The sequence below is a fragment of the Gymnodraco acuticeps genome, unplaced genomic scaffold, assembly GCF_902827175.1.
Source record: "Gymnodraco acuticeps unplaced genomic scaffold, fGymAcu1.1, whole genome shotgun sequence".
Taxonomy (NCBI): Eukaryota; Metazoa; Chordata; class Actinopteri; order Perciformes; family Bathydraconidae; genus Gymnodraco; species Gymnodraco acuticeps.
The window spans coordinates 1-102,732 of NW_022989916.1; the positions used below are offsets into that span (position 1 = coordinate 1).

At 41.2% G+C, this 102,732-nt stretch overlaps 4 protein-coding genes and 1 long non-coding RNA gene across 5 annotated transcripts; 2 read left to right on the top strand and 3 right to left on the bottom strand.

Moving 5' to 3' along the window:
- Positions 1 to 217: 217 nt before the first annotated feature.
- Positions 218 to 14,800, bottom strand: LOC117542238 (mannose-1-phosphate guanyltransferase beta-like). Its single transcript, XM_034209803.1, has 3 exons — positions 14,770 to 14,800; positions 1,439 to 1,566; positions 218 to 1,149 (listed from the first exon to the last, which is right to left on the bottom strand). Exons 2-3 carry the CDS (start codon positions 1,556 to 1,558, stop codon positions 943 to 945), a joined length of 327 nt encoding a protein of 108 aa, XP_034065694.1. The 5' UTR covers positions 1,559 to 1,566; positions 14,770 to 14,800; the 3' UTR covers positions 218 to 942.
- A 6,676-nt stretch (positions 14,801 to 21,476) lies between these two features.
- LOC117542239 (mannose-1-phosphate guanyltransferase beta-like) lies at positions 21,477 to 37,403 on the bottom strand. Its single transcript, XM_034209804.1, is given in 4 exon segments — positions 21,477 to 24,158; positions 24,160 to 24,264; positions 36,127 to 36,309; positions 36,599 to 37,403. Coding segments are annotated over 4 exon segments (435 nt in total). The 5' UTR covers positions 36,719 to 37,403; the 3' UTR covers positions 21,477 to 24,131.
- A 21,609-nt stretch (positions 37,404 to 59,012) lies between these two features.
- Positions 59,013 to 60,789, top strand: LOC117542240. The gene is made up of 3 exons (XR_004568398.1): positions 59,013 to 59,084; positions 60,262 to 60,518; positions 60,666 to 60,789. It is a non-coding gene; the product is annotated as an uncharacterized LOC117542240 (long non-coding RNA).
- A 7,176-nt stretch (positions 60,790 to 67,965) lies between these two features.
- On the bottom strand, positions 67,966 to 75,817 carry LOC117542234. Its single transcript, XM_034209799.1, has 4 exons — positions 75,379 to 75,817; positions 72,963 to 73,168; positions 72,491 to 72,673; positions 67,966 to 69,029 (listed from the first exon to the last, which is right to left on the bottom strand). Exons 1-4 carry the CDS (start codon positions 75,815 to 75,817, stop codon positions 68,898 to 68,900), a joined length of 960 nt encoding a protein of 319 aa, XP_034065690.1. The 3' UTR covers positions 67,966 to 68,897.
- Positions 75,818 to 77,715: 1,898 nt separating this feature from the next.
- LOC117542237 lies at positions 77,716 to 82,124 on the top strand. Its single transcript, XM_034209802.1, has 2 exons — positions 77,716 to 80,121; positions 80,164 to 82,124. Exons 1-2 carry the CDS (start codon positions 79,399 to 79,401, stop codon positions 81,946 to 81,948), a joined length of 2,508 nt encoding a protein of 835 aa, XP_034065693.1. The 5' UTR covers positions 77,716 to 79,398; the 3' UTR covers positions 81,949 to 82,124.
- Positions 82,125 to 102,732: the final 20,608 nt, after the last annotated feature.

The following is a 102,732-nucleotide window of genomic DNA, read 5'->3' on the forward strand; positions in this document are numbered from 1 at the left end:
GAGTCCGTAGTTTGAGGATGCCTGACCTAGGCCATGTCAAAAATATATCTTATTATTAACCATAAAAATAACTATAAAATGTATTGCCTTTTTTACATTTTAGGGAAAAAATGTGTTCATATGTCTTCATTTTATACTACACACTGATTTTAAGCAATTTGAGATATATAATAAAAGTCATGCTTCAGTGACTGCAGTAAGAAATCAATAGACTTTTACATTACTAAATGGAAAACAATGATTAAAGAGGACATATTTTGCTCATTTTCAGGTTCATATTTCTTGCTTCTACTGTAACATGTTTGATGTCTCCATGCTTTAATGTTCAGAAAGCCCTTTCCTGTGAAGGAAACAGGAAAGGGAAAACCCCCAAAGGCAAAAATAGGGCCTCTTTAAATGTGACTTCTGAAATCTACTGTTAACTAAACTTCAAAAACAGCTACATTTGTATTGCCATTTTTTTGTACTTTCTAAGAATACTTTTTGACTCATCGGTTCCTGATGGTTTCTTCCCCTCCGCTACCGGACTCATCAATAAGGCCCGCCCGCCCCCCCCACTGACACATAACATCAGCCACATCATAGACTCTTGTGTGCATTACATTAATGCACACAAGAGTACAACAATATCTGTTTTCTTTTCTTATTACTTTTTTGTTTTATTCCATATTTTATTCCTTTACATTGCAATGTAAATACTGTTATATTTATATTTTATTATTTTTCTAGTTCTCTATCTATGTTTTAATTGTTGTTTTACTTTTATGTATGCACCTAGTCAAATTCCTCGTACGTGTCAACCCACCTGGTAATAAACCTGTGTCTGATTCTGAAGTGTTGTTCTTTATGATTTCTTAATGTCTGCACAATGAACACAGTTAAAGATGAAATTACCTTAAACATTTTTTTTAAACTTTCTATAACTTGTAATAATATAATTCCCTATGGTCTCTGTCCTGTACTCACCCACTGGCCCACAGAGGAGCTCCACCCAACGATGCAGCTCTCCAGCCAGGAGTGAGATCGGACCCGCGCCCCCTTCATCACCGTGCAGCGCTTTATCCTCACGCCGTCCTCCACCACCACCCCCGCACCGATGGTGACGTTCGGCCCGATGGTGCAGTTCTCCCCGATCTGCGCTGTGGGGTCCTGGAGTCAAAGATTCACTGTCTTAAAAGTCATGAGCACAACAGCTACAGCCTAGTGATGCAATGTACATCTGAAGACCAAGACTCCTCCAACAGTGAAACATACAACATGCTTATAACATACCTATGTTGTAGAACAAAGGGTTGTCATCTCTTCAGCTTGAGTTAACCACAGACCATATTTCATGCATTTTAGCAAAACTTATTTCCGATCTCTAGGACTCATTCCTGCACCACTAATTATAACCGTGTTTATTTGACATCATGTGGCGGCCATCAGCAGAACTCACCACAAGAACATTGCCAAGGAAACCGGGACCCGTGCGTAGCCTCTCAGGAGCTTGTTGCCGTAGCGACTGAAGGTACATACACATCCCTGTGAGGAAGTCTTTAGGCTGACCGATGTCCATCCAGAAACCTACAGACAGAGCAGTTAGTAACCATTGCAACAAGGTGATGTTTCTATGGTTACATGAACAACAGCAAACAGCGACAGCTTTTGGTTAGGGCTGGGAAATATGAAGAAAATCATATTTTTGGACAAAATATCTCAATATTGATATTCCGCCATATAGTAGGGTTGACTTTTGGTTCTTTCAAAAACAAATATGTACACAATTAAATGGTTGATAGATAATAATAACAAAACATTAAAAAAGAAAATGTAATTCTACTTTAATCTAATGCAGCTTTTAAAACCAGGGAATTAAATGCGATGTAAAGATATTACAATATCACGATATCGATATTATATCAATATATTGCCCTAATTTTGGTAAATGGACTTGCATCTATAGCGCCTGTTTGCACTACATGCCTACATTTACACATACCAAGCTGCTCTTCATCTGATCTCATTCACAATTTCCAGTTTAGTGTCTTTCCCAAGGACACTTTGGGAGAATTGAACTTGAATTGAATTTTCCACAGATTCATGAAGCTTCCTGAGAGAAACAAAGCCACTACAACCTGCCAGCGACACAGACTACAGCATGGAAGGAGGCTGGTCGATAAAGAGAAGGATAAAGTATGGAGAAGCATCGATTCCAGATTCCTTCCACAGATTCTGATCAATTATATATGCATCTAAACACGACTACAGGATCCAAGATTGAATAATAACCAGAGAGCAGTGTTGATCCCCACATTGTGTTCCTGATGTTTGGTGAGAATCGGTGCTTCTCCACAAGCGTTTCCTCTCCACAGACTACGTGAGTTTGGGTGTGAGGAAAAGCCCAAACACTTACGTCTGGTAGAGCAGTGAGCTGTGAGGCCGGAGGGAGCACACAGGTCAACCTCCCACAGTAACATGTTAAAGTACCCTCAAGGCCGGCCTTACGGACGGTAACTGGGTCGACAAGCTGCCCTGGGTGATGCTGGGCCTGAGGACCGCACCAAAGGAAGATCTGCAGTGTTCTACAGCGGAGATGGTCTACGCCAGGGGTACTCAAATACAAATCTTAAAGGTCCAAAATAAATGTTTCAATAAGACAAAGGTCCGTTTATTACGGTCATTCAAACTTTTAAACAATTGCAACAAGATTCTTAACACGAGGTTGCAAAAAAAAATAATCTGTATGCAGCAGTTTTCATTGTTATTGTGTCTGTGCTTGACCCCTCAGAGTCGCAGTGTCAGAGCTGCACAGTTATGAATAAAGACAGCTGCACCCTCTTTCATTCAGCATTCCCATTATTGCTTTATAAATGTATTCCCCCTTGTGTGTCCACTGAGGTTCGTCAGGCCCAACACATCTTCAAAAAACTCCCCCTTTGCCTCATCATAAAAACTCACAAACACCAGCAACTGAGCATTGTCAGTGGTGTCAGTGGACTCACCCACAGCTAAGGAAATGCACTGTGCATTTTTTATTCCATCACAAAGCTGATGAATCAAATCACCAGCCAGTATTTATGTTCTTCTGGTTGCTGTGGAATCTGAGAGAGGGATTTGCTTGATTTGACCTGTTATTTCCTCTTTTTGTTTGCCTTCAACATGGTCTCCATCACTTCAGTCATGCATTCTTTTATACTGCAGTTATTATCCAGTGGAAAGTCCTTACCTACTGGCCTAGTTCAATCAAAGTGGTTACTTTTTTTTTGGCTGGGCAGTGTAGTTTTAAACACCGTCTTATTTGACTTTCTCAGGACTTAAAACAGTTTTTTGGGGGCAGACCCCCTCAAAGAAAACAATATATTTACACACGTAAGGTCATCATCTTAATAGTTGTGTATGCTCATCCGCAGAGGTGTGGACTCGAGTCACATGACTTGGACTCGAGTCAGACTCGAGTCACACATTTTATGACTTGAGACTCGACTTGACAACATCACAAAAGACTTGCGACTCGACTTGGACTTGAACACCAATGACTCGGGACTTGACTTGGACTTGAGCCTTCTGACTTGAGGTGACTTGCTACTTTAATTCAGAGGTCTCCAACACGCCGATCGCGAGCTGCCGTTAGAAGAGCAGACTCCCGTCGGGGAAAGCAGAATCTTCAGCCGCTCCTACTCTTGCTGAGAATCCTTGCAGGCAGGGGCGGGTCTTTATTTAGCTGGGCCACCATGCGGCCAATCATATGCGAGGACACACTAGGATCATACCATTATGTGAAAGAAGGGTGGGGGCACAGCATGTGCAGAGCGACGGGGAGACGGGGAGCCGGATTTAAATGCAAGCGCGTCGGAAAAAGTCAAGAAATGAGCGAAAACCGAAAAAAGAAGCAGCATCTGGCTGCTTTTCAATGATATTGGAGAAAGCAAAGCTGAGTGCAGGATTTGTAAAATGAAAATAACCTTCAGAGCAGGGTAAACACTCAGGATTTATTGTCAGAGGTGGGAGAAGTTCAGACAATTAAACAAAGTTACAATCAGGGTTCCCGCGGGGTCTTAACAAGTCTTTAAAAGTCTTAAATTTGATAATCAGAATTTAAGGCCTTAAAAAGGTCTTAAATATGATTCAGAAGGTCTTAAAAATTATCGGATTTGAAAGGTACTTCTGTGTTGCGACAGCGTCTAAATGTGTTTTGGGGGAAATGTCCGGGCTGCAAAGTAACCAGTACGGTAATAGCCTTTCAGTTCCCCCCAACAATTTGTATTGAATTAAATCAACATGGAACCAGTAATCACTAACTTTGTTTCCCCCGGCCCCTTATTGGAGAACACCCAGCTAGTAACCTAGCAACCAAGCTTCAGCTCATGTAGCCTATCTTCGAATCTACTTACAAATAAATATGGGGAAGTGTAAGTTCAACCGTATTTGGTTGGAAAACATCTAATTTAGTGCTTGGTTGAAACCAGTGGAGGGAACGTGTTTGAAGCCCGCTGCACCTTTTGCAAAATAAATTAGTGTTTGTTTTGCTAATGTAGCGTTAGCTAGTGCAGCGTTAGCTAGTGGAGCGTTAGCTAGTGCAGCAGCAGCTAATGTAGCGTTAGCTAGTGCAGCGTTAGCTAGTGCAGCAGCAGCTAGTGCAGCGTTAGCTAGTGGAGTGTTAGCTAGTGCAGCAGCTCCCGCAACAACACCGGGGGACCTCCGGGCGAAGTTTGGGTCTACGTCAACCCTAAAAGCGGAGGTGCTGTAGACGCTAAATACCGTAGCTAAACACCAATCATACAACAGCAACGATGAAATAGTGTAGCCAAGGCAGCAGAGCTCAGTCTGAATATAGCTCTTGTCACTCTCTCTCAGACACACACACACACACACACACACACACACACACACACACACACACACACACACACACCACACACACACACACACACACACACACACACGCTGCTCGATTATGGCAATAATCAAGATTATGTTGGTCAATAATTAATATCACGATTATTAAATATGATTATTCATTGACTTTGAAAACATCCATTTATTGAACTTTAAAACAGATAATAATTTGAACAGTATCTTTTTAACTGTTGATTACCCTGAACGTATAATTCAACTGAAAAACCAATACAACAATTAATTAAATAAATGATACATTACTAAAAAATTCATTAGATCAAATATGTTGTGGTGCACTGTCACAACCTAGCAAAGCAAAATAATCGTTTTTTCCGATTATGTTGTTTTCGTAATTGTGGCAGGCCAAAATCGTAATTGCGATTAAAATATGATTAATTGCACAGCCCTAAACACACACCACACACACACACCCACACACACACACACACACACTCAATCAAGCGCACACACATACACACTTTTTGTCTAACACGCTAACACAGTTCTGTACTGTTACGCTGTTGTGTTCAGTCATTGTTCTTATGTTGAACATGAATACATTTACTTTGTAAGTGATTATGGGACGTATTTCTTCTTTATATACATTTTCCTTCATACTTTTTGCCGTGAAATAGGTCTTAAATTCTATTCAAAGTGGTCTTAAAAAGGTGTTAAAAAGTCTTAAATTTGAGTTGGCGAAACCTGCAGGAACCCTGTACAATAAAAAGTCCTGCATTCAAAATGTTACAAGTAAAAGTACAAAAGTATTAGCATCAAAATATACTTAAAGTACCACCTGCAGAGGGATCTAGATTCAGGTGTTCTCTTCCCCATAGAGACCGCCTCGCTGCACATTATCCCTTGCATAAAGATAGATTGTGGGTCCCTTATAACATGTTGTACACAGTGGAAATAAACATTCTGGTCACCTCAACATCAGGGATCTTATACATTAAACTCCTTCTGAATCAAACCGTCACGGTAGCCTTACCTTACTGATCCCTCTTAAATTAGAAAAACACACGTTACTTTACCAGCAGAGAGAAAATGGATTATTAAATTATTAATGTGACTAATAAAGAGCAATTTGATTATTAAGTATTATTCTGTTGATCGATGTCATTACATTTGGTGAAAAACACATAATGACTTGTTTATGACTCGTTTTGTCAAAGTTTAGGACTTGGACTTGACTTGAACTTGCCCATCCTGACTTGAGACTTGACTTGGACTTGCAAAACAATGACTTGAGACTTGACTCGGACTTGAGCGCAAAGACTTGAGACTTGACTCGGACTTGCAAAACAATGACTTGGTCCCACCTCTGCTCATCCGTGAGCAGAGCATCAAGTTGACATGTCTATTACAGCTGAATGCGGCGATTACCATTTTGTTCAGCAAAACGCCTCACAAACGTATTAAGATCAACAGCTTTAGTGCGTTTTGATTCAATGCTGAGTACAGCCTCTCTCTCTGTCAGTATAGACCGCAAATACCTCATTCCTTCAGTGCTTGGGTTCGAATGCTTCTCGTTTTGCGCCGTCCAGTTAAAAATGAAATCGCCGCCAATCATATGTCCCACAGTCACGCTCGCGCCCCAGCACCGGGGGAGGGGTTACATGACGTGCATCTTGTGCTGCATTCACTTGCACTCGGACATTAGAGACTTTCTCTCATAATATGTCCGATGAGCCACAACTTTCTTTCAAAACAAAGCTGCCAACTGGGGTGGCAGCTGGGGTGGCAAGGCCTATTTTTAGGGTGTCAGTTGCCACCCCGGTAGGTGAAACTAGGCTACTAGCTACAGTACAGATGGAACTAGATGAAAACTGTTAACTCTCTCGCTCTGATTTTTATTTTATTTTATTTTTTATTCTCGCTCTGACTTACTTAGACAGGTTGAAAGAAAACACACATTTTCCCACCCGCATTCCGCGAAGACCCGCCCTACTGTGCCTCTGATTCGCAGATTGTTTGGGGGGAAAAAAAACGCTGACTGGATGCTGAATGTGATTGGACCAAAGCGTTGACACACACAGGTGGAACACAGTGGAACAGTCAGACATGCAGAGCGCTGTTTGCAGTGGACATAGCGGAGAATTTTTACTCGTTGCGAATGCGTTGTGGCGATGTCTCACATAAAAAGAGAGATAATACATGTGAAAAGTATAATTTGCTCAGAGTCCGGAGACAGTGGTGGTTCGGTCCGGATCCGGACCTGAGTCCGTAGTTTGAGGATGCCTGGTCTACGGTCAGCCGCTGAGAGTTCCGGGGGATTTCCTCCCAAATTACAGTGCTGGAATTGGGCCGGTACTCACCGGTACGCAGTACCGGCACTTCTGGTTCTGCCCCATGGAGTACCGGCACTTCTTGCTCAGTACCGGCATGCTGGCGGTACTCCGGTACTCATGCACCGTGCCAGTACTCAACACTCTCCCGCCGTTCTTATTATACATCCATATATATATATTACACAGCCGCCCGGTACTCAGTAGATGCGTCATGAGGTGCCGAACGGACATTCTCATCGCTCTAAACCGCTGGAGTTTCACAGCGGCTGTCAGCTGTTTACCTTCCTGTCATTCAAACAGAACGTGCTGGAGAGGGGCGGGGGCTTATCTTCTCCATGTAAATACTGTGGTGGAAACGACTATGTCAAATTACCTATTTGACCGTGATTTAATAGTAATACACGTTTCAAAATAAATAATAATAATAATGCCGAAGTAACAACATACTGAAACTGTTAGTAAAACCATGTGTTAATGCTTTAACAATTTACAATACCTAGATGCACGGGTGTTGTGTTTATGCAGTGCAGCTCCCACCCAGTGGGTGGCTATGTAGAGTGATAGAACAGAGCAGGCACGCCCCCGAGAGAAGGAAAGCAAGTCACGTCACAAATTAGCATTTCTAAAATGTTAGCGTGGATTAATAAAAGTGCAAAAAGACAGCGGTTGTCCGCCGGAAGAAACTTCAAATACAGAGAATGCTGTGCCTGTGTTGGAAATTGTGTCTGATGGGGAGCTTTCTTTGGTTGATCCTCCTGCTCCAAGTTCTAGTGCATTAGCATTAGCACTAGCTCCCGCCGCCTCCTCCAGAGCCTCTAAAGTTAGCTGCTGCTGGCGCAACTGCCACCCCACCAACACCGGGCAAAGCGATGCACCTGACTGCTGGCCAACGGACCAGGTGCAATATTTTTGCAAGACCAATGCATGGCTCCTTCTTAAAGATAAGAAGCTAGGATGTCGGATATGCAGAGATGTCAAATCTTTGGGAATACACACTGGACAAGGACTGAAACTGTCAACTGAATGGGTGAGTGTGCAGTGTCTCATTTCGGTGTTGACAAGGGCAAACAACAAGCTAGCCTGAGAAAAAAAATCAAAAGAACATAAAGAATCACAAGCCCATGTAAAAAGCTGCTGACATCCTTACATCTGCTTCACGTGAAACTATTCAACATCAAGTGCATAAATCTGAATTAGACACCACTATCAGAGTTTTAGAACGGCATATAAAATTGGCAAACATAGCCAGCCATTCACAGACTGCCAATTGATTTGAATGTACAGAAACTGAATGGGCTGAACGTGGGCAGGGTTTTGCACTCCAATAAAACCTGTGGCGAAATCATCGACCACATAGCTCATGAGCTGAAGAAAAAAAATGGCAAAAGACATTACAGAAAACCAAAGAAAACTCTGTGTTTTGGTCGATGAATCTACCACTATTAGTGGTAAAACGGTGCTTGTTGTGTGTCTACGCTCAGCATTAGCTGATGCTGAGCCCGAAACGTTTTTTGGGAGCTGATCGAGTTGGATGGAACACGGCTGATGACATCACAAAGGCGTTAATGGAGTGTCTTGGAAGAGATTTTAATGAGGACTTTTTAGGTCAGTGTTTCGTTTCTTTTGCATGTGATGGGGGCTTCAGTCATGCTAGGGAAGAGAACAGGCGTTGCTACCCAGTTGTGTAGTAAATTCCCAGCCTGTTTGTGTGGCACTGCTCCAATCATCGTCTAGAGCTGGCAGTTGGGGATGTGGTCAAGGAGGTCTCAGGGCTCAATCATTTCCAGATCTTTTTTGACAAACTCTATTCCTTGTTCCATGCCTCCCCCAAAAATCAGAGGCAGTTAGCGCAGTGTGCGCAAGCAGTCGGACAGCGTCTCCTGGTGATAGGGCGTGTTTTGTCCATCCGCTGGGTGGCTTCAAGTGAAAGGAGCGTCAGAGCAGTCTGGGGAAAACTACCGAGTGCTTCATGATCACTTCACAAATGCTGCAAACGACACGAGCAGGGATTCCCAGAGACAGAGCAAAGTACAAGGGCTGGATGATGTGCTCACATCTGCAACGTTTGTCAGCAATCTGGGACTGATGTACGATGCGCTCACAGAGCTCAGCGACCTCTCTCGGCAACTCCAAAAAAGAGAGATGACACTGCCTACAGCAGATAGGCTCTTAACTCGAGAAATACGAGTTTTTGAATCCATGGTCACCATGCCTGGCCCACACATGACTACAGTTCATACAGCTCTAGCTGAGAAGTCCTTCAAGGGTGTTGCCCTGCGTGAGAATGGCAGGCTTGTACAGATTCATGCAGGTCAGTTTTTTTCGCAGTATGGTAGAGAATCTGAGACACAGAATGACTTCCACAACCTCCTCTCATGTCAGCACAAGAGAAATTCCCATTACATGGCCGGGAGGCCCGGGACAATCAGCTAATCCAGGACATGAAAGTTATCCATCCTGGAAGTTGGCCTGAAGAGGAGTTAGACGTACAGTATGGGGACGTAGAGGTGCTACGTTTGTGCGAAGTGCTGAAAGTGGACAGAAGAGAGACTGTTCAGGGCTTTCGCGAATACAAGGAAAACAGGGCATCCCGTACACCTGCTTGCCATGGAGCCTCTACTGAAAGCAGTCCGAACCATCGCTGTCTCCACTAGTGGAGTGTGAGCGGGGCATTCAGCTGCATGAACGATATCCTTACTGCAAAAAGGAATGCTCTCTCTGTCAGCCGACTGTCCAGCCTGGTTTTCATTAAATGTAATGGACCATCACTAGGACAGTTCAATCCGGAACAGTATGTGAGGTCCTGGCTGGCAAAGGGAAGGAGAAGTGCTGATGAAAGAGCCTGTCCAGCTCCAGCCCCTGATACTGATGTCCCCAAGGCCTTCTGGAGCCTTTTCTAACAATTGTGAAGTATATTGCAAAGCAGCTCACCCAGTGAGAAGACTTTTGGCATAATGTGCCGATTTGTACAGATCCTGGAGATAGAAGGACTTCAGACCAACCAGGGAGTTATCTGATCAGCTTGGTGTTCAATGTAACTCTTTACCATGGCTCAGACTTTGTTACTTGCAGTTACAGTTTCTCATTTAGATTGTGCAAATTTTGCATTTGTTTTTACATGTTCTTTGTTCATGCTCTTTAATCATTTTTCTGAGTTGGAAAGTTAGATTGCATTATAGTTTACTTTATACATATTTGTATTCTTCAGTGGTGAAGTATATTGCAAAGCAGCTCAGCCATGTGAGAAGACTTTTGGCACTTTTCGTTTTTCTGAGTTAGAAAGTTAGATTGCATTCAAAATGTACAGAAATACTTAATTTTGTTAAAGCTTTTTATAAAAAAATGCTTCTGACCAGAGCTTTGTTTCCTTGTCATTAATGTTGAAACACCACCAGAGGGGCTCTCACCTGAAAGGTCTCTGCTTCATGTGTCTTCAGCAGAAGATCTAGACTTTGATGCTATATTTTCAGTTAATATTGACCTTACTGAGCTTTAGCCATATCCGCTGCCTATCATAAAAATGTTAAAGTACAGTGAAACCTTTCTAAAATATACAGTAGTAAAGAGACAAACCCACAGCATTATAGTAGCCAAATTCTTGTTTGTGGGCTGTATATATAAAATTGACTTGAAAAAGTTGCTGATTTTAGAGTACTGGCACCTTTTTCATTCCAATTCAAGCACGTGCAAAATGCATCGGCTCCCTGGTCGGCGTCGGTCCCAGCGGGCTTTCCTGCGTGACGCCGCTGAGGCCTGTTGCTCCGATCCCTACTACTCAGCACGGTACTCAGGTGTCCCAGGTTCCCGCAGAGCTCCGCTCGGCGGAGCACGTGTTCATCCGGCACGATGCGCACAGAGGCCCCCTGCAGCCCCCTTATGATGGGCCTTTCCGGGTCTTGGAGCACGGGGACAAGCACCTGTGTGGTCGACCTGGTGGCAAGGCCGAGCACGTCTCGGTGGAACCAGGGTGAAGACTGCTCACCCTGGACTTGGACCAGCCTGTGGTGCTGGCTCGACCTCCGCGACGGGGCCGCCCCCGCGCCTCGTCCCCTGTCACGGATTTAAGACCTGTTGTTCCGGTCCCTCCCCTTCCAGGGGCCCGCACAGGCGGGAGTCACTTTTCCGACTCCCGTCTCAGGAGTCGTGGGGGTCGGCGTGTCGTTCCTCCCCGCCATGCTGATTTTGTTTATGTGTGAATTCTGGGGGGGGGCTTGTGTGGTGACACGTTATTGGACATAATTCACCTTGCTTATTGTGTTGCCACACGGACCCTTTAGTGGGGGAACACCTGTAGCTTTAGCTGCCATTCCTGCTAGCTTCATCAGCAGAGCAGTGCATGTTGTTAACCTCTCTGAAAGTAATGGATAATAAGATTGGAACTCCATTCTTAATACACCGCCTCCGACTCTCTTTTCACGGCACTACACTATAAACTTTTAAACACAAGTCATGTGCACGGAAATGCTGTTCAACCATTGGTCAGACATGAAGCGGGTAAAAACTACATGTAAACACGGAAAAATCGCGGCAATTTCCACCGGAGCCCAACATGGAGCATCCGCAGATTGTTTTCATGCTGCTGTTCATATGGAGAGCATATCAACAGAATGTAGCGGGCGACGCATATCAATACATACTGAGACAACGTGCGGTAAAAAACGTTATAACCGTTAGTTAATGAATTCGTTAGTTGAGGAGTTGGGCATATGGCTGATGTAGGCCTAGGTAATGTTCATAGGATTTCATAATTACACTTCACACACTTTTCTAGTAATTATTTCATAAGCAGCTTTATAGGTTGCTTGCTTATTAATGTGTGTTTTTTATAGTGGTTTATAGTGGTTGCAGTGGTTTTATAGCTCATCCCCCAAGTCAAAAGGACGATAACAAGCATGTACACCGGCAGCATAAATAAGTTTACAGTGAACGTACCATTGTTATCAGAGTCCTCGCATCCGCGGAGTAACTGCGGCTAGTATCCGCCTTAGCAGCCCCGGCATCGGCAGTGGAGCTCAGGCTCCCCTCATCAGGCGACTTATCCACCTCTTCCTCGCATAGGACTCGACCACATCTACGGGGCTCACTATGGGTCTTGTGTTCAAGATACTGTCGAGATCCTCATACCAAATAAATGTCTCTTTGATACTTGGGGAGCTGCCGCTCTTCTGCAGCGCGTCGGCACTTTTATGTATTGGTTGGCGTAGTTTCTTCACCTTTATACGACACTGTTCAACACTCCGGTTAAATCCTAGTTGCTTCAGTCGGTCGCTAAAGATTTTTGAACACCTCCGCGTTTTTATGAACCTTCTCCAGCAGTTGAGAAATGTTCTCCTCTGCCCAGATATCCAGAAGGCATCTGTGTTCCTCATAGCTCCACGTTTGTCCCCTGCCGCTCATTTCCCACCATTTGCAATCCTCTCCTCCACAACAAGAAAGGACGCGCAAATACTACGCTATGTTTTGGTGCGGATTGCGTTCACACCAGCAATGAACCGCTCCAGAGTTCGCAGAAAGCTTTCCGAGACCACCTATTTTAGCGGACCAGAGTCCGGTTGTTTAGTTCACTTAAGAGGTCTCGGACTGCGTTCACACCGACCCAAATGAACCGCACCAAGCGCCAAACGCACCAGGGTTCGATTCAACCGGACTATACAAGGCAGGTGTGAACGCACCCTTAAAGACCTTGGTCGGACCAAACCCGATTTGTATATATCACAGCAAGCTCGTGAAAAAGACAAACGTATCAACGAGGCAGGCTTCTCACGTAGCTGGTACACCAAAGGCATGGCTAGCTGGATGCAAAACAGGTAAATGCTATCTTTTGTTTCCCATGCTTGCTCTTCAAACAGCCGGGGACAATACGATCTGTTCAGAAACTAGACAAAAGTAAAAAAAAGTACAAACCCACAGACGGTCTGTGTCATGGAGAATACAGTCGCTGGTTATTTATGTCTGTATAGGCCGTTGTTGTGAGTGTGGACGGTCGAGCATATATACGTTAGCTTAGCCAAGCTCCATTCAGAAACAAGCATTCTAAAAAGGTTTTCGCCTGCCGTCTGTCTGCAGACTTGTCAAAGCATTAATTCATGGTTTTTTACTAACCGGTATCAGTATGTTGTTACGTCGGCGCTGCACTGGAAACGCGCCATTACATCACCAGAAGTCCCTAATTAAGGGGTCATTCTCCCCAAAAAAAATTGTTTTACTCACTATATCAACAGCCCCACCAAAAATATTTTCCACCAGCCGCCACTGTGTGTACACATATATCACTTAATTATTCAATACATCCTTTGTACTGAAGTATTCAAAAGTAAAAATTACATGTTTAATATAAATGATTTGCTGTGGCCAATTGTTTTCATTGCATTTACAGACTCGTGTAACTCTCTTGATACACCCAATGAATGCATTGACATACACAAACAGATAGCAACACCTATAACAACTATTTAAAAAAAAGGGGCTGTATCGACCTATATAAAGTATATAAATATAGTTTTTTTTTCAAAATACCAAAAAGATCCTGCATTTTAGCCATGCCTCATTTCGCTCTATTTGCTCTTTCCAGCGCTGTTTTTTCAGTGGGCTGATTCTGTGAGCTGCAGCTGACCACGCCCCCCTGCAGGAGAAGGGAGCGTGCTTTGAGATCAGCTGCTAGGCTGCAGCAGGGAGAAGAGGGGGAGAAAAAGAGATCTCCGTCCTCCGTGTTTTATTCTTATAGAAGTAAGAAGAGAAGTAACGGGGCAGAAACCCTCGTTTTTACGCAGCGGTCCCAGACATAGACATCAGACGGCGACACATATTCAGTTGCCAGTTACTTTGGCATTAGGGCAGGGATATCTAGGTACTTTCCAAGGTTTGACACAATGAATTGTGCTACTTTTAAAGCAAGCAACGATGTTTTCAAATATGTAATCAAAAAGCTCCTCAAAAACACGATCGAAGCAGTTCCTGCCGTTGCTACGGTTAGTACAAACAGTAACAACGGACTACTTTTCTTAGCGGATGCATGTCAATTTAAATCAATACATAAAACTATTTTTAAATCAATAAAATCATTATCTAAATCCATAAAAGCATTTAAAATTAATATTGGGAGTCATGTTGTTACTTTGTTGAGAATGTGGCCATGTGTAATAAGCGGGATAATGTGCACATTGCATAATGTGCCTTCATGCCGATCTAAATCCCTCCGCAAAAACAAAACAAAAAACGGCTCGTTCGCGGGCGAGAGCCGGCTCCAGTCGTTCACTTAAAAGAGCCGGCTCTTTGAGCCGGCTCGTTCGCGACCGACACATCACTAACAACTACCTCTCTGTCTGACTTCGCCAAGCAGGGTAAGGTGCTGCACCCGCATGCCTCTAATATTTTAATGTTTATTGCAAGTAAATCAGTTGTAGTCACATATTTTTTTAAAGCACGAGCTAGCTAAACACATATTAGCTTACTTGACCGGGGATATAGTGCAGTGATGAGTCCTACAACTCGGAAGTGAGTTAGCAATTTTACAACTATTGGTTCCCTCGTATCAGAGTCAATGGGATTTCTCCATAGGATTTTGGAAAATAGCTCGTAATAAGATCTGTGGAAAACGAACCTGTTAGATAAAGGCACGTTTTGTTCAGCCGGATAATCTCCACATATCTACCCTACTTTTATAATTTTCGAATCATAAATCTAATGGCCAGAAGCAAAATGCTAACGTTATGCTATTGTCACTACCCGATCTGCTGCTCTGCCCGATCTAGAGTGCGCATGTGCGAGATGGACAACTCCGGACGGCAAACCAAGTAGGACACTTGACACAGTGGCTTTTGGCAAAGCTCAAAAAGAAAACTCGAGAGAGATGAGTTATTGTTATTACAACGTGACTTTACTATTTAACAACTCTTTTTATTGGGTTATTTTATTTGGGGTTAAGTACATTGTCAGAATAAGTGAGAAATGGATTTAACTTCTGTTAGAAGTTAGAAGCCATACATTTTTGCATACATTTACAGTAAATATGTATTCAGTATGATAGCTGTCTAACAGAAGTTAAATTCAAGTTAGCTGTTAAATTGAAATATATAAATATATCTGAAATAAATGGCAATAAATTGACAGCGAGCAAATAACTAATTACCTTTAGAAGTACACCAAAACATAACTGCTAACAATGTAAATGTTGTGTTGGAAAAAAAGTTCATGTAAGAAAATGTTGAGTTAAATACTTTGGCACTGTATATACAAAGCTTGGAAAAAGGCCTATTGTGGCTGTCATACTTGCATACAGTGGCAACTAATAGTATTGTGAAGAAATGTCATGACAACCATCTACAGACTGTTACTGCACGCTGATTATTGTGGTCCTATTTAGGACAAAACGTTCAGAGCTGTCCTTGTTCCAGTCCGCCCCTGATTGATTAGTGCTTTAACTCGTAATTTACCCCAATGTTAAAGCTTGTTGATGATATGTGAGATTGTAAATTGTCATGCATTCAAAAGTGTTAACTGTATTTTTTCCTTCAACAGATTCCAAACCAAAGCAAGATCAAACAGCACTTTTTCTAGTTCTTCTCTTCTCCCTACTCAGAGCTATATTCCCTACATTTCTTCCTGTCTTCTCCCCATTCTTACCATCTTCATCTCTGTCTCTTTACCACTTTCTCTTTTGTATTTATAAGCACACACACACACTAATTGATGTTCCTGAAATGGCTGCTTAACAAGGCGAGGGACAGCTAGAAGACGCCATTTTCCTTGCCGATTTACTTTGTAAACAACTAAAGGTAAATTGTTTAATTTCAATGGTATTGGTTTTGTGCCCGATGTACTGATTAGGTTGATTGATTATGTGCTTGTAATTCAAAGTGAATAGGAATAAACTGGGAATGAAAAGCAGCTTGTTGTGATAATGCATGACTACTTTATTGAAGGAGGAAGAAGACAGGGCCAGAGCAGCATCTAGCAGGAGCAGAATCCGCTGAGTAGGCAAAGATGCTCAGGGGTGTCCTCTAACAAGGAGGAGCAGAAGTGGGGCAACCTGCCGACGTACTAAAGGTTTGTGCATGTATACAGGTATTCATGATTAACATATGTCGTTTTTGTTTTGATTGTTCGCAACATGATTGGTACAGCATGTTTCAGCTTAGAGAGGTATTGAACAAATATCTGTTATTCAGTCGTACGTATAAAAATAGGCCATTGTAATAAATAGTTAGAGTTGGTTAGAACTGTTAGAACTCTTTTAATGCATAACATTTGCCTGCGATTGCCTCCTGTTCTCTGTAATTATGATCTGTTATCAATATATCTATTATAATTATTATTTTTCAGTCAGAACTGTTGCCATTGACAGTCCAGTGACTGTGGAACCAGCGGGAGCAACCTCTGCAGTACCCCCCTCAGCTTGTTGGTAGGATGACATTTACTATCATTGAAAGTTAGGAAATGTGTCAACATAATCAAACGAATACCTGATGCAATATGATTACGCTGTTGTGATGCTGAACATTTTCTTTTTTGTTTGTTTCCAGAAGATGAGATTCAGCAATTGCAGCAGCTTTTGGTTGAAAAATAAATAAATGAATGAATCTACTGGTTTCATAATTTGAACCAAAAGTGGTGTATTTAGCACAATTTTTTATTTATCTTTTTCTAATTTTCTTATTATGTCCTATTTATATTATGTTGCACTGTTGGAGGAGCTCGGGATCTAAGATTTTAAATGCCAAAATTACACTGTAGCTAGCATCTGATAACAAAAACCCTTGAACCTTAGTGGTGTTTATTTCCACGGAGGTCAGTTGCTAAGCGATCACACAACGTCACGTCCGGTATTTCCACAACAATGCAAATGGATTAACATCGATTTAATACATTAATGTAGCCTTTGTTTCTGCTAAAAGAGGTGTCGACCAGCTGGGGCCACAAGAAAATCGGCGAGATCGAGTGTGACGATTACATTTTTTTATTAAAAATATCAAATTTGGACAATAAAAACCGACCAATAGTCGCGGTAGAGCATTTGCTTGGCACTTCCGGGTATTTCTCCACTGGTTGGGCCATGTTAACAATACCGTGTAACTGTCACGTTTGAAGGGACGAAACCGTGACATCTTCACGTCTCCCAGCATGGTAAATCGTCACATGTTCACGTCTTGCCGTGATACCGGGTTGGTTTTTTGGGTGGAGATGAAACAAAAATATGTGTGGTGGTGTTATGAAGAAATGTATTACACACTGTTAAGAGAAATTAGAGAGTTTGTTTATTTTATTATAACTTATCAGCCTTGTTCTGATGATTTCAGATGTATTGGCATGAAGTCCAAAAATTACACTCAAAGCATCAACAAACCAGCTATCACAGACAATTCATGGTAAAATCCCATGCTGGAATTACGGGAGGCAGTTGGGTTCAATGTTGTGAATTTGTGTTTATTTTATTTTTTAAACGTTAAAGTTTCCAGATTCGTGAGAAGTGAGAGAAAAGTGTAAGCGCATTTACACCATAATTATAAAACTAAAGATTGTTCAAAGCCTATACTTATTGTAAGGGTTCTTATGGGGAGTTATTTCTTGTCAGCTGCAACAGTCTAAGGACAAACTGTATGAAAGCCCCCCCGAGGCAATTTATGATTTGTGTCATTGGGACGTATGATTTGATTGATTGATATATTGAATTAAAAAAAACAATTTATTTCCTAAACATTTTAATTGTTTGTCAATAACTGCTATGGATGGCAATACAACAGTAAAGAGATAATCATTTAGTGGCAGTTTACATTGACTTCTGGACAGTTTAAATGATTTGTCAGGACAGGTTTGTACTGGACGGGGGCCAATTTGGAAATGTTTCTTCTCCTTTCCATAATGCATGAGTAAATGTACTAAGTTACTTTTGTACCACCGAAATGTAACTCTTGCAAATCTTTAAGTTCCAAACAAAAGTACCTTACACCCTGATCAGAAATGATAAATAAGATCTTTAAAGAGTGATACTTAGAACAGCAGTTTTGAAGTGAGATATTGTCTAAAATGCCCTCTATAGGTTTATACAGAAATGAAACAACAGGTCTGACTTCTGTTTTGTGTTTACATTGTATTGACATGTTATATTACAAATGCATTATTTAATATTTATAAAATATATATGTCTTAAAAAAATGATTTACAAATATAATAATGATTGAAATTGTATATGTAAGGGATAATGTGCAGCGAGGTGGTCATTGTGGGTAAAAGAACACCCGACAGGCAGATCACCTGATGCACTTTGCTTTTCAGCCAAACTGTATACAGTTCAATCGACCGGACTTCTTTGTGCAGATGTGAGCGTCCTTAACAACGCTCTGTCTGTTCTGGATTAACAACGTGTCACGTGTTCTGAATTGACCAATCAGAATCGAGTATTCAACTAAGCCATGTAATAAATGTACATAAATATATGTATTACATTATTTAAACAGTTGATATTATTATCACTATCATTACTATTGGTATTTTTATACAAATTATTATCATCATTACTATTGTTATTATTATTTGTATTGTTACTATTGTTATTATTATCATTACTATTGTTGTTATTAATATCATCATTACTATTGTTATTATTATTACCTTTACTATTATTTTTCTTTTTGTTGTTGATTAAAACTAATATTGATGCATTAATGCAAGGGACTTCAACAGGGGGCCATTACCCATAGGGGGGTCCCCAATCCTCCTCACTTCCGCATCCAAACATGCGGACAACCCAACTCCTTCTGGGGGACCTCCTGGTCAGGATCTGTTGAAACCTCCACTCCCAGTCCTTCTCCGTCCGCAGCAGAACTTTAGAGTCCTCTTCACGCTGGTCCACCAGCTGCTTCTGGGCCAGCTTCACAGCACGCACCAGCTGGTCCACCTGCACCCGCTGGCTCCTCAGCAGGGGATCTATGGTCTCCCACACCTGATTCACTGCTTCCTCTGTTATTTCCCGCAGCTGGCTGATCTTGATGTGAACCATTCTCTGTTTTACTTTCTCGATAAACTTGTCTTCAGCAAGGTCTTCTACACTATCTGAAAACCTTGGGAGACCTCCAAGACTGCTCCCTGAGGTCTCTGCAGCGGGTGCATTTTCCTTCTCCGCTCCTTGGAGCGGTACCTCCTCCTCAGCTGTGAAACAGATATTTGTTCTTGTAGCTTCTGTTTCTGGCTCTTCCTGCTCATCACTAGACAGGATGTTGGAAAGATCCAGCAATCCTGGGGATTTCTTCAGCTGCAACTCTGACAGATCCTCAGGAGCCTGTGTGCTCATGTGACTTGGAGGCGGCTGCAGCTGTTTACTGGCCATCTCCAGCCGTTTACTGGCCACCTCCAGCTTGTTTTGGAGATCCATGTTGATGGCAGATTCAAGGCTCAATCTGGAGGCTGACCTTACCTGGATCTCCTTCAACTGACTGCGGAGGACCTCGTTTGTTTTCTCTTCGTCCAGTTTAGTCTTGGACTGCTTTGCACACATGTTCTGAAGCTGGCACTTTAAGTCCTTATTTAATTTGATTTGGAATTCAAGGTTTCCAGCAGTGTCTTTCCCCCTGCCCACAGCCGCATTCAGCTTCAATTTCAGACTTGCAATTTCATCTCGGTGCCCAGAGCTTGACCCTTTTACTGCATCTACGCCACGCAGCCGATCAAGGACTGCACCCAGGGTCTCATACTTGCTTTTCAGTTTGGCTCTTTCTCTTGTCTTACACGACAAAAGGTCGGTCCTGGTGGAATCAAGTTCTCTACAGGTGTCCATCTCCCAATGTTTATTAATATATGCATCCACACGGCTTCTCAAATCACTGTTATTTGCCTTTGCCATGTTTGCTTGTCTCTGGTTTGTGTTGAACTGAATAGATTGAGGAAGAACTTGTGCAAACCTGTAACTTTCTACTAATGAGAGTAATATTTGAACAAGTAAATAATGAAAAATGTAATGATGTCTTGCTACTCAAAGTCACTTGTGCTAACCTTTGCCTAATGACAGAAAATTAGTTTCCCAAGTTGTCTTATAGCATTCCCTCTGACAGCAATATCGCTTTGATGTCATAGCATTCCCTCTGACAGTCAAATTGGCTTTGAAGATGTCATCACGTTCCATGTGATGTGTAAAAATTGCAGTTCAAAACAAATGCACTTATTGTTACCATGGTAACAATAAGAAATAAACACATTAATGTTTTACAGGTGAATTAACATAAAAGTATTAATGAAAAAGCAAGAGGAAGGTGCACTTGCTTCTCGAGTGCTAAGTTAGTTCACATTGGCAAAGTAAGGCAAATTCAGCCATTCATCAAAAAAATGTTATTCGCATATATTTTTGCGTTTTTTGTGCTGAGGAGCATAGTGCGTAAAAGTGGCCAAAGCTCTGCAGAGTTCCAGCTCTGGCATTAATATCAGCACCAAACTGTGCGCCGGGAGCTTCATGGCCGAGCAGCTGAATCAAGCCTTACATCACCAGACACAATGCCAAGAATCCAAGTCATCTTGGACAGCTTGGGGAAGGCCCTTTTCTGTTCCAAACTGACTGTGCCCCACAAAGCAAGGTGCATAAAGGCCTGGTTGGATGAGTTTGGTGTGGAAGAACCTGACTGGCCCGCACAGAGCCTTGACCTCAACTCCATTGAACACCTTTGGGATGAACTAGAACAGAGAGCCAGCCTCTGGTCCAACATCAGTGTCTGACCTCACAAATGCTCTTCTTGATGAATGGGCAAGCATTCACAGACACACTCCAAAATCTTGTAGAAAGCCTTCCCAGAAGAGTGGAAGCTGTTGTAGCTGCAGAGGGGGGAACAACTTCATATTAATGCCTAAGAATTTGGAATGGGATGTCATAAAAGCTCCTGTAGGTATAACGTGTAGGTGGCCCAACACTTTTGTCTATGTAGTGTACGTGTGTGTGTGTTTTAGTCTGCATATATACATTTTTAAGTATGAAATTTACTTTTTGCTTAATGGTGTCTTCACAATTAACAAAGTTAACTACATTGATTAGCATTATAATTATTTTTAAATAATATATGTATTCATATTGTGACAGAGTTCATATGCACTCTTTAAAAATAACCTCTTTATGTTACACATCATTCCACCTACATATTCTTCATATTTGTATTATCAGTATTGGTTCTAAAAGTGCTGCTATTGTTTTTCTTGCATTTTGACATGGTATTTTTTTGTCATAAAAAAAGAATAATAAAAAAGCAACGGACAACAACTGTTTGCATAAGAATGAATACTAATTCAAACTAGTCAAACTAACACAAAATGAAAGGTAGGGATGACACGAGATGTGATCAGCAGATTATATTATTTCCTTTAAAAAATATTTCATTACAAGAGTTTACTTCATTCATTCAGACTCAAGTCTTTACATGGTCAGTGTCCTAAACTGTTCATCACTACAGAAAAACAGAAAGACAACTTGAAAGAACTGCAATCTGTTCAGGGATCAGATCTGACAGTGTTCAGGATCAAATGAGAGACTTTAAGACACAAACATGGCCGCCTGTTGTGACGATGATCTTCAGAAACCTTTAACCAGTTATTTGAATATCAGGGATACATGGATTTGTCCTTGTTGAATGTTAAAATCTAGTTTTTACAACAAGGATGACACTAGGGTTGTAAGGGTATAAAGGTATCTTGGTATTAAAGTTGACCAACTTATCAAATTGTGTACATTTGTTTATAGACAGTGTTGAAAAGAAATTACGTTTAGGTGTGTGAGTAAAAGGTACACACATACACAATGTGTTCACATTAGGACATTATTAAGCTGATGTCATTTTCATTTATGAATTGAACATGCTAAAATAGTGCTTGCATGTTAAAGCACCCAGATATTGTTCTAAACTGTATTAAAGTAAACAGGTATTATCTTGAACTGTATTGAAGTGAACATGTATTATTTGGGACTGTTTAAAGTAATCCTATATATATAAACCTTCTTACTTACACTCCATGACCCAGAGACCCTGACACACACCTCCTGTCTCCATGCAGCACACACACATAAACTCCTTAACCCAGATATCAGCAACACACACACATACGCCTCCGCTTATCAGCACACACACACACACACACACACACACACACACATACACTTCCCCTCACTAACACACACACATGTTCTTTTTCAAGGTTCTTTCTGGGAATAATCCCAAGCACCAATATATCTGTGTATAATGTTTGATTGTTTTAAAAGAATAGTTTGTGTGAAACCTTCCCTGGGAAATTAAAGGAGTTGGGTCCGGTGGAAGATAAGAAGTGATTCTACACCTCAAAACATATCCATGTATACTGTTGTTTCTTCATGCAAAATGCCCCCTGTTTCTGACTGGCTGGTCCCGATACCTGTATCGCACGGCAGTAGAACTGGGAGTCCGGAGTACTCTGTAAACTTGTATTGGTGTTTTTTACTGTATTAAAATCAGATTATTGTTATAACTTTTATGCCGGTGTTTTAAACTCCTTCTTTTATTAAATCTGACCAGGCTCATCTAAAGGACGGCGCGGAGCAGAGGTGGGCTTTAAGCCACCACTATTGTGTTTGCTCCTACAGTGTACACTTACATGCTTTAGTTAAATTAGGAACTAATTCATGTTAGTCATACAGCATCTGTATATGAACAGAATGCAGCAAAAAGGCCTTTACAATTCATCCATCATAACAGAGGTATGTTTTTTTGTATCAGGTTTATACTGTAATTCGGGTCCTATTCTTTAAAGGCTCACTGTAAATAATAAGAAAACTCATTTGAATAAGATACTGTAATATTTGACTATATTATACTTTCAAAATCTTATGCCGTTACAACCCTAGCTGACAGAAAGCAAGAGCATTGTGTTATTATGCAACGTACTGTAGGTATGTGATAGGGTTGATTTTAAAACAACAAACTCAACTATTGAAGCAGCAGCAGGCCTGCAGCTACCATGTTCTGCAAGGTACAGATTGGAGACTGGTTGCAGCTTCAGTTCCCTGACAGAAAATGTAAGCTTTGAAAATATTATTTTTAAGCATTCACTTAAAACTGATATAGATTTTATTTAAGAAGGCCTCTTGTTTTTTCCTCTGTTGTGTTTGTTTCTCCAAACTGCTACTGCCATGTACTGTAGGTGTTACACTGACTATGGATCGGTACCTCATATAACCCAGTTTAAAAAAAGACTATAATAATTGATCAACTATAACTTATACTGCATTTAGAAATCTCAATGTCAGTTAGGATTCCAGTCGCTGCCACAGCAGAGACACATTTAGTGTGATCCTTCATTGCCTGTTCACCCAGGACATGTTAATGCATAGTGAATCTAAAACAGCAATGTTCATATCGCTCACTAACCCCCTCCCCCCCGATTACACTTCACAGTAGTCCCTCCACCTTCTGACAGAAACATATCAGCCCCATAACTCTAATGGAGCGTCCACATCAAACGCAGAGCTAATGTTTCCTGTGGTTCGATTGCTTACAAATATAATGCAGAGACAAGATTATGAGTGGATTTGTTCGGCGTCATGATCGAATTACTTCAGTAACCTTTGGATCTTTTTATTGCAGTTTAGCCATAAGTAAATATATCTTATTTTGGGTTCGTACCATTGTAATAAACAGACCACTGAAATGTCGCTCTGCGTTTGGTGTGAATTTCCCGCTCTCTATAGCAGTGCTCACGCAAGACCTTTAACCTCGGCAACATTCAGGACATTATCGTCCAAGATCGTGCGTACGCCATTGTTTCTTATTGATGGACGGTGCAGCCAAGCAGGGCTAAAAATAGTCCAAATTATAAACAGAACGGGGGGGAAAAAACACCTTCTTCTCCTTTGCCTCCTCTTTCTTCTTCTTTCCTCCACCCTCGTCCTTCTCTCTGGCACAGTTTGGGTGTCAGTCGAGTTCGTATAAAAAGAGAGGCGCTGGTCTTCCCTTCCTCCTGCCGCTACATGATGATCCGCGGCTCTGGGACCCGACTCGTTGATGGATTTGTGAGGCAGCACGTTGGCACCGTTCAGGTAAAGCTCGTCGTTCACGATCACATCCTCCCCCAGCACCGTCACGTTCTCCATACGAACCTGACGACACAGAATTACCCAGAAGTCATTTAACCTCCGATAACATCAGAATCAGGTTTATTGCCATGTAGGTTCACAGAAACAATGAACTTGTTTGTGTGCACAGTGCTGCAAACCTAAACACAGTATAGGGAAATCATTTGTAAGAGAAGGATCAAAAATAGAAAGATTACTAAAAAATAAAGAGAAATATTTTCACAAGCAATATCAAATATCTACATATCCATAATGAGAAGAGATTGAGAATGATTTCTGTTAATACATTTTTTATTTGACGTGTCCGTTTTATAAATATATTTATAAAACGGACAAGTCAAATCAAGCAATCTGATTGGTTCTTAGCCGTGATATAATGAGCGTATATCACGGGTAGAATTGTAGTTACTTTTCACAACAAGTCAGTATCCCTCCGCGTCTGAGAATAACTGTATACAGTTGGGCTGAACCACAGCCCTTAGCTGTGATATAATATACATATATACCACGGCCTGTCGTGAGCTGTTGCTTAAATATATATTCATATCTAAATACAAAGCGGTCATTATTCCATGCAAAGTTACTTTTCCTATGATGACCCACTTGCTGCATAGTATCCTGCTTATTACACGGCTTCTTACTAAGTAAACATATATATATATCCTTTATTTAACCAGGTAAAAGACTCATTGAGATTAAAATCTCTTTTCCAAGAGTGACCTGGCCAAGAGGGGCAGCATGTACGAAGTTACAGATAAAACACAGACATGACAGGCAGACAAATACAGCTGTAAAACACAAATAAAATGGCACATTAGCCAGTCAATATGCGAAGTAAAACAAACTATTAAAAATCATTAAAAACTGACAACATTTAAATCGATTTTAGGATAAACGAGCACTCGCATCTACCAATGGTGTCGTGTTCTCTGTCCTTTAAGATGGACCTGAATTCCCCAATAGTGATTACATCTGAGAGTTTCAGCTCCTTCTGTACATTGTTCCAAGCTGTGGGGGCAGCATATTTAAAAGCTGTTTTACCCAGTTTTGTTCTCACTGTAGGAACCAGCATCTGAATCAAATCTTGGGAGCGCAAGGCAAGGCAAGGCAAGGCAAGTTTATTTATATAGCACTTTTCAACACAAGGCAATTCAAAGTGCTTTACAAAAAATGAAAGAGATTAAGAAAATGGCATTTAAAATCAGTCATTAAAAAGAAAAGCTAATAAAATAAACATTAAAAGAAAAAATACATGGATACAAGTTACAGTGCTGTCAATTAAACATTAAAAGAAAAAAGTACATGGATAAAAGTTACAGTGCAGTCTAAGATATGAATAGTTCAATTAAAAGCAGCGACAAAAAGAAAAGTCTTCAGCCTGGATTTAAAAGTAGTCAGAGTTGCAGCGGACCTGCAGGTTTCTGGGAGTTTGTTCCAGATATTTGGAGCATAATAACTGAACGCTGCTTTACCATGTTTAGTTCTGACTCTGGGGACAGAAAGCTGACCAGTCCCTGAAGACCTGAGAGATCTGGATGGTTCATAATTTAGCAGGAGGTCAGAAATGTATTTTGGGCCTAAACCATTCAGTGCTTTATAAACCAGCAGCAGTATTTTGAAATCTATTCTGTGACACACAGGAAGCCAGTGTAAAGACTTCAGAACAGGAGTGATGTGATCCACTTTCTTAGTGTTAGTGAGGACTCGAGCAGCAGCGTTCTGAATTAGCTGCAGCTTCCTAATAGATTTTTTAGTGAGACCTGTGAAGACACCATTGCAGTAGTCCAGTCTACTGAAGATAAAAGCATGGACAAGTTTTTCCAAATCCTGCTGTGACATTAGTCTTTTAATCCTAGATATATTCTTTAGGTGATAGTAGGCTGATTTAGTAACAGTTTTAATGTGACTGTTGAAACTCAGGTCAGAGTCCATGACTACACCTAGATTTCTGGCTTTATCTGTTGTTTTGAACATTGCACACTGAAGCTCAGCGCTAACTTTTATACGTTCTGCCTTGGCTCCAAAAACCATTACCTCAGTTTTATCTTTGTTTAATTGGAGAAAGTTCTGACACATCCAGTCATTGATTTGTTCAATGCACTTACTCAGTGTAGGCCATATAGACTTTCTCTTTGACACATATATGTGCAAATGTATCCAAGCTCTTTAGGCACTGGTCGGAGGCATTCATGTATAGCAGATCACCATAATCTAATACAGGTAAAAACGTTGCAGATATCAAATGTTTCCTTGTCTGAAAAGAGAAACAGGATTTATTCCTGTAAAAGAAACCTAATTTTAGTTTTAGCTTTGAAACAACATTTTCCGTGTGTAACTTGAAAGACAAGTTCTGTTCAATAAGAAATCCCAGATATGTGTAAGTAGTGACCCTCTCAATGTCAGTCCCTTGAGCAGCACAAATCTTGGGTAGAATAGATGGTAACTTTTTGCCATTCGAAAATATCATCACTTTGGATTTTTCTTCATTTAATACCAACTTTAGTTGATATAAATGGGTTTGTATGACATCAAAGGCAGACTGGAGGAAATCTAGACTTTGCTCTATAGAAGCGGAGGAACAATAAATAACAGTATCATCTGCATCAAAATTGTAAGAAGCATTTGCTAAATTATTATATAGATTATTTACATATATGGTAAAAAAGAATCGGTCCTAATATGGAACCTTGTGGCACACCCTTTGCTATCGGGAGGAAGGAAGAAGAGGACCCAGAAAATTGGACACATTGGGTTCTCGCTGATAAATAATTTAAAAACCAGCAGCAGTTGTTGTGCTGTGTTGTTTTCTAAAACCGGATTGGTGCTCTGACAAAATATCATTTGTGTCCAAGAATAATTTAAGTTGTTCACTGAGAAGCCTTTCAAGGACCTTCGCTACAACACATCATTTTGAAATTGGCCTATAATTATTAACAGATGAGGGATCCCCTCCTTTCAGTAAAGGAAGAACATATGCAGATGTCCATATGTTAGGAATCTCATCGTTGGAAAGAGATAAATTAAAAAGATAAGTAAGCGGCTCAGCTATAAAGTCTGCAGCTAATTTAAGAAAATGAGGAGGAAGTTTGTCCGGACCTGCCGATTTGTGTGAATCCAGATTCTGCAATGCTTTATGGACCTCTATCGCCTCGATAAAAGTGAAATTGAATGGCTGAGCCACGGGATGGGATGGAGGTGGTGAGGAATCAACGTTCTGTTCAGGGTCCGAATGTAGGGACACAAACAAAGAACCAGAAGAAATAAAATGTTCATTAAAGCAGTTGAGAATGGCCGATTTGTCAGTGAGAGTCTCTAACAATGCAGGCTGGTAATTCATTCTTTTTCAAACATCATATTGTGATATAGCAGTCTGTTGAATGTCGAAGTTTACCAGAATTAAATGTACACCTAGGCCAGGGGTACTCAAATACAAATCTTAAAGGTCCAAAATAAATGTTTCAATAAGACAAAGGTCCGTTTATTACGGTCATTCAAACTTTTAAACAATTGCAACAAGATTCTTAACACGAGGTTGCAAAAACAAAAATAATCTGTATGCAGCAGTTTTCATTGTTATTGTTTCTGTGCTTGACCCCTCAGAGTCGCAGTGTAAGAGCTGCACAGTTAGGAATAAAGGCAGCTGCACCCTCTTTCATTCAGCATTCCCATTATTGCTTTATAAATGTCTTGCCCCCTTGTGTGTCCACTGAGGTTCGTCAGGCCCAACACATCTTCAACAAACTCCCCCTTTGCCTCATCATACAAACTCACAAACACCAGCAACTGAGCATTGTCAGTGGTGTCAGTGGACTCACCCACAGCTAAGGAAATGCACTGTGCATTTTTTATTCCATCACAAAGCTGATGAATCAAATCACCAGCCAGTATTTATGTTCTTCTGGTTGCTGTGCAATCTGAGAGGGGGATTTGTTTGATTTGACCTGTTATTTCCTCTTTTTGTTTGCCTTCAACATGGTCTCCATCACTTCAGTCATGCATTCTTTTATACTGCAGTTATTATCCAGTGGAAAGTCCTTACCTACTGGCCTAGTTCAATCAAAGTGGTTACTTTTTTTTGGCTGGGCAGTGTAGTTTTAAATACCGTCTTATTTGACTTTCTCAGGACTTAAAACAGTTTTTTGGGGGCAGACCCCCTCAAAGAAAACAATATATGTACACACGTAAGGTCATCATCTTAATAGTTTTGTATGCTCATCCGTGAGCAGAGCATCAAGTTGACATGTCTATTACAGCTGAATGCGGCGATTACCATCTTGTTCAGCAAAACGCCTCACAAACGTATTAAGATCAACAGCTTTAGTGCGTTTTGATTCAATGCTGAGTACAGTCAAACTGACAGTCTCTTCTCTGTCATTGTAGACCGCAAATACCTCATTCCTTCAGTGCTTGGGTCCAGGGGCGGATCTAGACAAATATTCATGGGGTGGCAAGAGGGTGGCAGGAGATTTTGTGGGGTGGTATCCCCTGACAGAAGTATATGCTGATTTAAATCGCAATCATATCAATCAATTAGGGGTGTAATGGTACCCGTACTGAAATTATTCGGTACGGGCCCTTCGGTTCGGTACACGTGTGTAAAGAACGAATATAGCGTTAAACATAAAAAATTGAGAACATGAACCACTTTCTGGAAGTAATCTCAGGTATATATCATAGAGCGACCAAGTCATTTCATTGGACGAGAAGCATACTATGAGAGCTGGTCACAGGGATGCGTTCAAATGTAGTCAGTAATTTGAGGAACTGTCGAAATGGCGAACGCAGATAAAGTTGAGCTGAAAATCCTCCAGCATCATTGAAGTCTCTGGTTTGGGAACATTTTGGTTTTGCAGTTACGTACAAGGATGACGGACAAAGACAGTGTGGACAAGTTCATCTTTCTTTAAACAACATGAATGTCACGGTAGAGCGAAGGAAGCAGGACCCAAATGCAGATAAACTGATAATACCTTTATTTCAAGGATAGTGAAATATAGAACTAGGACAGACAGAACACTCACCGGTGAACACAGTCAACAACGAAAGACGAACCGACAAAGACAGACAGAAAAACCAGAACTTAAATACACACAAGACTAATCACACAAACAAGACACAGGTGAGGAGGGAGGAGAAAACACAGAGGCACCAGGTGAACACAATCGGGTAATCAGGGAGGGAAAACAGACAGAAAGCAACAGGCAGGAAACGGGGGTGAACAATTTACAAAATAAAACAGGAAACCCAAAGATAGAAAAAGACAAGACAAAACAACAACACAGACAGATCGTGACAGTACCCCCCCCCTCAAGGGACGGATCCCAGACGTCCCAAAACAAAACTAAAAAAGTCCAAAACCTTAAGCAGGGTGGGTGGAGGGGGTCCGGAGGAGGGACGCATCACTAAGCCACCAGGGTGGGTGGAGGGGGTCTGGAGGACGGGCTTGGGTTGACAGCCCAGGGGCACGGCAGAGGACCAGGAAAGGGTCTTGGGCGGACGGCCCGGGGGCAAGGCAGAGGACCAGGAAGGGGTCTCGGGCGGACGGCCCGGGGGCAAGGCAGAGGTCCAGGAAGGGGTCTCGGGCGGACGGCCCGGGGGCAAGGCAGAGTCCAAAATGGGGGTTATGGAGGGGCGAAGGCCACCGCGGGCGAACTCAGGGGGCCGAGCATGAGGGCGAGGACTGCGGCCGGAAAAGTCAGGGGGCCGAGCATGAGGGCGAGGACCGCGGCCGGAAGAGTCAGGGGGCCGGGCTCGAGGGCGAAGACCGCGGCTCTCAGGGGGCCGGGCTCGAGGGTGAAGACTGCGGCTCACAGAGGGCCGGGATCGAGGGCGAAGACCGCGGCTCTCAGGGGCCCGGGCTCGAGGGCGAAGACCAGAGAGCTCCGGAGGCCGGGCAGGAAGGCGCTGACGGGACAGTGCCAGAGACCGGGCAGGACCCGGTGTCGGAGCTGGTGGGACAGGCCTCGGCAGGATCCCCCACGGAAGAGGACCAGGACACGGGATTTTGCAGGATCCCCAGCAGGAGAGCAGTCGGCGGGGCCTCCAACGGCACAGTACATAGGATTGGCAGGACCCCCGGCAGGAGAGTAGAAGGCGGGACCTCCAACGAGACAGGACAACGGGTTGGCAGGAGAGTAGTCGGCGGGACCTCCAACAGCACAGGACAAAGGGTTGGCAGGACCCCCGGCAGGAGAGTAGTCGGCGGGGCCTCCAACAGCACAGGACAAAGGGTTGGCAGGACCCCCGGCAGGAGAGTAGTCGGCGGGGACCTCCAACAGCACAGGACAAAGGGTTGGCAGGACCCCCGGCAGGAGAGTAGTCGGCGGGGCCTCCAACGGCACAGGACATAGGATTGGCAGGACCCCCGGCAGGAGAGTAGACGGCGGGACCTCCAACAGCACAGGACAAAGGATTGGCAGGACCCCCGGCAGGAGAGTAGTCGGCGAGCCCTCCAACGGGACAGGACAAAGGGTTGGCAGGACCCCCGGCAGGAGAGTAGTCGGCGGGGCCTCCAACGGCACAGGACATAGGATTGGCAGGACCCCCGGCAGGAGAGTAGTCGGCGGGGCCTCCAACGGCACAGGACAAAGGATTGGCAGGACCCCCGGCAGGAGAGTAGTCGGCGGGGCCTCCAACGGCACAGGACAAAGGATTGGCAGGACCCCCGGCAGGAGAGTAGACGGCGGGACCTCCAACGGGACAGGACAAAGGGTTGGCAGGACCCCCGGCAGGAGAGTAGTCGGCGGGGCCTCCAACGGCACAGGACAAAGGATTGGCAGGACCCCCGGCAGGAGAGTAGACGGCGGGACCTCCAACGGGACAGGACAAAGGGTTGGCAGGACCCCCGGCAGGAGAGTAGTCGGCAGGGCCTCCAACGGCACAGGACAAAGGATTGGCAGGACCCCCGGCAGGAGAGTAGTCGGCGGGGCCTCCAACGGCACAGGACAAAGGATTGGCAGGACCCCCGGCAGGAGAGTAGACGGCGGGACCTCCAACGGGACAGGACAAGGAGCTGGCGTCGTCTGGGGAGCCAGCCGGAGACGAGGTGCTGGAGTCGGCCAGTACGCCGACAAGACTCGGGGAGCTGGCGTCGGCTGGGGAGCCAGCAGAAGACGAGGTGCTGGAGTCGGCCGGTACGCCGACAAGACTCGGGGAGCTGGCGTCGGCTGGGGAGCCAGCAGAAGACGAGGTGCTGGAGTCGGCCGGTACGCCGACAAGACTCGGGGAAATGGCGTCGGCTGAGGAGCCAGCCCTGTAGCCGAAACTGGAGTCGAGCCCATGGCTTCCGGGGACGGTACTGAAGCCGGAACCATGGCTGCTGGGGCTGGAACCATGGCTGCGGGGGTCGGAATTGAAGCCAGAATCATGGCTGTAAGGTCCGGTTCTGGAGCCGGAAATATGGCTGAATGGGCCTGCTCTGGAGCCGGAATCATGGCTGTAAGGTCCGGTTCTGAAGCCTGGATCATTGCTGTGTGGGCCGGTACTGAAGCCGGAACCTCCAACAGCACTTCAGTAGGGACTGGAGAGGGAACTCGAGAGGGGACTCGAGAGGGAACTTGAGATGGGACTAGAGTTGGGATTTGAGAAGGGACTAGGGAAGGGACTAAAGGAGAGACTGGAGATGGGACTAGAGATGGGACTAGAGGAGAGACTTGAGAAAGGACTTGAGAAAGGACTAGAGAAGGGACTAGAGAAGTGACCTGAGGAGGGACTTGGGAAGGGACTAGAGAGTGGACCAGAGAAGGGACTAGAGAAGGGACTTGAGATGGGACTATGGCAGCTGGGGCAAGAGCTGGGTCTGGAACCATGGCCGCTGGGGCCAGAACCATGGCCGCTGGGGCCAGAACTGGGACCGGAATCATGGCTCTTGGGGCTCGGGCTGCTAGCCTGGACTTGCGACTCCTTCTCCTAGAAGCCGCCTTAAGGCTCCGTGGACCTCCAAAAGCCAGACGAGTTCCAGAAAACGACTCCTGGACAAGAGCAGGAACTGGGGCAGAAGCACTGGTTGACTCCAGACGGAACACACAGAGACGGTTGTATTCAGCAGGCTGGAAATCACACACCCAGAGGAAGTCCAAAATCCAGCCAGGTAAGAACTTCACCAAGTCTAGTTTCTCCATAGCCAACCGGTGCGCCTCTACCAGAGCGGCCTCCCTCTGCCGAACACTGGACGCTCCCTTCCACCAATCATGGCAGCAAGCCAAATAAAAGGAAAAATGTTGTAGTTCCACCTCAAATGGATCATCTGCTGGGTCCATTTCTTGGTCGGTTCGTTCTGTCACGGTAGAGCGAAGGAAGCAGGACCCAAATGCAGATAAACTGATAATACCTTTATTTCAAGGATAGTGAAATATAGAACTAGGACAGACAGAACACTCACCGGTGAACACAGTCAACAACGAAAGACGAACCGACAAAGACAGACAGAAAAACCAGAACTTAAATACACACAAGACTAATCACACAAACAAGACACAGGTGAGGAGGGAGGAGAAAACACAGAGGCACCAGGTGAACACAATCGGGTAATCAGGGAGGGAAAACAGACAGAAAGCAACAGGCAGGAAACGGGGGTGAACAATTTACAAAATAAAACAGGAAACCCAAAGATAGAAAAAGACAAGACAAAACAACAACACAGACAGATCGTGACAATGAACATACAATGACAAGCAAGTCCTAATGTCAAGCTTGCTGTACTAGTACAGTTCAAATACAGATTATTTCAGTTCATCGAAATGCTGCACCTTAATGTTTATTTTACTATATTTTGTATTTATTTGAATACATTAGTCAGTTTAATAATAATTTAAAAATTTTTTTTAATGTTTTGTGATAATTTTTTCTGCTGTACCGAAAACGTACCGAACCGAACCGTGACCTAAAAACGAGGTACGTACCGAACCGAAATGCTTGTGAACCGTTACACCCCTACAATCAATGTTTACTTGGAAAGCCACAATATTAATATTTTAACTCAATCACATAGGTGATATTATTGTGGCACATCAGTAAAGCCTTACATATAAGGTGGCAGACGTAATTTAATGAATTTTTGACTGAACAATAACTGAATGAGTTTGTCTCACTCTTAGACCAGCAGGGGTACCAAATCTATGCAGACTGCTGCAATAAGTACATTAATTAACTGTCTCATCGATGTTTGTCTGTATGAATATGATACTATTAACAATCATATTATTCCTATCAGCTGTCAATCACTGTTAATAAATAATAGTAATAATAGATTTAATTTGTTAGCGTTTTTACAGGTGCTCAAAGACGCTTTACAGATATAGTGAAGAACTGTTATGATTCACATATTCATTTATTATTGAATAAACTATATTTTTTGGAGGAGTTAATGATGAATGTTCATCAAGATGCTTGCTCACCCTCCTTCAAATTTGAAAAACAAGTAATTATATCATTATTGAAATACAGTTACAACCTTGCCTTTACATCAGAAAGAACAAACATTAAAGAAGTGACTAACTGCATCAGTTAGAGTTAAAAAACGTGTATTCAGCTAAAACATCGCTGCAGTTATTATCCAGTGGAAGGTCCTTACCTACTGGCCTAGTTAAATCAAAGTGGTTACTTTCTGTTGGCTGGGCAGTTTTACACACCGTCTTATTTTACTTTCTCAGGACTTAAAACTATTTTTTGGGGGCAGACCCCCTCAAAGAAAAATATATATACACGCATACAAGGTCATCATCTTAACAGTTTGTTATTCTCATCGAGTCATCCGTGAGCAGAGCATCAAGTTGGCATGTCTATTACAGCTGAATGCGGCGATTACTAGTTTGTTCAGCAAAACGCCTCACAAAATTATTAAGATCAACAGCTTTAGTGCGTTTTGATTCAATGCTGAGTACAGCCAAACTTGACATTCTCTTCTCTGTCATTGTAGACCGCAAATACCTCATTCCTTCAGTGCTTGGGTCCGAAAGGCTTCTCGTTTTGCGCCGTCCCCCCGTTCAAGTGAATTCGCCACCAATCATATTTCCACTCTCGCGCCAGGACCGGGGGAGGGGTTACATGACGTGCATCTTGTGCTGCATTCACTTGCACTCGGACATTAGAGACTTTCTCTCATAAATGTCCGATGAGCCACAACTTTTCTTTCAAAACAAAGATGCCAACTGGGGTGGCAGCTGGGGTGGCGAGGCTATTGTTTAGGGTGGCAGTTGCCACCCCGGTAGATCCGCCCCTGCTTGGGTCCGAATGCTTCTCGTTTTGCGCCGTCCAGTTAAAAATGAAATCGCCGCCAAATCGTATGTCCACGCTCGCGCCAGGACCGGGGGAGGGGTTACATGACGTGCATCTTGTGCTGCATTCACTTGCACTCGGACATTAGAGACTTTCTCTCATAAATGTCCGATGAGCCACAACTTTTCTTTCAAAACAAAGCTGCCAACTGGGTTGGCAGCTGGGGTGGCAAGGCCTATTTTTAGGGTGTCAGTTGCCACCCCGGTAGGTGAAACTAGGCTACTAGCTACAGTACAGATGGAACTAGATGAGCTGTTAACTCTCGCTCTGAATTTTTTTTTTTTTTTTTAAATTCTCGCTCTGACTTAGACAGGTTGAAAGAGACACACACATTTTTCCCACCCGCATTCCGCGAAGACCCGCCCTACTGTGCCTCTGATTCGCAGATTGTTTGGGGGGAAAAAACGCTGACTGGATGCTGAATGTGATTGGACCAAAGCGTTGACACACACAGGTGGAACACAGTGGAACAGTCAGACATGCAGAGCGCTGTTTGCAGTGGACATAGCGGATAATTTTGACTCGTTGCGAATGCGTTGTGGCGATGTCTCACATATAATACAGAGAGATCATACATATGAAAAGTATAATTTGCTCAGAGTCCGGAGACAGTGGTGGTTCGGTCCGGATCCGGACCGGAGTCCGTAGTTTGAGGATGCCTGACCTAGGCCATGTCAAAAATATATCTTATTATTAACCATAAAAATAACTATAAAATGTATTGCCTTTTTTACATTTTAGGGAAAAAATGTGTTCATATGTCTTCATTTTATACTACACACTGATTTTAAGCAATTTGAGATATATAATAAAAGTCATGCTTCAGTGACTGCAGTAAGAAATCAATAGACTTTTACATTACTAAATGGAAAACAATGATTAAAGAGGACATATTTTGCTCATTTTCAGGTTCATATTTCTTGCTTCTACTGTAACATGTTTGATGTCTCCATGCTTTAATGTTCAGAAAGCCCTTTCCCTTTCCTGTGAAGGAAACAGGAAAGGGAAAACCCCCAAAGGCAAAAATAGGGCCTCTTTAAATGTGACTTCTGAAATCTACTGTTAACTAAACTTCAAAAACAGCTACATTTGTATTGCCATTTTTTTGTACTTTCTAAGAATACTTTTTGACTCATCGGTTCCTGATGGTTTCTTCCCCTCCGCTACCGGACTCATCAATAAGGCCCGCCCGCCCCCCCCCACTGACACATAACATCAGCCACATCATAGACTCTTGTGTGCATTACATTAATGCACACAAGAGTACAACAATATCTGTTTTCTTTTCTTATTACTTTTTTGTTTTATTCCATATTTTATTCCTTTACATTGCAATGTAAATACTGTTATATTTATATTTTATTATTTTTCTAGTTCTCTATCTATGTTTTAATTGTTGTTTTACTTTTATGTATGCACCTAGTCAAATTCCTCGTACGTGTCAACCCACCTGGTAATAAACCTGTGTCTGATTCTGAAGTGTTGTTCTTTATGATTTCTTAATGTCTGCACAATGAACACAGTTAAAGATGAAATTACCTTAAACATTTTTTTTAAACTTTCTATAACTTGTAATAATATAATTCCCTATGGTCTCTGTCCTGTACTCACCCACTGGCCCACAGAGGAGCTCCACCCAACGATGCAGCTCTCCAGCCAGGAGTGAGATCGGACCCGCGCCCCCTTCATCACCGTGCAGCGCTTTATCCTCACGCCGTCCTCCACCACCACCCCCGCACCGATGGTGACGTTCGGCCCGATGGTGCAGTTCTCCCCGATCTGCGCTGTGGGGTCCTGGAGTCAAAGATTCACTGTCTTAAAAGTCATGAGCACAACAGCTACAGCCTAGTGATGCAATGTACATCTGAAGACCAAGACTCCTCCAACAGTGAAACATACAACATGCTTATAACATACCTATGTTGTAGAACAAAGGGTTGTCATCTCTTCAGCTTGAGTTAACCACAGACCATATTTCATGCATTTTAGCAAAACTTATTTCCGATCTCTAGGACTCATTCCTGCACCACTAATTATAACCGTGTTTATTTGACATCATGTGGCGGCCATCAGCAGAACTCACCACAAGAACATTGCCAAGGAAACCGGGACCCGTGCGTAGCCTCTCAGGAGCTTGTTGCCGTAGCGACTGAAGGTACATACACATCCCTGTGAGGAAGTCTTTAGGCTGACCGATGTCCATCCAGAAACCTACAGACAGAGCAGTTAGTAACCATTGCAACAAGGTGATGTTTCTATGGTTACATGAACAACAGCAAACAGCGACAGCTTTTGGTTAGGGCTGGGAAATATGAAGAAAATCATATTTTTGGACAAAATATCTCAATATTGATATTCCGCCATATAGTAGGGTTGACTTTTGGTTCTTTCAAAAACAAATATGTACACAATTAAATGGTTGATAGATAATAATAACAAAACATTAAAAAAGAAAATGTAATTCTACTTTAATCTAATGCAGCTTTTAAAACCAGGGAATTAAATGCGATGTAAAGATATTACAATATCACGATATCGATATTATATCAATATATTGCCCTAATTTTGGTAAATGGACTTGCATCTATAGCGCCTGTTTGCACTACATGCCTACATTTACACATACCAAGCTGCTCTTCATCTGATCTCATTCACAATTTCCAGTTTAGTGTCTTTCCCAAGGACACTTTGGGAGAATTGAACTTGAATTGAATTTTCCACAGATTCATGAAGCTTCCTGAGAGAAACAAAGCCACTACAACCTGCCAGCGACACAGACTACAGCATGGAAGGAGGCTGGTCGATAAAGAGAAGGATAAAGTATGGAGAAGCACCGATTCCAGATTCCTTCCACAGATTCTGATCAATTATATATGCATCTAAACACGACTACAGGATCCAAGATTGAATAATAACCAGAGAGCAGTGTTGATCCCCACATTGTGTTCCTGATGTTTGGTGAGAATCGGTTGCTTCTCCACAAGCGTTTCCTCTCCACAGACTACGTGAATTTGGGTGTGAGGAAAAGCCCAAACACTTACGTCTGGCAGAGCAGTGAGCTGTGAGGCCGGAGGGAGCACACAGGTCAACCTCCCACAGTAACATGTTAAAGTACCCTCAAGGCCGGCCTTACGGACGGTAACTGGGTCGACAAGCTGCCCTGGGTGATGCTGGGCCTGAGGACCGCACCAAAGGAAGATCTGCAGTGTTCTACAGCGGAGATGGTCTATGCCAGGGGTACTCAAATACAAATCTTAAAGGTCCAAAATAAATGTTTCAATAAGACAAAGGTCCGTTTATTACGGTCATTCAAACTTTTAAACAATTGCAACAAGATTCTTAACACGAGGTTGCAAAAAAAAATAATCTGTATGCAGCAGTTTTCATTGTTATTGTGTCTGTGCTTGACCCCTCAGAGTCGCAGTGTCAGAGCTGCACAGTTATGAATAAAGACAGCTGCACCCTCTTTCATTCAGCATTCCCATTATTGCTTTATAAATGTATTCCCCCTTGTGTGTCCACTGAGGTTCGTCAGGCCCAACACATCTTCAAAAAACTCCCCCTTTGCCTCATCATAAAAACTCACAAACACCAGCAACTGAGCATTGTCAGTGGTGTCAGTGGACTCACCCACAGCTAAGGAAATGCACTGTGCATTTTGTATTCCATCACAAAGCTGATGAATCAAATCACCAGCCAGTATTTATGTTCTTCTGGTTGCTGTGGAATCTGAGAGAGGGATTTGCTTGATTTTACCTGTTATTTCCTCTTTTTGTTTGCCTTCAACATGGTCTCCATCACTTCAGTCATGCATTCTTTTATACTGCAGTTATTATCCAGTGGAGAGTCCTTACCTACTGGCCTAGTTCAATCAAAGTGGTTACTTTTTTTTTGGCTGGGCAGTGTAGTTTTAAACACCGTCTTATTTGACTTTCTCAGGACTTAAAACAGTTTTTTGGGGGCAGACCCCCTCAAAGAAAACAATATATTTACACACGTAAGGTCATCATCTTAATAGTTGTGTATGCTCATCCGCAGAGGTGTGGACTCGAGTCACATGACTTGGACTCGAGTCAGACTCGAGTCACACATTTTATGACTTGAGACTCGACTTGAAAACATCACAAAAGACTTGCGACTCGACTTGGACTTGAACACCAATGACTCGGGACTTGACTTGGACTTGAGCCTTCTGACTTGAGGTGACTTGCTACTTTAATTCAGAGGTCTCCAACACGCCGATCGCGAGCTGCCGTTAGAAGAGCAGACTCCCGTCGGGGAAAGCAGAATCTTCAGCCGCTCCTACTCTTGCTGAGAATCCTTGCAGGCAGGGGCGGGTCTTTATTTAGCTGGGCCACCATGCGGCCAATCATATGCGAGGACACACTAGGATCATACCATTATGTGAAAGAAGGGTGGGGGCACAGCATGTGCAGAGCGACGGGGAGACGGGGAGCCGGATTTAAATGCAAGCGCGTCGGAAAAAGTCAAGAAATGAGCGAAAACCGAAAAAAGAAGCAGCATCTGGCTGCTTTTCAATGATATTGGAGAAAGCAAAGCTGAGTGCAGGATTTGTAAAATGAAAATAACCTTCAGAGCAGGGTAAACACTCAGGATTTATTGTCAGAGGTGGGAGAAGTTCAGACAATTAAACAAAGTTACAATCAGGGTTCCCGCGGGGTCTTAACAAGTCTTAAATTTGATAATCAGAATTTAAGGCCTTAAAAAGGTCTTAAATATGATTCAGAAGGTCTTAAAAATTATCGGATTTGAAAGGTACTTCTGTGTTGCGACAGCGTCTAAATGTGTTTTGGGGGAAATGTCCGGGCTGCAAAGTAACCAGTACGGTAATAGCCTTTCAGTTCCCCCCAACAATTTGTATTGAATTAAATCAACATGGAACCAGTAATCACTAACTTTGTTTCCCCCGGCCCCTTATTGGAGAACACCCAGCTAGTAACCTAGCAACCAAGCTTCAGCTCATGTAGCCTATCTTCGAATCTACTTACAAATAAATATGGGGAAGTGTAAGTTCAACCGTATTTGGTTGGAAAACATCTAATTTAGTGCTTGGTTGAAACCAGTGGAGGGAACGTGTTTGAAGCCCGCTGCACCTTTTGCAAAATAAATTAGTGTTTGTTTTGCTAATGTAGCGTTAGCTAGTGCAGCGTTAGCTAGTGGAGCGTTAGCTAGTGCAGCAGCAGCTAATGTAGCGTTAGCTAGTGCAGCGTTAGCTAGTGCAGCAGCAGCTAGTGCAGCGTTAGCTAGTGGAGTGTTAGCTAGTGCAGCAGCTCCCGCAACAACACCGGGGGACCTCCGGGCGAAGTTTGGGTCTACGTCAACCCTAAAAGCGGAGGTGCTGTAGACGCTAAATACCGTAGCTAAACACCAATCATACAACAGCAACGATGAAATAGTGTAGCCAAGGCAGCAGAGCTCAGTCTGAATATAGCTCTTGTCACTCTCTCTCAGACACACACACACACACACACACACACACACACACACACACACACACACGCTGCTCGATTATGGCAATAATCAAGATTATGTTGGTCAATAATTAATATCACGATTATTAAATATGATTATTCATTGACTTTGAAAACATCCATTTATTGAACTTTAAAACAGATAATAATTTGAACAGTATCTTTTTAACTGTTGATTACCCTGAACGTATAATTCAACTGAAAAACCAATACAACAATTAATTAAATAAATGATACATTACTAAAAAAATCATTAGATCAAATATGTTGTGGTGCACTGTCACAACCTAGCAAAGCAAAATAATCGTTTTTTCCGATTATGTTGTTTTCGTAATTGTGGCAGGCCAAAATCGTAATTGCGATTAAAATATGATTAATTGCACAGCCCTAACACACACACACACACACACACACACACACACACACACACTCAAGCGCACACACATACACACTTTTTGTCTAACACGCTAACACAGTTCTGTACTGTTACGCTGTTGTGTTCAGTCATTGTTCTTATGTTGAACATGAATACATTTACTTTGTAAGTGATTATGGGACGTATTTCTTCTTTATATACATTTTCCTTCATACTTTATTGCCGTGAAATAGGTCTTAAATTCTATTCAAAGTGGTCTTAAAAAGGTGTTAAAAAGTCTTAAATTTGAGTTGGCGAAACCTGCAGGAACCCTGTACAATAAAAAGTCCTGCATTCAAAATGTTACAAGTAAAAGTACAAAAGTATTAGCATCAAAATATACTTAAAGTACCACCTGCAGAGGGATCTAGATTCAGGTGTTCTCTTCCCCATAGAGACCGCCTCGCTGCACATTATCCCTTGCATAAAGATAGATTGTGGGTCCCTTATAACATGTTGTACACAGTGGAAATAAACATTCTGGTCACCTCAACATCAGGGATCTTATACATTAAACTCCTTCTGAATCAAACCGTCACGGTAGCCTTACCTTACTGATCCCTCTTAAATTAGAAAAACACACGTTACTTTACCAGCAGAGAGAAAATGGATTATTAAATTATTAATGTGACTAATAAAGAGCAATTTGATTATTAAGTATTATTCTGTTGATCGATGTCATTACATTTGGTGAAAAACACATAATGACTTGTTTATGACTCGTTTTGTCAAAGTTTAGGACTTGGACTTGACTTGAACTTGCCCATCCTGACTTGAGACTTGACTTGGACTTGCAAAACAATGACTTGAGACTTGACTCGGACTTGAGCGCAAAGACTTGAGACTTGACTCGGACTTGCAAAACAATGACTTGGTCCCACCTCTGCTCATCCGTGAGCAGAGCATCAAGTTGACATGTCTATTACAGCTGAATGCGGCGATTACCATTTTGTTCAGCAAAACGCCTCACAAACGTATTAAGATCAACAGCTTTAGTGCGTTTTGATTCAATGCTGAGTACAGCCTCTTCTCTGTCAGTATAGACCGCAAATACCTCATTCCTTCAGTGCTTGGGTTCGAATGCTTCTCGTTTTGCGCCGTCCAGTTAAAAATGAAATCGCCGCCAAATCATATGTCCACGCTCGCGCCAGCACCGGGGGAGGGGTTACATGACGTGCATCTTGTGCTGCATTCACTTGCACTCGGACATTAGAGACTTTCTCTCATAAATGTCCGATGAGCCACAACTTTTCTTTCAAAACAAAGCTGCCAACTGGGGTGGCAGCTGGGGTGGCAAGGCCTATTTTTAGGGTGTCAGTTGCCACCCCGGTAGGTGAAACTAGGCTACTAGCTACAGTACAGATGGAACTAGATGAACTGTTAACTCTCGCTCTGATTTTTATTTTATTTTATTTTTTATTCTCGCTCTGACTTAGACAGGTTGAAAGAGAAACACACATTTTTCCCACCCGCATTCCGCGAAGACCCGCCCTACTGTGCCTCTGATTCGCAGATTGTTTGGGGGGGAAAAACGCTGACTGGATGCTGAATGTGATTGGACCAAAGCGTTGACACACACAGGTGGAACACAGTGGAACAGTCAGACATGCAGAGCGCTGTTTGCAGTGGACATAGCGGAGAATTTTTACTCGTTGCGAATGCGTTGTGGCGATGTCTCACATATAATACAGAGAGATAATACATGTGAAAAGTATAATTTGCTCAGAGTCCGTAGACAGTGGTGGTTCGGTCCGGATCCGGACCTGAGTCCGTAGTTTGAGGATGCCTGGTCTACGGTCAGCCGCTGAGAGTTCCGGGGGATTTCCTCCCAAATGCACAGTGCTGGAATTGGGCCGGTACTCACCGGTACGCAGTACCGGCACTTCTGGTTTCTGCCCCATGGAAGTACCGGCACTTCTTGCTCAGTACCGGCATGCTGGCGGTACCTCCGGTACTCATGCACCGTGCCAGTACTCAACACTCTCCCGCCGTTCTTATTATAATCCATATATATATATACAGCCGCCCGGTACTCAGTAGATGCGTCATGAGGTGCCGAACGGACATTCTCATCGCTCTAACCGCTGGAGTTTCACAGCGGCTGTCAGCTGTTTACTCCTGTCATTCAAACAGAACGTGCTGGAGAGGGGGCGGGGCTTATCTTCTCCATGTAAATACTGTGGTGGAAACGACTATGTCAAAATTAACCTATTTGACCGTGATTTAATAGTAATACACGTTTCAAAATAATAATAATAATAATGCCGAAGTAACAACATACTGAAAAACTGTTAGTAAAACCATGTTTTAATGCTTTACAATTTACATACCTAGATGCACGTGTGTTGTGTTTATGCAGTGCAACTCCCACCCAGTGGGTGGCTATGTAGAGTGATAGAACAGAGCAGGCACGCCCCCGAGAGAAGGAAAGCAAGTCACGTCACAAATTAGCATTTCTAAAATGTTAGCGTGGATTAATAAAAGTGCAAAAAGACAGCGGTTGTCGCCGGAAGAAACTTCAAATACAGAGAATGCTGTGCCTGTGTTGGAAATTGTGTCTGATGGGGAGCTTTCTTTGGTTGATCCTCCTGCTCCAAGTTCTAGTGCATTAGCATTAGCACTAGCTCCGCCGCCTCCTCCAGAGCCTCTAAAGTTAGCTGCTGCTGGCGCAACTGCCACCACCAACACCGGGCAAAGCGATGCACCTGACTGCTGGCCAACGGACCAGGTGCAATATTTTTGCAAGACCAATGCATGGCTCCTTCTTAAAGATAAGAAGCTAGGATGTCGGATATGCAGAGATGTCAAATCTTTGGGAATACACACTGGACAAGGACTGAAACTGTCAACTGAATGGGGTGAGTGTGCAGTGTCTCATTTCGGTGTTGACAAGGGCAAACAACAAGCTAGCCTGAGAAAAAAAATCAAAGAACATAAAGAATCACAAGCCCATGTAAAAGCTGCTGACATCCTTACATCTGCTTCACGTGAAACTATTCAACATCAAGTGCATAAATCTGAATTAGACACCACTATCAGAGTTTTTAGAACGGCATATAAAATTGGCAAACATAGCCAGCCATTCACAGACATGCCAATTGATTTGAATGTACAGAAACTGAATGGGCTGAACGTGGGCAGGGTTTTGCACTCCAATAAAACCTGTGGCGAAATCATCGACCACATAGCTCATGAGCTGAAGAAAAAAATGGCAAAAGACATTACAGAAAACCAAAGAAAAACTGTGTTTTGGTCGATGAATCTACCACTATTAGTGGTAAAACGGTGCTTGTTGTGTGTCTACGCTCAGCATTAGCTGATGCTGAGCCCGAAACGTTTTTTTTGGGAGCTGATCGAGTTGGATGGAACAACGGCTGATGACATCACAAAGGCGTTAATGGAGTGTCTTGGAAGAGATTTTAACGAGGACTTTTTAGGTCAGTGTTTCGTTTCTTTTGCATGTGATGGGGCTTCAGTCATGCTAGGGAAGAGAACAGGCGTTGCTACCCAGTTGTGTAGTAAATTCCCAAGCCTGTTTGTGTGGCACTGCTCCAATCATCGTCTAGAGCTGGCAGTTGGGGATGTGGTCAAGGAGGTCTCAGGGCTCAATCATTTCCAGATCTTTTTTGACAAACTCTATTCCTTGTTCCATGCCTCCCCCAAAAATCAGAGGCAGTTAGCGCAGTGTGCGCAAGCAGTCGGACAGCGTCTCCTGGTGATAGGGCGTGTTTTGTCCATCCGCTGGGTGGCTTCAAGTGAAAGGAGCGTCAGAGCAGTCTGGGAAAACTACCGAGTGCTTCATGATCACTTCACAAATGCTGCAAACGACACAAGCAGGGATTCCAGAGACAGAGCAAAGTACAAGGGCCTGGATGATGTGCTCACATCTGCAACGTTTGTCAGCAATCTGGGACTGATGTACGATGCGCTCACAGAGCTCAGCGACCTCTCTCGGCAACTCCAAAAAAGAGAGATGACACTGCCTACAGCAGATAGGCTCTTAACTCGAGAAATACGAGTTTTTGAATCCATGGTCACCATGCCTGGCCCACACATGACTACAGTTCATACAGCTCTAGCTGAGAAGTCCTTCAAGGGTGTTGCCCTGCGTGAGAATGGCAGGCTTGTACAGATTCATGCAGGTCAGTTTTTCCGCAGTATGGTAGAGAATCTGAGACACAGAATGACTTCCACAACCTCCTCTCATGTCAGCACAAGAGAAATCCCATTACATGGCCGGGAGGCCCGGGACAATCAGCTAATCCAGGACATGAAAGTTATCCATCCTGGAAGTTGGCCTGAAGAGGAGTTAGACGTACAGTATGGGGACGTAGAGGTGCTACGTTTGTGCGAAGTGCTGAAAGTGGACAGAAGAGAGACTGTTCAGGGCTTTCGCGAATACAAGGAAACCAGGGCATCCCGTACACCTGCTGCCATGGAGCCTCTACTGAAAGCAGTCCGAACCATCGCTGTCTCCACTAGTGAGTGTGAGCGGGCATTCAGCTGCATGAACGATATCCTTACTGCAAAAAGGAATGCTCTCTCTGTCAGCCGGACTGTCCAGCCTGGTTTTCATTAAATGTAATGGACCATCACTAGGACAGTTCAATCCGGAACAGTATGTGAGGTCCTGGCTGGCAAAGGGAAGGAGAAGTGCTGATGAAAGAGCCTGTCCAGCTCCAGCCCCTGATACTGATGTCCCCAAGGCCTTCTGGAGCCTTTTCTAACAATGTGAAGTATATTGCAAAGCAGCTCACCCAGTGAGAAGACTTTTGGCATAATGTGCCGATTTGTACAGATCCTGGAGATAGAAGGACTTCAGACCAACCAGGGAGTTATCTGATCAGCTTGGTGTTCAATGTAACTCTTTACCATGGCTCAGACTTTGTTACTTGCAGTTACAGTTTCTCATTTTAGATTGTGCAAATTTTGCATTTGTTTTTACATGTTCTTTGTTCATGCTCTTTATCATTTTTCTGAGTTGGAAAGTTAGATTGCATTATAGTTTACTTTATACATATTTGTATTCTTCAGTGGTGAAGTATATTGCAAAGCAGCTCAGCCATGTGAGAAGACTTTTGGCACTTTTTCGTTTTCTGAGTTAGAAAGTTAGATTGCATTCAAAATGTACAGAAATACTTAATTTTGTTAAAGCTTTTTATAAAAAATGCTTCTGACCAGAGCTTTGTTTCCTTGTCATTAATGTTGAACACCACCAGAGGGGCTCTCACCTGAAAGGTCTCTGCTTCATGTGTCTTCAGCAGAAGATCTAGACTTTGATTGCTATATTTTCAGTTAATATTGACCTTACTGAGCTTTAGCCATATCCGCTGCCTATCATAAAAAATGTTAAGTACAGTGAACCTTTCTAAAATATACAGTAGTAAAGAGACAAACCCACCAGCATTATAGTAGCCAAATTCTTGTTTGTGGGCTGTATATATAAAATTGACTTGAAAAAGTTGCTGATTTTAGAGTACTGGCACCTTTTTCATTCCAATTCAAGCACTGCAAATGCATCGGCTCCCTGGTCGGCGTCGGCCCAGCGGGCTTTCCTGCGTGACGCCGCTGAGGCCTTTGCTCCGATCCCTACTACTCAGCACGGTACTCAGGTGTCCCAGGTTCCCGCAGAGCTCCGCTCGGCGGAGCACGTGTTCATCCGGCACGATGCGCACAGAGGCCCCCTGCAGCCCCCTTATGATGGGCCTTTCCGGGTCTTGGAGCACGGGGACAAGCACCTGGTGGTCGACCTGGGTGGCAAGGCCGAGCACGTCTCGGTGGACCGGGTGAAGACTGCTCACCTGGACTTGGACCAGCCTGTGGTGCTGGCTCGACCTCCGCGACGGGGCCGCCCCCCGGCCTCGTCCCCTGTCACGGATTTAAGACCTGTTGTTCCGGTCCCTCCCCTTCCAGGGGCCGCACAGGCGGGAGTCACTTTTCCGACTCCCGTGCTCAGGAGTCGTGGGGGTCGGCGTGTCGTTCCTCCCCGCCATGCTGATTTTGTTTATGTGTGAATTCTGGGGGGGCTTGTGTGGTGACACGTTATTGGACATAATTCACCTTGCTTATTGTGTTGCCACACGGACCCTTTAGTGGGGAACACCTGTAGCTTTAGCTGCCATTCCTGCTAGCTCATCAGGCAGAGCAGTGCATGTGTTAACCTCTCTGAAAGTAATGGATAATAAAGATTGGAACTCCATTCTTAATACACCGCCTCCGACTCTCTTTTCACGGCACTACACTATAAACTTTAAACACAAGTCATGTGCACGGAAATGCTGTTCAACCATTGGTCAGACATGAAGCGGGTAAAAACTACATGTAAACACGGAAAATCGCGGCAATTTCCACCGGAGCCCAACATGGAGCATCCGCAGATTATTTTCATGCTGCTGTTCATATGGAGAGCATATCAACAGAATGTAGCGGGCGACGCATATCAATACATACTGAGACAACGTGCGGTAAAAAACGTTATAACCGTTAGTTAATTAATTCGTTAGTTGAGGAGTTGGGCATATGGCTGATGTAGGCCTAGGTAATGTTCATAGGATTTCATAATTACACTTCACACACTTTTCTAGTAATTATTTCATAAGCAGCTTTATAGGTTGCTTGCTTATTAATGTGTGTTTTTTATAGTGGTTGCAGTGGTTTTATAGCTCATCCCCCAAGTCAAAAGGACAGATAACAAGGCATGTACACCGGCAGCATAAATAAGTTTACAGTGAACGTACCATTGTTATCAGAGTCCTCGGCATCCGCGGAGTAACTGCGGCTAGTATCCGCCTTAGCAGCCCCGGCATCGGCAGTGGAGCTCAGGCTCCCCTCATCAGGCGACTTATCCACCTCTTCCTCCGCATAGGACTCAACCACATCTACGGGGCTCACTATGGGTCTTGTGTTCAAGATACTGTCGAGATCCTCATACCAAATAAATGTCTCTTTGATACTTGGGGAGCTGCCGCTCTTCTGCAGCGCGTCGCACACTTTTATGTATTGTTGTCGTAGTTTCTTCACCTTTATACGACACTGTTCAACACTCCGGTTAAATCCTAGTTGCTTCAGTCGGTCGCTAAAGATTTTTGAACACCTCCGCGTTTTTATGAACCTTCTCCAGCAGTTGAGAAATGTTCTCCTCTGCCCAGATATCCAGAAGGCATCTGTGTTCCTCATAGCTCCACGTTTGTCCCCTGCCGCTCATTTCCCCACCATTTGCAATCCTCTCCTCCACAACAAGAAATGACGTGCAAATACTACGCTATGTTTTGGTGCGGATTGCGTTCACACCAGCGGATTGCGTTCACACCAGCAATCCAGAGTTCGCAAGAAAGCTTTCCGAGACCACCTATTTTAGCGGACCAGAGTCCGGTTGTTTAGTTCACTTAAGAGGTCTCGGACTGCGTTCACACCGACCCAAATGAACCGCACCAAGCGGCCAAACGCACCAGGGTTCGATTCAACCGGACTATACAAGGCAGGTGTGAACGCACCCTTAAAGACCTTGGACCGGACCAACCCGATTTGTATATATCACAGCAAGCTCGTGAAAAAGACAAAACGTATTGTAAGAGAATATTTTCCTTTGATCTGTTTATAGAGTTTCTTATTGTTTTATAGAATCTGTGATACTGCAAACATCTGCTTGTAGTCAGTCAGAGACTCCTCTGTAGGTTGAGGTCACAGGTCAAACGCTTCTCCTATGTCCGTGGGGGGTTGACCTGGCAGCATCTCTTTGAGACAAGCAGACCATTGTCTCGCATCGGCTATTGATTATACGCGGGCTTTCTGGGAGCCCGCCTCTCCTCGTGTTGGTTAGATGTTTTGTGTCTTTTGGTTGAGAGATTACCTTGGTGGAGCACAAGGACAGTGTGAAACTAGGATGATCTCCCGGCCGTATGTAATTGTCTGTCTCTCAATAAATATCAGTGTATTGACAGGCGAATCCAGTTTCCCTCATTTGATGATGCGCTCAACATTGCTGCAAAGAAGTTTTTACTTCACAATTGGCGTCGCGAACGGTTACCAACAAATCGTCGAGCTGGTGAGTGTAATTTCAAATCTATATTTTGACATTGCCTCGCCAGATTCTGTGATTGACGGTATAAAATTACCTGTGGAACAGATAGATGCAATATTTTTGGTTTCCTCTGTGTGTGTGCACGGCAAATATTCGGAGAGACCTTAAAGAGGGCATCAGTAATGTGGAACTTCGGTTTAAAAGCAATGTAAAGATTTGTACTGAAACGAATCGCCGAATTCTGGAGATTTCAACGGTTTAACTAGTTAAATCAACTCGCCTCGAAATCACCCTGTTGCTGCTGCAGGAAGAGGGTGTGGGTAATTCCCCTCCCCCCCCCCCTGTGGGGAGCAGCACACGAAACAAAGCACAGTGTCGTATTCTACTTAAATCGCACCATTATGAGTTTTGGAAATAAACATAACTCTTATTAGGATGTTACTAAATATTACGTCACGCTGTGTTTCATAAACTGAGGGGTTGTTGAATTTGGCTGTTGTTAAAATAAAGGGTACTGAATTCATTAAAAGTCTCTGCTCTCCGGATCGGGGAGGGCAGAGCACCACTAAATTAGCATAGTGGTTGTTGATTGAGAATAATGTGGTTATTACTCTTCAGCAGATTCCGTTCTTAGAATTAATTAAATTAATTAATATCTCTGCTCTCGGTCGGTTGAGCAGTTTTACCACTACATTTGCATAGTGGTTTTGATTGAGAATAAGGTAGTTTATTGCTCATCAACAGAATTAATGTTTAACAACACAGACTTGTATTTTCTGTTAATCACACCATAAGCTCAAGAACTAAATTGAGCTATTAAATGGGAAGGGTGGTGGCAGAATATTACATTCACACTGTGTTTAATAAATTTACGGATTATTGAATTGGATTTTGTTTAAAAAAATAAAAAAAATAAAAATAAAAAACAATAAGTAAAAATAAGTACTGATATTTCCCTACCCCCGCTGAAGTTTCCCTAATTCGGATTAAAAATTAAACTGGATGAGTTTAGCTGTCACCTGATATTTGTTGCGGGTTCATGTTTGTTTGTATAATTGTTTCGTGTTTGTTTGTATACCTGCCGTCTTGTGCATGTTTTTGTAACAACTAATAAATGAATCAGTCCACAGCCAAGGTAAAATGAATCTAAATTTCCGCAAAAGGAAAATAAATAGCAAAAAAGCCTCTGTTTTACACCCGGGAACCTCAGAGGCATAACTGCGGGTCATCTGTCTGCTCAAATAGGTCAATGTTGTATTATTTGTTTCATTTATTCTTAATCTATGTATTGTATGGTAATAATGAAAATAAAATAACCTAATGTATTGAACACATTCCGAAACAAAGCAGATAAGACAAGACTTAGACACAATGGTGATTGAACCTTTTTGCACGATTGATGCAAAATGAAAACTTTGTCATTATCTGTTTCCAACTGGCCACTGGAATCAGATAATGGATATGAGTTGAAGTTCAATTACAGTTTTAAATATAGTTCAACATCCTTTTCTATACTCTGCTTGGTGCTGCAGAAGAAGAAAATAAAATAAAACGCAAGACACAGGGTCAGAGACAGGCGTGACCTCTGGAAGGAGAAGATAATCTGAAGCAGACCACGGCGCGACCCATTGGGGGTTTTATGACCACAGCACAAAGAGGAACATCTAATTGCAGCAGTCAGTTTATAATTTTGCCAGTACTGTTGAGCATTTTCAAAATATATTTTCATGCCTCTGTGCATGGCTTAGTCTTTCTATCTGTATAGCCACTGGTGTAAAGTAACTAAGTTCATAAACTCCACAAGTCCTATACTTGGGCACAATTTTGAGATACTGGTACTTTATTTGAGTATCTAAAATGTTTTGCTGCTTTATTTTTCTACTCCACTACAGTTCAGTGGTACATGGTGTACTTTTATTCCACTACATGTATTAATACCTTTTAGTTACTTTCAGATCTGGATGAATGATGTGAAATCTAATCAAGTGTTGAATCAGACTTTAGTTCCACCTGGAGTAAATCCACCAGCTACCCTGCAGTATACAAAGTCATTCAAACTAGCTGCACCTTTACCCGCTTTGAGAACACTTTCATGATCAATCATTATAAAACATATCATATATAGTATTCTGAAATAAACCAATCTGCACAGTGACTACTTCTACTGTCGCTATTTTCACTATATTTTGATGACAATACCTTTATACTTTTACTTGAGTAACATTTTGAATGCAGTACTTTTACTGTAACATAGTATTCCTACACTCTGGTACTTCTGCTCTGAACACCCCGTTCTAACAGCTGTTCTTCAGCGGTCCAGTCTGTGCCACAGTCACTCCGGACCACACAGCTAATATTAACGAACACATCCGTAGGCAGTAATGTACATGAACGCGTTCATATTTTGGGCGAACGTGAACTGAACGTACTGTATTTCCGCTAGATGAACGTAATTGAGAACGCGTTCATTCTCAGCGCTGTACATAACGGCGTTCAAGAGTGCGTTCATTCTCAGCACTGTATTATAACGGCGTGGTGTTGTTGCAGGAAGTCCCGACGGGGAATACTTTTGCGGTAGTACATCTCTATATACATCGATACAACATTACGTGTTGATAGAAATCATCACATAATGAAATAAGACCCCACGGTTTGATGATTGACAGGTGTGTGGGCTATCTTCCATTTTGACACACAGAACAAGGGGGGGCGATCCACCCGTATCCAAAAATGTAAAGTAATTCAAACAGACTCGTCCCTCTGTGAGGAGCAGCAGGTTCAGCTTCATTTAAATATGTCGTGCAGTATTAGATGGATTTATTTTTTTCATCTCAAGAGAGAATGTGTATTTTATGTTAGTATTTCAAAAATCTCCTGGGGGAGAATCCCCCCAGACCCCCTGCGGGGGTTGGGTTTTCAGCATGTGAACTCTTTCACTTGTGAGGAAATGGCAGGATTGGCTCCAGGTCGCCTTTTTATTTACTACAAGACAAATGTTTTTATTTTATTTTAATTTCATACAGTTCAATTTGGATTGAGACAGGGAAATATTCTAAACCTCACGCGTGGCGTTTCACTGACAAGGGGGCGATATAGCGTGTATGTAATTACATTTCAAATACTGATTTGAGCCCCACCACTGTATGGGTTAGCCCTACCATAGATTATCTATCGCAAATACTCGGGAGCCGATAAGTCAATAAGTTGCTTATCGCGACAGGCACACAATAAAACAGTGGAAACAAACATGTGTTTGACTTTCATTATTTAATGAAACTGTGTGCCCTTTATAGTCTGTGTCCAATATTGTGTATTTGTATATATATATTATATATATATATCCTAAATATATGCTAAGGTCCCGCTACGGACACGATAGCAGTCGCTTCGTGCGCATGTGTGTAATTAAACCCATGATATCAAAATCTCACTCCAGCCAGGTACCCAAAGTTAGCAACCCTGTCCATACCCCAATTATATTTTATTGATGACAAGTTTGCATCCCTGCCTGTTATCGTTTTTCATCACGGAGCTGGAAAAATGGTGTATTGATTACTGATCTGTGCAAGTCCAATTTGTTAACTGACTTTGGTTCTAATGTTAATGTTAATTTGATTTCAACCCATAAGTAATTATTTAAATTAACTCAACATTCCACATGATGGATTAGTGTTCCACATTTTTCCCACTAATTTGTTTATGATTAGGCCAATGGTAAAGAGAGACATTGATGACCCTGTGTCCTTTTTGTTAGCACGTGGTTCCATTTTGTCTAATGGCGTTGGACAGCTTCACTAAGAGTCACCCAGTTCTACCCTGCTACAGTCCGGCTGAGTGCAGTCACAGAGATGCTATGGCTGCTCTACATGACATTAATGGTTTGGTCCGAGAATGGACACCATTTCCTGCTCCCAGAGAGAATGACGCTCCTCACACTGAACAATACAGCCATTGACACTGTCTCACGTGGGTCTGCTCCCCCCCACCGAGCCATGAACTGGAAGCTGGAATTCTGCTCTGAACACTTGGAACTGTCACACCAGCACCAACCCTTGGGTCAGTTAGATGAGACTAACGGCTTCACTTAGGGCATATGGGTCAGAAATATGACTCTCGTTACCACAGAGTGGGTTGTTTGTTTTTTTAAGGCTATTCATACTGCTATGCAGAGTGAAGAGCCCCTACTATTTTAACAAATAGGCCTGTCAGGGGCCTCTTACTGTCTACTTCTGCATGTATTCACATTATATGGACCATGTTTACACCTGTTGAAACTAGGGCTGCACGGAACTCAGGCTACAATACAACCATTTTGTTCTGCTCTAACGATTCAATTTATAAATTCTACATCAAAATAGTTCGTTTTTATTGTTTCCAATGATAACGTCACCTTAAGTGGAGGAATGCAAACCTGTTTTAAAATGTAAGGTTTTGAATTTCTTTGACATTTCTCAGTAATGACACCCTCAGACGCCCACTATCATTTATGCCAGTGGTTCCCAAACTTTGTTGTGCCCAAGGCACACCAAAGGACAAGTAAAAAAATCTCAAGGCACACCTATTGTGAAAAGATAGCCCTTATAACACGTGTTATCACTCATATTATGTAAAGTATCTGTAAATGTGCATAATTATTTACTAATGCCAAATAAAATGTGACAAAGACAACTATATTACGAAATATTTCCGAAATTAATTTGAAACTTTATCAAATTAGGCTTCATCAAAGCAGCAACACACTCATTTATACCAGACAGGTCACAAAATAGAAAATGAGGCAAAAGAAACTCAGCAGAAATTCAGCACAGACAACTGTCAATGCAAGGAAGCTGCATTGTCCATGGTCCGGAACTACAAATTATAAATGTATTACTTTAAAAAAATGTAATATATTACACTACTTCGTTACTATCTACATAAAGTAACTCGCTACTTTACTCGTTACTTTCCTCGCCGAGCACGTACAAACTGCGCATGCGTGAGTGGCAATAACTTTCCTTACCAGCAGGTGGCGGTAGTCAAGTTTAGTGCGCCGGACTCAGATGAAAATATTCGTGCTGGCCAAACGGCGGTACTACACTTCCGGTTTGGTTGCCAGGCCCGAAAACACTTTTCCCATTGACTTACATGGGGAAAGAGTGGTCTGTAACTCGTTGGATAATTTTTTTAACTAAATAAACTACCCAGTATGAACACTTGTATAGCCCTTATTAAAAAACATTCGTTCCTCAAGTTGTAAAACATTTGCTAATAACGTTATTCTGAGAGTTATTTCCCTCTGCATTATGAACGCGCATCTAATCCACGGGACCGCGCAGCCCGGCACGTTCATGTTACGTGTCCCGACCAATCAGAGCACACTGTGCTCACAGGGAGGGTGCTGGAGCCAGGCTCTGGCTGGAGTTTTTGGAGCTACAACGAGCGTTAAAGGCAGAGAGTGAAATTCAGTGAATACACGTAGTTTACAGAGATGCTGTATGAGGAACCAATGTGAGTTGCGTTTATCTTTACCCATGGATGCACAATGGGAACGGATCCATATTGTCTTACTGCCATCCCACGGAGCTGTAATAATGGATATATTGCACATGTTTGCTGTAATTCATTGTCATACTACATGGGCTGTATGATTGAATCTTGTACCGTAAATGTTGTATTAAATGGAGTTAATATTACCGATATCACTAGATCATTACTAGCTAGCCGCTAGCTGCTAACTGCTGCCTCGTTCATATCAAATCCATGGCGGTAGTGTGTATTTGTCATTTAATACAGGCAACAACCGGAAGACAGAGAAGAAGAATAGACTGCGTGATATAAAAATAATGGGCATACCTCCACCCCTCGATAGTTATCGCTGACTCAGCCATGTTTATGCAGCACTGCACGTGGAGATGTGGACGCGCAAGTCGCGCAGATTACGTACATAAACCTACAAAGTACTGATATAGTAAATTAAAAAAATAAATGATTATTTTTGTGTAGTTGTATATTGAAAAAATAATGTATGGTTGTCACAAAATCCCACGGCACACCCGGACTTGCCTCACGCACACCGTTTGGTAACGGTGGTAACTCAGATGCTCACATGGACTTGTATGTTTTTTCCTTCATATCTAACAGAAATAAGAGAGAAAGAGATGGGAAAGTGAGTAAAGAGGGATGGGAAGGAGGAGAGATATTTGCGAGTTGCATACTGACTCTGAGTTTTCTCGATTAATAGCTTATATAGACAATACCATGCTTAAATAGACTCCTAAGTTATTATTTCATATGTGACAATATGTAAGAAAAGGGAGGGAAGAGTCAAATTATATTGAGAAATTGAGCAATTTATTTCATATTGGAACATTCATTTCTCAAACCTATGTTTTATGGAAGAGGAAATGTACTTCTGATAAACTAATCCTTGATCAAACGGTAAATGGTGAATTAATATAACATTTATAATCATTGAGAAAGGGTTATTCCACAGGGACTAGCTCACATTTAACTTAAAATAACATTTATCTGCTTTGGACTGATGAGTATATGATTCTTGCATGTTAAATGACTAACACAAACCTTACATTTATAATGTGCATGTCTCAGGAAGGCTCCCAAATCATTCTGAGGGGGCCTATCCTATTTTTGTAATTGAATGATAATGTGCTAATCCATTACCTTGAGTTGTCTGCACTCAGGAAAACATCCCTATCAAGTGTTAACCCAATAACTAGGACAGCTCTGAAGGCCAAGGGTCAGAGAGAGAGGATCACACTCTGCGGCTGCAGAGAGCAACTTATCCACGGGCAAGGAGGTCGTTCGAGATGAGAGGATTCTAATCTTCAACTTTCTGATGAGATGGGATGCTTCTTCATTTTCGCTCGCAGGACGAGCGATGGCTTCAGAGGTCGTCATACAAGGTTTTCATGTTTCTTGGAGGAGCAGATGTTTTCATAACCTCTCCCATCACGGGGGGGGGCATCTGGATGTGCCATTTGGAATAGGCAGGTGCACTGCTCTCAAGCAGATAGCAGAAAGAATACAGGCAGATGAGCCTCTGTTTCACTGGGAGATCATAAAGTGCTCACTGAATTGAGCCACAAAAGCAGAGCAATTGGGGGGGATTGAGATATGGCGCTCTGATGAAGAAGAGTTTGAGCCAATCAGCACCTCAGTGCTAATCTACAGATAATTGAGTTATGGCGCTCTGATGAAGAAGAGTTTTGAGCCAATCAGCACCTCAGTGCTAATCTACAGTATCAGGATGCCTTTACACACCAGACATTCTGTGTCATAAAGAGAGGAGGAAAACATGTCTTCTAGCTCTCGTACAAAGATAACATTTGAATTGAATGACCAGATGATTACAGATGTACAATTAATGATTGTTTTTGTATTCCCAATGAACAGATATGTGTTAAATAGTGGTGATAAATATATTTAATCAGATTACACTTTCACACTAAACTAATTAATTAATTGATATTTTCAGATTTATAGGGTATTGAACAATAAGATATTTCTAATATTATAACAGACAATGTTACTATCCTTAATCATTACCAGGTAAATGTACAACGAGGAAACCAGATTACAAGGCTCCCAATTCAGCGATTGAAATTGATTACAGTTGATGCTCTGAATAAAGAACTGATGTTTTGATTTTTTCCTTTTCAGGTTGTTATTCAATAAAATGTCTGATTCTTCCTTTTCAGATTGTTAAACATTTTGAGAATTGTTTAGTTTTCCCTTCAGATTTTGAAATGACATAATGATTGATAGTTGAAGTAATGTAATTAATTAAATATCATGCCTTACTCTTGAATAAAGCGTAATGAAGTAAACGTAAAGTAATGTTAAAGATTGAGGACACTGTAACTTTACAGATTACAGATTGATCGATTCATCACTGTGAATTTATACCTTAACTAGGAACCTTAGCTGGATCTCTCATGATTCTGATTTAATACCTCAATTGGATTTCTTATAATCCTAAATTCTAATTGTGTTTTTAATAAGTAATTGCCTTGAAGTAAATCTTTGAGATGTAAGCTGATTTAAAATTTGTGTTTGATGAAGGAGATTAACTGAGTGATAAATGATAAAATATCTTATTCTTGAAACATATATTTTGCTATAATATTGTTGTATTTCACGTGTTTATTATTGTGCTTTTTGACAAAAGATACCAAGCACTGAAGAGAGATGATTTTTATTATGATTGACTGTGTTCAATCATGGTGATTGAAATGTTTTCAATCTTGTTCTATTTTTAATGTAATGAATGTATCTGAGCCCACCCAACTCTGAAGACGCTTATTGATTTTAAGTATTGACTGAAATATTCTTAGACTAATGTTAATTGGTTATCAATAGATTGATAAAAAGAGTGAATCTGTAAGAGAATATTTTCCTTTGATCTGTTTATAGAGTTTCTTATTGTTTTATAGAATCTGTGATACTGCAAACATCTGCTTGTAGTCAGTCAGAGACTCCTCTGTAGGTTGAGGTCACAGGTCAAACGCTTCTCCTATGTCCGTGGGGGGTTGACCTGGCAGCATCTCTTTGAGACAAGCAGACCATTGTCTCGCATCGGCTATTGATTATACGCGGGCTTTCTGGGAGCCCGCCTCTCCTCGTGTTGGTTAGATGTTTTGTGTCTTTTGGTTGAGAGATTACCTTGGTGGAGCACAAGGACAGTGTGAAACTAGGATGATCTCCCGGCCGTATGTAATTGTCTGTCTCTCAATAAATATCAGTGTATTGACAGGCGAATCCAGTTTCCCTCAATTGATGATGCGCTCAACATTGCTGCAAAGAAGTTTTTACTTCACACGTATCAACGAGGCAGGCTTCTCACGTAGCTGGTACACCAAAGGCATGGCTAGCTGGATGCAAACAGGTAAATGCTATCTTTTGTTTCCCATGCTTGCTCTTCAAACAGCCGGGGACAAATACGATCTGTTCAGAAACTAGACAAAAGTAAAAAAAGTACAAACCACAGACTGTCTGTGTCATGGAGAATACAGTCGCTGGTTTATTTATGTCTGTATAGGCCGTTGTTGTGAGTGTGGACGGTCGGAGCATATATAACGTTAGCTTAGCCAAGCTCCATTCAGAAAACAAGCATTCTAAAAGGTTTTTCGCCTGCCGTCTGTCTGCAGACTTGTCAAAGCATTAATTCATGGTTTTTACTAACCGGGATCAGTATGTTGTTACGTCGGCATTATTTAGAAACGTGTATTACAATTTAATCACGGTAAAATATATTCATTTTGTTGTAGTTGTAGCTCCCGAGCCAGCGCGTCTTGTTTGAATGATGCGAGTGAACACAGCTGGCAGCCGCGGTGAAACTCGAGCGACTAGAGCGATGTGATAGGAGCGTTTAGAGCGAAGCGAATATTCGCATCGCGTCCGGTCTGAATGCAGCATTAAAGCGAGCTCCGCGCTGCACTGGAAACGCGCCATTACATCACCAGAAGTCCTAATTTAAGGGGTCATTTCTCCCCAAAAAAATTGTTTTACTCACTATATCAACAGCCCCACCAAAAATATTTTCCACCAGCCGCCACTGTGTGTACACATATATCACTTAAATTATTCAATACATCCTTTGTACTGAAGTATTCAAAAGTAAAAATTACATGTTTAATATAAATGATTTGCTGTGGCCAATTGTTTTCATTGCATTTACAGACTCGTGTAACTCTCTGATACCACCCAATGAATGCATTGACATACACAAAACAGATAGCAACACCTATAACAACTATTTAAAAAAAGGGGCTGTATCGACCTATATAAAGTATATAAATATAGTTTTTTTTTCAAAATACCAAAAAGATCCTGCATTTTAGCCATGCCTCATTTCGCTCTATTTGCTCTTTCCAGCGCTGTTTTTTCAGGGGCTGATTCTGTGAGCTGCAGCTGACCACGCCCCCCTGCAGGAGAAGGGAGCGTGCTTTGAGATCAGCTGCTAGGCTGCAGCAGGGAGAAGAGGGGGAGAAAAAGAGATCTCCGTCCTCCGTGTTTTATTCTTATAGAAGTAAGAAGAGAAGTAATGGGGCAGAAACCCTCCTTTTTACGCAGCGGTCCAGACATAGACATCAGACGGCGACACATATTCAGTTGCCAGTTACTTTGGCATTAGGGCAGGGATATCTAGATACTTTCCAAGGTTTGACACAATGAATTGTGCTACTTTTAAAGCAAGCAACGATGTTTTTCAAATATGTAATCAAAAAGCTCCTCAAAAACACGATCGAAGCAGTTCCTGCCGTTGTTACGTTAGTACAAACAGTAACAACGGACTACTTTTCTTAGCGGATGCATGTCAATTTAAATCAATACATAAAACTATTTTTTAAATCAATAAAATCATTATCTAAATCCATAAAAGCATTTAAATTAATATTGGGAGTCATGTTGTTACTTTGTTGAGAATGTGGCCATGTGTAATAAGCGGGATAATGTGCACATTGCATAATGTGCCTTCATGCCGATTTAGATCCCTCCGCAAAAACAAAACAAAAAACGGCTCGTTCGCGGGCGAGAGCCGGCTCCCGTCGTTCACTTAAAAGAGCCGGCTCTTTGAGCCGGCTCGTTCGCGACCGACACATCACTAACAACTACCTCTCTGTCTGACTTCGCCAAGCAGGTAAGGTGCTGCACCGCATGCCTCTAATATTTTAATGTTTATTGCAAGTAAATCAGTTGTAGTCACATATTTTTTTAAAGCACGAGCTAGCTAAACACATATTAGCTTTACTTGACCGGGGATATAGTGCAGTGATGAGTCCTACAACTCGGAAGTGAGTTAGCATTTTACAACTATTGGTTCCCTCGTATCAGAGTCAATGGGATTTCTCCATAGGATTTTGGAAAATAGCTCGTAATAAGATCTGTGGAAAACGAACCTGTTAGATAAAGGCACGTTTTGTTCAGCCGGATAATCTCCACATATCTACCCTACTTTTATAATTTTCGAATCATAAATCTAATGGCCAGAAGCAAAATGCTAACGTTATGCTATTGTCCCTACCCGATCTGCTGCTCTGCCCGATCTGCAGTGCGCATGTGCGAGATGGACAACTCCGGACGGCAACCCAAGTAGGACATTTGACACAGTGGCTTTTGGCAAAGCTCAAAAAGAAAACTCGAGAGAGATGAGTTATTGTTATTACAACGTGACTTTACTATTTAACAACTCTTTTTATTGGGTTATTTTATTTGGGGTTAAGTACATTGTCAGAATAAGTGAGAAATGGATTTAACTTCTGTTAGAAGTTAGAAGCCATACATTTTTGCATACATTTACAGTAAATATGTATTCAGTATGATAGCTGTCTAACAGAAGTTAAATTCAAGTTAGCTGTTAAATTGAAATAAATAAATATATCTGAAATAAATGGCAATAAATTGACAGCGAGCAAATAACTAATTACCTTTAGAAGTACACCAAAACATAACTGCTAACAATGTAAATGTTGTGTTGGAAAAAAAGTTCATGTAAGAAAATGTTGAGTTAAATACTTTTGGCACTGTATATACAAAGCTTGGAAAAAGGCCTATTGTGGCTGTCATACTTGCATACAGTGGCAACTAATAGTATTGTGAAGAAATGTCATGACAACCATCTACAGACTGTTACTGCACGCTGATTATTGTGGTCCTATTTAGGACAAAACGTTCAGAGCTGTCCTTGTTCCAGTCCGCCCCTGATTGATTAGTGCTTTAACTCGTAATTTACCCCAATGTTAAAGCTTGTTGATGATATGTGAGATTGTAAATTGTCATGCATTCAAAAGTGTTAACTGTATTTTTTCCTTCAACAGATTCCAAACCAAAGCAAGATCAAACAGCACTTTTTCTAGTTCTTCTCTTCTCCCTACTCAGAGCTATATTCCCTACATTTCTTCCTGTCTTCTCCCCATTCTTACCATCTTCATCTCTGTCTCTTTACCACTTTCTCTTTTGTATTTATAAGCACACACATACACTAATTGATGTTCCTGAAATGGCTGCTAAACAAGGCGAGGGACAGCTAGAAGACGCCATTTTCCTTGCCGATTTACTTTGTAAACAACTAAAGGTAAATTGTTTAATTTCAATGGTATTGGTTTTGTGCCCGATGTACTGATTAGGTTGATTGATTATGTGCTTGTAATTCAAAGTGAATAGGAATAAACTGGGAATGAAAAGCAGCTTGTTGTGATAATGCATGACTACTTTATTGAAGGAGGAAGAAGACAGGGCCAGAGCAGCATCTAGCAGGAGCAGAATCCGCTGGGTAGGCAAAGATGCTCAGGGGTGTCCTCTAAAAAGGAGGAGCAGAAGTGGGGCAACCTGCCGACGTACTAAAGGTTTGTGCATGTATACAGGTATTCATGATTAACATATGTCGTTTTTGTTTTGATTGTTCGCAACATGATTGGTACAGCATGTTTCAGCTTAGAGAGGTATTGAACAAATATCTGTTATTCCGTCGTACGTATAAAAATAGGCCATTGTAATAAATAGTTAGAGTTGGTTAGAACTGTTAGAACTCTTTTAATGCATAACATTTGTCTGCGATTGCCTCCTGTTCTCTGTAATTATGATCTGTTATCAATATATCTATTATAATTATTATTTTTCAGTCAGAACTGTTGCCATTGACAGTCCATTGACTGTGGAACCAGCGGGAGCAACCTCTGCAGTACCCCCTCAGCTTGTTGGTAGGATGACATTTACTATCATTGAAAGTTAGGAAATGTGTCAACATAATCAAACGAATACCTGATGCAATATGATTACGCTGTTGTGATGCTGAACATTTTCTTTTTTGTTTGTTTCCAGAAGATGAGATTCAGCAATTGCAGCAGCTTTTGGTTGAAAAATAAATAAATGAATGAATCTACTGGTTTCATAATTTGAACCAAAAGTGGTGTATTTTGCACAATTTTTTATTTATCTTTTTCTAATTTTCTTATTATGTCCTATTTATATTATGTTGCACTGTTGGAGGAGCTCGGGATCTAAGATTTTAAATGCCAAAATTACACTGTAGCTAGCATCTGATAACAAAAACCCTTGAACCTTAGTGGTGTTTATTTCCACGGAGGTCAGTTGCTAAGCGATCACACAACGTCACGTCCGGTATTTCCACAACAATGCAAATGGATTAACATCGATTTAATACATTAATGTAGCCTTTGTTTCTGCTAAAAGAGGTGTCGACCAGCTGGGGCCACAAGAAAATCGGCGAGATCGAGTGTGACGATTACATTTTTTTATTAAAAATATCAAATTTAGACAATAAAAACCGACCAATAGTCGCGGTAGAGCATTTGCTTGGCACTTCCGGGTATTTCTCCACTGGTTGGGCCATGTTAACAATACCGTGTAACTGTCACGTTTGAAGGGACGAAACCGTGACATCTTCACGTCTCCCAGCATGGTAAATCGTCACATGTTCACGTCTTGCCGTGATACCAGGTTGGTTTTTTGGGTGGAGATGAAACAAAAATATGTGTGGTGGTGTTATGAAGAAATGTATTACACACTGTTAAGAGAAATTAGAGAGTTTGTTTATTTTATTATAACTTATCAGCCTTGTTCTGATGATTTCAGATGTATTGGCATGAAGTCCAAAAATTACACTCAAAGCATCAACAAACCAGCTATCACAGACAATTCATGGTAAAATCCCATGCTGGAATTACGGGAGGCAGTTGGGTTCAATGTTGTGAATTTGTGTTTATTTTATTTTTTAAACGTTAAAGTTTCCAGATTCGTGAGAAGTGAGAGAAAAGTGTAAGCGCATTTACACCATAATTATAAAACTAAAGATTGTTCAAAGCCTATACTTATTGTAAGGGTTCTTATGGGGAGTTATTTCTTGTCAGCTGCAACAGTCTAAGGACAAACTGTATGAAAGCCCCCCCGAGGCAATTTATGATTTGTGTCATTGGGACATATGATTTGATTGATTGATATATTGAATTAAAAAAAACAATTTATTTCCTAAACATTTTAATTGTTTGTCAATAACTGCTATGGATGGCAATACAACAGTAAAGAGATAATCATTTAGTGGCAGTTTACATTGACTTCTGGACAGTTGAAATGATTTGTCAGGACAGGTTTGTACTGGACGGGGGCCAATTTGGAAATGTTTCTTCTCCTTTCCATAATGCATGAGTAAATGTACTAAGTTACTTTTGTACCACCGAAATGTAACTCTTGCAAATCTTTAAGTTCCAAACAAAAGTACCTTACACCCTGATCAGAAATGATAAATAAGATCTTTAAAGAGTGATACTTAGAACAGCAGTTTTGAAGTGAGATATTGTCTAAAATGCCCTCTATAGGTTTATACAGAAATGAAACAACAGGTCTGACTTCTGTTTTGGGTTTACATTGTATTGACATGTTATATTACAAATGCATTATTTAATATTTATAAAATATATATGTCTTAAAAAAATGATTTACAAATATAATAATGATTGAAATTGTATATGTAAGGGATAATGTGCAGCGAGGGTGGTCATTGTGGGTAAAAGAACACCCGACAGGCAGATCACCTGATGCACTTTGCTTTTCAGCCAAACTGTATACAGTTCAATCGACCGGACTTCTTTGTGCAGATGTGAGCGTCCTTAACAACGCTCTGTCTGTTCTGGATTAACAACGTGTCACGTGTTCTGAATTGACCAATCAGAATCGAGTATTCAACTAAGCCATGTAATAAATGTACATAAATATATGTATTACATTATTTAAACAGTTGATATTATTATCACTATCATTACTATTGGTATTTTTATACAAATGATTATCATCATTACTATTGTTATTATTATTTGTATTGTTACTATTGTTATTATTATCATTACTATTGTTGTTATTAATATCATCATTACTATTGTTATTATTATTTGTATTGTTACTATTGTTATTATTATCATTACTATTGTTGTTATTAATATCATCATTACTATTGTTGTTATTATTACCTTTACTATTATTTTCTTTTTGTTGTTGATTAAAACTAATATTGATGCATTAATGCAAGGGACTTCAACAGGGGGCCATTACCCATAGTGGGGTCCCCAATCCTCCTCACTTCCGCATCCAAACATGCGGACAACCCAACTCCTTCTGGGGGACCTCCTGGTCAGGATCTGTTGAAACCTCCACTCCCAGTCCTTCTCCGTCCGCAGCAGAACTTTAGAGTCCTCTTCACGCTGGTCCACCAGCTGCTTCTGGGCCAGCTTCACAGCACGCACCAGCTGGTCCATCTGCACCCGCTGGCTCCTCAGCAGGGGGTCTACGGTCTCCCACACCTGATTCACTGCTTCCTCTGTTATTTCCCGCAGCTGGCTGATCTTGATGTGAACCATTCTCTGTTTTACTTTCTCGATAAACTTGTCTTCAGCAAGGTCTTCTACACTATCTGAAAACCTTGGGAGACCTCCAAGGCTGCTCCCTGAGGTCTCTGCAGCGGGTGCATTTCCCTTCTCCGCTCCTTGGAGCGGTACCTCCTCCTCAGCTGTGAAACAGATATTTGTTCTTGTAGCTTCTGTTTCTGGCTCTTCCTGCTCATCACTAGACAGGATGTTGGAAAGATCCAGCAATCCTGGGGATTTCTTCAGCTGCCACTCTGACAGATCCTCAGGAGCCTGTGTGCTCATGTGACTTGGAGGCGGCTGCAGCTGTTTACTGGCCATCTCCAGCCGTTTACTGGCCACCTCCAGCTTGTTTTGGAGATCCATGTTGATGGCAGATTCAAGGCTCAATCTGGAGGCTGACCTTACCTGGATCTCCTTCAACTGACTGCGGAGGACCTCGTTTGTTTTCTCTTCGTCCAGTTTAGTCTTGGACTGCTTTGCACACATGTTCTGAAGCTGGCACTTTAAGTCCTTATTTAATTTGATTTGGAATTCAAGGTTTCCAGCAGTGTCTTTCCCCCTGCCCACAGCCGCATTCAGCTTCAATTTCAGACTTGCAATTTCATCTCGGTGCCCAGAGCTTGACCCTTTTACTGCATCTACGCCACGCAGCCGATCAAGGACTGCACCCAGGGTCTCATACTTGCTTTTCAGTTTGGCTCTTTCTCTTGTCTTACACGACAAAAGGTCGGTCCTGGTGGAATCAAGTTCTCTACAGGTGTCCATCTCCCAATGTTTATTAATATATGCATCCACACGGCTTCTCAAATCACTGTTATTTGCCTTTGCCATGTTTGCTTGTCTCTGGTTTGTGTTGAACTGAATAGATTGAGGAAGAACTTGTGCAAACCTGTAACTTTCTACTAATGAGAGTAATATTTGAACAAGTAAATAATGAAAAATGTAATGATGTCTTGCTACTCAAAGTCACTTGTGCTAACCTTTGCCTAATGACAGAAAATTAGTTTCCCAAGTTGTCTTATAGCATTCCCTCTGACAGCAATATCGCTTTGATGTCATAGCATTCCATCTGACAGTCAAATTGGCTTTGAAGATGTCATCACGTTCCATGTGATGTGTAAAAATTGCAGTTCAAAACAAATGCACTTATTGTTACCATGGTAACAATAAGAAATAAACACATTAATGTTTTACAGGTGAATTAACATAAAAGTATTAATGAAAAAGCAAGAGGAAGGTGCACTTGCTTCTCGAGTGCTAAGTTAGTTCACATTGGCAAAGTAAGGCAAATTCAGCCATTCATCAAAAAAATGTTATTCGCATATTTATTTTTGCGTTTTTTGTGCTGAGGAGCATAGTGCGTAAAAGTGGCCAAAGCTCTGCAGAGTTCCAGCTCTGGCATTAATATCAGCACCAAACTGTGCGCCGGGAGCTTCATGGCCGAGCAGCTGAATCAAGCCTTACATCACCAGACACAATGCCAAGAATCCAAGTCATCTTGGACAGCTTGGGGAAGGCCCTTTTCTGTTCCAAACTGACTGTGCCCCACAAAGCAAGGTGCATAAAGGCCTGGTTGGATGAGTTTGGTGTGGAAGAACCTGACTGGCCCGCACAGAGCCTTGACCTCAACTCCATTGAACACCTTTGGGATGAACTAGAACAGAGAGCCAGCCTCTGGTCCAACATCAGTGTCTGACCTCACAAATGCTCTTCTTGATGAATGGGCAAGCATTCACAGACACACTCCAAAATCTTGTAGAAAGCCTTCCCAGAAGAGTGGAAGCTGTTGTAGCTGCAAAGGGGGGAACAACTTCATATTAATGCCTAAGAATTTGGAATGGGATGTCATAAAAGCTCCTGTAGGTGTAACGTGTAGGTGGCCCAACACTTTTGTCTATGTAGTGTACGTGTGTGTGTGTTTTAGTCAGCATATATACATTTTTAAGTATGCAACTTACTTTTTGCTTAATGGTGTCTTCACAATTAACAAAGTTAACTACATTGATTAGCATTATAATTATTTTTAAATAATATAGGTATTCATATTGTGACAGAGTTCATATGTACTCTTTAAAAATAACCTCTTTATGTTACACATCATTCCACCTACATATTCTTCATATTTGTATTATCAGTATTGGTTCTAAAAGTGCTGCTATTGTTTTTCTTGCATTTTGACATGGTATTTTTTTGTCATAAAAAAAGAATAATAAAAAAGCAACGGACAACAACTGTTTGCATAAGAATGAATACTAATTCAAACTAGTCAAACTAACACAAAATGAAAGGTAGGGATGACACGAGATGTGATCAGCAGATTATATTATTTCCTTTAAAAAATATTTCATTACAAGAGTTTACTTCATTCATTCAGACTCAAGTCTTTACATGGTCAGTGTCCTAAACTGTTCATCACTACAGAAAAACAGAAAGACAACTTGAAAGAACTGCAATCTGTTCAGGGATCAGATCTGACAGTGTTCAGGATCAAATGAGAGACTTTAAGACACAAACATGGCCGCCTGTTGTGACGATGATCTTCAGAAACCTTTAACCAGTTATTTGAATATCAGGGATACATGGATTTGTCCTTGTTGAATGTTAAAATCTAGTTTTTACAACAAGGATGACACTAGGGTTGTAAGGGTATATAAAGGTATCTTGGTATTAAAGTTGACCAACTTATCAAATTGTGTACATTTGTTTATAGACAGTGTTGAAAAGAAATTACGTTTAGGTGTGTGAGTAAAAGGTACACACATACACAATGTGTTCACATTAGGACATTATTAAGCTGATGTCATTTTCATTTATGAATTGAACATGCTAAAATAGTGCTTGCATGTTAAAGCACCCAGATATTGTTCTAAACTGTATTAAAGTAAACAGGTATTATCTTGAACTGTATTGAAGTGAACATGTATTATTTGGGACTGTTTAAAGTAATCCTATATATATATATATATATAAACCTTCTTACTTACACTCCATGACCCAGAGACCCTGACACACACCTCCTGTCTCCATGCAGCACACACACATAAACTCCTTAACCCAGATATCAGCAACACACACACATACGCCTCCGCTTATCAGCACACACACACACACACACACACACACACACACACACACACACACACACACACTTCCCCTCACTAACACACACACACACACACACACACACACACTTCCCCTCACTAACACACACACACACACACACACACACACATACACTTCCCCTCACTAACACACACACATGTTCTTTTTCAAGGTTCTTTCTGGGAATAATCCCAAGCACCAATATATCTGTGTACAATGTTTGATTGTTTTAAAAGAATAGCTTGTGTGAAACCTTCCCGGGGAAATTAAAGGAGTTGGGTCCGGTGGAAGATAAGAAGTGATTCTACACCTCAAAACATATCCATATATACTGTTGTTTCTTCATGCAAAATGCCCCCTGTTTCTGACTGGCTGGTCCCGATACCTGTATCGCACAGCAGTAGAACTGGGAGTCCAGAGTACTCTGTAAACTTATATTGGTGTTTTTTACTGTATTAAAATCAGATTATTGTTATAACTTTTATGCCGGTGTTTTAAACTCCTTCTTTTATTAAATCTGACCAGGCTCATCTAAAGGACGGCGCGGAGCAGAGGTGGGCTTTAAGCCACCACTATTGTGTTTGCTCCTACAGTGTACACTTACATGCTTTAGTTAAATTAGGAACTAATTCATGTTAGTCATACAGCATCTGTATATGAACAGAATGCAGCAAAAAGGCCTTTACAATTCATCCATCATAACAGAGGTATGTTTTTTTGTATCAGGTTTATACAGTAATTCGGGTCCTATTCTTTAAAGGCTCACTGTAAATAATAAGAAAACTCATTTGAATAAGATACTGTAATATTTGACTATATTACACTTTCAAAATCTTATGCCGTTACAACCCTAGCTGACAGAAAGCAAGAGCATTGTGTTATTATGCAACGTACTGTAGGTATGTGATAGGGTTGATTTTAAAACAACAAACTCAACTATTGAAGCAGCAGCAGGCCTGCAGCTACCATGTCCTGCAAGGTACAGATTGGAGACTGGTTGCAGCTTCAGTTCCCTGACAGAAAATGTAAGCTTTGAAAATATTATTTTTAAGCATTCACTTAAAACTGATATAGATTTTATTTAAGAAGGCCTCTTGTTTTTTCCTCTGTTGTGTTTGTTTCTCCAAACTGCTACTGCCATGTACTGTAGGTGTTACACTGACTATGGATCGGTACCTCATATAACCCAGTTTAAAAAAAGACTATAATAATTGATCAACTATAACTTATACTGCATTTAGAAATCTCAATGTCAGTTAGGATTCCAGTCGCTGCAACAGCAGAGACACATTTAGTGTGATCCTTCATTGCCTGTTCACCCAGGACATGTTAATGCAGAGTGAATCTAAAACAGCAATGTTCATATCGCTCACTAACCCCCTCCCCCCCCGATTACACTTCACAGTAGTCCCTCCACCTTCTGACAGAAACATATCAGCCCCATAACTCTAATGGAGCGTCCACATCAAACGCAGAGCTAATGTTTCCTGTGGTTCGATTGCTTACAAATATAATGCAGAGACAAGATTATGAGTGGATTTGTTCGGCGTCATGATCGAATTACTTCAGTAACCTTTGGATCTTTTTATTGCAGTTTAGCCATAAGTAAATATATCTTATTTTGGGTTCGTACCATTGTAATAAACAGACCACTGAAATGTCGCTCTGCGTTTGGTGTGAATTTCCCGCTCTCTATAGCAGTGCTCACGCAAGACCTTTAACCTCGGCAACATTCAGGACATTATCGTCCAAGATCGTGCGTACGCCATTGTTTCTTATTGATGGACGGTGCAGCCAAGCAGGGCTAAAAATAGTCCAAATTATAAACAGAACGGGGGGGAAAAAACACCTTCTTCTCCTTTGCCTCCTCTTTCTTCTTCTTTCCTCCACCCTCGTCCTTCTCTCTGGCACAGTTTGGGTGTCAGTCGAGTTCGTATAAAAAGAGAGGCGCTGGTCTTCCCTTCCTCCTGCCGCTACATGATGATCCGCGGCTCTGGGACCGACTCGTTGATGGATTTGTGAGGCAGCACGTTGGCACCGTTCAGGTAAAGCTCGTCGTTCACGATCACATCCTCCCCCAGCACCGTCACGTTCTCCATACGAACCTGACGACACAGAATTACCCAGAAGTCATTTAACCTCCGATAACATCAGAATCAGGTTTATTGCCATGTAGGTTCACAGAAACAATGAACTTGTTTGTGTGCACAGTGCTGCAAACCTAAACACAGTATAGGGAAATCATTTGTAAGAGAAGGATCAAAAATAGAAAGATTACTAAAAAATAAAGAGAAATATTTTCACAAGCAATATCAAATATCTACATATCCATAATGAGAAGAGATTGAGAATGATTTCTGTTAATACATTTTTTATTTGACGTGTCCGTTTTATAAATATATTTATAAAACGGACAAGTCAAATCAAGCAATCTGATTGGTTCTTAGCCGTGATATAATGAGCGTATATCACGGGTAGAATTGTAGTTACTTTTCACAACAAGTCAGTATCCCTCCGCGTCTGAGAAAAACTGTATACAGTTGGGCTGAACCACAGCCCTTAGCTGTGATATAATATACATATATACCACGGCCTGTCGTGAGCTGTTGCTTAAATATATATTCATATCTAAATACAAAGCGGTCATTATTCCATGCAAAGTTACTTTTCCTATGATGACCCACTTGCTGCATAGTATCCTGCTTATTACACGGCTTCTTACTAAGTAAACATATATATATATATCCTTTATTTAACCAGGTAAAAGACTCATTGAGATTAAAATCTCTTTTCCAAGAGCGACCTGGCCAAGAGGGGCAGCATGTACGAAGTTACAGATAAAACACAGACATGACAGGCAGACAAATACAGCTGTAAAACACAAATAAAATGGCACATTAGCCAGTCAATATGCGAAGTAAAACAAACTATTAAAAATCATTAAAAACTGGCAACATTTAAATCGATTTTAGGATAAACGAGCACTCGCATCTACCAATGGTGTCGTGTTCTCTGTCCTTTAAGATGGACCTGAATTCCCCAATAGTGATTACATCTGAGAGTTTCAGCTCCTTCTGTACATTGTTCCAAGCTGTGGGGGCAGCATATTCAAAAGCTGTTTTACCCAGTTTTGTTCTCACTGTAGGAACCAGCATCTGAATCAAATCTTGGGAGTGCAGCCATATAGACTTTCTCTTTGACACATATATGTGCAAATGTATCCAAGCTCTTTAGGCACTGGTCGGAGGCATTCATGTATAGCAGATCACCATAATCTAATACAGGTAAAAACGTTGCAGATATCAAATGTTTCCTTGTCTGAAAAGAGAAACAGGATTTATTCCTGTAAAAGAAACCTAATTTTAGTTTTAGCTTTGAAACAACATTTTCCGTGTGTAACTTGAAAGACAAGTTCTGTTCAATAAGAAATCCCAGATATGTGTAAGTAGTGACCCTCTCAATGTCAGTCCCTTGAGCAGCACAAATCTTGGGTAGAATAGATGGTAACTTTTTGCCATTCGAAAATATCATCACTTTGGATTTTTCTTCATTTAATACCAACTTTAGTTGATATAAATGGGTTTGTATGACATCAAAGGCAGACTGGAGGAAATCTAGACTTTGCTCTATAGAAGCGGAGGAACAATAAATAACAGTATCATCTGCATCAAAATGGTAAGAAGCATTTGCTAAATTATTATATAGATTATTTACATATATGGTAAAAAAGAATCGGTCCTAATATGGAACCTTGTGGCACACCCTTTGCTATCGGGAGGAAGGAAGAAGAGGACCCAGAAAATTGGACACATTGGGTTCTCGCTGATAAATAATTTAAAAACCAACCTACAGTATGCCTAGATAAGCCGATACTGTGAAGTCTTTCCGCCAGGATGATATGATCAACTGTGTCAAACGCTTTGACAAATCAATAAATAGAGCTGCACAATACTTTTTACAGTCCAATGCCTCAATGATGTTGTTCACCACTTTAATAGCAGCAGTTGTTGTGCTGTGTTGTTTTCTAAAACCGGATTGGTGCTCTGACAAAATATCATTTGTGTCCAAGAATAATTTAAGTTGTTCACTGAGAAGCCTTTCAAGGACCTTCGCTACAACACATAATTTTGAAATTGGCCTATAATTATTAACAGATGAGGGATCCCCTCCTTTCAGTAAAGGAAGAACATATGCAGATGTCCATATGTTAGGAATCTCATCGTTGGAAAGAGATAAATTAAAAAGATAAGTAAGCGGCTCAGCTATAAAGTCTGCAGCTAATTTAAGAAAATGAGGAGGAAGTTTGTCCGGACCTGCCGATTTGTGTGAATCCAGATTCTGCAATGCTTTATGGACCTCTATCGCCTCGATAAAAGTGAAATTGAATGGCTGAGCCACGGGATGGGATGGAGGTGGTGAGGAATCAACGTTCTGTTCAGGGTCCGAATGTAGGGACACAAACAAAGAACCAGAAGAAATAAAATGTTCATTAAAGCAGTTGAGAATGGCCGATTTGTCAGTGAGAGTCTGTAACAATGCAGGCTGGTAATTCATTCTTTTTCAAACATCATATTGTGATATAGCAGTCTGTTGAATGTCGAAGTTTACCAGAATCAAATGTACACCTAGGCCATGTCAAAAATATATCTTATTATTAACCATAAAAATAACTATAAAATGTATTGCCTTTTTTACATTTTAGGGAAAAAATGTGTTCATATGTCTTCATTTTATACTACACACTGATTTTAAGCAATTTGAGATATATAATAAAAGTCATGCTTCAGTGACTGCAGTAAGAAATCAATAGACTTTTACATTACTAAATGGAAAACAATGATTAAAGAGGACATATTTTGCTCATTTTCAGGTTCATATTTCTTGCTTCTACTGTAACATGTTTGATGTCTCCATGCTTTAATGTTCAGAAAGCCCTTTCCTGTGAAGGAAACAGGAAAGGGAAAACCCCCAAAGGCAAAAATAGGGCCTCTTTAAATGTGACTTCTGAAATCTACTGTTAACTAAACTTCAAAAACAGCTACATTTGTATTGCCATTTTTTTGTACTTTCTAAGAATACTTTTTGACTCATCGGTTCCCGATGGTTTCTTCCCCTCCGCTACCGGACTCATCAATAAGGCCCGCCCGCCCCCCCCCACTGACACATAACATCAGCCACATCATAGACTCTTGTGTGCATTACATTAATGCACACAAGAGTACAACAATATCTGTTTTCTTTTCTTATTACTTTTTTGTTTTATTCCATATTTTATTCCTTTACATTGCAATGTAAATACTGTTATATTTATATTTTATTATTTTTCTAGTTCTCTATCTATGTTTTAATTGTTGTTTTACTTTTATGTATGCACCTAGTCAAATTCCTCGTACGTGTCAACCCACCTGGTAATAAACCTGTGTCTGATTCTGAAGTGTTGTTCTTTATGATTTCTTAATGTCTGCACAATGAACACAGTTAAAGATGAAATTACCTTAAAAAAGGTTTTTAAACTTTCTATAACTTGTAATAATATAATTCCCTATGGTCTCTGTCCTGTACTCACCCACTGGCCCACAGAGGAGCTCCACCCAACGATGCAGCTCTCCAGCCAGGAGTGAGATCGGACCCGCGCCCCCTTCATCACCGTGCAGCGCTTTATCCTCACGCCGTCCTCCACCACCACCCCCGCACCGATGGTGACGTTCGGCCCGATGGTGCAGTTCTCCCCGATCTGCGCTGTGGGGTCCTGGAGTCAAAGATTCACTGTCTTAAAAGTCATGAGCACAACAGCTACAGCCTAGTGATGCAATGTACATCTGAAGACCAAGACTCCTCCAACAGTGAAACATACAACATGCTTATAACATACCTATGTTGTAGAACAAAGGGTTGTCATCTCTTCAGCTTGAGTTAACCACAGACCATATTTCATGCATTTTAGCAAAACTTATTTCCGATCTCTAGGACTCATTCCTGCACCACTAATTATAACCGTGTTTATTTGACATCATGTGGCGGCCATCAGCAGAACTCACCACAAGAACGTTGCCAAGGAAACCGGGACCCGTGCGTAGCCTCTCAGGAGCTTGTTGCCGTAGCGACTGAAGGTACATACACATCCCTGTGAGGAAGTCTTTAGGCTGACCGATGTCCATCCAGAAACCTACAGACAGAGCAGTTAGTAACCATTGCAACAAGGTGATGTTTCTATGGTTACATGAACAACAGCAAACAGCGACAGCTTTTGGTTAGGGCTGGGAAATATGAAGAAAATCATATTTTTGGACAAAATATCTCAATATTGATATTCCGCCATATAGTAGGGTTGACTTTTGGTTCTTTCAAAAACAAATATGTACACAATTAAATGGTTGATAGATAATAATAACAAAACATTAAAAAAGAAAATGTAATTCTACTTTAATCTAATGCAGCTTTTAAAACCAGGGAATTAAATGCGATGTAAAGATATTACAATATCACGATATCGATATTATATCAATATATTGCCCTAATTTTGGTAAATGGACTTGCATCTATAGCGCCTGTTTGCACTACATGCCTACATTTACACATACCAAGCTGCTCTTCATCTGATCTCATTCACAATTTCCAGTTTAGTGTCTTTCCCAAGGACACTTTGGGAGAATTGAACTTGAATTGAATTTTCCACAGATTCATGAAGCTTCCTGAGAGAAACAAAGCCACTACAACCTGCCAGCGACACAGACTACAGCATGGAAGGAGGCTGGTCGATAAAGAGAAGGATAAAGTATGGAGAAGCACCGATTCCAGATTCCTTCCACAGATTCTGATCAATTATATATGCATCTAAACACGACTACAGGATCCAAGATTGAATAATAACCAGAGAGCAGTGTTGATCCCCACATTGTGTTCCTGATGTTTGGTGAGAATCGGTGCTTCTCCACAAGCGTTTCCTCTCCACAGACTACGTGAATTTGGGTGTGAGGAAAAGCCCAAACACTTACGTCTGGCAGAGCAGTGAGCTGTGAGGCCGGAGGGAGCACACAGGTCAACCTCCCACAGTAACATGTTAAAGTACCCTCAAGGCCGGCCTTACGGACGGTAACTGGGTCGACAAGCTGCCCTGGGTGATGCTGGGCCTGAGGACCGCACCTAAGGAAGATCTGCAGTGTTCTACAGCGGAGATGGTCTACGGTCAGCCGCTGAGAGTTCCGGGGGATTTCCTCCCAAATGCATCGGCTCCCTGGTCGGCGTCGGCCCAGCGGGCTTTCCTGCGTGACGCCGCTGAGGCCTTTGCTCCGATCCCTACTACTCAGCACGGTACTCAGGTGTCCCAGGTTCCCGCAGAGCTCCGCTCGGCGGAGCACGTGTTCATCCGGCACGATGCGCACAGAGGCCCCCTGCAGCCCCCTTATGATGGGCCTTTCCGGGTCTTGGAGCACGGGGACAAGCACCTGGTGGTCGACCTGGGTGGCAAGGCCGAGCACGTCTCGGTGGACCGGGTGAAGACTGCTCACCTGGACTTGGACCAGCCTGTGGTGCTGGCTCGACCTCCGCGACGGGGCCGCCCCCCGGCCTCGTCCCCTGTCATGGATTTAAGACCTGTTGTTCCGGTCCCTCCCCTTCCAGGGGCCGCACAGGCGGGAGTCACTTTTCCGACTCCCGTGCTCAGGAGTCGTGGGGGTCGGCGTGTCGTTCCTCCCCGCCATGCTGATTTTGTTTATGTGTGAATTCTGGGGGGGCTTGTGTGGTGACACGTTATTGGACATAATTCACCTTGCTTATTGTGTTGCCACACGGACCCTTTAGTGGGGAACACCTGTAGCTTTAGCTGCCATTCCTGCTAGCTCATCAGGCAGAGCAGTGCATGTGTTAACCTCTCTGAAAGTAATGGATAATAAAGATTGGAACTCCATTCTTAATACACCGCCTCCGACTCTCTTTTCACGGCACTACACTATAAACTTTAAACACAAGTCATGTGCACGGAAATGCTGTTCAACCATTGGTCAGACATGAAGCGGGTAAAAACTACATGTAAACACGGAAAATCGCGGCAATTTCCACCGGAGCCCAACATGGAGCATCCGCAGATTGTTTTCATGCTGCTGTTTATATGGAGAGCATATCAACAGAATGTAGCGGGCGACGCATATCAATACATACTGAGACAACGTGCGGTAAAAAACGTTATAACCGTTAGTTAATTAATTCGTTAGTTGAGGAGTTGGGCATATGGCTGATGTAGGCCTAGGTAATGTTCATAGGATTTCATAATTACACTTCACACACTTTTCTAGTAATTATTTCATAAGCAGCTTTATAGGTTGCTTGCTTATTAATGTGTGTTTTTTATAGTGGTTTATAGTGGTTGCAGTGGTTTTATAGCTCATCCCCCAAGTCAAAAGGACAGATAACAAGGCATGTACACCGGCAGCATAAATAAGTTTACAGTGAACGTACCATTGTTATCAGAGTCCTCGGCATCCGCGGAGTAACTGCGGCTAGTATCCGCCTTAGCAGCCCCGGCATCGGCAGTGGAGCTCAGGCTCCCCTCATCAGGCGACTTATCCACCTCTTCCTCCGCATAGGACTCGACCACATCTACGGGGCTCACTATGGGTCTTGTGTTCAAGATACTGTCGAGATCCTCATACCAAATAAATGTCTCTTTGATACTTGGGGAGCTGCCGCTCTTCTGCAGCGCGTCGCGCACTTTTATGTATTGTTGTCGTAGTTTCTTCACCTTTATACGACACTGTTCAACACTCCGGTTAAATCCTAGTTGCTTCAGTCGGTCGCTAAAGATTTTTGAACACCTCCGCGTTTTTATGAACCTTCTCCAGCAGTTGAGAAATGTTCTCCTCTGCCCAGATATCCAGAAGGCATCTGTGTTCCTCATAGCTCCACGTTTGTCCCCTGCCGCTCATTTCCCCACCATTTGCAATCCTCTCCTCCACAACAAGAAATGACGCGCAAATACTACGCTATGTTTTGGTGCGGATTGCGTTCACACCAGCGGATTGCGTTCACACCAGCAATCCAGAGTTCGCAAGAAAGCTTTCCGAGACCACCTATTTTAGCGGACCAGAGTCCGGTTGTTTAGTTCACTTAAGAGGTCTCGGACTGCGTTCACACCGACCCAAATGAACCGCACCAAGCGGCCAAACGCACCAGGGTTCGATTCAACCGGACTATACAAGGCAGGTGTGAACGCACCCTTAAAGACCTTGGACCGGACCAACCCGATTTGTATATATCACAGCAAGCTCGTGAAAAAGACAAAACGTATTGTAAGAGAATATTTTCCTTTGATCTGTGTCTTTTGGTTGAGAGATTACCTTGGTGGAGCACAAGGACAGTGTGAAACTAGGATGATCTCCCGGCCGTATGTAATTGTCTGTCTCTCAATAAATATCAGTGTATTGACAGGCGAATCCAGTTTCCCTCATTTGATGATGCGCTCAACATTGCTGCAAAGAAGTTTTTACTTCACAATTGGCGTCGCGAACGGTTACCAACAAATCGTCGAGCTGGTGAGTGTAATTTCAAATCTATATTTTGACATTGCCTCGCCAGACTCTGTGATTGACGGTATAAAATTACCTGTGGAACAGATAGATGCAATATTTTTGGTTTCCTCTGTGTGTGTGCACGGCAAATATTCGGAGAGACCTTAAAGAGGGCATCAGTAATGTGGAACTTCGGTTTAAAAGCAATGTAAAGATTTGTACTGAAACGAATCGCCGAATTCTGGAGATTTCAACGGTTTAACTAGTTAAATCAACTCGCCTCGAAATCACCCTGTTGCTGCTGCAGGAAGAGGGTGTGGGTAATTCCCCTCCCCCCCCCCCTGTGGGCAGCAGCACACGAAACAAAGCACAGTGTCGTATTCTACTTAAATCGCACCATTATGAGTTTTGGAAATAAACATAACTCTTATTAGGATGTTACTAAATATTACGTCACGCTGTGTTTCATAAACTGAGGGGTTGTTGAATTTGGCTGTTGTTAAAATAAAGGGTACTGAATTCATTAAAAGTCTCTGCTCTCCGGATCGGGGAGGGCAGAGCACCACTAAATTAGCATAGTGGTTGTTGATTGAGAATAATGTGGTTATTACTCTTCAGCAGATTCCGTTCTTAGAATTAATTAAATTAATTAATATCTCTGCTCTCGGTCGGTTGAGCAGTTTTACCACTACATTTGCATAGTGGTTTTGATTGAGAATAAGGTAGTTTATTGCTCATCAACAGAATTAATGTTTAACAACACAGACTTGTATTTTCTGTTAATCACACCATAAGCTCAAGAACTAAATTGAGCTATTAAATGGGAAGGGTGGTGGCAGAATATTACATTCACACTGTGTTTAATAAACTTACGGATTATTGAATTGGATTTTGTTTAAAAAATAAATAAAAATAAAAATAAAAAACAATAAGTAAAAATAAGTACTGATATTTCCCTACCCCCGCTGAAGTTTCCCTAATTCGGATTAAAATTAAACTGGATGAGTTTAGCTGTCACCTGATATTTGTTGCGGGTTGTTAGAAATTAAAATCAATGTTGGTATGGCGTAATTTGAATTAAATACACTATTTAATTTAAATCAGTTTTATTCTGAAAAACCGGAAGTTCACTAACTATTAACTTAATACTTTTATTCTGAAAATTCTTCATTTCCGGTTAGCATGTGGCGAAATGCTGCATTTTCAAACCGTGAATCAAAGGTGAAATGACATGTGATGTTGTACACTGAGCACACTGGGTTTAGCACTCATTTATTACCGCTGAATAACGTTTATTAGGGAATATTTAAATAACCACAGACACCAGAATGATATAATTTAACAACAGAAAAAGGCAGAAATTGCATTGGACCCGCCCCCGACCAATAGGAGAAGACCTCCGATGACAACAGGAAGAGCAAGCCAAGGATTGACCTCTTTCTACCGGGTGACCTGGACTGACCGGGCGGATGAGGAGAACGCCTCCACTCGCACATTTCATTTTGTACTGTACACCACCACATCTTTTGTGTAATTAAATGCTGTTAACTTTTATAAGCTTCCCTTGACTCTTTTCAGTCTCTCCTGCCTTCGGGGTTATAGAATACACTAACATGGCGTCCCTGGGTGGGCTCTGAAGCGGGATAGAGCTGGAAGAGAGGGGAATGCTGCAAGCTAACTAGCATCACACTAGCCTGCAGAAAATGAGTTTTTGGCTGGGCCTAAACGAAAGGTGAGACAGTTACCTGTTTAATTCCGTGGTGATTGCGAGTGGTGTGGAGATTGTATATAGTGTTTCTATTCGTCTCTGTTGTATCTTCGGCGCCGCCCGATAATGTGAATATTACATATTAAGACCTTCTGGTGAGGCAGAATTTTATCTGGGATAGGGTTCACATTGTGTTAAATACCTCTGGGTAGGTACCAGACCTGATCTGTTTTACACTGGACTGGGTCCATTCATGTTAGTCTATATGTTCGATGTGTTAAACCTGCGTAGTCTGGTTTAATAACGTATATTGTGTGGAGTTTTTAAGCCAAAAAGTATATTTTTGTGTGATCTTCTAAGCCGAAACGATTGTGTACAAGATTGGTATGAGATCGGCTTTTAGGGTCAGCATCTATATAATTTAGAGCTAAGATAAATGAAGATTGTGTTTTGTATTGTCAATCAGTGTGGTTATTTATATGCAGATGTTGAGTGTTTCCATTGTTCCCCTTCCCCCAGTCACATGCGGTTAATGCTATACTGCTAAGCTAGCCAGTTAGCATTACTAGATGGTGAAATACTTCGAGTAAAGATACAACCGGTAACTACTGATAAAATACACAGGGATGGTGTAGATGAACGTTGAGAGTAGATTGAGTTGTTTTGTTTTTCATGCTTTTCAAAGAAAGTACTTTGAACTTTATATTTTGAAATAAACAGGAAGTATGTTTATGAACCGGAAGTACTAGTTGATACATTTGAGAGGAGTTACAAATAAAACAGCTCCCCTAGCGGACATAATAAGTATTACAGTTAATACATTCTTCACCACACAGATAAAGATTACATGTGGTTTCTTTGAATTGAAGTATTGTAGTTAACACATTTTATGACATTTGCATAATTTCATGAACTCAACTTGAGTATACACTGTCCACGGTTTATTTGGATTTGCACCATATTCCTATTTTTACAAAGTCAAAACCATACACTGTTCATTTTTATTTATTTGTTCAGATTTTAAAAAAATTGCATAATTTCAAAATTTTAATTTAATTTGTCTAATTTTGATTTTCCAATCTCAGTTTTACAACATTTACATTTATTTTTCCAAATTCTGTAAAAAAATTGAAAAAATTACAAGATTTTAAAGTTAAGTTCAGATGACATAGGATATCTTTATAAAGAATACAAGGGTACTATTCAGAGGATTAGTCATTCATTTTGATAAACTTAATAATATTATCGGTGTACTTAAGAAACATGTCGCCAGAGTTAAGAGCACTCACAGTGCCAGGCACAACTGCAGATATTAAGGCGAGAGTAAACATCAGATCAGATGCTTTAACGTGTCCAAGTCATAGACAGAAGACATGGAACCAAATAGAGAAACTGTTGGAACAGTGGCAAACGAGAGGATTGATTCCAGCAGATGATCAACCTGGACCAACGGAAGCCCATAGAAAAGCTGTAGTTGAACATGAGAATGCTGAATACCTACAACAGGAAAAAGCATGGATCAAAGCCGTACAAACCCCTTGGTATGGACCAGCTAAAAGCGCTATGAAAAAAGCTGAAAAAAGAAAAGTTAGGGTTACATGTCTGTTAATCCATCTGACATCCATCGCAGAAGATCTGCCAGTAAATGAAGACACAGCAGAAATGACAAAAGAGGCTCCACTTATCCAAACTCCAAAGCAGTATCCAAGCCTGACCGAAGTGTCTCCTCCAGACATATCAGAGAACAACCCTTCTCACCAAGCTTCGATTCAAGCCCCAAATGAGAAAGAATTGGCGTTTGAGGTAAGAATCCTATCCAGTGTCAACCAGCTGATGGAAGAACTCGGCAGAAGAATGGAAGCAGAACTCGGCAGAAGACACGAAGAGCTCGACAGAAGAATGGAGGAACTCGACAGAAGAATGGACGAGGAGCTCAACAGAAGCATTGAAGCAGAACTCATCAGAGGAATGGAAGAGAGACGAAAGGCAGATGAAGCCCATAATGACATTATTGAAGAAAGACGGAAGGCAGTTGAAGCCCATAATGACATTATTGCAGAAAGACAAAGGGAGGAAGATAAATACCAACTACTTCTGGCGGAGAGGCAACAAGACGATGTAAGATTCCAGGACATGATGGCAGATAGACAAAGGAGAGAACAAGAAGAACGAAGAACTCAAAGAAAACGCAGAACAAACTACTCTCCTGACTATTCCAATGGACGGGGAGATGAATATGACGACAGCGGTACACAGTCTGAAACCAGTAGACACTCCCCATACCATGAACAGTCACAGCAACAACGCAGTTTTGCATCTCCTCCTGAGAATAATAGTAGTGACGAAAACGAGCAACATTACCCTGGGACATGCCCCAAAACTAGAAGAACCAAGACAACTAAAAGAACCAAGACCGGTGCACATACCTCCATGCCATTGATAGCGGCTGGAAGAGGAGGATTTCAATACCAATCATGGACTCACAGGGACATGGAAGCATTAGTGTCAAAGCTACCTCCACTCACGAAAGGAGGTCAGAAGTGGGTTACTGATCTGGAGAAGTACACTGTCCAAGACCACCTGTGCTTGGGAGACATGAGGGCCCTGCTTGGACGGATAGAAGGAAGACTAGAGGCAAGAGCAGTAGATTCCGAGGCCAATTGCACGCACGACCCAGATGAAACTTCATTCAACAATATCAGGTCGAATTATTGGGCTGCTATTCGTCACATCTACCCGACAACACGCAATTTACATGCCCTCAACAGCCTGAGAAAAGAACCGGGGGAAGAAATGCATGCCTTCTTGAAGAGATGTGAAGGAGTGTGGGAGGACTGCACTGGAGAACGGCATGACGTTTCTCCGGCTGTTGTAATGTTGTGGAAGAACGCTGTCATTAAAGCCCTTCCCCGATCAGTGCAGGCAGGCCTGGGAGACGTGGTGGGATTAGACGCTAAACCCATTGAAGAATGGAGACTACATCTCATTCACTACGATATGAAATACCAGGCAACAAAGGGGGAAAATGATGAAGAAATTAAAACACTAAAACTAAGACTTTTGAAGATACAAGTAGCTGAGAAAGATGCCGAAGCTAATAAAAACAAGAAATCGACAAATCAGATGGCCATACTAGTAGAGAAGGCAGGGCGGACACCTCCAACAGTTCAACAAAGCGGAGGAGGAAGTGTATGTCCACAAAACCAGGTTCAGCAGACACCTGTGTATCTTCCTACGCAAGTACAGCCACAAGCACCACAGTATCTTCAACAGCAGACACCTGTGTATCTTCCTACGCAAGTACAGCCACAAGCACCACAGTATATTCAACAGCAAATACCTGTGTATCTTCCTAACCAAGTACAGCCGCAAGCACAGGTATACACTCCCATACAGCATCAACAAAAGGGACAATGGAGAGGAAAGCAACGATCAAGAGGAAGAAGGGATGATGGCTGCTTCATATGTGGAGATTGTAGACATCTGGCCAGAGATTGCCCCACTCAGCAATATCCACCACAAGGTAGCACCTCACAATACAGAGGAGAACCAGCGTTAGATTTTAGAAATATTGAGGCGGAAGCATATGCCAGGGCCATGACGAATATTTCTGTTGGATCAGGTGATTGGGTAAATGTAAAAATCCACAAGATGAACTTGTTGCAACCTGTATGGAGTGGACCATGGGAAGTTGTAGAACGCACTGCAGATGCGCTCCGGATCAAAGTTAAAAAAGGAACATGTTGGCACCTTCTTACACATTGTGTAGCCGTACCGCCACCTTTCCAGAAACGGCACGGCAGTTGGAACTGATTTTGGAAAACTGGTACAAAAAACAATAAGGAATTGAACATTTTTTACAACGACAGCACCAGGAGATGAGTAAACTCAAGAATCTGTAGTGTAAATACATTGAGAAAAACACATTTTACACTCGAACTGTTTGCACATCATAGACAAGGAAGTTAGACAATATAAATAAATGTTCAGCAAAAGTAATAAGTATGGTGGAAAGTAGACATAGGCCTACACTTGATTCAAATTTCATTACTGTGATCCAATTGGTGTGCTCTGCAGGTTTACTATTGTTCTAAATAACAGTGGGATTTAAAATATTGGAGAAAATATGGAGATGTTCTTTCGTAGTGTGTGGAATATGTGATGCTGGAAACATGTAAGTATTTCAGAGTTGTGTTGGGTAAATATGTAGCAATGGATGAAACAATTTTTAGAGTGAGTTTTTGTAATATCATTAGTAGACATTAATTATGTTGTTTAGATGGCATTTAACAACTAAGACAGATAGTATGATTAGAAAGAGACAGAGTGGAAAGGGTTGGATTTATTTAACCTCAGTGTGCTAGACTTCTTATAGGTAATGCGTCCCGAGACCTGGACTCCCCCTCTGAGTTAGAAAGGCTACGATCCCGACCCTCCAAACAGACAAAATACCTAACCCAACAGGAGACTCCTCCTTCTCCATCGAACAGACAGAGAACCAGAGCTGAAACAACAACAACAACAACAACAAGACTGCAGCCAGAACTATCTCCACCTGTGGCATCCAGAACCAAACAGCATGCTGACATACAGAGAGATACTCTCATCAGCCCCTCAGACAGGGCATGAAGTTCCAAGCTGAGCCACGAGATTTGGCACAAGAGCCGAGTGTGGGACACAAGAGCAGAATCCGCCCTCCATAAAAACAGCAGAGAGACTGTAAAGGAGGAGATGAAATGCAAAGCAGTGCAACAACAGTGGCACGATGGGGCTGCAGATGTGACTGGGCCAATGGCTGCCTAAAAAAGTTACAGGATGGATTCAACAGCTGATGGACTGAAGAGAAGACGGAATCAGAGGAGTTGGCATGGTCGATTAGAAGTGAGGAGGCCGGGGTCACGGCTTGAGAAAACCAGGGGAGGAGAAAAGGAGAACGGGAATGAGTGAGTTTACACATAAACACACTTATTCACAAAACGCACATTTAAATAACTTGAATTAACTTCATAAATACGTAAAGACAGATTAAAGTAAAATGAGAATCATCCTAAAACACACTGAGGGATAAAGGGGAAGACATGACAGAGTAGAACCATATTCTTCAATCTTTTAACAAATCATTCTTTAAGAGATTTTTATTCACGTGTGAATAAAGTAGTGATCTCATTTGTTACAATATTGATCACCATTAAAAGGATAGTTTTAGGAACCACTCTATAGGACAAATCTTTATTTGTATGGATAACGTTAAATGGAGAGCTGGTGCCAAGCCAAATATAAAATTCCAATCTAAAGTATTGATTTCACCATTGTAGCATAGTTATTACCATAAGAGGGCTTTAAGATGGAAATATAAAATGACTTCTGTTTTGAATCCTTGATAAAGGAGGGAGTAATTGTTGCATGTTCGGACACCCAAGGTTCCACACACTGCTAAAGAGTTTGACATTGTTTTTTAAGTAAACCCGAATTAAAGATAAATGAGTATAATGAGCTATGAAATGCAGAGCTACACAGATCCTAGTAATGTTTTGACTCAAGATAATAGTTATGTACACAAGTTTCTGAAATAGATCATTAGACATTTTAATACTAATTAGGTGTAAATGAATTGCAGTAGTAGTACTCTAAGGAAGTGAGTTTTGTACCAAGTTTCAGGAAAAGTGGGAGGCAGAAGTCCCAATGAAAAGTTAGAATCATCTTGAAAATCATAGTTGAAATCGTGAATGAATAAGGAATGGCGCTCCACATATGACATATTTTTGTAGATAAAGGGTACCCGCCTATGCTGAAATACCTCTGAAAAGACTCTGCAGAGCACGACATGGCCAAAAGACCGAGACCAAACGACCTTTGACCCTGACTGACAGTGTGACAAAAGCACTGTCCATGACTGACTCTGGGGTGTACCTGACCAAACCTGACATGACAACCAGACAGTGTGAGTGTGAATGAATGCCGGCATGTGATCAGTGTAACTGCATGATTCTAAAACAATAACTAACCAAGCATGTTTTTGGACTAACATATTATTTTGGAGCTCCAAGGGAAACGAGAGGTTTCCTAAAAATTCCACAAAAAGGGGAAACCGCACATGTGACCCGTTTCTAATCTACTTGATGATATTTTACTCCCACATGAGTTGGCGGTTTGCAAATGTAAAACTAAAATCTGAAGATTCTGTTTCTTTTAGGCCTGAAGGACGGAGAGGAACACTTCTTTTCACTGAAGTGTTTACTGTGGAAATAATGATAATTGATGTAAAATTGTAAATAATGTTCGTTATGTCCCTAACCAATTACCTGACAGTTTTTTGTTCCCCTCCCCATTACAGGGTTTTGTTACACATGAGTTCATGTGTAAAAGGGGGGAGTATGTATAATGTCAACATGGCTGTAAAATTCACAATTTAAATGTTTCTTTTAAGGATTGACAGAAACCTTCCGCCCCAACCCAGATGTTCAAACTGAGCATTGAATGATAGTTTTATAATTAACCTGCTCCATATCTGGGGATAAGATACTGTTTGATGAATGTTGAGATGTTTCTAAATATTGATTGAATTATAACAGGTAACACAGAAGCAGTGGCCAAGGGGCTACTGTGAGAGATGTAATTCCAGAATAGAATACCGAAGAAGTTGACCTGTGATAGTTAGGCAATTTTGTAATATTTTAACAGACATTAGAGTAACTGAGGTTTGAAATGTAGAAAGAACATATTACAGTTAAGTTAAGCTAAAACATAGTAATGTAATGATACCGAATTTAATTTAGACAACATATTGTAACTAGCCTGGTAAAGAATTAGAAGTAAAAGCCATAGACTTTATTGTTTAGTTCATTATGGGGATATACATTTAATTTAAATTCATAATAGAAAGACATTTGATGACCGTATGTTGGAATTCTGTATTCATTTTTCAGCTTGATAATAGACAGGTAGAAGCCGTATTGCCAGGTGCAATCGATGGGATTTCTGCACACGTTCCAAGCAGAGAAGGACGTACCTTATAGGACAGATACACTCAGGAAATAATTCACTCTGACAGCATCATGACTTTAGTTGTTTTTGAATCCATAATGAAATTGTATTACATAACGTTAGTGTGTGTCTTTACCACAAACAGGAATAGTTCATAGTTATATTTAGATTTGAGAAATATTACAAGGATTTTATTTAGTTCACCATGAAGATGTTTTTTGTTTGTAACATATGCCCAGTAGTAAGATTCAAATATCAGCAGGTTCTGAATTATTATTCCTCTGTCCCACAACCAACAAGAATGTGGATGGGGAGAACTATATCTACTAGAACCAGCAGAGATTCATAAATTACACCAGAGACACAGTAAAAGTAAATAAAGAGTAATATTTAGCTATTTTCAGATAGTTTAAGCCTTCTTATACTTTGTAAAAGAACAAGTGCCTTTACACCAGATACAGTAAGAAGATTATTTATGATGTGAAAGGAGGGAGTTAGACGTTTTCCATACCAAGCTAATTGCTGCTATTTTACAAAGTGACATTAAAGGTTTAAGCTAGAAGTTATGCACAAATGAAAAACTTCATATTTATGATGAATATGTATTCTTATTTGTATTTTTTTACTTTTATGAGTTATGTACCATGCAATGTTCGGATGAAGAACTAATTGATTTCAATATTATTTACATACCTTAAAGGGTATGTAAGGAGGGATTGTTAGAAATTAAAATCAATGTTGGTATGGCGTAATTTGAATTAAATACACTATTTAATTTAAATCAGTTTTATTCTGAAAAACCGGAAGTTCACTAACTATTAACTTAATACTTTTATTCTGAAAATTCTTCATTTCCGGTTAGCATTAGCATGTGGCGAAATGCTGCATTTTCAAACCGTGAATCAAAGGTGAAATGACATGTGATGTTGTACACTGAGCACACTGGGTTTAGCACTCATTTATTACCGCTGAATAACGTTTATTAGGGAATATTTAAATAACCACAGACACCAGAATGATATAATTTAACAACAGAAAAAGGCAGAAATTGCATTGGACCCGCCCCCGACCAATAGGAGAAGACCTCCGATGACAACAGGAAGAGCAAGCCAAGGATTGACCTCTTTCTACCGGGTGACCTGGACTGACCGGGCGGATGAGGAGAACGCCTCCACTCGCACATTTCATTTTGTACTGTACACCACCACATCTTTTGTGTAATTAAATGCTGTTAACTTTTATAAGCTTCCCTTGACTCTTTTCAGTCTCTCCTGCCTTCGGGGTTATAGAATACACTAACAATTTTCATGCCTCTGTGCATGGCTTAGTCTTTCTATCTGTATAGCCACTGGTGTAAAGTAACTAAGTTCATAAACTCCACAAGTCCTATACTTGGGCACAATTTTGAGATACTGGTACTTTATTTGAGTATCTAAAATGTTTTGCTGCTTTATTTTTCTACTCCACTACAGTTCAGTGGTACATGGTGTACTTTTATTCCACTACATGTATTAATACCTTTTAGTTACTTTCAGATCTGGATGAATGATGTGAAATCTAATCAAGTGTTGAATCAGACTTTAGTTCCACCTGGAGTAAATCCACCAGCTACCCTGCAGTATACAAAGTCATTCAAACTAGCTGCACCTTTACCCGCTTTGAGAACACTTTCATGATCAATCATTATAAAACATATCATATATAGTATTCTGAAATAAACCAATCTGCACAGTGACTACTTCTACTGTCGCTATTTTCACTATATTTTGATGACAATACCTTTATACTTTTACTTGAGTAACATTTTGAATGCAGTACTTTTACTGTAACATAGTATTCCTACACTCTGGTACTTCTGCTCTGAACACCCCGTTCTAACAGCTGTTCTTCAGCGGTCCAGTCTGTGCCACAGTCACTCCGGACCACACAGCTAATATTAACGAACACATCCGTAGGCAGTAATGTACATGAACGCGTTCATATTTTGGGCGAACGTGAACTGAACGTACTGTATTTCCGCTAGATGAACGTAATTGAGAACGCGTTCATTCTCAGCGCTGTACATAACGGCGTTCAAGAGTGCGTTCATTCTCAGCACTGTATTATAACGGCATGGTGTTGTTGCAGGAAGTCCCGACGGGGAATACTTTTGCGGTAGTACATCTCTATATACATCGATACAACATTACGTGTTGATAGAAATCATCACATAATGAAATAAGACCCCACGGTTTGATGATTGACAGGTGTGTGGGCTATCTTCCATTTTGACACACAGAACAAGGGGGGGCGATCCACCCGTATCCAAAAATGTAAAGTAATTCAAACAGACTCGTCCCTCTGTGAGGAGCAGCAGGTTCAGCTTCATTTAAATATGTCGTGCAGTATTAGATGGATTTATTTTTTTCATCTCAAGAGAGAATGTGTATTTTATGTTAGTATTTCAAAAATCTCCTGGGGGAGAATCCCCCCAGACCCCCTGCGGGGGTTGGGTTTTCAGCATGTGAACTCTTTCACTTGTGAGGAAATGGCAGGATTGGCTCCAGGTCGCCTTTTTATTTACTACAAGACAAATGTTTTTATTTTATTTTAATTTCATACAGTTCAATTTGGATTGAGACAGGGAAATATTCTAAACCTCACGCGTGGCGTTTCACTGACAAGGGGGCGATATAGCGTGTATGTAATTACATTTCAAATACTGATTTGAGCCCCACCACTGTATGGGTTAGCCCTACCATAGATTATCTATCGCAAATACTCGGGAGCCGATAAGTCAATAAGTTGCTTATCGCGACAGGCACACAATAAAACAGTGGAAACAAACATGTGTTTGACTTTCATTATTTAATGAAACTGTGTGCCCTTTATAGTCTGTGTCCAATATTGTGTATTTGTATATATATATTATATATATATATCCTAAATATATGCTAAGGTCCCGCTACGGACACGATAGCAGTCGCTTCGTGCGCATGTGTGTAATTAAACCCATGATATCAAAATCTCACTCCAGCCAGGTACCCAAAGTTAGCAACCCTGTCCATACCCCAATTATATTTTATTGATGACAAGTTGCATCACTGCCTGTTATCGTTTTTCATCACGGAGCTGGAAAAATGGTGTATTGATTACTGATCTGTGCAAGTCCAATTTGTTAACTGACTTTGGTTCTAATGTTAATGTTAATTTGATTTCAACCCATAAGTAATTATTTAAATTAACTCAACATTCCACATGATGGATTAGTGTTCCACATTTTTCCCACTAATTTGTTTATGATTAGGCCAATGGTAAAGAGAGACATTGATGACCCTGTGTCCTTTTTGTTAGCACGTGGTTCCATTTTGTCTAATGGCGTTGGACAGCTTCACTAAGAGTCACCCAGTTCTACCCTGCTACAGTCCGGCTGAGTGCAGTCACAGAGATGCTATGGCTGCTCTACATGACATTAATGGTTTGGTCCGAGAATGGACACCATTTCCTGCTCCCAGAGAGAATGACGCTCCTCACACTGAACAATACAGCCATTGACACTGTCTCACGTGGGTCTGCTCCCCCCCACCGAGCCATGAACTGGAAGCTGGAATTCTGCTCTGAACACTTGGAACTGTCACACCAGCACCAACCCTTGGGTCAGTTAGATGAGACTAACGGCTTCACTTAGGGCATATGGGTCAGAAATATGACTCTCGTTACCATGGAGTGGGTTGTTTGTTTTTTTAAGGCTATTCATACTGCTATGCAGAGTGAAGAGCCCCTACTATTTTAATAAATAGGCCTGTCAGGGGCCTCTTACTGTCTACTTCTGCATGTATTCACATTATATGGACCATGTTTACACCTGTTGAAACTAGGGCTGCACGGAACTCAGGCTACAATACAACCATGTTGTTCTGCTCTAACGATTCAATTTATAAATTCTACATCAAAATAGTTCGTTTTTATTGTTTCCAATGATAACGTCACCTTAAGTGGAGGAATGCAAACCTGTTTTAAAATGTAAGGTTTTGAATTTCTTTGACATTTCTCAGTAATGACACCCTCAGACGCCCACTATCATTTATGCCAGTGGTTCCCAAACTTTGTTGTGCCCAAGGCACACCAAAGGACAAGTAAAAAAATCTCAAGGCACACCTATTGTGAAAAGATAGCCCTTATAACACGTGTTATCACTCATATTATGTAAAGTATCTGTAAATGTGCATAATTATTTACTAATGCCAAATAAAATGTGACAAAGACAACTATATTACGAAATATTTCCGAAATTAATTTGAAACTTTATCAAATTAGGCTTCATCAAAGCAGCAACACACTCATTTATACCAGACAGGTCACAAAATAGAAAATGAGGCAAAAGAAACTCAGCAGAAATTCAGCACAGACAACTGTCAATGCAAGGAAGCTGCATTGTCCATGGTCCAGAACTACAAATTATAAATGTATTACTTTAAAAAAATGTAATATATTACACTACTTCGTTACTATCTACATAAAGTAACTCGCTACTTTACTCGTTACTTTCCTCGCCGAGCACGTACAAACTGCGCATGCGTGAGTGGCAATAACTTTCCTTACCAGCAGGTGGCGGTAGTCAAGCCCCCAGGTAGTGCGCCGGACTCAGATGAAAATATTCGTGCTGGCCAGACGGCGGTACTACACTTCCGGTTTGGTTGCCAGGCCCGAAAACACTTTTCCCATTGACTTACATGGGGAAAGAGTGGTCTGTAACTCGTTGGATAATTTTTTTAACTAAATAAACTACCCAGTATGAACACTTGTATAGCCCTTATTAAAAAACATTCGTTCCTCAAGTTGTAAAACATTTGCTAATAACGTTATTCTGAGAGTTATTTCCCTCTGCATTATGAACGCGCATCTAATCCACGGGACCGCGCAGCCCGGCACGTTCATGTTACGTGTCCCGACCAATCAGAGCACACTGTGCTCACAGGGAGGGTGCTGGAGCCAGGCTCTGGCTGGAGCTTTTGGAGCTACAACGAGCGTTAAAGGCAGAGAGTGAAATTCAGTGAATACACGTAGTTTACAGAGATGCTGTATGAGGAACCAATGTGAGTTGCGTTTATCTTTACCCATGGATGCACAATGGGAATGGATCCATATCGTCTTACTGCCATCCCACGGAGCTGTAATAATGGATATATTGCACATGTTTGCTGTAATTCATTGTCATACTACATGGGCTGTATGATTGAATCTTGTACCGTAAATGTTGTATTAAATGGAGTTAATATTACCGATATCACTAGATCATTACTAGCTAGCCGCTAGCTGCTAACTGCCGCCTCGTTCATATCAAATCCATGGCGGTAGTGTGTATTTGTCATTTAATACAGGCAACAACCGGAAGACAGAGAAGAAGAATAGACTGCGTGATATAAAAATAATGGGCATACCTCCACCCCTCGATAGTTATCGCTGACTCAGCCATGTTTATGCAGCACTGCACGTGGAGATGTGGACGCGCAAGTCGCGCAGATTACGTACATAAACCTACAAAGTACTGATATAGTAAATTAAAAAAATAAATGATTATTTTTGTGTAGTTGTATATTGAAAAAATAATGTATGGTTGTCACAAAATCCCACGGCACACCCGGACTTGCCTCACGCACACCAGTGTGCCGTGGCACACCATTTGGTAACGGTGGTAACTCAGATGCTCACATGGACTTGTATGTTTTTTCCTTCATATCTAACAGAAATAAGAGAGAAAGAGATGGGAAAGTGAGTAAAGAGGGATGGGAAGGAGGAGAGATATTTGCGAGTTGCATACTGACTCTGAGTTTTCTCGATTAATAGCTTATATAGACAATACCATGCTTAAATAGACTCCTAAGTTATTATTTCATATGTGACAATATGTAAGAAAAGGGAGGGAAGAGTCAAATTATATTGAGAAATTGAGCAATTGATTTCATATTGGAACATTCATTTCTCAAACCTATGTTTTATGGAAGAGGAAATGTACTTCTGATAAACTAATCCTTGATCAAACGGTAAATGGTGAATTAATATAACATCTAGAATCATTGAGAAAGGGTTATTCCACAGGGACTAGCTCACATTTAACTTAAAATAACATTTATCTGCTTTGGACTGATGAGTATATGATTCTTGCATGTTAAATGACTAACACAAACCTTACATTTATAATGTGCATGTCTCAGGAAGGCTCCCAAATCATTCTGAGGGGGCCTATCCTATTTTTGTAATTGAATGATAATGTGCTAATCCATTACCTTGAGTTGTCTGCACTCAGGAAAACATCCCTATCAAGTGTTAACCCAATAACTAGGACAGCTCTGAAGGCCAAGGGTCAGAGAGAGAGGATCACACTCTGCGGCTGCAGAGAGCAACTTATCCACGGGCAAGGAGGTCGTTCGAGATGAGAGGATTCTAATCTTCAACTTTCTGATGAGATGGGATGCTTCTTCATTTTCGCTCGCAGGACGAGCGATGGCTTCAGAGGTCGTCATACAAGGTTTTCATGTTTCTTGGAGGAGCAGATGTTTTCATAACCTCTCCCATCACGGGGGGGGGCATCTGGATGTGCCATTTGGAATAGGCAGGTGCACTGCTCTCAAGCAGATAGCAGAAAGAATACAGGCAGATGAGCCTCTGTTTCACTGGGAGATCATAAAGTGCTCACTGAATTGAGCCACAAAAGCAGAGCAATTGGGGGGGACTGAGATATGGCGCTCTGATGAAGAAGAGTTTTGAGCCAATCAGCACCTCAGTGCTAATCTACAGATAATTGAGTTATGGCGCTCTGATGAAGAAGAGTTTTGAGCCAATCAGCACCTCAGTGCTAATCTACAGTATCAGGATGCCTTTACACACCAGACATTCTGTGTCATAAAGAGAGGAGGAAAACATGTCTTCTAGCTCTCGTACAAAGATAACATTTGAATTGAATGACCAGATGATTACAGATGTACAATTAATGATTGTTTTTGTATTCCCAATGAACAGATATGTGTTAAATAGTGGTGATAAATATATTTAATCAGATTACACTTTCACACTAAACTAATTAATTAATTGATATTTTCAGATTTATAGGGTATTGAACAATAAGATATTTCTAATATTATAACAGACAATGTTACTATCCTTAATCATTACCAGGTAAAATGTACAACGAGGAAACCAGATTACAAGGCTCCCAATTCAGCGATTGAAATTGATTACAGTTGATGCTCTGAATAAAGAACTGATGTTTTGATTTTTTCCTTTTCAGGTTGTTATTCAATAAAATGTCTGATTCTTCCTTTTCAGATTGTTAAACATTTTGAGAATTGTTTAGTTTTCCTTTCAGATTTTGAAATGACATAATGATTGATAGTTGAAGTAATGTAATGATGTTATCATGCCTTACTCTTGAATAAAGCGTAATGAAGTAAACGTAAAGTAATGTTAAAGATTGAGGACACTGTAACTTTACAGATTACAGATTGATCGATTCATCACTGTGAATTTATACCTTAACTAGGAACCTTAGCTGGATCTCTCATGATTCTGATTTAATACCTCAATTGGATTTCTTATAATCCTAAATTCTAATTGTGTTTTTAATAAGTAATTGCCTTGAAGTAAATCTTTGAGATGTAAACTGATTTAAAATTTGTGTTTGATGAATGAGATTAACTGAGTGATAAATGATAAAATATCTTATTCTTGAAACATATATTTTGCTATAATATTGTTGTATTTCACGTGTTTATTATTGTGCTTTTTGACAAAAGATGCCAAGCACTGAAGAGAGATGATTTTTATTATGATTGACTGTGTTCAATCATGGTGATTGAAATGTTTTCAATCTTGTTCTATTTTTAATGTAATGAATGTATCTGAGCCCACCCAACTCTGAAGACGCTTATTGATTTTAAGTATTGACTGAAATATTCTTAGACTAATGTTAATTGGTTATCAATAGATTGATAAAAAGAGTGAATCTGTAAGAGAATATTTTCCTTTGATCTGTTTATAGAGTTTCTTATTGTTTTATAGAATCTGTGATACTGCAAACATCTGCTTGTAGTCAGTCAGAGACTCCTCTGTAGGTTGAGGTCACAGGTCAAACGCTTCTCCTATGTCCGTGGGGGGTTGACCTGGCAGCATCTCTTTGAGACAAGCAGACCATTGTCTCGCATCGGCTATTGATTATACGCGGGCTTTCTGGGAGCCCGCCTCTCCTCGTGTTGGTTAGATGTTTTGTGTCTTTTGGTTGAGAGATTACCTTGGTGGAGCACAAGGACAGTGTGAAACTAGGATGATCTCCCGGCCGTATGTAATTGTCTGTCTCTCAATAAATATCAGTGTATTGACAGGCGAATCCAGTTTCCCTCATTTGATGATGCGCTCAACATTGCTGCAAAGAAGTTTTTACTTCACACGTATCAACGAGGCAGGCTTCTCACGTAGCTGGTACACCAAAGGCATGGCTAGCTGGATGCAAACAGGTAAATGCTATCTTTTGTTTCCCATGCTTGCTCTTCAAACAGCCGGGGACAAATACGATCTGTTCAGAAACTAGACAAAAGTAAAAAAAGTACAAACCACAGACTGTCTGTGTCATGGAGAATACAGTCGCTGGTTTATTTATGTCTGTATAGGCCGTTGTTGTGAGTGTGGACGGTCGGAGCATATATAACGTTAGCTTAGCCAAGCTCCATTCAGAAAACAAGCATTCTAAAAGGTTTTTTCGCCTGCCGTCTGTCTGCAGACTTGTCAAAGCATTAATTCATGGTTTTTACTAACCGGGATCAGTATGTTGTTACGTCGGCATTATTTAGAAACGTGTATTACAATTTAATCACGGTAAAATATATTCATTTTGTTGTAGTTGTAGCTCCCGAGCCAGCGCGTCTTGTTTGAATGATGCGAGTGAACACAGCTGGCAGCCGCGGTGAAACTCGAGCGACTAGAGCGATGTGATAGGAGCGTTTAGAGCGAAGCGAATATTCGCATCGCGTCCGGTCTGAATGCAGCATTAAAGCGAGCTCCGCGCTGCACTGGAAACGCGCCATTACATCACCAGAAGTCCTAATTTAAGGGGTAATTTCTCCCCCAAAAAATTGTTTTACTCACTATATCAACAGCCCCACCAAAAATATTTTCCACCAGCCGCCACTGTGTGTACACATATATCACTTAAATTATTCAATACATCCTTTGTACTGAAGTATTCAAAAGTAAAAATTACATGTTTAATATAAATGATTTGCTGTGGCCAATTGTTTTCATTGCATTTACAGACTCGTGTAACTCTCTGATACCACCCAATGAATGCATTGACATACACAAAACAGATAGCAACACCTATAACAACTATTTAAAAAAAGGGGCTGTATCGACCTATATAAAGTATATAAATATAGTTTTTTTTTTCAAAATACCAAAAAGATCCTGCATTTTAGCCATGCCTCATTTCGCTCTATTTGCTCTTTCCAGCGCTGTTTTTTCAGGGGCTGATTCTGTGAGCTGCAGCTGACCACGCCCCCCTGCAGGAGAAGGGAGCGTGCTTTGAGATCAGCTGCTAGGCTGCAGCAGGGAGAAGAGGGGGAGAAAAAGAGATCTCCGTCCTCCGTGTTTTATTCTTATAGAAGTAAGAAGAGAAGTAATGGGGCAGAAACCCTCCTTTTTACGCAGCGGTCCAGACATAGACATCAGACGGCGACACATATTCAGTTGCCAGTTACTTTGGCATTAGGGCAGGGATATCTAGATACTTTCCAAGGTTTGACACAATGAATTGTGCTACTTTTAAAGCAAGCAACGATGTTTTCAAATATGTAATCAAAAAGCTCCTCAAAAACACGATCGAAGCAGTTCCTGCCGTTGTTACGTTAGTACAAACAGTAACAACGGACTACTTTTCTTAGCGGATGCATGTCAATTTAAATCAATACATAAAACTATTTTTTAAATCAATAAAATCATTATCTAAATCCATAAAAGCATTTAAATTAATATTGGGAGTCATGTTGTTACTTTGTTGAGAATGTGGCCATGTGTAATAAGCGGGATAATGTGCACATTGCATAATGTGCCTTCATGCCGATTTAGATCCCTCCGCAAAAACAAAACAAAAAACGGCTCGTTCGCGGGCGAGAGCCGGCTCCCGTCGTTCACTTAAAAGAGCCGGCTCTTTGAGCCGGCTCGTTCGCGACCGACACATCACTAACAACTACCTCTCTGTCTGACTTCGCCAAGCAGGTAAGGTGCTGCACCGCATGCCTCTAATATTTTAATGTTTATTGCAAGTAAATCAGTTGTAGTCACATATTTTTTTAAAGCACGAGCTAGCTAAACACATATTAGCTTTACTTGACCGGGGATATAGTGCAGTGATGAGTCCTACAACTCGGAAGTGAGTTAGCATTTTACAACTATTGGTTCCCTCGTATCAGAGTCAATGGGATTTCTCCATAGGATTTTGGAAAATAGCTCGTAATAAGATCTGTGGAAAACGAACCTGTTAGATAAAGGCACGTTTTGTTCAGCCGGATAATCTCCACATATCTACCCTACTTTTATAATTTTCGAATCATAAATCTAATGGCCAGAAGCAAAATGCTAACGTTATGCTATTGTCACTACCCGATCTGCTGCTCTGCCCGATCTGCAGTGCGCATGTGCGAGATGGACAACTCCGGACGGCAACCCAAGTAGGACATTTGACACAGTGGCTTTTGGCAAAGCTCAAAAAGAAAACTCGAGAGAGATGAGTTATTGTTATTACAACGTGACTTTACTATTTAACAACTCTTTTTATTGGGTTATTTTATTTGGGGTTAAGTACATTGTCAGAATAAGTGAGAAATGGATTTAACTTCTGTTAGACAGCTATATGCCATACATTTTTGCATACATTTACAGCATGGGCGTCGCCTGGGGTAGGCATCCGGGGCTTTAGCCCCGGATGTTTTTTCTTTAGCCCCGGACAAATTCTCCCTCAATAATATAATACATTAACCGTACTTCACCATGGATGGCAGAATTGTAATTTCCCGTGTTCAGTGAATGCAACAGAGGCAACCACCAGACCAATCCGAGAGTTGCATGGAAATAAACGTGTTTTATTGGCTGACCTCTCCTCTGTGACAGTGTTTAAACTTTCAGCCGCGGACGCGGAGTTTCTGAAGATGGACATTAGACATTTTTTAAATAAAAAATACGGCAATTCTCAAGTGGTGGCTCACACAACAACCCCAGAGCCACCACCTGAGCCAGGTGAACAAGGTATGTAAATGTCAGTAAACTTACAAGTTATGTCAACATGTAAGCAAAGCATAAATTATAGCTACGTTGACGTTACTTTGAATCGCGGGGGTAAGCTAAACCGTTAGCAAGTAGCTATAGCTAGCCAGATATATTAAATAAACACTTTGTCATAACATCTAAATGTTGTGTTTTTTAGCGTTACCTGGTGATTTCAAAGAAAGCTCTCTGGGAAATGTTGACTTACTGTCAGTGTTCGACATGAAGCTAGAAGCTACCTTACAGTACACAGTTGATCCGGAGTCCTGTCAGTTAAAGTGTTTCATAGTTAGCTTAGCTTAGCTAAGCATCAACCTAGCACTGAAATATATGGATGTTATATGACGGTATTTCTGAGGAAAAGTCAGCTGAAATGGTGGCATAGTTGCCACTGCTTTACGTGTCAACAGCATGTTTGAACGTATTTGCAGCAGTAAATGTGGCTGTTTGGCCACTGACGTTGCCATAACAACACCTGAATTTAAATGTGCAACCTCTTTTTGTGACAGATTTTTGCATGAAATTATAATTCTTCTGATTGATATTCCTATTGACAGCTAGTTTCTATGTGTACATTATGAGATGGACAGCCCGCTAACAAGCTTTCAGATCAAAGCTAATCCAGTGGGGCTCCTGAAAGGGGGCAAGGGACACTATGCTCCCAAATATTAAGCCTTGACCCCCATCTTAAAATTGATATGATCACAAAATGATCTGCATTGTCGGAGGCCTTTTTTCCTCATTATCATGTCAAATTGTACAGCTTTCCTTAGTTTTGAATGCAGAAAGAGGACTATATTAGAGTATCAAGTGAAAATGACTATATTAAAGTATGAAGTGAATATATTAAGTGAATTACTCAAACTGCATTTGTATAGGAATGATTATGTCCTATTGGCAGATAACTACTCTAACAGTGATATCTACAAGAGATGTACATTTAACTATTTTCAATTGGTTAGTATTACATTTTGTGACAGTGTGGTGACACTCATTTTAATGAAGACACATTTGTGTATCTTGAAATTCATTTATTTGACAGAGCTGGAAACTGATTGACTTACATACTTGTTTGTGTTTACCTACACAGTCATCACAGATGAGCCAAACAGAGTAGAGGATGAAGAAAGGAGAACAGGAGAAAGGGACACACAAGAAGGAGAAACAACAGACAAGAACGACAATGGAGACAACAATGAACAGGAACACCAGAACAGACAAGAGTCAATGGGTAACATGACTGATTTAGGGACTGCAGATACAGGGCCAAGGCAAGTGAGACATCACTGCTTTCCATCCAGCATGTTTGGCCAGCAAAAGAGATCATTTCAACCGCAAACAGCAAGTGATGAGGGATTATTATTTCCTCCTTCCATCCCTTTTTTCTGTTTAATCTGATTACTAACAATTTCTAATAATTTGACATAGTTTATGATTTAATTGGAAAATAAAGTGTTTTTAAATAATAAACCCGTTTCTGATTCTGATTCTTTGATTTTTGTTGACATATGGGTGTTGAGAGGTGTATCCATATCTCTTAATGTTGCTCTCAAAGTGCACAAGATTGATGCTTTTAACTTCAACATTTAAAAAAATTCTTCCTGGGGGACCCCAGAGGTGAGTTCCCTCAAAATAGCACTTTATCTCTGCTTATGTAACTCCGGTGTAGTGTCCCCTCGGCAACAGATCACTCAGAGCTGGTGATTACTTTCCTGCATTTCAATGGACAGCATAAAACGACACGTGAGCTGGGGTCTGGTGCTCAGATTAGCTATTGATGATCACGTTGATAAATCATATAAAACCAATCACACAAAAACATGTTGCTGTGACTGTGAGCATTAAACAATTAACATTAAACTAAACAAACACAACAGTACGTTATTGTCCTTATAAAATAAAAACATACATTTTGTCCACCGAGATAATACAGGCACCTTACCCTCAAGAAATCCTCACGTGCTATGAGAATCTCCCACAATCCATTGCCGTAACAAAGCTAATGCAGACACACGTTTGTGACACCAGATGGCGCAATTGTGTATGTGCGTGTGGGGAGTCTTGCAGTAGAAAATTCGACTGTAGCGCCGCCACTGTGGGCTAAGCCCCGAATGTTTCCAGGTCCAGGCAACGCCCCTGATTTACAGTAAATATGTATTCAGTATGATAGCTGTCTAACAGAAGTTAAATTCAAGTTAGCTGTTAAATTGAAATAAATAAATATATCTGAAATAAATGGCAATAAATTGACAGCGAGCAAATAACTAATTACCTTTAGAAGTACACCAAAACATAACTGCTAACAATGTAAATGTTGTGTTGGAAAAAAAGTTAATGTAAGAAAATGTTGAGTTAAATACTTTTGGCACTGTATATACAAAGCTTGGAAAAAGGCCTATTGTGGCTGTCATACTTGCATACAGTGGCAACTAATAGTATTGTGAAGAAATGTCATGACAACCATCTACAGACTGTTACTGCACGCTGATTATTGTGGTCCTATTTAGGACAAAACGTTCAGAGCTGTCCTTGTTCCAGTCCGCCCCTGATTGATTAGTGCTTTAACTCGTAATTTACCCCAATGTTAAAGCTTGTTGATGATATGTGAGATTGTAAATTGTCATGCATTCAAAAGTGTTAACTGTATTTTTTCCTTCAACAGATTCCAAACCAAAGCAAGATCAAACAGCACTTTTTCTAGTTCTTCTCTTCTCCCTCCTCAGAGCTATATTCCCTACATTTCTTCCTGTCTTCTCCCCATTCTTACCATCTTCATCTCTGTCTCTTTACCACTTTCTCTTTTGTATTTATAAGCACACACACACACTAATTGATGTTCCTGAAATGGCTGCTAAACAAGGCGAGGGACAGCTAGAAGACGCCATTTTCCTTGCCGATTTACTTTGTAAACAACTAAAGGTAAATTGTTTAATTTCAATGGTATTGGTTTTGTGCCCGATGTACTGATTAGGTTGATTGATTATGTGCTTGTAATTCAAAGTGAATAGGAATAAACTGGGAATGAAAAGCAGCTTGTTGTGATAATGCATGACTACTTTATTGAAGGAGGAAGAAGACAGGGCCAGAGCAGCATCTAGCAGGAGCAGAATCCGCTGAGTAGGCAAAGATGCTCAGGGGTGTCCTCTAAAAAGGAGGAGCAGAAGTGGGGCAACCTGCCGACGTACTAAAGGTTTGTGCATGTATACAGGTATTCATGATTAACATATGTCGTTTTTGTTTTGATTGTTCGCAACATGATTGGTACAGCATGTTTCAGCTTAGAGAGGTATTGAACAAATATCTGTTATTCAGTCGTACGTATAAAAATAGGCCATTGTAATAAATAGTTAGAGTTGGTTAGAACTGTTAGAACTCTTTTAATGCATAACATTTGCCTGCGATTGCCTCCTGTTCTCTGTAATTATGATCTGTTATCAATATATCTATTATAATTATTATTTTTCAGTCAGAACTGTTGCCATTGACAGTCCAGTGACTGTGGAACCAGCGGGAGCAACCTCTGCAGTACCCCCTCAGCTTGTTGGTAGGATGACATTTACTATCATTGAAAGTTAGGAAATGTGTCAACATAATCAAACGAATACGTGATGCAATATGATTATGCTGTTGTGATGCTGAACATTTTCTTTTTTGTTTGTTTCCAGAAGATGAGATTCAGCAATTGCAGCAGCTTTTGGTTGAAAAATAAATAAATGAATGAATCTACTGGTTTCATAATTTGAACCAAAAGTGGTGTATTTTGCACAATTTTTTATTTATCTTTTTCTAATTTTCTTATTATGTCCTATTTATATTATGTTGCACTGTTGGAGGAGCTCGGGATCTAAGATTTTAAATGCCAAAATTACACTGTAGCTAGCATCTGATAACAAAAACCCTTGAACCTTAGTGGTGTTTATTTCCACGGAGGTCAGTTGCTAAGCGATCACACAACGTCACGTCCGGTATTTCCACAACAATGCAAATGGATTAACATCGATTTAATACATTAATGTAGCCTTTGTTTCTGCTAAAAGAGGTGTCGACCAGCTGGGGCCACAAGAAAATCGGCGAGATCGAGTGTGACGATTACATTTTTTTATTAAAAATATCAAATTTGGACAATAAAAACCGACCAATAGTCGCGGTAGAGCATTTGCTTGGCACTTCCGGGTATTTCTCCACTGGTTGGGCCATGTTAACAATACCGTGTAACTGTCACGTTTGAAGGGACGAAACCGTGACATCTTCACGTCTCCCAGCATGGTAAATCGTCACATGTTCACGTCTTGCCGTGATACCGGGTTGGTTTTTTGGGTGGAGATGAAACAAAAATATGTGTGGTGGTGTTATGAAGAAATGTATTACACACTGTTAAGAGAAATTAGAGAGTTTGTTTATTTTATTATAACTTATCAGCCTTGTTCTGATGATTTCAGATGTATTGGCATGAAGTCCAAAAATTACACTCAAAGCATCAACAAACCAGCTATCACAGACAATTCATGGTAAAATCCCATGCTGGAATTACGGGAGGCAGTTGGGTTCAATGTTGTGAATTTGTGTTTATTTTATTTTTTAAACGTTAAAGTTTCCAGATTCGTGAGAAGTGAGAGAAAAGTGTAAGCGCATTTACACCATAATTATAAAACTAAAGATTGTTCAAAGCCTATACTTATTGTAAGGGTTCTTATGGGGAGTTATTTCTTGTCAGCTGCAACAGTCTAAGGACAAACTGTATGAAAGCCCCCCCGAGGCAATTTATGATTTGTGTCATTGGGACGTATGATTTGATTGATTGATATATTGAATTAAAAAAAACAATTTATTTCCTAAACATTTTAATTGTTTGTCAATAACTGCTATGGATGGCAATACAACAGTAAAGAGATAATCATTTAGTGGCAGTTTACATTGACTTCTGGACAGTTTAAATGATTTGTCAGGACAGGTTTGTACTGGACGGGGGCCAATTTGGAAATGTTTCTTCTCCTTTCCATAATGCATGAGTAAATGTACTAAGTTACTTTTGTACCACCGAAATGTAACTCTTGCAAATCTTTAAGTTCCAAACAAAAGTACCTTACACCCTGATCAGAAATGATAAATAAGATCTTTAAAGAGTGATACTTAGAACAGCAGTTTTGAAGTGAGATATTGTCTAAAATGCCCTCTATAGCTTTATACAGAAATGAAACAACAGGTCTGACTTCTGTTTTGGGTTTACATTGTATTGACATGTTATATTACAAATGCATTATTTAATATTTATAAAATATATATGTCTTAAAAAAATGATTTACAAATATAATAATGATTGAAATTGTATATGTAAGGGATAATGTGCAGCGAGGTGGTCATTGTGGGTAAAAGAACACCCGACAGGCAGATCACCTGATGCACTTTGCTTTTCAGCCAAACTGTATACAGTTCAATCGACCGGACTTCTTTGTGCAGATGTGAGCGTCCTTAACAACGCTCTGTCTGTTCTGGATTAACAACGTGTCACGTGTTCTGAATTGACCAATCAGAATCGAGTATTCAACTAAGCCATGTAATAAATGTACATAAATATATGTATTACATTATTTAAACAGTTGATATTATTATCACTATCATTACTATTGGTATTTTTATACAAATGATTATCATCATTACTATTGTTATTATTATTTGTATTGTTACTATTGTTATTATTATCATTACTATTGTTGTTATTAATATCATCATTACTATTGTTATTATTATTACCTTTACTATTATTTTTCTCATTATTACTATTTATTTTCTTTTTGTTGTTGATTAAAACTAATATTGATGCATTAATGCAAGGGACTTCAACAGGGGGCCATTACCCATAGTGGGGTCCCCAATCCTCCTCACTTCCGCATCCAAACATGCGGACAACCCAACTCCTTCTGGGGGACCTCCTGGTCAGGATCTGTTGAAACCTCCACTCCCAGTCCTTCTCCGTCCGCAGCAGAACTTTAGAGTCCTCTTCACGCTGGTCCACCAGCTGCTTCTGGGCCAGCTTCACAGCACGCACCAGCTGGTCCATCTGCACCCGCTGGCTCCTCAGCAGGGGGTCTACGGTCTCCCACACCTGATTCACTGCTTCCTCTGTTATTTCCCGCAGCTGGCTGATCTTGATGTGAACCATTCTCTGTTTTACTTTCTCGATAAACTTGTCTTCAGCAAGGTCTTCTACACTATCTGAAAACCTTGGGAGACCTCCAAGGCTGCTCCCTGAGGTCTCTGCAGCGGGTGCATTTTCCTTCTCCGCTCCTTGGAGCGGTACCTCCTCCTCAGCTGTGAAACAGATAT

Excerpts from the sequence above, each read along its gene's own strand:
- LOC117542238 (XM_034209803.1), bottom strand. The coding sequence starts at position 1,558 with ATGGACATCGGTCAGCCTAAAGACTTCCTCACAGGGATGTGTATGTAC. Across the intron at positions 1,150-1,438 it reads TCCTTGGCAATGTTCTTGTG|GACCCCACAGCGCAGATCGG; the intron begins GTGAGTTCTGCT and ends CTTTGACTCCAG.
- LOC117542234 (XM_034209799.1), bottom strand. The coding sequence starts at position 75,817 with ATGAGGAACACAGATGCCTTCTGGATATCTGGGCAGAGGAGAACATTT. Across the intron at positions 72,674-72,962 it reads TCCTTGGCAACGTTCTTGTG|GACCCCACAGCGCAGATCGG; the intron begins GTGAGTTCTGCT and ends CTTTGACTCCAG. Across the intron at positions 69,030-72,490 it reads GCTCCTCTGTGGGCCAGTGG|GTTCGTATGGAGAACGTGAC; the intron begins GTGAGTACAGGA and ends CTGTGTCGTCAG.
- LOC117542237 (XM_034209802.1), top strand. The coding sequence starts at position 79,399 with ATGTCGCCAGAGTTAAGAGCACTCACAGTGCCAGGCACAACTGCAGAT. Across the intron at positions 80,122-80,163 it reads GAATGGAAGAGAGACGAAAG|GCAGTTGAAGCCCATAATGA; the intron begins GCAGATGAAGCC and ends GAAAGACGGAAG.